Here is a 140,269-nt window from a genome sequence, read left to right on the forward strand (position 1 = left end):
TCAAAATCTGCAGGGTATTTCCCGTTGCTTGCTGGGGGGCATACACTCATCACTGCTGTCCTCGTGCTCAAGCTGTGGTTTCTGGTGAGAACAGGGGCACGGACAGCTCCGGCGTGGGGCGTTGGAAACATGTGAAATAGCGTCGCTGCTCCAGCGGTACGTGTGTTAACGGCAGTGGTGACGACACTGTCGGGAGTGGTGGGCACTAATGGGACAGGCCAACATCAACGTGCAAGAGATGGCGTGCATAGAGGGCTGCAGGAGGGGAGCAGTGGTGCATGGGGAAGGAGGGCATGCATAGAGGGGTGGGGGTGGGGGTGCTACTACCTCTTAATCAAGGGGGAGAGGGGGGTTCTCGCTCGTGGTGGGGTCTCTCAACCGGGCGGACAAGGAAGGGGTCACAGTGCTTTCTTCGGTGTCATCTGGCGGCGTGGGAAAACTCGCTTCAGTTGCGCAATCAGCGGTAAGCAAGTTCCAAAGCGGCGGCTATGGAACGGTAATAAACCCGCCTGTTACGCCTGGCGCACACTGCACGTCGCCGCGCCATTTACGCCACATTGCGCTCCGTGTTCCAGGAGCTGATACTAGGGGGACGAAGCAGGCGTCCGGCATCAGGCTTAGTACAGCCACATTTACGGTTAACTCTCAAGGAAACGCGGCTGGGGAATGCGGCGCGGAAGACGCGATAGCAATCCTCTCGTAAACCAAACCTCGACAGAACTCTGACGCTGGATGTGCACGCAAAATCCTGCTGTCCACGCATACTGCCCTGAAGTGCGGCAGATGACGACGCGAGTCACGTGGCGTTGCACGAGGCCAGCTGCCGAGATCGCGGCCGGGGGTTGTCTTTTCGTCGAGGCCGAAGAAGAGACTGCTCGAGCGACGGTTCGGAGTGCGTGGCGTTAGGAAAGTGTGGCAGTCTCAGCTCAGCCTCCAGCGGAAGTGACCAGCGAGGAGTCAGGGGCTTGTGGTGCTACGGGTGCCGGCAAGCGCTTCGCTGATCGCTGGTTTTCGCCCGACGCTGCCCGTCATCCTCTGCCACAAGTGGAGGCGAACGGAGGGAGTCGCCGTAGTCCTCCTGTTTGCCTAGACAGACAAACAGATGTCTGTCCGACTCTTTAAAACCGTTTTTTCTCACCTACAAGTAGACGTACGAAGTTGAAATTTGTGCCACACATTAAGGTCTGTGGTCCCTTGGCGACGTAAAAAAACTGGTGCTGGTAAGTCAACACAGTCAAAAGATACGGCCATTTGTGTCACGTATTATGATAATCGCAAACTGACTCATGAAAACCTACAGGATTCTGCCCGTTGACCAAGAATCGTGAATTTTGGGAATAAGCGAGGTTCCGCACTACAACCAAACGAAAAAACTCGAAAATTGTTAATTTGTAAATACATCACACGAAAAATTTTTTGTTATGTGTAGAGGGGTGTGGGAGGGAGGGGGCTACTACCTCTTAATTAAGGGGAGGGGGGGAGGGCGATTCACGCTCGTGGCGGAGTCTGTCAACCGAACGGACAAGGAAGGGGTCACAGCACTTTCTTCGGTGTCTTTTCTGGCGGCGTGGGGAAACTCGCTCAGTTGCGCGCTCGGCGGCAAACAGGTTCCAAAGCATCTATCTGTCCATCCGTCTTCTTACGATCCGATTTTCTCAGAAAAGTGCGGACGAATCAAACTGAAATTTCCGTCAGGTACTGAGATCTATAGTTCCATGGGGGAATAATAAAGATTAGCTTCTAATTCAGTGTACTCAGAAGATATGGCCATTTATGTCAGATAAGTTGATACTCACAAACTCACTCATCAAAACCTACAAGATGTATCCCATTGGTCTATAATCATGAAATTTGGCTACAAGAAAGGTTTCATTGTACTAGTAAAGGGAAAAAATCTTTAAATTGTTAATATGTAATAATATTACACGGAAAGAATGTATTTTGTCATTCGTCATCCGGCCTCAAACTTGAAATTAAAATATTCTCGAAGGTCTTTGAGACCCTGGGACTGATATCTTGTCGATAACAGACAAAAGTCGTCGAGATCCTCGGTTCGCAGAAAGGACGAACTGTCTGTATACATAATTAAGTTTGGACAGTATCCTCAGTTCACAGGTCCTAACCGCACCTGGCCAATTTTTGAATTTCTTCCAGGTTTTTGTATGTAAGTGAATGTGATAAATGTAACTGTGTATTCTAAGGTTTTTATAGCTTAGTATTTTGCCTTTTCTAATCCGTTTGAACACGAGAATTATGTTACCGAGGTCTATCATGTGATAGGTCTCTTCAGTGCAATACGGATCAACCATAATTTATACCCCTGACATATTAATTAACCCATAATTAGCAAAGTTGTGCCAAATGTGTCTGTTATTAGTGGAATGATTTCGAAGTTACATATTTTATTACTTTTCATTTATCTTTTTCCATTTTGATTCATTAAATAATTAAATAGTATACTCAATATAGGACAAGTCAAATTTGAGAAAGAAGAAGACAGAGAGAGAGAGAGAGAACAAGACACAATTCAGCTAACAAATAACAACCGAAAAAATATCATAAAATACAAATAAAAAAACAACACAATCTGAATTTACTCACAGTTATGTAGCCAATGTGCAAGGCTGTTTTTTTTTATAATTTAAAAATTCTTTTACTGAGTAAAACACTGTTCCATCATAAATGACTTGATGTTATATTTAAACATATTTTAATGTCACTGCAGTTTTACGTCACTGGATATGCGGATGAATAATTAACTGTTACCGGTGAAACACTTTCCTGATACAGTACTGTTGCACACTGAGACATGTGGATACTACTGGTATTGTGTTGTGGTTATAGATATGCTTATTTTGTCGTATATGTCCATTAACGGTTAAAAAATACTCATTTACGAATTGCATACACTTATGTATGTAAAGGTTTGAAAGCTCATTATTTTCTGCTCTACGAAATGTGGTCTACATGTTGCAAGCTTCTTTAGATTGCAGATAACCCCAACTATTCTTTTCTGCATCTTAAAAATTTTTATGGTGATGGTTGAGTTTCCCCACAAGATTAGCTTACACAAGAGTACTGAACGGAACTATGCATAATATGCCTGAAGGACCACCGACGTTTGGCTTAATACAGGAAGAGCATAACAAGCTTTTGAAAGCTTTTTTCCTAGTTCTTTCACATGACAGTTCCATTTTAAATTGTCCTGAACGCATATCCCTAGAATTTTGAATTTCAGTAATTGATTTCATTAATGTGTTGTCAAGATATGAGTAGTCAGATAAAGCTGGTACGAGTGCATGTTGTTAGCACAAGTTGTATACATTCAGGGGCAAACTTAATTGATTTATAACTACCTCCCTCTTCCCTTAGCGTATTATTCTCCTAAATGGATTATGACCCCTTGGTGGATTATTTGTGAGACCCATCCTCACCCTCCTCTTCCCCTCCTTGCCCCTCTGGAAACCTCCAACCTTTTTTCATAAAACTCAGTTTTCAGGGGTTGGATCTCTCTTGCCCATTATTCTCTGCTGTTTAGGAAGATGCAGGTCTTGTAAAATACATCAGAAAGAAACAACTAAATTGATCGCTTTTTTTATTCCAATTGTGGAAGGAAAACCATCAACATAACTCACAGCACATAATTACACTGTTAAAAATCATTCGCACTGACAACAAGGAATTGCATGCCCACACCCCAACCACTTTGCCGGGCCAGCCACTTGGTATATTCCCACTCACTCAGGCCCTGCAACACCTGTCAGCTGCCACACAGCCACTCACCTTCTGCAGTGCACTCTAATTTCTGAACAAAAGCTTCAGGTGGCGGCAACCCTTTGATATTTGATACCTGGGAAACCACCTTCACTCTCTTTCAAGTTCCTATTTGTGCATGAACCAACTTGTCCAAACATTCATGGAGGTCTTTACCCCTCCTCAGAATAATGTGTTCCTATTGGCTAATGCTGAATGAGTGTAGGTATATAAAGCCTACCTCCTCCACCGCCGACTTCATCCTGCTATTTTCCGTGGTGGGGTCAGCTTGGTTATGTTGTTCTCGTTTGTGTGTGTGCTACCAGTTTATTTGGAAAAAAATGAGCAAACGGTGGCATCAAGCAGCAGCAGCAAAGCCAGTGGCGGTTAACGCCCGAGGCAATGGGAATTACCAGGTAAGCACATATTTAATTTAATATCATGAGATAGGATTTCGCAGTGTATATTTTCGTAAGAAGTTTTACAGTATCAAGTCCCCGTGTGATCAGATTTCGAAGTATATTTTTGTAAAAAAAGTTTTATCGTATCAAATCGTGTGTTCAGATCTCGACGCTAATAAACGATTCATAGCCTGTGTGTTCATATTTAGGCGTTAATTTTTTCTTGTTGTTTCAGCATAAATCTACCAAATTACGAATGAGTTGGAGACAGAGAGGTTGCAGCAGCAGCAGCAGCAACAACAGCATCATAAGTAGTATAGACACTATGTGATCAAAGTATACAGACACCCCCAAAAACATACGTTTTCCATATTAAGTGCATTGTGCTGCGACCTGCTGCCAGGTACTCCATATCGGTGACCTTGGTAGTCATTAGACATCATGAAGAGCAGAATTGGGCGGTCTGCGGAACTCATGGACTTTGAACATGGTCAGGTGCTTGAGTGTCACTTCTGTCATACGTCTGTATACGAGATTTCCACACTCCTAAACATCTCTAGCTCCACTGTTTCCGATGTGATAGTGAAGTGGAAACGTGAAGGGACACGTAGAGCACAAAAGACTACAGGCCAACCTCATCTGTTGACTGACAGAGACTGCCAACAGTTAAAGGAGGTCACAATGTGTAAATAGGCAGACATCTATCCAGACCATCACACAGTAGTTCCAAACTGTACCAGGATCCATTGCAAGTACTATGACAGTTACGTAGGAGGTGAGACAACTTGGATTTCATGGTCGAGCATCTGCTCACAAGCCAAACATCACGCCGGTAAATGCCAAACGACGCGTCGCTTAGTGTAAGGAGCGTAAACATTTGATGATTGAACAGTGGAAAAACGTTGTGTGGAGTGACGAATCATGGTACACAGTGTGGCGATCCGATGGCAGGGTGGGGGCGTGGGGGTATGGCGAATGCCCAATGAACATCATCTGCCAGTGTGTGTAGTGCCAACAGTAAAATTTGGAGGCGGTGGCGTTATGGTGTGGTCGTATTTTTCATGGAGGGGCTTGCACCACTTGTTGTTTTGCATGGCACTATCACAGCACAGGCCTACATTGACGTTTTAAGCGCCTTATTGCTTCCCACTGTCAAAGAGCAATTCAGGGATGACGATTGCATCTTCCAACACGATCGAGCACCTGTTCATAATTCACGGCCTGAGGCGGAGTGGTTACACGACAATAACATCCCTGTAATGGACTGGCCTGCGCAGAGTCCTGACCAGAATTTATAGAACACCGACTTCGCGCCAGGCCTCACTGACTGACATTGAGTGCAGCACTCCATGAAGAATGGGCTGCCATTCTGACATTAATGGAAATTGAGTACATATATTTGTGAGTGTCTACATTTTATGAATTACTAAGTTTCTCAGATTTGGACAGGTTGTTGATGAATGGAGCTTGGTATTGATATGAATATTTATATAGAATAATAGTTTTGCTGGTTTACATAGATAATCTCTTGCAAACATAGAATTCCAGGTGTGTAAATAATGCATTGCATCAAATGTCCATTACTTTTAAAATATACGAGTTCTAACATTCCTCACATGTTTTCATTAACATTATGGTCAATACTTCAGAAATAGCTACTGCTTTATGACTGAAATTTCGAGAAGTCATAATGTTAGTGTCCTGTTACATTCTATTTATAGTTAAGAACTTTAACAAATAGTATGCAGGGTGATCAGAAACAGTCTGAGAAGCTTGTATGGGCATTGCTGGGCAGGTTGTGCTGAGAAATAGTTGTTAAGGAAAAAATTCTACATGTTCGCCATTTCCGATTTAATTAGCATTGAAGTTAGCCAAACAGCTCATTGCATGTTAAATTCAAGCAGCCCATCAGGAATGGTGCTACAAATGTGTTTTTGCTTGGTTTCCTAAAACTGAAAAAGGGAGCGATATAACAACTGGACATAGGGTGGTAGTAAGAATCAAACCTGAGCCATAGGTTGATCCATCTCATGTGCTGTCATCTGTGCTATGAGAACAACTGGCACTAACTGTACAAGTATCTAGCTACCTGCTTGAATTTGCTTGAGCACCAATCCGATTGGATTACTTCAATGTTATTTGAACCAGAAGTGATACAATATATCGAGTTTTTTCTTAACAATTTTTTATCAGCACAACCTACCCTGCAACGCCCATACTAGCTTCTCAGACTGTCTCTGACCACCTTGCATACTATTTGTTAAATATCTTAAATATAAATGGAATGTAACAAGACACAAACATTACGACTTCTAAAATTTCAGGTAATAAAGCAGTAGGTATTTTTAAAGTATTCACCATAACGTTAACAAAAACATGTTAGGTAAGTAGAACCCATATAATTTAAAAGTAATAAACATTTTGATGTAACGCATTGGTTACTCAACTGGAATTGAATGTTTGCAAGAGACAGTCTGTGTAAACTGGCAAAACTATTATACTATGTGAATATTCATATCAGTAACAAGCTTTGTTCATCAACTAACTGTTCAGATCTGAGAAACTTAGTAATTCATAAAATGTAGACAATCACCAATATAAGTACTCAATTTCCATTAATGTCAATTTATGTAATCTATGTGGTATAAATCACAGTGTGCCAGTGTTGGATCAGCTTTCATGACATCCACTCTCTATGTGTCTTTGACACAGTTTAAATATTGAAACAAGTAGTTAATGTCTATCTTTAGTGTGTTGACTAAGTTATTTAGTAATTAGCATGCAACAAAAATGTCATGTTTTTTGCTAACACAGAATCGCAGGCATGTTTAATTGGAAGAGCTATCTACTTGCGAAGTTGCACTGTCCACTTATCAAACCGCAGATTTTAAGTTAAGTATTGAAGTGTGCTCATAGTAAGATCACCAGATTTCAAGTGTAAATATTATAGTGAAATGTAAATAGATAATTTATTTGTGCCTTTGAAGTTTTAAAGATGCATTCAAATTAATTAAAATCTCATGTAAATACGGTACTGTTTTTATTGGGACAGTCACTGAAAAATGACTGCTCTAAACTGTAATAGAAACTCTGGTTACAAAAGTAAGTGAAGGAAACATTATATTTTAAGCACTTGTGACTTACCAGAACTTTGACTAGTTCAAAACAGAACTGTTGAGATAAAAGCCTGATTTTATGGTGCACTTCCAGGGTATTGTAAATAGCAGCTACGATTTCACATAATACTGAGCGAATGTTTTTAGGACTGCAGTAGGCATGCTTCAGTGACAGTAAAGAGATCTCCTGTTGCCAAGTGTATAATTGTTAATTGTAACTTGAGACACACTGTCATGTCATCTTGCACATATGTATCTGACTTCTGTGTGTGACAAGAAATATTGTCCTTGCTCAAAAGGAATTCGAAAGTATTTCCCTTCGCCCATTTCCTATGTTTCATCCACTTTCAACACTACTTTTATTCCAGCTGGTATACAGTGCCATTTGGCATGTGGAAACATGTAAGCCCCCTTTACACCAGGGTAAATCTAAGCAAACACGAGAGAATTCACATTTGTAGACAGTTCACCAGTGTTCACTTACATTCGCATCATATCTATAGGGACTGTAAGAGAATGCAAGATAATGTTTTAAAGAGATAACCAGTCTTGGCTGCAAAACAGATTTTATTGTTTTATATTTCGCCAGTAACGCGTTTTCCCTTGATTAAGGCATATTCAGATTGGATAGTATAACAGGTGTTACAAATCTATGCCGCCATCCATGCAGATGTTTGAGTAGGTGCTTAACACCTGTTATGCCAGCCAATCTGAAGATACCTTGAACAAGGCAAAACGCGTTATTGACAAAATATAAAACTATAAAACTTGTTTTGCAGCCAAGACTGTTCATTTCTTCAAAACTCTTATCAATTGTTGCTGTACCATACCGCCATGCATTAGAAAAAGTTCACAAGATTATGAACACAGCTTATGAATGCTGTCCCAGTTTGTACATGAATGTGAAATGTGTGGAGCTAGTGCACTTAACACAGAAGTGTAGCACCAGGTTTCCTTACCATTAATTCAAAACTTTGCGTATATATCAGTTGAGGCTTTTTGCTGGCTTTTCATTACAATTAAGGAGGAAAAGTAAAAGCAGACTACTAATAACTGATGACTGGCATAACCTACAGAAAGGCTAGTCTTTATCCTCTGGTGATTAGCAACTGACATATACCTCATATACCTCAGTGATTTTTTGCATTAGAAAATGTCATAGCAATAACACTTTAGCAGTAAATAAGGAAAACAACAGCATGGATGAATTTCAGTAACATCAAAAGTAATGTCAGAAACAGTATAAGAGGAGACTTATAGAACTACACTTTTGCACAGCCTCTGTACACATGATTTCTAGGCCTATGAATGGATGCATGATTGACGTGGGAAAATAATCATGAAGTTTTGAATGAAAACACTGAGTAATTATTGTTATGTGGCAAGAATGCTTAAGAACCATTGCAGCATTGAATCATTGTTATGTTCCTATTATTCTTATACGAACAGCTTGCTTAGATATTGTATGATCTTCTGAGAAAATACAGGTACAGCCATACAAATTTTCAACCTTCGAAAAGGGCCATCAGAATAATGAAAAGCGTTCCCTATAGAGAGCCTTGCAAGGCAATATTTAAAAAATTTAAAATAGTGACACTTGTTGGCTTATACATATAAATGTGTGTGCTTCCTGAAAACTAACCAGGAATTTTCAGTGCTCAACAATCAGGTTCTTAACTATAAAAAAGAAACAGAGATGATTTATAGACACCCACAAAAAAGCTCTTTACCAGAAATATGTACATTATCAACTTTTTAGGGCATTGCCTAGATTCATAGAGAAAATTAAAGAATTTCATAAATTCAAAAAGAGCTAAGACGATTTTTGATTACACATTGTTTCTATACCACTGAAGAATATCTGAACATGAAAAAGTAAAATTATTTGCATAAAACAAAGTAAGATTACTGACTTCTATCTAAGTTTGTAAATAGCATAAATACAAAAAGTTTTGTCATGACTAGGACTGTCTATGAATTGACTGCATCCATAGAATGTTTATTGCTAATGTGTGAATGAAGAGATTTATTGATTGATTGACTGATTCCAATAGCTCTTTTATATCAGATAGCTTCTGATGTTTTCAATGGAATATTCAAAGCGCTTAAAGGAATATATTGAAGTACATATTGATAAGAGTATATCAATAAAAATGTGAGTAAAAAATGCGAAACAAAGCAGATTTTCACTGTCATTGGCCAACAAGGGAGGAGAGGAGGTGGCATAAAGTTCCTGATCAGAAGACATTGCGCCCAACTCCTGGTTTAAATACCGAATCTCTCCATAGTGTCTCATAAAGTGACAGCATGTGACATTGTTGATTATGTCTGTTGGATGGGATGTTAAGCTTGGCGGCTTCCTTGGTGTTATTCTCAAGCAGTAGGCATGTGACTGGGTTTCACACTTTCCTTTCTCTAATGGTTCAAATGGCTCTGAGCACTATGGGACTCAACTGCTGAGGTCATTAGTCCCCTAGAACTTAGAACTAGTTAAACCTAACTAACCTAAGGACATCACAAACATCCATGCCCGAGGCAGGATTCGAACCTGCGACCGTAGCGGTCTTGCGGTTCCAGACTGCAATGCCTTTAACCGCACGGCCACTTCGGCCGGCTCTCCTTTCTCTCACCATTACCATCATACAACCCAACCATACCTGTTCAAGCAGATGTGTTGATATTTCGTGTGCACTTATTTTTGGTGTTTCAGTAAGTATTAAGTGCTGGGTCTAGATTTTATTAGGTTTCATTGCGTTCAGTAGTGTAATAACTGTTTGGGGAAGTGAAGATTTTAAGTTCTGTGCCGCATTTTTAAAGAAAATAGCGTTCAAACTTTACTGCTTAGCAGTCGTTTTTAGGCCTAAATTTTGAGCTCGAAAATTAAGTGATTCGAAGTGTAATTAAGTAATTGCATTAATATTATATTTATATTAGAGCTCTATAAAACATATAAATAGGAAATTATCTTTATTTAGCGAAAGCTTAAAAAGTAGGCCAATATTGTAAACAATCATGATTGTGAAGTGTTTTAGCTGCTGTAGGAAAGTTAGTTCTGGGGTGCTATGCAGCTGTTGTGACAGATCGTTTCACTGGGGGTAATGTAGTGGCACGGAAATTGGGGAACAAAATGAGGCTCTTCCTAGGTATTGTAGAGTATGTTCACGGGATATGAAAATAGCAGAACAGGAGGGGAAAATTAGAACTCATCAGGCTTAATTAGATAAAGCTAGGGAGGAAATAATTAGGCTAAGGGGGAGGGAGAAGGGTGAAGAGAAGTGGGAAGTGGTAGCAGGGAACAGGTGCCACAGAACAGTATCTGACAGTTTCATTGTTGGCACAAAAAATAGATTTGCCATGCTGCCACAGCCTCATGTAGGTGTAGCTGAAGCACAGCAGAATTCAGTTAGGAAGCCTGTTGCTTCAGAAAAAGTAGGAAGTAGGAAGAAAATTCTGCTGTTAGGTAGCAGTCATGGAAGAGGTGTGGGACAACTTCTACAGGGAAAATTAGGTGACAACTACCAGATCACAAACTTTTTCAAGCCTAGTGCATCTCTCAGCCAAGTGATAGAGGGTATAGGATCTTTGCGTAAAGGTTTCACCAAGGAGGATCATGTTGTAATAGTGGGTGGAGCAGGGAACAGTATCGATAGGGACCAGGGCTACAGTATTGAGAGTGACCTGGTAAAAGCAGCATCAGCAATGAACCATACTACTGATGGGTTTGTGCCTCTTTCCAAGCGGTACAATCGACCCCAGTTGAACAGCTCTGTGAAGAGGGTCAATTTGGAGTTGGATCAACTGCTTCAGGCTGGTGCTGGGTCGGGGATTAGTTTGGTTCCTGTTGATACTATTGACAGGTGGGGCTTTACTTCTCATGGGCTGCATCTCAGTAGAATAGGGAAGGGTATACTGGCTAGCTTGATAGCAAATACTTAAGGAGGGGCACTGAAACTCACAGAAGAAGCTCTTCTTTTGCAGTATGCATGATAGCAGAAATAGGTGATTTAAAAATGAAGAAGTTAGTTTATTTGGCCTACTTCCATTCAGTAATGAGTTACGGAATCATCTTTTGGGGAACTCCTCTCACAAGGAGAACATTTTCAAAATTCAGAAATGGATCATTATATCTGGTGTCAGTCATCATCATGCAGAGACCTCTTGAAGAAACTTGGTATTTTAACTACTGCTTCTCAGTACAATTACTCATTGATGTCCTTTGTCATTTCCAACATGTATATTTTTACACAAAATAGTGCAAAACGTGATTATTATATCAGAACCAAAAACAGTCTGTATAAGGACTATAAAAGCTTAACATTAGTACAAAAAGGAGTCAAATATATAGGTACCCATATATTCAATAACTTACTGGAGCATATCAAAGGTCTTGTAAGTGATAAAGATCGGTTTCAGAGTGAATGAAAGAGCTTCCTGTTGGCCAACTCCTATTCCATCAATGCATATCTTCACAAGGATTATAGCTCATAACTCTGTCTGCATTGGAAAAAAAAGGGGGGGCGAGTTTACCCACATAATGTCCGTCTTCCACGTTGGTGTGTAATTTTAAGCCTAATAATTTCACTTGCATTTTATTTTTAAAAAAGTTGTCTTGCTAGAAGTTCTAGCTCCGAATGACCCACTAATGAGTGTTATATGGGCGGCCTCTTTATCTGAAATTACAGTCCTGTGTTTTCAGTGTTCTTGTTCTAGTGGTATATGATACGAAAAATCTGTGTGTTGCATTATACACCTTGTTTTCTCATTTTAAATTTAGCGCCTTCATTTATATTTTTCTTCATCAAAATTTTAGGATAAGTTATGCACAGGTGTTACCCATAGTAATTCCATCTTATCAATGTCTTATGTGCATCACATTTATAAAGTTTTAGTGGGTATGTATATCCAGTTTACGATCTCTCATTTTTATCACTGCTGTGTCGCAGCGCCACCTCTTTAGGTGATTCTGTATTAGGATATAGTACTGGCATATGACGCTGTGGCGCATTATGCTTACTACCTGTGCCCCCATCTTACTCTGTTACTCACTCCTGTGAACGGGAAAGCATTATGCAGATCTCGGTGCCTCTCGCACAGGTAACACCTGTGCATAACTTATCCTAAAATTTTGATGAAGAAAAATATAAATGAAGGCGCTAAATTTAAAATGAGAAAACAAGGTGTATAATGCAACACACAGATTTTTCGTATCATATACCACTAGAACAAGAACACTGAAAACACAGGACTGTAATTTCAGATAAAGAGGCCGCCCATATAACACTCATTAGACTCACTAACTGGATCTATGGAACATGAAATAAATAAATAAATAAATAAATATCATCTTGTTACTAAACTGTATCATCAGGATTCACTTGCAAACTACATGTGCATTAATGATTAATGTTCCGCTTTAGGAGCATAAAATGGCTAGTTAATAGCAGGCGAGAAGACCTTATGGAAAAAAGACCCAGTTTACCTGTATAATAATATTAGGTTCTGTTCGTTACATTTTGAACAAAACCAGTTCATGAACGCAGACAGTAATAAACTCGCGTGGACTGCAGTTCCCACACTTTTTTACATCCCAAATAAGCCACCTCAACTGACGCTGAACAGGAAACTGCCACAAAGATTCGACAATGCATCTAAAGCTGTAAAACAGTCCTATGACACAGAAGCAGCCAGTTCAGCACTTCACGTATCAATGCCAGATTCGTGTGAATCGTCAACACAGACCTGCTTTGACGATGAAGTGGTTAGATTAAGTGCAGTTATTCGTGTCTTACAATCGTAATGTTTGGTATGTATTTCATTCACTTCTGTTGTTAGTCATATAATTTTCCTTGCTTCCTTCGTGTGATGACATTACTTTGTTAGCACTTTGTTCACTGACAGATTGTTTGAAAATTATTCGAATATTTTGTTTTGCATGAAATGTAATGTAATCAGCTCATTATAATGTTTTCAACGTATTTCACCCACTATTTGGCAGTTGCCTGTGCTACTTAGAATAATATAAAGACGACCGTACTTGTGGCAACAGGCGACAATGAAAAACACAGTAGGCCTCGCAGAACGATAAATGAGCTGTCGATCGCTTTTGCATGTAGAGGTATATGTCTGTGTTTCTCACGTGTGAGTCTGTGTGGTTATATTCTTTTGATATCAATGAGGTAAGCTGCAATTCTATCCAACGTCACAAGTGTTTCTTCACAAATGTGTTGTAGCTTGCCACTCGATTCATGGTTTTTATCCATACTTGCGCTTACTTTAGAATCATTTTTAGAAACATACATGTCTTCTGATACTACACAAACCATTGGAGGCAGGAATATAACTCAAATATTTCGTAAATTACGTAGGAAATGGATGCAAAACAAACATTATGCTTACGACGCGTCTGATGTTCACCTTACTCGCCGCTTGGAGCGCTAGTGTCGCTCCATATGTGAAACGGTAACAACTTTTACAGCAATGAATGTCGCGACTGTTATGTTAGACTGTGCCTAAACTGTGTCTCCACAGATATAGATAACTTGCACATGAACCCTCCCTTCCCTCCAGCCTGCAGCAATCGAGCAGTCAATTGGCCTGTGGAAAAAGTAGGGTGAAACTGTGTCACAAAAACTGCGTTTCCATTAGCAACGAAAGCACGTACATGCTTCCCTGTATCGGAGGCCAGTATAGCCTTCTTTATTTTGAAGCTAACACAAGCAAACGAGAGTTCTCGCTGGTGTAAACGGTTTGTGCGCTTGGGCAAACGATATTCGCTCCTATTCGTTTCGTATTCTCTCGTGTTCCTCTGGTTGTTGGCCTTTTTCCAACCATCAAAGGAAATTTGTCTACTCCCCACTTCAGCGCTAGCAGTACAGAAAGCTAGCGTCACCAGTCTCGTCTACTTTTCTTGTTGTTGAGATGAGCTCTGTGAGTCATGTAGTGGTTGCTCCAAAGAGAACGTAATGTTGATGATAGAAGAATATGGATACCAGGATCCACAGTAAATATGCCAATGGAAAAGATGTGTATGATTGGTAGAAAATTGTTGAAGCAGTCGAAGATCCTACGGGCGACATGAGAAAGATGATTAAATTCATTTTATGCTTGCATCAGGCAGAAAATGAGCGAATAAAAACAAGCTTTGCAATTCTTGCTATTTAAAAAAAGCACAATGAATTTGCATGGAATTACAAGATGTAAGAATATGTATGTCCTATGTTAATTAAAATTAAAAATTCTGGTATACGAAAGACCTGATCGTTCTTGTTGCTTGAGTTCATGGTATCTATAATTGCACAGCTAATGTATTACCATTACGTTACAGATTTTTGGTGATAAATAAAAATGGTTTACATACTATCTGTCCTGTAACAAATGACATAGATTTTATTTCGTAGCTTAAAAATGGTTCAAATGGCTCTGAGCACTATGGGACTCAACTGCTGTGGTTATCAGTCCCCTAGAACTTAGAACTACTTAAACCTAACTAACCTAAGGACATCACACACATCCATGCCCGAGGCAGGATTCGAACCTGCGACCGTAGCAGTCCCACGGTTCCAGACTGCGCGCCTAGAACCGCGAGACCACCGCGGCCGGCTTTGTAGCTTATGTGAAGGTCGTATCTACACAGGACAATTCATGCTGGCCTTCACATTATGTCATGTCTTGTCACTTCATGGCACCATTACGTCTGAGTATATTCACACAGTCCATCACATCACATCGATTCGTTTAGCCCAATACCGAAAAATGAAAATGAGGTTAAGCTTTAACATCTATGATATAAAAAAATCGGAATATGGCATCGGAACTGAGGAACTAACAATGATACAATTTAATAAAGACCACAGGAAACTCTGTAACGTTTGTTTTTGATCAGTTTTGTCTGGTAAAGCTCTATGAAGTGAAATATTTCCAAATAACGACAGTTATTTGCGAAAATTTATAGAAACGCATCAAACGATATTTACAAGGGAATAAAGGGAGCCTGTTTGCCTCATATAGAATTTCTTTTTCTTACATAGCCAGTAACATCATAACAACTATATTTTTCTTCTTCATTAGAGCTGACTTTTTCACTTAATAAGTTATTTAATGAAAACTGCTTCATCAACATATTTTCTTATTTATATACAATGTGGGTATCAGCTCCGTTCTATTATTGTAAAACCTAAATAATTTTTCGCTCTCAGATATCTGACGTTGCTTATGGGAGAACATTCTTTCGAAGAAATATCCAAATTGTCATGGAACATGTGAAATTTGCCAGGAAGACAAAGCACAATAATAAAATAAAGTTTAAAAAGACGAAACAGCACAAAATCCATGACTATAACATGTGTGAGCGCGGCGAAAATAGGTTAACTTCCGATGTTAGCAGATGACGACTCCGTCAAAGCTCACTTCCCAAGAAACCTTGACGTGATGTGACCTGACATGTTGTGACTCGACAGTCCGCATTATAGAATGTTTTGATGTGACATGACAGCCAGTGTGAACGGTCTTATTTGTTTATTTGTTTATTTTTAACACATTCGATTACAATATTTCTAGTACTACATGTACGTATTTTATGTGTGTGTGGAGTGTAGTTATCGTTTTTCATGGATCCTTTAGAGAAGAATCTCTGGGATGTGCAAAGCGTCAAGTCAAAGGTTTTTTTTTCTTTTAACTTAGATTTATGAATATTGTACAATTCTAATGCAGAAATTCTTCCAATCCATATGTGGCATACAGCAAACCAGTGTTTAACAGTCTTGGTTGCAATTTTAGTTTTTATTTTTTATTTTTCAACAACGAGTTTCGCCTTATTTAGGCATCTTCAGGTTATCTACATAGAAAATAGAACAAATACATCTATGTAAGAATCGCGATCGCGTTGTGCAGATTTGGATAACCTATAAGCATGTATAAACAGATCACCTATTGAAAGAGCAAATACCTTAATTTGGTATTTCCTACAAGAATCCTTTAGTCAGTGTAGCCAAAGGGCATCGTCAAATATGTCAGGCCAACATCGCCTTCATTAAACTCAGTAAAAACTAGAAATATAAAATAGTAAAATCATTACCTTTTGTAGATGGATATGGAACATGTAAAATTGTACATGTTTCAATTTAAACTTACAATAAATACAAGGGCAATTCAGTGCCAAATTGTACATAGTTTGAGTAAGACATACTATAAATACAGTAATAGATACAATGTCAGCTAGATAACATAACAACCATTTAACAGAAAAAGGAGTTTCAAATAAAGGTTAAAAATAAGAGCACAAAGTGAAATCAGATATTAGGCCTACAAGAGTAAATACAGGTACAGCCAATTTGTTGTCCAAAAAGTGTGCTCATGCTCAAATGCACAATAAAATCAATTGAACTACTTTTAGACACAATAAGTTTAGTGATGGTATACATTTTCTTTCAAATATTCATCCACAGTATAAAAAGATTTCTCTGTCAGGTAATATTTGAGAACTTATTTAAATTTTGGCAGTTCTGTATGAACATATTTGATATGTAGAGGTAGAGCAATGAACAGCTTAATGCTAGAGTAGTAAACTCCTTTTTGTACCAGAGTGAGACGTTTCATTTCGAAATGTAGATTGTTTTTGCTTCTGGTGTTATAGCTATGGAATTTACTGTTGTCTTGGTAGATAGAATAATTTTTGCACACAAAGGTCAGCAACGAAAAAATATACTGTGAGGCAGTTGTTAGGATACCTTTCTTCCGAAACAAGTGCCTGCAAGAGTGTCTTTGATGGACCCCACACATTATTCTGATTGCTTTTTTTTGGATGGTGAAAACTTTTTTTGCAAGTGGTTGGTTCCCCCAGAATGTGATAGCATATGACATCAATGAGTGGAAGTAGCCAAAGTAGGCAACGTTAATGGTGTCAACTTCAGCCACTGAAGAAATTACCCGTAGTGCAAATGTTGCCAAGCTAAGTTTTTTACATAGATGAAGAATGTGAACTGACAAATTACATTTGCTGTCTATGTAAGCACCCAGGAATTTTCTATCTTCAACTTTCTGTATTTATTGATCTCTACATTTTATGTTAATTTCATCGAGATTACTTTGTGAGGTATGGAACCTCATATAATGAGTTTTATTTGCATTGAGTGAGAGACCATTTGAGGAGAACCAATTTAAGATATCATTAAAAACAGTATTTGTAGTTGGTTCAAGATCGTGATTTATCAAATCGTCAATTAGAACTGTGGTATCAGCAGCAAACAGGGTAAATTTGCTGCTTGTCTCAGAACAAAGAGGAAGATCATTAATAAAGATGAGGAAAAGTAGTGGGCCCAAAACGGAGCCTTGAGGCACACTACACGTTATCGTGCCCCATTCAGACGAGGCAGGTTCTTCAGAAGAGCCATTTAGCATTACAGTCTGCTTCCGATCCTGTAGATATGATTGTAGCCACAAGCCAACAGTACCACCTAAACCATAGTATTCTGCCTTTTTCAAAAGAATTTGGTGGTTTACACAGTCAAAGGCTTTCGTAAGGTCACAAAAAATACCCACTGGAGACATTTTTTGGTTAATGGCTTCCAAAACTTGGTTGCTGAAAGAGAATATTGCCTGTTCAGGACAAAGACCGGCACGGAAACCAAACTGATTTTTGCTTAAGATACTGTGGAAGTTGAGATGGTCTAAAACCCTCCTGTGCATGAGTTTTTCAAGAAATTTCGAGAAGGTAGTTAACAGGGATATTAGGCGATAGTTTGTAACAATGCTTTTATCACCTTTTTTAAAGAGAGGACTCACTACAGCCAATTTTAGTCTGTCAGGGACAATCCCTTCTTGTAGGGATGTATTGTGCATGTTGCATAAGACGGGACTAACAAATTTATAAGTTTTTCAGTACTTTATTTTTTTATTTTTTATTTTTTTATTTATTTGATTAGCCATCTGTAGACATTTTGCAATGTATGGATGTTGTCAGTTTGGATACAGTGATTTTTGCAGATACATTGACACTTTTATATGCATTTACAGAGTATACGAATACAATGACATTTATCACTTAAATTACATTCAAACAATTAAATATTCACTTATTGTTTAGAAACAGTGTTCCTGAAAATATAGTTTAAGGGTTTTCTGTAACAGTACATGTTGTTAATTTCTTTGATGTCCTGTGCAGCTTGTTATACATTTACAGAATATACAATACAATGTCATTATGTCACTTAAATTACATTCAAACATTTAGATATTCACTTACTGTGTAAAAACAGTGTTCCTGAAAATACAGTTTAAGAGTTTTTCTGAAACAGTACATGCTGTTAATTTCTTTGATTTCCTGTGGCAGCTTGTTATACAATTTTACACCCTGATACAAGAAACTTTTTTGGGTCTTATGCTTGTTTCTCCTATCTAGATGAAGGCAGTGGCTTGTTCTTGTGCTATAGCTGTGTAAAATGCTGTTTGTACTATAATTCACTATATTTTTCTTTATATATACTATAGTGTGGAACATAAATAAACAGGGAACAGTTAGAATACCAAGTATTTTGAATAGTTCTCTGCAGTGAGCCCACTTACTGCTTTTAGTTATAATTCTCACTGCTCTCTTCTGCACTTTAAAAACTGTTTGTAAGTTGAGTACATTATTTCCCCAGAAAATTATCCCATAGCTTATGACTGAATGTACATAGCTAAAATATACAGTTCTTAGACATTCATCACTGCATACTGAGGAGAGAACTCTAAGTGCGTAACACGTTGTAGATATCTTTTTTGTGAGTTTTTTGACATGTTCACTCCACCTAAGCTGGCTGTCAATATGCAACCCTAGGAATTTTGTGGTGGGCACTTCGTCTACAGAGGTGTTATGTAGCTTTAACTTTAGGGGACTGTTTTTTCTGTTTATTCTAAAGCGTATGCTATTTGTTTCCTTAATATTTAAGGTCACTTTATTCTCTGTAGACCATTTGTAGACATCTTTCAGTGATTCATTACAATTTTCCAACATTTGTGCTGATGTCTCACTGGTGATTATAATATTGCTGTCATCGGCAAACAATATCTTCTCTCCATGTCGGATATATTGTGGAAAGTCATTTATATAAATCAAGAACAACACCGGACCCAGCACACTTCCCTGAGGGACCACAATATTAATATGTTGTGGATCTGACAGGTGTTTTTCTATGAACTTTGATCTACTGGAGACATGCGAGATCTCTACCCACTGTACTCTATTTTTTAGGTATGAATGGAACCATTTGTTGATTACCCCTCTTACTCCTAGTGCTTCTAACTTAAGTAATGGATTCTGGTGGTCAACTGTATCAAAGGCCTTTGACAGGTCAAGGAATATGCCAGATACATAGTTGCCTTCATCCAGTGCTTCTAGAACCACTTTAGTGAAATGTGCTATTGCCATTTCTGTATCTCTGCCTGGTCTGAAACCAAATTGGTCATTTGAAAGAAGGTTGTATTTGTTTAGATAGCTCATAAGTCTGTTCTTCATTATGGACTCTATTATTTTGGAAAATGATGACAGTAGGGCAATTGGCCTGTAGTTCTCAATGTTTTCTACATCATCTTTTTTGTGTAAAGGTAAAATTTTTGCATGTTTCAGATAATCAGGGAAACAACCGGCTTTGAAAGATTCATTTATGATATTGGTTAGGGGGGCTTTGATACTATTTATGCATTTTTTCAGCACAGACATTGGAATTTCATCTAAACCTGCTGAATTTTTGCTCTTTAATTTCCTTACCACATTACATACTTCTTCCTCAGTAGTGGGTAGCAATACCATTGAATTTGATGTATATTCCCGTGTTCGTGGATTATGAGATTTTGAAAAATTTTCCTGTAACTTTGTAGCTATACTACTAAAGTAAGAATTAACAAAGTTTGCTAGTTCTTTTGGGGTACTTGTTAGGTTTTCTTTGTTCCTGATTTGGGTGTTTATTTGCCTATGTGTTGCTGTTCCTGTCTCTTGTTTCACTATAGTCCATGTAGCTTTACTTTTATTTTTAGCTAGATTTATTAGTCTATCATTGGCCTTTTTTTTGCAACATTGAGCACCTTCCTATAGATTTTTTTGTAGTTTCTGTAGTAATGAAGAAAATCTGGATCACTGTTGTTGTTTTTTATAGAGTTTAGGTATTTAAAAGTTTGGGCAGATTTTCTAATTCCTGTGGTAATCCACTTATTTTTGGTGGATGTTCCAGTAGAACTTAGTGCTTTGGGGAAGGCTTCTTCGAATATTATCTTAAACTCCGACATGAATTTGGAGAATTTCTGATTCACATTATTTTCTGAATATACTTCTTCCCATCTTTCATGTCTTAATTGTAAGCAAAATTTTTGTATTGCTGCATCTGAGTAGACTCTTTTAAACATGTGGAGGTTTACTGGTTTTTCTACAGAAGCTTTTACTTTTATGATTTGGCATAAATGATCTGATAGTCCAATATTTTTGACAGTTATGACACAGTTTTCCCCACCTATATCTGTAGCTACATGGTCAATGGTAGATGTTGAGTGTTTGGTTATTCTTGTTGCACAATTAACTAAAGAGGACATGCCAAAACTATTCAGAATATTCAGAAAGGTGTTACTGGTTTCATCTGCCTTAGCTGTGTTAATGTTTAAGTCACCACACAAGAGTATATTACTTTTCAGGGATGACACTTGTTCTAGGCTTTGCATAAGTTTTGAAAAGAATGTTTCTAAATCACCACTGGGAGAACGGTATACACATAGTACAATTAGTTTTTTGGGCATATCTACAGCTGGTATCTCTACTGCTGACACTTCAAAATGCTTGTCTACACTTAGTAGGATAATATCATTCCTGACTTTAAATGAAATACCACTCTTACCAAAAATACATGATCCTCCACCTTTCATTGAGTTTCTGCAAAAAGAACAAGCTAGTACATATGAGGGCAAATTTATGTATTGAATTTCATTGACTTTGCACCAGTGCTCTGTGATGCAGATAACTGGACTGTCTAAGGATTGTAACTCAACTTCTAGCTGTTGCACTTTGCTTTTTATACTCTGAATGTTTTGGTGAAGCACTGTTAGAGATTTAATGTTACTTATCTTGGAGGTTTCTTTTTCATCATGCTTGTGACTAAAAAATCTTGCAGATGGGAGGGAGGCACTCTCTTCCGTCGGCTTGTTGCTCCATGTGAGGTTGTGTACTTTTCTGCCACTGCTGATGTTGGAACTGCTGCTGCTCCTGTTGACTGTACTGCTTCTGTTGATTGTGCTGCTGCTGACGGTGCTGTGTCTGCTGTTTCTGGTACTGCTGCTTTTAGTGACACTGGTGGCAGTTGTGCTGGTGTTTCTGCCTCTATTTTTGTTGATGTTACTCTTTCTTCTACTAGTGTTGAGTTTTCATCGTTTTTGCTATTGGGATAGCCTGGGATGGCGGCTAATTCTGCTGTAGCCTCCTTTGAATGTGTGTTTTGGTCACCATTGCTTTCTGCATGAAAGTCCAGTGGCATAACAGTTTCAGTTAAATAGTCGTCTTGCATGTTGAGTTTGTCTAAAGTTTCACTGATTTTTTCACTGAGCAGTCTTTTGCCTCTTCTGTTTAGGTGCATTCCATGATTTGTGTAGCTGCATCTCTGAAGAAAATTCACACTGAGAAAATAGGCATTTGAGTAGGCTTTACAGATTTTCTAGAATTGCCTATTTGCTTTTTTAATTTCTAAATTTACGCAAGAATTAGGTATGAGATCATGCCTATGAGGTATTCCTGTTACTATCACTGTGTCCTTTTCGGTAGCATGAAGAGTTTTCTTTAGGTTGCGGACTGCAGTTGCCAGTTCATTCCTATACACATCGTTTGCGCCCGCAATCAGTACAATGCGCCGATTTTTGTTTTGTAATCTGTCTTGCTCAATGTTTTTAGCTACTTCCTGTATAGGAGCCCCTGGTTTAACATATCCACACGCTATCACATTGTGTTCAGCACGCAATATTTCTGCAAGATTTCGTCCATGGTTATCAGAGTAAACTGTTACTTTTGTACGTTTATAACACTTTTTCGTCTTCGTTCTTCCGATAATGCATTTATCAATTTTGAATTTGTTCACTTCACACGTTTCTTCCGCTAGGCCTACTGTGTTTACATCAGTCTGTACAGTTGTGTAACAGTCTTGTGTTTCATTGCACTCAGAAATTGTGTTTATGCACTTTTCTTGTGAATGTTTGTTTAGTTCACACGTTTCGCGGCCTATCGTGTTTGTGCCTGGATACAAGGCATCAAAACGATTCTGCAACGGTACTTTGTACACTGTTTCACCAGATTTGGAGCGGAACTTTTTAGGTTTACTAGAAATATTGTCCACACCAGCAGAATTTTTATTTTTTAATGATCTAATTACTCTTATGACTTCGCTTGCAGTAAAAGATAACTGTGGGATTCTGTTGCTAATAGCTTTCTGTAGGAGGGACAATGATTCTTCCATAGAACCACAACAGCCTGTCTTCTCTGCTGCATGGTACTGTCTCCTGTTTTAATCTCTACCTGAGACATGTTCCCTGTTGTCCTGCCAGTTTCCCTCTTTATTACATTCCATATAGTTTTAATTTGATTTTCTGAGCTTTCAATTTCTGATTTTATGCACATACTTTTAGATTTATTTATAACCTTCTTGAGAATGCTACAGTAAAGTTTGTAGTGTTGTCGTTTCTTTGGATCATTAAAAGTCCTGAGAGAACTCTCAGGATCCTTAGGAGACCTAAAAAAAGAGAGCTATGGTATCTTCTTCCTGTTGTTGCTGCAAGTTATTGCGCTACAAACGCTCCCGCTTGTAAAACCCATTGTAGAAATCAAAATAAAAACCCACTATTCGCTTTCACGATCGCGCCGAAGTAACAGTTTAAGTTACTGGCCGCTTGGGGCGCTGCTGGTGCGGTAGACAACAAAATCGAGGCGAAGTGTCGCGACTGTTATGTTAGCTCCTAGACTCAAGATTGTGGTGTTTGGTTTAGGTCTGGGAGCACTGGTTAGGGATGCGATCAAAGTACTTTGAAAATGTTTGCTGTGTGTAGTGTAAACAGCTCGGCCCGACTAAGTTTAAAGTGTTGTATTTGTGGACCATCCTACATCTTTTCGTACAGGAAAAAGCATTTAGTACGTGTTCTGAATTTTGCTGCGCGCATAATTCGAAATTTAACTTTGATGAGATCAGGTAATTCACAGCGCAATGTAAAGCAACAATGCTGTCTTCTGCCAATGTTCCTTCGTTTATTTTTTTAGTTTCGCGTAGATTATGCAACTACAGCTATTAGCAGTTTGGTGCCACTATCGTGAACACTACCGTGACGTATTGAGTAATTATCACTATATCTGGACAATTGTTTTCATGTCTTAAAATTAGTGCAAAAGAAAGCTTTCAGAGAAGTCAGCGACCACTATTTCTGTAGACTTGGTAAAGAAAGTTAAGCAGATGCTGAAATTTATTTCATGAGATTTGTGGGGCCAAACCAATTATTCTCAAAAATAAGTATTGCTTAAAGCTCAGCATTGATTACTGCTAATAATTTGCAGTATATAAAGCGAAAAAATATTAATCCAGTTATCAGAAATAAACTATTAATTAATATTATTTGCGATTTGCCGCAAGGCAGTTTAAAAACGGAAACACAATCAACTAAATATTTTTCCAGTAACCAATCTCGACCTCCAATCCACAGTTCGGTGTCTACATCAACGTCTTTTTATATTCATCCTGAATAATTAACGGAATTGCCCATTATCAGGAAGATATGCCCCAGTTTAATTTGAACTAAACTGTATCGCAACAGACAGGACTGTCAGAAATCGGTAATATTTTCTGGAATTGAGTATGCTTATGGCAAATTACATTATGCCATTTTCAGTGTCTAATCAAAGTGACACAGGTTTATTTGTCCCTAAACCATTTTACAATTATATGGGATAAATATATGAACTACAGATTCATCTGAACAATACCATACATACAGTTGTATAAACCTAATAAAAGTACATCAAGACGACTATTCCATCTGCCTGGCTGTACACAAACACCATCTCAGCTTGTTCCAACATAGATAGTGGAACATTCTACTGCTTACAGTATGCTGTCAATCACACAGCCTGCAACACACAAGAAACACAGGGCACAAGGTCAGAGGAACTTTAATTTGTCAGTGGCTTCTACTGTGCAATGATGGCATTTCCGGACACACATTCATAGGAGCTTCCATTTCCATTCAGGAATCCATCCCTACAGTTTCTTGGTTTTATTAATGTTCACTCTGTATACAGTCCATCAGTTTGTTAACACTGAAACTTTCTGGAAGATTAAAACTGTGTGCCAGATCGTGACTTGAATCTGAGACCTATCTGTTTGGCGAGCTACTGCTCTACCAACTGAGCTACCCAAGCATGACTCATGGCTACCCTCACAGCTTTATTTCTGCCAGTACCGTATCTCTTACCTTCCAAATCTGAAGGTAGATCAGCCTAGTCGGTAGAGCACTTATCTGCAGAAGGCAAAGGTCCAGGGTTCGAGTCCTGATCTGACACACAGTTTTAATATACAAGTAAGTTTCAGATAAATACACACTCTTCTGGAGATCGGAAATTCTCCTGTTAATGTCACCCTTATTTCTTACATTTTATGACAGATTGGTGACTGTATCCAAAAGATATTGTGATGTGCATGTAAGGAAAGAAGTGTGTTGGAAAGAATAGATCTTTATCTACATTGCCAGATGAGTATACTGTAAGCTAAGTGTAACTATATGAGTTCATGGCACATTTTTAAGAATGTGTCTGTCTGCTGTAATAAACACATTACCTATTTTGAATATATTTGGACTTATTTTTGAAAAAGTTTTTTCTATTTTTTTCTGTATAATATCTTTCAGCCACCACTCCCACATATAATGCTATCCTGAAGATGTGAATTCCCTAGCAAAAGTCTGAGATTGTATGTTTTAGCCATTCTATCAGCATTTATTTGCATTAATTTTATTTGTTTCCATTTCCGACTACACGAAACTCCCCAAATTCCACTAAATACAATATCCTCTGGAATCGAACACTTCCCTTGACCTCAACAGCAACTCCCTATACTGGAACAGCCACAACTGCATCCACACATTGTAGTGGAACACTTCCCTTGACCCCAACACATAACAAATACACTAAGAACAAGAAAAATAAAAACTTACCACACCAAAGTTCCGGCACTGCAACCTAGGTCGGCCACCACAATCACACACAGGCACACACCAAGCCCCAAACACACACATACCGCCATACATACACACAACCACAAATCAACGAAAAAATCCACAACCAAAAGAAAGACCCAACCTCCCCCCCTCACCCCAAAATAAAATACCCATAAACAAAAACCAAACGCAAAATAAAAAAATCTCAATCACACACTACAATTCAACAAAAACTGCAACAAAATAGATGCTCCACAACTAAATGACAAACCAACACACTTCCCCCTCACGTACAGTACCAACAACTAAACCTTCCCCCCCCCCCCTCCAGCCATAGCCACCCACCCATCCAAACCACCCTAACTAACCACCTTTGGCCTGTACATCTAACTAATACCCCTTTAAAAACAACGAAAAAACAATAGCCCTGAGGGACGCTCTTCTGCCAACAGTACTCATCTAAATGAGACTGAAGGTTAGAAGAGCGCCTCTTCCCCCTCCTGATTTAAAGGGCCCCCACATCCCCTCTATAGTATTCGTACAAGCCCCCGTCTCATAATTTTTAAATTCTAAACTGTGGTTAACAACTAAATGATTGTACCCCCTCTCACCCACCCCCCTATAAGAAGAAAAAGCATCGGAAACTACAGTGGAACCCGGTTGTATAAAATCCTCAAACAACCCCACTAATTACACCTTAGACCACCCCTCCACAACCCTAAAAACACATTCCGAACCCCCCGCCCCCAAACTGCGGCACGTCCACATCCACCACAACCCCAATCCCAGGACCATCCAACTTACCCCTGTACTTAATAAACTCAGAACATACTTCAAGGCAAAACGAAAACCAGTCAAGCACACTCCTCTCACTCACACCAGTCTCATGCGCGCAAAAACTTTGAGAGGATCTATAACAAAAGTAATACGTCAACAACACAATCTCGCGCACATACCCAACCTAGACTTCTCGAACCAGGAATTGCAACGTATGGAGCGCCATAGGTTATTCCTATGGTCCGAGGTGCCGGAACTTTTGCCAATGTCATTTCATTCCAACGGACAGCGCAAGTAACCACCTCCACAATCAACTAAAACAGCTGTAGAAATTTGATCAGCTCCAACTGAGTCGCGCCCATCATAGCATGGAGTCACACACAATTTATTTTATCGGTCATATCCATATGAAACAAGAGCAATAACAAATTAATTTACTCAAATTAACACATGACCTACAGCAAACAGCACTACAATAACTTTCACCCAAAAACACTAAATTGTTAACTCACGGAAACCAATTCCACTCCAAACACAGCTAAAACGAGAACCAGCCACAAGAATCAGTAACACCAAACTGAACCCAATACACCACACAACACGAAACCTCTAAACACACCACCAGAGGGCACCACGAACCGCAACACGACAACACCTACAAACGTGCCACACTCACAAACCAAACTCCACGCCGTCATAATGTCTCACACCACAACAGCCTTATGTCACGGGTCAAAGCCGACTGGTGGCATCAGACGCTTCAGTCGACATTTACTGACAGTGTCTGAAACATGATTCTATTAGCATATCTTCCTTCTTAGCCAATTATTTTCGACTGTACTCAATTACAAACATGGCATCGAATTGAAAATTACAATAAAGGAGCCAAGTTCAGGTGTAAATATTGCTCAAAGGTCATTTCACAAATTGTTCTTTCTGACACCATTGCAAAGAGCTTAATTTTCTGCACTAGCAACACCCTGTTGGATCCAAGAATCGGTTCAGCAAAGGGACCAAATATGAGGTTGACAAAAGTCGTGTGTAAAATGTTGCAATTGCAACACAGTACAGGTTGCTGAACCCATAACTTCAAGGTATGCTAGAATCGCAACTGGTAGATTTTAGTTCTAGTTGCATAAGATACTGCAATAGTCATGATGATGTACTGTTCAGGGATCCGACATTTATCTTCTCATTTCAGGCCGATAGAATGAATGAGATGGACCAAAATGGTGCAGGAATTTGACCAATTTATGTTCTTCAATATCAAATTCACACGTTACCAATCCACCAGCAATTGTCGTAGATGCAGGCGATGTATTGGCCAAGAATAAGGCTTAAAACTGATGTGAAAGCCACATTGGTGTCAGTTGATTGATAAATCAAGGCCACATAAGAAGTTGTATCGCTTGAAACCCAGCTAATTTAATTGTTCTTCAAATCTGTTGGGGAACTAGCCTTGAAAACAATGGAAATTTGATCACTCAACCATTTTCAAACCGTTAGTTGAGTCAGTTTCTGTCCCTATCCTGGTACCGACCATGTATGGTTGCGAAGTCAAGATAGGCATTATATTGTTATCAAACATTGTGCATCCTATTATATATTGTTGGCTGAGTTTTCTGGTTTGTGCATCAAGGTTCCAAAACCTCAGTTGCTCAGTATTTGTTGTGCCTGTCTGCTAACCAGCATCTACGCTATATGGTGAGTGGTAACTTTCCTTATTAATATTGTTAAAACTGCAGCTAGGTTTCTTGTCTTGGTTCCCAAAGTCCCAGTTGAGTTTCTTGCCATGGTTCCAAGCCGATATTCATATTCGTTTCCAAGCCTGTACTGTGTAAAATTACTACTTCATTTTTCTGCATTACTGTTCAGTATGGCTTCTGGATAATTATATTGATATCCTGTTCTAGTTGCATAAGATGCTGCAATAGTCATGACGATGTGCTGTTCAGGGATCTGACATTTATCTTCTCATTTCAGGCCAATAGAATGAATGAGCTGGATGAAAAGGGTGCAGGAATTTGACCAATTTATGTTCTTCAATATCAAATTCACACGTTACCAATCCACCAGCAGTCGTAGATGCAGGCAATGTATTGGCCAAGAATAAGGCTTAAAACTGATGTGAAAGCCACATTGGTGTCAGTTGATTGATAAATTGAGGCCACATAAGTAGTTGTATTGCTTGAAACCCAGCTAATTTAATTGTTCTTCAAATCTGTTTGGGGGGGGGGGGGAATGATTTCATGAGTTCCAGCTAAAGTATGACCACGTGCAAATCGTTCTACGTGTAGCTTTTTTTCATCTTCTGTTTCTTGGAATCAGTTTGCCAATCACCACTGTTGTTTGCTGTGGCACTGTGCATTTAGCAAGCTGTACCATCTTGTGATGGTAGCATGTTGCTCACGATTTTTGTTGAAGTTCAGTCTTACTTTTCGTCCCTTTTCGGAATTGACTCTAAGATACAACAAGATGTTTCCAGTGAAGAAAAGTGTGGTCTTTCCAGTGGTGCTGGAAAGAAGAACTTCTGAAGTGACCCCTTTGCAATATTGGCACCTGAACTTGGCTCACTTTCTGAAGTTTTGTATTTTGCACCATGTATGACCCACAGTCAGTGTTTAGGTGTAATGATGTACTGATAGAGTCCTGCCCCCAGGTACTGTTAATATATATGCCAAGTTCTAGTTCTTTTGCCTTTTTGCTTCCAGAGATATCTGATTCCCAAGGAAAGCTGAAAAAATTTTAATGTTTTTCTCTGCAGTTTTTTTTTTGGTACTTTGATGCATTATCACTATAATGCTCAGAAAGAAGGCCATAATGCTCAGAAAGTGTTTTACACATTGCCACACTGTGTTTTTCTGATTGAGGACCAAAAGTTGTATAAGATCTGAAAACAAGAGGTTCCTAGTTGCCATTCCCTTGTATTAAAAAAGGTTCAAACATTGGGGTTTGCTCACTTTCACTGCACTCTTGTTGGAGATCTTCTTAAACATAGGGCCAGAGTTTCCAATTTATTAGGTATTATGAGATCAAATTTTACACGAGTTCATTTCTATGGTATATCTGTACCCACGATAAATTTGAACAAACTAGGAAGTGGAAGAGTGGGAAACTTGAAAAATGTGATCACTTAGAATGAAATGACCTGTAAACTGAATGAGGTAGCACTGTTTTAAACAGAGTGGCCATATATTTGGGAGGAGGGTGGCTCCAGTCTTCATCCAACCATCCTGATTTAGGTTTTATGTGGTTCCTCTAAATTATTTCAGGCAAGTGATGGGATCATTCCTAATATAAGGCCATGGCTGATGACTACCTGTCCCATCCTTGTCATTCTAGACCTCTAAGTCTGTATACACTCCTGGAAATGGAAAAAAGAACACATTGACACCGGTGTGTCAGACCCACCATACTTGCTCCGGACACTGCGAGAGGGCTGTACAAGCAATGATCACACGCACGGCACAGCGGACACACCAGGAACCGCGGTGTTGGCCGTCGAATGGCGCTAGCTGCGCAGCATTTGTGCACCGCCGCCGTCAGTGTCAGCCAGTTTGCCGTGGCATACGGAGCTCCATCGCAGTCTTTAACACTGGTACCATGCCGCGACAGCGTGGACGTGAACCGTATGTGCAGTTGACGGACTTTGAGCGAGGGCGTATAGTGGGCATGCGGGAGGCCGGGTGGACGTACCGCCGAATTGCTCAACACGTGGGGCGTGAGGTCTCCACAGTACATCGATGTTGTCGCCAGTGGTCGGCGGAAGGTGCACGTGCCCGTCGACCTGGGACCGGACCGCAGCGACGCACGGATGCCCGCCAAGACCGTAGGATCCTACGCAGTGCCGTAGGGGACCGCACCGCCACTTCCCAGCAAATTAGGGACACTGTTGCTCCTGGGGTATCGGCGAGGACCATTCGCAACCATCTCCTTGAAGCTGGGCTACGGTCCCGCACACCGTTAGGCCGTCTTCCGCTCACACCCCAACATCGTGCAGCCCGCCTCCAGTGGTGTCGCGACAGGCGTGAATGTAGGGACGAATGGAGACGTGTCGTCTTCAGCGATGAGAGTCGCTTCTGCCTTGGTGCCAATGATGGTCGTATGCATGTTTGGCGCCGTGCAGGTGAGCGCCACAATCAGGACTGAATACGACCGAGGCACATAGGGCCAACACCCGGCATCATGGTGTGGGGAGCGATCTCCTACACTGGCCGTACACCACTGGTGATCGTCGAGGGGACACTGAATAGTGCACGGTACATCCAAACCGTCATCGAACCCATCGTTCTACCATTCCTAGACCGGCAAGGGAACTTGCTGTTCCAACAGGACAATGCAAGTCCGCATGTATCCCGTGCCACCCAACGTGCTCTAGAAGGTGTAAGTCAACTACCCTGGCCAGCAAGATCTCCGGATCTGTCCCCCATTGAGCATGTTTGGGACTGGATGAAGCGTCGTCTCACGCGGTCTGCACGTCCAGCACGAACGCTGGTCCAACTGAGGCGCCAGGTGGAAATGGCATGGCAAGCCGTTCCACAGGACTACATCCAGCATCTCTACGATCGTCTCCATGGGAGAATAGCAGCCTGCATTGCTGCGAAAGGTGGATATACAATGTACTAGTGCCGACATTGTGCATGCTCTGTTGCCTCTGTCTATGTGCCTGTGGTTCTGTCAGTGTGATCATGTGATGTATCTGACCCCAGGAATGTGTCAATAAAGTTTCCCCTTCCTGGGACAATGAATGCACGGTATTCTTATGTCAATTTCCAGGAGTGTATGTGAGTTACTTTATTTTTGTTGTTTTTAAATTGGAATATCAAGACGTGTTTGGTATTCTTGTAATAGAGATCTACAGAGAATAGAACTGTTACTACATCTACCACCTGCTGAAAAACAGAGCAGACATTTTTAATTTTATTGTTAGCTTTGTGTTTTATTCCTACTTACTGTACATATTCAGTATTTCACAAATGGTGATCAATACCAGCTGTTTTTCTTCTCAAATCATAGGAATGGAGGTTTTGCCACAGGATGGCATTACTTGCACAGTCAGTAACCTTAGAAAGGTCTAGGGACAACCCACAAACTTTCTTTCCTCATTTACTGCATTACAATGTTTGAAACTGCTGTCTTGGTTGACCTGCTTTGTCAGAAACCATTTGCTGCATCATGTAAGATATTATGATCATCTATGAACAGTATTATTTTTCCTTTTAGGACAATTTCTAATATATTTGATAAAATATGTTAGACATAACTTGTTACCATCTCTGTGTGAGAAAATTGCTTTATTCTTTGTCAGGTATTGAATAAATTACCTCCTTCCATTGTTTGGTTTGTCAATGACTCTACTAGGTACTGAGAACACTGTTTAATTACCCTCACTGAAATGCTGTCTCTGCCTTCCATACTTTTTTCAGTGTATGCCTACTTGTAATTTTTGCAATTTCATTCACATTTGTTGGGAATTGAAACAAACATTTTATTTGCAGTTTTGCCCATTTGTTTTGCATGTTGCCTTGAATGCAATTATTCATTTTGCTACTTGCCTCGAATGCAGTTATTTGTTTTGCTTTTTGCCTTTAATGCAATTGTCTGTGACATGACAGTAACTTCAGATTTGTTTTTTGCAGACAACACATGTTACAGAATTAGCAGAAATCCCTAAAGAAGTTGTGGGACTTCCAGTTGTGCATCACCATGGATATGTGTGTGATTTACCAAAAGGTCACAGATTTCCTATGCCAAAGTTTCATAAAGTTTTTGAAATACTCTTGAATGATGGTATAATTTCTTTGAAGAAGCAGGCGAGTATACTGTTACCTACAATCAGATAGACAGTCATACATACCATAGTTGAGAAAGAGAATTGTAGAAAATGTTTATTGTCCAAAATAAGATTGTAATCATTTGCAATCAAGCATTATACTTTTTGATTTGGTTACAGGTAATAAATCCGAAGCAAGTATCAAGCAATATAGCATGTTGTGTTCACACAGCAGATTATGTGGACAAATTCTTTAATGGAAGAACTACTGAAGAAGAACAAAGAGTCACTGGTTTCATTTGGAGTCCAGGGCTGGCAAGCCGAGTGAGATATGAAACCGGTATGGCATTTTAAATGCATGAAAAGGTTCAGAAAACAAGTTACACTCTATAATAACAAAACAAGAAATTTACATTGATTAATACATTACAGTAAATGTGAGACAGATATGCCAAATATTTTCAACACAATCAATTATCCCTTGTAAACTGGACTCTAATCATCCATTAGACTTTTTGTTGCATTGACATGATTACCCTACAATTCACAATTTAGTGTTGGTAAAGGGTTTATAGAATCACTTTCAGACTCTTTCTGTACTATTCCACTCTTGAATAACACAGTGGGAAAAATAAACACCCAAAGTTTCTATACAAGCTCGATTTTATCACAATGGTCATTTCTGCCTACGTAGGTGAGAGTCAGCAAGATGTTCCGGCATTTGGAGGAAAAGTTGATGATAGAAATTTTATGAAAAAAACCTTCCCGCAATAAAAAATGCCTACACTTCAGTGGTTGCCACCCTAACTTGCGTGTCATATTCCTAACACTCTCTTGCCTGTTTCCTGATAATCGAAAATGAGCTGCTGTTCTTTGAACTTTTACAATGTCCTCTGTCAGTTTTGTCTGGTAAGGATCTCATACTGTGCAGTGACATTCCAGAGGACAGACAACTGTCTGTGTGTGTGTGTGTGTGTGTGTGTGTGTGTGTGTGTGTGTGTTTTCTGCATGTAAAATGCAATCTGTGATGTGCCTTCTGCAAAACTTTTTCTGTGAGATGGTTCCAGTTTAAATTGTTCATAATTGTAAAACCAAGATATTTATTTGAATAGACAGTCACTGAATATGTGTGAGTTACCATATAGCTCCCCCCCCCCCCCCCCCCCCCAAGAACCATGGACCTTGTCGTTGGTGGGGTGCGGAGGCTTCCATGCCTCAGTGATACAGATAGCCGTACCGTAGGTGCAACCACAATGGAGGGGTATCTGTTGAGAGGCCAGACAAATGTGTGGTTCCTGAAGAGGGGCAGTGGCCTTTTCACTAGTTGCAGGGGCAACAGTCTGGATGATTGACTGATCTGGCCTTGTAACACTAGCCAAAACAGCCTTGCTGTGCTGGCACTGCGAATGGCTGAAAGCAAGGGGAAACTACAGCCATAACTCATCCCGAGGGCATGCAGTTTTGCTGTATGGTTAAATGATGATGGCGTCCTCTTGGGTAAAATAGTCCGGAGATAAAATAGTTCCCCATTCGGATCTCCAGGCGGGCACTACTCAGGAGGATGTTGTTATCAGGAGAAAGAAAACGCGTTCTACAGATCGGAGCGTGGAATGTCAGATCCCTTTATCGGGCAGGTAGGTTAGAAAATTTAAAAAGGGAAATGGATAGGTTAAAGTTAGATATAGTGGGAATTAGTGAAGTTCGGTGGCAGGAGGAACAAGACTTCTGGTCAGGTGAATACAGGGTTATAAATACAAAATCAAATAGGGGTAATGCAGGAGTAGGTTTAATAATGAATAGGTAGCTATGAATGCGCGTAAGCTACTACAAACAGCATGGTGAACGCATTATTGTGGTCAAGATAGATACGAAGCCCACGCCTACGACAGTAGTACAAGTTTATATGCTAACTAGCTCTGCAGATGACGAAGAGATTGTTGAAATGTATGATGAGATAAAAGAAATTATTCAGATAGTGAAGGGAGACGAAAATTTAATAGTCATGGGTGACTGGAATTCGATGGTAGGAAAAGGGAGAGAAGGAAACGTAGTAGGTGATTATGGATTGGGGGGAAGAAATGAAAGAGGAATCCGTCTGGTAGAATTTTGCACAGAGCATAACTTCATCATAGCGAACACTTTGTTCAAGAATCATGAAAGAAGGTTGTATACATGGAACAATCCTGGAGATACTAGAAGGTATCAGATAGATTATATAATGGTAAGACAGAGATTCAGGTACCAGGTTTTAAATTGTAAGACATTTCCAGGAGCAGATGTGGACTCTGACCACAATCTATTGGTTATGACCCTGTAGATTAAAACTGAAGAAACTGCAAAAACGTGAGAATTTAAGGAGATGGGACCTGGATAAACTGAAGGAACCAGAGGTTGTAGAGAGCTTCAGGCAGAGCATTAGGGAATGATTGACAAGAATGGGGGAAAGAAATACAGTAGAAGAAGAATGGGTAGCTTTGAGAGATGAAATAGTGAAGGTAGCAGAGGATCAAGTAGGTAAAAAGACGAGGACAGAAATCCTTGGGTAACAGAAGAGATATTGAATTTAATTGATGAAAGGAGAAAGTATAAAAATGTAGTAAATGAAGCAGGCAAAAAGGAATACAAACATCTCAAAAATGAGATTGACAGGAAGTGCAAAATGGCTAAGCAGGGATGGCTAGAGGACAAATGTAAGGATGTAGAGGCACATATCACTAGGGGCAAGATAGATAGTGCCTACAGGAAAATCAAAGAGACCTTTGGAGAAAAGAGAACCACTTGCATGAATATCAAGAGCTCAGATGGAAACCCAGTTCTAAGCAAAGAAGGGGAAGCAGAAAGGTGGAAGGAATATATAGAGGGTCTATACAAGGGTGATGTTCTTGAGGACAATATTATGGAAATGGAAGAGAATGCAGATGAAGATGAAATGGGAGATATGATACTGCGTGAAGAGTTTGACGGAACACTGAAAGACCAAAGTCGAAACAAGGCCCCGGGAGTAGACAACATTCCATTAGAACTACTGACAGCCTTGGGAGAGCCAGGCCTAACAAAACTCTACCATCTGGTGAGCAAGATGTACGAGACAGGCAAAATACCCTCAGACTTCAAGGAGAATATAATTATTCCAATCCCAAAGAAAACAGGTGTTGACAGATGTGAAAATTACCGAACTATCAGTTTAATAATCCACAGCTGCAAAATACTAACAAATTCTTTACAGATTAATGGAAAAACTGGTAGAAGCCGACCTCGGGGAAGATCAGTTTGGATTCCATAGAAATGTTGGAACACGTGAGGCAATACTGACCCTATGACTTATCTTAGAAAATAGATTAAGGAAAGGCAAACCTATGTTTCTAGAATTTGTAGACTTGGAGAAAGCTTTTGACAACGTTGACTGGAATACTCTCTTTCAAATTCTGAAGGTGGCAGGGGTAAAATACAGGGAGCGAAAGGCTATTTACAATTTGTACAGGAACCAGATAGCAGTTATAAGAGTCGAGTGGCATGAAAGTGAAGCAGTGGTTGGGAAGGGAGTGAGACAGGGTTGTAGCCTCTCCCCTATGTTATTCAATCTGTATATTGAGCAAGCAGTAAAGGAAACAAAAGAAAAATTCAGAGTGGGTATTAAAATCCATGGAGAAGAAATAAAAACTTTGAGGTTCGCCGATGACATTGTAATTCTGTCAGAGACAGCAGAGGACCTGAAAGAACAGCTGAACGGAATGGACAGTGTCTTGAAAGGAGGATATAAGATGAACATCAACAAAATCAAAACGAGAATAATGGAATGTAGTCGAATTAAATCGGGTGATGCTGCAGGAATTAGATTAGGAAATGAGACGCTTAAAGTAGTAAAGGAGTTTTGGTATTTGGGGAGTAAAATAACTGATGATGGTCGAAATAGAGAGGATATAAAATGTAGACTGGCAATGGCAAGGAAACCATTTCTGAAGAAGAGAAATTTGTTAACATCGAGTATAGATTTAAATGTCAGGAAGTCGTTTCTGAAAGTATTTGTGTGGACTGTAGCCATGTATGGAAGCGAAACATGGATGATAAATAGTTTAGATAAGAAGAGAATAGAAGCTTTCGAAATGTGGTGCTACAGAAGAATGCTGAAGATAAGGTGGGTAGATCACATAACTAATGAGGAGGCATTGAATAGAATTGGGGAGAAGAGAAGTTTGTGGCACAACTTGACTACAAGAAGGGATCGGTTGGTAGGGCATGTTCTGAGGCATCAAGGGATCACCAATTTAGTATTGGAAGGCAGCGTGGAGGGTTAAAATTGTAGAGGGGGACCAAGAGACGAATACACTAAACATATTCAGAAGGATGTAGGTTGCAGTAGGTACTGGGAGATGAAGAACCTTGCACAGGATGGAGTAGCATGGAGAGCTGCATCAAACCAGTCTCTGGACTGAAGACCACAACAACAACATACCATATAACAAATTTAATGCATCTTTTTGGGACATATGTGGAGGACATCACACCTTTATTGTTCAGAGTTATAGAAACTAAGTTGCCTACAGCCTAAATTTTAACCCTTTGATTGCTGGGGACGTGTAAACTCGTCATGCCTCGCTGTTCACCTGGCACGCCTGACATGTATACGAGCGGCCTTGGGTCTTTCCTACAGCACTAAGGACGTGTTTACGCATCCTGCACCACCGGCATTCCCACCGCTAGGGACGAGTTTAGTTGTGCTGAGTCACAGCTACCTGAGCGCTTCAGCTGTGTATACATGCAGAGCTGTCTATCCGCCCTGCTCTTCCAGTAGCTGTTCAGTGGTCTGACTGTATAGTTAAAAAGTGCATATATGTTTGTTGCTGTGTTCCCTCTTTGCAGAATTCGACTTAGATTCTTGTATTTTTCAGTTTTCTTGTTTTCTACGTGAGAGATGTCATGTCACCGTGGTTGCACAGATAAAGAAATCCTGGATATGCCCACTAAGAGTGACAGTGAGTGTGAATTATCTGATGTTGCTAACAGTGATGAGACTTCAACAGAATCTCGAAGCTGTAGTCCTCAGCCCTTAACATCAGGGGAGAGCAAGAATTACAATCACCAGTTCCTCTGAATCCAAGGAATCAGGAAGTGACAGTGAAATGGTTCAGAAAAGAGCGCACTTAAGTGACACATTTGACTGGAAAGAAGCTGATTTCCAGCCGTTATACCATTACTTCAATGACTCGAGTTCAGGACGCAAATGTCAATTAGTTACTGACCCAAGCATTCTTTCACTTTTTGTGATATTTATGTCTCAAGAACTGTTGCAATTTATTGCAGACGAAACAAGTCGTTTTTACATTTACACCAGAGAAAATACTACAGAATCTGTGAATTCTCGACTGTCAGAGTGGAAAGATACTGGATTTGAGAAAACGTATTGTTTTGTTGCTGTTTGCCTTCTAATGGTGCACGTTAAGAAGTTAAAATTAAGTGATTATTGCTCCAGAGATACACTTTTGAACACACCAATTTTCAACGAAATTGTGTCCCGAGACCATTTTTGTCTACTTCTGAGAATGTGACACTTCAGTGATAACTCTGCGAGTAATGGACGCGACAGTCTATTTAAAATTAGGACGATTGTTGACAAAGTTCATAAGACGTTTCGTAATTCATTTCGCCTACATCACAAGCTTTGTATAGATGAAAGTCTCTTGCCATTCAAAGGACGATTATCTTTTAAGCAATTTATTCCAACCAAGCGAGGTAGATTCAGAATAAAGACATTTGTACTGTGTGACTGTCAGAGTGGGTATATTTTAATTTTATTGTATAGACAGGCGCATCAACAGAAATTGGGTTCCACAATCTGAGAAAAAGGAGTGACACAGTGGTAACTCTTATGGGACCATATCTGGAACAGGGTCATATTCTGTATGTCGATAATTGATACTCCAGCCCGGACCTGTTTTTCTGGCTTCACAACCATGGAACAGCCGCATGTGGCACTGTTCGTAAGAATAGGCGCAACATGCCAAAACTGCAGAAGAAATTAAAACTAGGAGTAACTGAGTCTAGGTCCACTGAACAATGTCCTTGCTATCAAGTGGTGCGATAAGAGAGAGGTGTACATGTTGACCACAAATCACACAACACAAATGGTTGAAACAGAGAAGACTGACAGAAATACTGGCAAAAAAATAAAGAAACCACAATGTATTGTAGATTACAATTCAAGTAAGGTGCAGTTGAGCGTTGTGACACGTTACTGAGCTCAGTGGGATCAGTGCGTAAGACTGTGAAATGTTATAAGAAATATTTTTTTCACATTCTGGATTTGTGCATCCTAAATGGTCATGCTCTCCATCGGTCAGTAACAGGGCGACAGATGACACTCGCAGAGTTTCACCTTTCTCTTGTAAGGGAGATTGTAGAAAAAATATGCTACAGAATGGAGAAAAGCTGGTAGGGGAAGGCGCTATGATGAGAATCCTGTGCGATTCACAGGGAGACATTTTCTGTCTGTTATCGTGAGTGAACATTCACAGAAAAGTACGCTAATGTGCAGATGTGTGGTTTTCAGGAAACAGAATGTGCGCTGAGAAACTAGGTACCAATGCGAAAGTTGCAACGTTCCATTATGTGTTGTACCCTGCTTCGAGACTTATCATACAAAGAAGCATTACCAATTATTGGAAACTAAGTCTGAGAAAACTTATTGACGATTCTGAATGAATTACTAAAAAAAATAAAGGCAAAAAAGTACAAATCTATTTTCAACTTCGCCAGTGCTGCTCCAAAGCCTGGATCGAAAAGAAGGATGGGAAATAGATGCAACAGGTGTAAAATTATTCAAACGAAGCCCGACTTCTTCATATGCAGCAGTTTACTGGCAAATGAACGGACCTGTACATTGCGCCAGTATAACAAAACCCGTATATTAATCTGTGTATGATACATTTAAATTGTTAACATGTTACATGGACAGGTATATTCTTTTATCCTTAGTAGTACAAATGTAGATCACACTCGGTCTACTTGTACAAAACATGTTTTCCATAATTGATTTAAATGCCTTTGATCAATGAGAAGCAACATGCCAAAGTTAAAACTCTTTTCTCAATGTGATTTTTCTTGCTACTTTGCCTCTGTTGTTAGCCAATATTGAAAATGAAACTCATTGTTCTGGGGAGGGTGGGGGGCTTAAAATTTGTTGTTCGACTGAGACTGGCTTCGAAGCATTAATAGAAAACAGTATTGAAAAAGAAATATCGAATATACCCTGTTTTCATCTTTTCATAAAAATCAACATCTTTTTGACTAATTTGTAGATTATTGGAAAATAGTAGGGGAATAAAAATTTGTATTCCTTATCGTTGTGCAGTCAATCAGTTGCACTCTAAATTTCATTTTCGTTATGTGTTCACACTACTAGATATGCTAACCCGAAGTTTACATTGTTTTCGGGCCTGATTTTCATGCCCAACTTTCATTCCAGTTGTACAGCTTGGTATGTTGTACAGAGCATGGTTTTTTAGCAAATTCGGAACGAAAATACCGCATTTGTGATGTTCTTACTAAGTCTTCAATTTTGGCGTCATTCATTCAGTACTGAAAAGTGCTATGGAAATGAAACTTTGTTGAAGAACCTTGTGTTGTTAGGTTACTACATGACAAGTTTCATGTTCGTCATAGTACTAGTTCAGGAGATTCAAGAAGCCAAACTTCGAAATTTTTTCGGGCACCTTTTTTTTTCCCCCCGATTTACGTACAATTTTCTGGCTCATTATGGCTTGTAAAATTATTTTCATTATTATTCTTAAGAGAACGCGTAAAGTTGTACAAAATGGACAAATTTTATTTCTTTACAAAAACTGTTGCCCAAGATATTACAGCTCAAGTCACCAAAAATTCATGCTGGCTCTGTGCAAGTCATATTCTGCCAAGAAATATTCAGCACTGGGCGGGTTGGGCACTGTGGGCTGTTCCAGTCCTGGCAACAGCTCCGAGGGACAGGCATGCAGTGCATGTAGACGGGTTATGCTGCAGGCCACGGCGCCTAAGTGCACCAAGCAGGTGGCGCGCCACCAGCAGTCAAAGGGTTAAAAAAGTGAAGTGTGCAAATGTGTCATTACAGTGGTCATGTGTGTGATTATTTCAGTAAACAGTGTTGTGCAGCTTAACCATACCGTAATTGTATTCATTGATGAATGGCAACATCACATGTAGTTTGAGGAGTCTTTTTCAGTGTAGACTTTCATGTGTTTGGTAAACAAGGCAGTATTAACTGTGTAACAAAGGTGACCCCCCTCTCTCTCTCTCTCTCTCTCTCTCTCTCTCTCTCTCTCTCTCTCTCTCTCTTTATATTTTATTTTGCTGAAATATCAGATATGCCAAGATCACTTGTAAATATTTCTATTGATTACCAGTTTCGACAGATCTGTGTTGCTATCATCGGATCTTGTAACACTTTTGCACAAGTTCAAGATTTTTACAAACTTACAAGTCACGTAGTAATGTTGCATCATTTTATAATAAAAGGTAGCAAGGAAGACCAGCATGTCAAACATAAAGTACCACAAATGTAAAACATACGTCATTTTGAGCTGATATGCTAGTGCACTTGTTCACTTAAGATCACAGTGGCCCACAGCAATTGACACAATGCCAAAATTATATAACATTTTTGTATTTTGTTTCTCCATTTTTCTAATTAGTTATTAAAGAAAAAGCACTTGTTTCTGGACGTAAGATATTGGCTTTTTCGTATGTTATTTTTCGTCCTTGTATTCTACAATACTCGTACTTTGCTTGATATAAAATATACTCATCTATTTAAAAGATAATCCAGAATGTGAAAGTGATTGGAGGTTCACATAATAGGAAATGAATGAAGACAGGGATGTTTTTGTGCATGCCATGTAAGAGAAATTTAAGTTCTTAGTCTTAAGCTGGCTAGCTTAGTCATTATGGTGTTAGATGCCCATATGCCTCCACTCCTCATTTATGTTGTTGCAGTCAGCTATGTTGGCCTACTTATTTTCATGTTCAGTTGATCACATTGGTAATATCCTACATCTCAGTTAATATATGGCCACATACTAATCATTTATGTGAGTATTTTTAGAATATATTTACACAACCTTAATCTGTCTTCAGATACGTTTTGTTTGTGTGAACATGGCTTCTGCTATATTGTTGTCTTTTTAGAGATATCTTCTGGTATTTTTCTTAGCTTTGTTTGTAGTAACACCCAGATATTTTTACAGATGCTGATATTTTGATGCATTAGTCATGTCTGCTTCTAACTTACAGAGAGATGGTGAAAAAATATCACTTACAATGCAGAGTTTTACAGGTGGCACACTTCTGGCTGCAGCTCTGGCTCTCGAGCATGGTCTTGCTTGTAGCACAGCGGGAGGTACTCATCATGCTTTTCCTGACAGAGGCACTGGCTTTTGCCTGATAAATGATTTGGCTGTCACTGCAAAATGGTTTCTGGATCAGCAGAGGATAGCCAGAGTGCTAATTGTAGACCTCGATGTACATCAGGTTGGTTAACTACAGCATGCAGAAACAGAATGATTATTTTTTATGTGGGTAGTATTCAAGGAGAGAGTTGAGGCCTGTTTACTCACCATTGTCTGTCAGTAGTTCAGAATCATAGGGCATTGGAAAGTGGAGCAGCAAGTTTTTGCTGCCGAGTAGTATTTGCATGGATAAACAGTACATCATTGTTTCTTTTGAACTACTTTGGATTATTTATAACAATCTTCATGTGAGAATAAATATACTGTGAAGCAGTAGTAAAGTGTCTAACTCCTTAAACATAATGTAATAGGATGGATAAAAAATCCACTTACCAAGTAGTAGCAGGAGAAAACATGTATAAAGGTTAAATAAATGTGCAAGCTTTTGGTGCCAGTAGGAAATGGAAAGAGTTCAGGAAAGTCATCCAGGCCCAAATCAGGGGAGACTTACTAGCAAGAATGAGAAAGAAAGACTGATTCTTTATCTTTCCTTCTTATCTCGTCCGGTAAGTCTCCACTGACCCAGGGTTCTGAGTGACTTTTCCTAACTCTCCCCATTTCCTAAACCTCACCAGTCCTTCTCTTTCTTCCCTCTTCCCCTCCCCTTCAACCATTCTGTCAGAAGAAAGAGCCACTGGCTGTGGAAGTTTGCACATTCACTTAACTTTTATATACATTTTCTTCTGTCACCACATGGTGAATAGATTTTTTATCCATCCAGTTACATTATGTTTAAGGAGTTAGGCATTTTTTGACTGCTGTTTGACAGTATATTTATTCCCACATGAAGTTTGTTATAAATAATCCACTGTAGATCAAAAGGAACAATGATGTACATAATAAGCACAATATCAGAAGGAATGACATGGATGTTCTCTTTAACACAGAAAAAAGTACACAATGCTGCAGCTAAAGTTTTTGATAGCCTACACAGTGGTATAGAATGTCTGACAGACAGCAAAGTAAAATCAAAAAACAAACTGAAAAAATTTTTCCTTGACAACTCCTTGTATTCCGTGGAAGAATTTCTGTCATTTTAACGTGTAAAAGGTAGTGGATAGGAATTAAAAACTCATATCTGTATATCTAATGCTAATAATAATAATAATAAACTTGTACATGATCAGCATGTAGGAATATTTACAAAATAATTTATTCTATGAATGTAAAATGATAATTCCACATCATTGTGATTTACCTTGCAATTAGATCCATGGAATGTGAAACTAACCAACCTGTAAGTTGTTCTCCTTCCTGAAGGTTATACAGAACATGATGAACGATAAATTTAGATTCAATGATTTCATTGTTATGGTTACATATCATTTTCATGTGCATAAAAAATTGAATTATCAACAAGCGGATAATCCAAGATACAGTAATAATAATGTGAATTAGACTAGATTGCTATTCGTCACGTGGAACAGGTGTTGAGTGGTGGACAGGCACGTTTAAAAGAAAACTGTTGGATATTATTAGGCTGTTCAACAAAGTCCTTTGTGAAATGTAGGAACACATTCATACATGTAGAGCTGAAACACATCCACATGGCCTCTGTCACTCCAGGCATCGAGTGTCTTATCACCCGTGCCTGGTGGAGCCTTTCTTGTTTTTTGCAAGGACTTATGATACCAGAAGTAGATATCAAAGAGTACACAATTTCTGAAACTGTGTGAAATTCCTAGGCATCCAGTAATGGAAAGTCCAGGATGGAATAACAACAATATTTTCAAAAGGACAGATTGCTACTTGCCATATAGAAGACACATCAAGTCACGAACAGGCACAATGAAAAGACTACTATACATTTTAGCTTTTGGCCGAAATGCCTTCTTCTGAAGTAGAAAACGCGCGCGCGCGCTCACACACACACACACACACACACACACACACACACACACACACACACACACACTCTCTCACTACTACTGTCTCTGGCTGCTGCGACCAGAGGCCAGATTGAGTTGGAACTGCACATGATGGGAGCAGCAACCCATTGGGGGTGGTGGTGGAGATGGTGGGGGGGAGGGGGGCTGTAAGGAGAAGGCATGGGGCGGAGAGGAAGACGTAGTGGGGTGGGGTGGGGGAAAGTGTGCTGCCAATGGGACCAAGCAGGGAGGTGTTGGGGACAGGGTAAGGCTACTAGGTGCAGTTGGGAAATTTGATTTGGGGGTGCAGGGAGGGAGGGAAGTGAGTGGAAAAGCAGAGAAGTGAGAAGGGAAAGAGGACTAGTGGATGCATTGGTGGAATGAAAGACTGTGTTGTGCTGGAGTCAGAGCAGGTAATGGGATAGGTAGGTGGAGTACAGGGACTAATGAAAGTTGAGGCCAGGGGAGTTATGGAAGTATGTGATAGATTACAGGGAGAGTCCCACATGTGCAATTCAGAACTCCTGGTATTGACAGGAAGGATCCACATGGCACAGGCTGTGAGGCAGTCATTGAAGTGAAGCACGTTTCATGAGGCAGCGTGTTCAGCAATTGGGTGCAAGCTGTCTCTTAGCCACAGTTTGTTGATGGCACTTCATGTAGACGAACAATTTGCTTGTCATCATGCCCACATAGAAAATGACGCAGTCGTTGCAGCTTAGTTTGTACAGCGCATAGCTTTCACGTGTAGTGTTGCCTTTGATGAGACAGCAGATGCCTGAGACCAAACTGGATGGGAGGATGTATAGGACAGGTCTTGTGTCAAGGTTTATTGTAGGGATATGTGACAAGGGGTTGGGGGCAGGAGTGGAGTAGGGATGGACAGGAGTATTGTGTAGGTTTGGTGGGTGGCAGAATACCACTGTGGAAGAAATGGGAGGGATAGTAGGAATGACAGTCTTCATTTCAGGGCAGGATGGCAGATAACTGAAACCCTGTTGGAGAAAGTGATTCAGTAGTTCCAGTTCTTGGTGGCACTGAGAGGGGAGTGCTCCTTTGTGGCCGGAAGGTGGGAGTTGGTAAATGACTGGAAAAACAAGGCACGTAATCTGGACTGAGGGTGAGGACACCCTATCCACATTGCTCCAAAACCTTAACATCTTCTCCTCATTCACTTCGCCTGGTACTCCTCATCCCAATAAACCACCTTCCTCATTGTTGGCAGCAACTTCATGGATGGCTATATCAGCACCTCCATCCATATTAAACCTACCAACCAACAGCTATACCCCCACTTCAACAGCTACCTCTTGTGCAATAAATAATTGAAAGTGTTCCCATACTTTATGTACACCCTGTATTTTCCCATCACCACCTACTCCAGTCTGGTCACAGGCATCTCTTATCCCATCAAAAGCAGGACTACATGTAAAAGCAAAGTGATATACAAATTGAGCTGCAACCACTATGCTCTTTTCTATGTCAGCATGATGTCACACAAGCTGTGTATCCTCATGAATGGCCACTGACAAACAGTGGCCAAGGAACAGCTGGAATGCCCAGTTGCTGAGCACATTGCCCAAGAGAACATTCTTCATTTTAATGGCTGCCTCACAGCTTGTGCCATCTGGATCCTTCCTACCAACACTAGGTTACTGAACTGTGCAGGTGGGACTCTCCGTGCAGTATCTTACATTCTTGTAACCCCCTTGGCCTCAGCTTTCACTAGACACTGTCCTCCATGTACTTACCCCTTCCATGCTCCCACTCCAGTACAACACAGCCTTCCATTCCACCAATGCATCCATTAGGACTTTTCTCCTTCTCTGCTCCTCTCCTGTTCCACTCAACATCCCCCCATCCCCCACCCTGCAAACCTCCCGACTGCACCTAGCAGCCCTACCCTATCGCCATCACAACCCAGCTTGCTCCCACACACAGCACTACATTTTCCCCCACCCTATCCTACTGTTCACCACCCTCCTTGCCCAGAGCCTTCTCCATACCCTCACCCCTGATTGCTGCTCTCATCAGGAGCAGATACAAGTGTGTGTGTGTGTGTGTGTGTGTGTGTGTGTGTGTGTGTGTGTGTGTGTGTGTGTGTGCGTGCGCGCGCACGCCGGCAAGGGTGGCCGAGCTGTTCTTGGTGCTACAGTCTGGAACCGCGCGACCGCTACGGTCACAGGTTCGAATCGTGCCTCGGGCGTGGATGTGTGTGATGTCCTTAGGTTGGTTAGGTTTAAGTAGTTCTAAGTTCTAGGGGACTGATGACCTCAGAAGTTAAGTCCCATAGTGCTCAGAGCCATCTGTGTGTGTGTTTTCTACTTCAGACAGAGGCCTTTTGATGAAAAGATAAAATGTACAGCAATTTTTTTATTGTTCCTGTTTGTGACTTCATCTCTCTTCGATAGGGTAAGTAACAATCTATTCCGTTGATAATATTGTTGTTATTTCATTCTGAATTTTCCGTCGTTCCATTTTGCCTAACAGCTTTTCTTCCATCCCATAACCCAGAGCTGTTTTCCTTTGTTATTATTCTCTAACTTATCACTTTGCAGTGTCAGGCATTACTTTCTCTTCTTTCATACTTGTGGATTGTAATAAAAATGAATTTAGGATGAACACCCAACAACCACAATGCTTCAAAGAAAAAATAAGTTTCACATAGACTTCTTATGTTCTGGTGCAGTGGCCTATGGAAAGACAGCAGTGGGCATCAGAAACTGGAAATCCACAGATATTCAGAGTAAAGGAAAAGGCATTAAAGAGTACCTTATTATTCCATTGTTACACACTATGTGATCAGAAGTATTCGCACAACCCCAAAAACATATGTTTTTCATATTAAGTGCATTGTGCAGCCAGGTGCTCCATATCAGTGACCTCAGCAGTCAGTATCAGTAGACATCGTGAGAGAGCAGAATGGGGCACTCCGTGGAACTCATGGACTTTGAACGTGCTTGGGTGTCACTTGTGTCATACGCCTGTACACGAGATTTCCACACTCCTAAATATCCCTAGGTCCACTGTTTCTGATGTGAGAGTAAAGTGGAAATGTGAAGGGACACATACAGCACAAAGGCATACAGGTCGACCTCGTCTGTTGACTGACAGAGACCGCCGACAGTTGAAGAGGGTCATAATGTGTAATAGGCAGATGTCTATCCAGACCATCACACAGGAATTCCAAACTGCATCAGGATCCACTGCAAGTACTATGACAGCTGATTTCATGGTCGAGCGGCTGCTCATAAGCCACACATCATGCAGGTAAATGCCAAATGATGCCTTGCTTGGTGTGAGGAGAGTAAACATTGGACAATTGGACAGTGGAAGAAAGTTGTGTGGAACAACGAATCATGGTACACAAAGTGGCGATCCAGTGGCAGGGTGTGGGTATGGTGAATGCCCGGTGAACGTCATCTGCCAGTGTGCCAACGGTAAAATTCGGAGGCAGTGATGTTATGGTATGGTCATGTTTTTCAAGGAGGGACTTGCACCCCTTGTTGTTTTGCATGGCACTATCACAGCACAAGCCTACATTGATATTTTAAGCACCTTCTTGCTTCTCATTGTTGAAAAGCAATTCAGGGATGGCGATTGCATCTTTAAACATGATCAAGCATCTTTTCATAATGCATGGCCTCTGGCGGAGCGGTTACATGACAATAACATCCGTGTAATGAACTGGCCTGCACAGAGCCCTGACCTGAATCCTATAGAACACTTTTGGGATGTTTTGGAATGCCGACTTCACGCCAGGCTTCACCAACCGGCATTGATACCTCTCTTCATTGCAACACTCCATGAAGAATGGGCTGCCATTCCCTAAGAAACTTTCCAGCACGTGATTGAACGTATGCCTGCGAGAGTGGAAGCTCTCATCAAGGCTAAGAGTGGGTCAACACCATATTAAATTCCAGCATTACCGATGGATGGTGCCATGAACTTGTAAGTCATTTTCAGCCAGGTGTCTGGATACTTTTGATCACATAGTGTATAATTTGTCAGAATATATTGATGCAGGGATTTAAATTCCAGCTAATCACTAGTGTTCATGTTTTACACGTTATTAACTTTTCCTGTGTCTAGGTAGCTAATAGTTTTCCATGAAATCACACAATTAACATAAATTCTCAGGATGAATTAATATATAAAAATGGCAGCTAAGCAGTGTTAAGAGGAAGAGCAGTGGCTATTTTAAAAGTAGCAGACTTTCTCCTAAGAAGTTGCTTGTAGTAGCTGCTTCTGTCTGCCTTAAAAATGCCATTCATGAAGAAATATGAGCAAGTGCATTCTGGCTCTCTAAACAGATGCCCAACAAAAATAACATCTCATACATAATGTAATCTCCTCATAGTAAATTGCAATCTCAATACTGTATTTATTAATTGTTGTGCGATGTATATTTTTAAATTCTGTAAATCAGTAAGGTAACTGTGTAAAAAAGTATGTCTTCTTTTTGTGTCACTTGGTTTGTGGCTGTTTATAAAATTGGACTGTACTCTAATATTTCATTATAGAATAATTGTGAAGCAATACTGACTATCAGGGAATATTGATTATGTGTAGCAGGAATACATTTTTAATTGCCTTTTTTTCATTTTTAGTGCAACACTGTTCCCTTACATAAAGCAGATATTATAACTGTTTTCATGAAATGGATGAAAATTAGGTTGACTGGTTGCCTCCAAGTTCTGATCAGAACCTAACTGAATAATTTATTAAATTAATGGACTGTGAAAGGATTTGGGTGGCAAAAACACAAATTCTTGGTATAGGCTTCTCATAAAATCATAGGTAATTGTCTATTAATAGTTTTTATTCAAATAACTTTCACTTGCTTCAGTTAACAACGAAGTTTTATTACATGACTGATTACATGCACATACCTTGAGTGGCTACTAGACTCCAGCCCACTGTACTAATTTTTCATCGATTTCAATTTTCTACATTGTTGCTTTTCACTTCCTTGGAAATCCCTAGTTGTAATATGTTTTCTGGTCCTCCTCAGTAGTTCACGCAGTGGTGATAGTTCCATGCTGCATATGCTGTGATGTAGGGATATCTTCTGATGAAGTCCAACTGTCCCATGCCACTGGAGTACCTGAAACAAATAATAAAATACAAAACAAATACTTGAACTAACCAAGAAAAACTTTTACATAGAAATGGCATCTTCCTGTCATTTAATTCTCATAGAAATTATAATAAAATTAGTTGTGGCATGCTTGTTCATTTATAAACTATGATGGTATAGAGAATTTAGTACCTGTAATGCCTATGGGAAAAAATCCTGAAGTTGAGTTAAATTCCATCTGCTAGACAAGAGTCTTGGCCATGTTGCAAAGAAATGTGAGAAAAGATTTACAGATATCTACAGCAACAGAATAAAAAATGCTTCTGAGAGGGTAGAGGCTGTATATCATTGAAGAACAGTGTGTAAACTATGCATATGTGCATGAATTTAACAGTGGAGAAATGCATACTGGCACGAAATATTTCAACAGCTCATCAGTAAATACAGAAGATGTTAATTCATGAGTCCGGGAGGATTAAACAGTAGTGTTCATAACTAGATGTATGTTCCTGGAACCTGAGCGTGAAAGTGCCCTTGTCCTGTGATAAATTCTAATGTTAGTCGAGTTAGTATAATTTGAGGTTCAAAATGATTCTTATTGCTGTAGCATAACATTAGCCTTCATATATGTGCAACAGAATTTATCAGCAAGAAACTATGTTCGTCTTGTTGTATACATATTTGTGGCTTTCCAGTAATGAATAATATTTTTCCATATCGGCATTGTATTTTATCGTAATACTGAAACGCATAAAGTTTATCTACAACTTTATTGATATTGCACACCAAAACTATTATTAATGGGAACCTACTGCTACATCTGTTTTCAAATATATACTGTAAATGCCACTGCACAGTGCTTTGTGGAGGATACTTTATACCACCATTGGCCACACACTGTCCTATCCCATATATGAATAGAGTAAAGTGAAAAATGATTGACCTTGTCTCTTCTCTACATGCCTTCTAATCTCTCATACCATGTCCCCTTTACGATATATACATTGGCATACCATCTTGAATACGGATTCTGGAATTGTCCCTGCAAGGTTTCATGAGAATTGTGTTGTGTTCCTTGCAGCAGTGCACATTTGAATTCATAAAGTAATGGGGCACAATGCTTAAGGCACTGCACTCACATTCAAGAGTAACAACATGTAAATCCCCACATGGCCCTTCATGTTGACATGTCTGTTATCTTCATAAATCAATTAAGGCAAATACTGGGACAGTTCATTTGAAAATGACACAGACAATATATGTTTGTTGATCACCTTTAATACCTTCTCCTATTAATTAATATACAGACCTGTTATAATCCTGCCAATGAATATCCAAACTCCACTGACATTTTCCTTCAACCTAGTGCGTAGTGGACATCTGACAACTGGGAATCTACTTTAGAATAGGCCACTCTAGTGTGTGGTGTGTTGGTTCCTTAAAAGATTCCACACTTTTCCCAGAACTATCAAAGCAAATCTATGTCTTCCATTTGACGTCCCTGCTGCCAAATTTGTATGCCTTCTTTCAATTTCATGTCTTCAGTAGTGTAACCTCTTTGTATTAAACCAGTGGGTCATGCATCCAAGTTTGTTATTAAAACTTTAATATGATACTATCAATTTTTCCCTTATTGATGTATTTTGAATTTAAACAATGGAAAATCCATGATGGATTAATGACAAAATAATGAAAAGGATAGATTGCTACTCGCCATATAGAGGAGACCTTGAATCAAAGAGAGGCATAAAAAAGACTACTAAACTTGTGGCTTTTTGGCAAAAGGGCATTCCTCTAATGAGAGTCTGCCTCAGTGACAGTGGTTTTGTGTGTGTGTGTGTGTGTGTGTGTGTGTGTTTGTGTTTGTGTTTGTGCTTGCAGGAGTGTGTGTGCTTTCTGTGTTAGAAGAAGACCTTTCAACCCAAAGCTCACATGTTTAGCAGTCTTTTTGTAGTGCCTGTCTCCGACTCAACATCTCCTCTATGTGGTGAGTAGCAATCTATCCTTTTCATCATATTGTTTCTTGAATTTATTAATGTTCAGTACAGAATATGGAAATACTCTCCAAGTTCATCTGTTATTCCTTACAATGTGACATGTTCTTGACATCAATAGCATTGTCATGGAACCATTTGAAAACACTACTTATCATATCATATACTTTTTTGAGTAAAATGGGAACATTTGTTTCATTCACACACACACACACACACACACACACACACACACACACACACACACACACATTGCGTTCCACAAATCCCATCTTGAAGGAGGGCCTTCAGGTATGTGAAACAAATCAAGTTAGTAACAGGCAAATCAGTCACTTCTGGCAACTTCCAAAAAGGCTACTAATAAAAGGTTATGAGTAGTGCTAATACACTCACAGTGATGATCATGGGAATCAAGTCTGCATTGCTTGTAATATGATGCTGTCTTGATCACACTATTTTGTTTCTGTGAGTTGTTATTGAAGCATGTAGATATAATTTACAATAACAGCTTGGACCCACTAGTCTACAATTTTGATTCAATACTCAATAATTGCCAATACCACCTTCCTCTGTACTTTCACTTCTCACAGGGCTTGTCCAGTGCTGAAAATTTTATCTTCTAGCTCCTGTCTGGCTGCAAATACTTGACATCTTTTCTCGTCAGCTTAATCAGCTTTACTATTACTGGTAACACTTGTCACCCTCGAGGGTCACAGATGAAAACACAACAGTGGAACGACAATGTGCATTGTAAAAGCTCTTTTTGGCAACTATTCATGGGTCTCTCATAGTCAGCTTCCAAGCAGTTGATTGTTCTTTAACCTCTGGCAGTGACAGCACATTCAAGAAAACCTTTGCATTTACTAGCTACAAGGCCAGAGCACAATATGTTTCATGAGTTTTACACGTTTCAGAAATTGGTGGAGGAAATGTCATGCTGGAATAGTAAAGCTGTTTATTTGTCTTTACTGAGCAAAGTTATGATCACTCTCCTTCACTATTGGCCACTCAATAATAATTTCATTCTCTGCAGCACTGTCATACCCACACCATTGTAAACTTAACCAACAGTCAGTTCTTGCCTATTCGGCCTTCTATACATCATTATGTTACATATTACTAACTCTTCACACCTTCCCCTTAGATTTACTGCACTAAATGATCATGAAGTTTCAGGAGGTTACATTTATTGCATTTTTAGAGATCAAATAACATCATGGATTTGCAGCTGGTACTGTTGCTCTAGTCACCTGTCACAAAGGTGATATGTACGTAACTACACGCATGTAATGTTGCCAGCAGCAAAACAGAGTGTAATGAGTTGCAACTACAATTAATCAGGCTCTTATTGCACATCTGCAAAGTACAAGTAATGTTTGTTAATTTACTTATTGAGAGTGCAATGAGCCTGAAGCTTTGTTAATTGTGTTTTGGAAGCTTAGTATTTCAAATGTACATTTCTGTGCCAATTTTTGAAACAGTCAATCAGTTGGTGTATTTGACAGTTAATTATCAGCATTTTCATTGTTAGAATAACTGTGGGTCGATATCAAAAATTAGATGGAAAGAGGAAAGATTAGCCATGTCCATTGGCAATATTACACAGAGAAGACTTGTTTGAAGAAATTAAGTTTTTTTTAAATTTTATGTTTAATATATTTACACTGTTTAATTATGTGAGGCAGACATTCATTATTCTGCTAATTGTTTCAGGGAGACGGCACAGCTTTTATCTTTAGGAATACAAAGGATGTGTTTACATTTTCAATGCATTGCAAGAAGAATTTTCCATTTCGGAAGCAGAAGAGTGATCTAGACATCGAACTTGATACAGGCACCAGTGATGCTGAATTTATGACGCAGCTTTGTGTAAAGTATCATATTGTACCAAATATCTCATTCACCCTACCGAATTGCCTCTGAATTACCAGTGTATATTGAAATAGTGATTGCTTGAAAAATATGGTGAAAATTTTTTATAAAACATTGTAATTCCAGTTGATCATTTTTTCTCCACATTGATGAAAGGTAGATCTTAAAATTTCAGTTCAGTTAATGAGTACATAACATCAAAATAATTTATGTACATGTAACAGATTGCTCCCTAAGAAACAATGTGAAATGTTGTTGAATACATCCTGTGGAACACTATGTATGTGATAATGTGCTTCTCCTCAGGAGAGATGGCAATGAGCAGCAGTAAAAGAATTTATTAGTGACAAGTGAACCACAAACTCTACCAGCAGATCATACAATAAAAATCTACTAAGCCATCGTAGAACACTGAGCACATCACTGGCCATATCACAAAACCAAACCACATCAGTTGTAACTGTCATCTTCAAGCTCTTCTATAGCTCTTTCGCAAAACTGTGAGTCCTGCAGGACAAATAGATTCATCCCTGCTGACTGCACAGTGATTGGTCTCCATGATCATCCTCTAGGATTATGGGCTCTACCAATAATAAAACTGCAGACCCTGTGCTCACGACATAGCCAGTCAAGCTGTCCGCATCTTTTATCAGTGCTGCTGTCTTTGCTAGAACCATACTTGAACTTGGATTCCATACCACATGTTACTAACTGTCTCCTCACCCATATCACTATTATTCAATGTTATCCAGATCTGTGTCGAGTACTGCATTCCTCCTGCAGAGAATTGACACATATAAGCAAAGCTGAGAACCCATTTCCTACTGAAATTGTCTTGATAGAAAGGTTAGTTTTCTTCTAGACTGTAGAATGTGACTCAGTGTGTGTGTGTGTGTGTGTGTGTGTGTGTGTGTGTGTGTGTGTGTTTTGTGAACATCTGATAAAGAACTTAGTCCAGTAGCTGGTAATCTTTCAGTATACCCTTCTGCCAATGAACATACACTACCGCTCATTAATTTCAATGCACCTTGGTATTTCAGATTTACAGCTCAAATTAAATGTTATTTCTCACAAAATATAATTATATTAACTTCTGATATCAATATAATAGAGGGAAACATTCCACATGGGAAAAATATATCTAAAAACAAAGATGATGTGACTTACCGAACGAAAGCGCTGGCAGGTCGATAGACACACAAACACAAACACACACACAAAATTCAAGCTTTCGCAACAAACTGTTGCCTCATCAGGAAAGAGGGAAGGAGAGGGAAAGACGAAAGGATATGGGTTTTAGGGGAGAGGGTAAGGAGTCATTCCAATCCCGGGAGCGGAAAGACTTACCTTAGGGGGAAAAAAGGACGGCACACACACACATATCCATCCACACATATACAGAACACAAGCAGACATCTCACAAGCAGACATATTTAAAGACAAAGAGTTTGGGCAGAGATGTCAGTCGAGGCAGACATTCGCATGAATGGACACAGGCAGACAGTGTTTGTTGGTAATGAGGATCACCGTGTGGCTAAACATGCCTTGGTGCACGGCCAGCACATCTTGGCACAGTGTTACACCGTCCGGGTTATCTGGATACTTCCCACCAACACCAACCTATCCGAACTCCGGAGATGGGAACTTGCTCTTCAATATATCCTCTCTTCCCGTTACCCACCAGGCCTCAATCTCCGCTAATTTCAAGTTGCCGCCACTCATACCTCACCTGTCATTCAACATCATCTTTGCCTCTTCACTTCTGCCTCGACTGACATCTCTGCCCAAACTCTTTGTCTTTAAATATGTCTGCTTGTGTTCTGTATATGTGTGGATGGATATGTGTGTGTGTGCCGTCCTTTTTTCCCCCTAAGGTAAGTCTTTCCGCTCCCGGGATTGGAATGACTCCTTACCCTCTCCCCTAAAACCCATATCCTTTCGTCTTTCCCTCTCCTTCCCTCTTTCCTGATGAGGCAACAGTTTGTTGCGAAAGCTTGAATTTTGTGTGTGTGTTTGTGTTTGTGTGTCTATCGACCTGCCAGCGCTTTCGTTCGGTAAGTCACATCATCTTTGTTTTTAGATATATTATATTAACTTCCACATATATAATACAATCACTATCATTATATTTTACTTTCATCAAAATATCCTCCTTTGGGTTTAATGACTGCCTCACAAACTCAAGGCATGTGCAATCAATTTTTGCAGGTATCATGAATCTTTATGATTCCACATATCGTTAACATTATTCCAGCTGTTCCTTGCTGGATATATTAACTTCCCTGACACGTCTGTTCACTTCATCCCAAACCATTTCAATGGGATTACAATCAGGGCTTTGGGATGTATCACTCAGTACTTTCTGTTTTTTCTTGTAGTTCGTACAGTATGCTGACCGATGTTTTGGGTCATTATCTTGTTGCAAGGTGAACCCTTTCCCTATTAAGCGCAATCCGCTTCGTATTGCATAATAATGAAGTATGTGATGGTACTGCTTCTGATCCATACATCCTTCTATTTTCACAATGTAGCCAACTTTATCTCTGGCTAAACATCCCGAAACCATAATAGAACCTCCATTGTGTTTAACTGTAGATAGAACACACTGCTGGGCTACCCTTTCCCCTACAAATCGGCAAACAAATATTCTCCTCCTAGTTCCAAAAATCTCGAACTTCAATTAATTGGTGAACAACACCTTTGTCTACTCTTCCAATGTCTGCTTACGATGTTTTCTAGCCCGTTCAAGTCTCTTCTGTTTATTTATGGGCCTTAGAAGGGGTTTTCTTGCTGTGACACACCCTTTCAAGCCGGCTTCAGTCAGTCTCCTTTTTACTGTTGCAACAGATATTGTTATGTTCATTTCTACCAATCCTGTACGAATTTGGGGTGCTGTTTTGAATCTATTTCTCTTACTGGTAATCCTGATGCATTTATCATCAAATTTTAGTTGTTTTACAGGGTCATCCTGGCTGTGGTTAGCAATTTGGCAAATAGATAAACCTACTTGGTTAAGTGCTACAATTGCAGCACTTTTTTCTATGGCCATCTTCACTCGTGGAGCCATACTAATGACGTGCACACTTCAATGTCATGAAGGAACTGACATGCAGGAACCACATGTCGTGTATCGTAGCAATGCTTGCCGTTCACTGTGGACATCACATCACTACAGGGAACAACACAGGTCCACCAAAAGTGGCATCCGTCAGCAAATAGGTAAACAAACATATCAGATAAGTACTTAATATTTATGTACACAATATTGTTTGCTGGATACTATTGTATCTCAATGACCAAAAACAAAAATCATGACATATGTACAACTGTTGTACTACACCTGTGCTTCATCAACCGTACCCACCTTATCTACAGAGAACTAGATGTCATTTATTGGGCGTATTGAAATTACTGAGCGGTAGTATATAGCAGAGTGAATAGCGCGATCTATCCTATTTCATATTGTTGTTTTTGATACCAGATTTTCCATTATTTTACATTGTGTAATGCAATGTACCAAGATGATAAATAACACAAATCACAACCCCACTGAATTTTGCAAAAATATCTGCAGTTATATGTTTTTGACCATGTGACATACGTATTAGTGATGAAACAGGGTGATACAAAGAGTTAGTCATTACAGTTGCTTTGTGTCTTCGGCATCATGTTTGCTGTCCATATAATGTGTACAGTATCCACAGCATTTGAACACAGGGCATATAATGCATCACCAAGATCTTTCCTCAGTAAATTATGAGACTGTATTGTTGATTGAAATTGTGTAAGCTGACTCCATATCTGACTACACGCTCACAGATGAGGGATCTGACTGCAGCAAAATGTGACAATGTAATGCACTTTGCCTGTTATTATCATGTTAGCATGGCATACTACACACTGTGTGTGTCTTGCCACATGTTGGACATATCAGTCAGTTCCCAGTGTCAACACATTGGTGCCAAGATTCGGTGCATGACTGCCCACCAATGAACAGAAAGGCAGAATTCATATTAATATATATTCATGATATCATTTTTATTTACACGTCAAGGTCCTTAGGACCAAATTGAAGAGCAAATCTCCAAGGTCATGGAATGTGTCAGTACATGAAATTAAAACATAAAAGTAATGACAGATAAAAATAAAATGTTTATAAACTCAAAAAAAGTCAGTCCATAAGTTTAAGTAAACGCAATCAACAATACAACAAGAATCAACTTACTTTTTCAAGGAACTCCTCGACAGAATAGAAGGAGTGACCCATTAGGAAACTCTTCAGTTTCGATTTGAAAGCGCGTGGATTACTGCTAAGATTTTTGAATTCGATTGGTAGCTTATTGAAAATGGATGCAGCCCTATACTGTACACGTGTCTGCACAAGAGTTAAGGAAGTCCGATCCAAATGCAGGTTTGATTTCTGCTGAGTATTAACTGAATGAAAGCTGCTTATTCTTGGGAATAAGCTAATACTGTTAACAAGAAATGACAGTAAGGAATATATATATTGAGAGGCCAATGTCAAAATAGCCAGACAAGTAAACAGGGGTCGACAAGAGGTTTGTTGACTTACACCACTTATTGCCCTAACCGCCCATTTCTGAGCCAAAAATATCCTTTTAGAATGGGAAGATTTATCCCAGAATATAATGTCATACAACATAAGCAAAGTAGACTAATTTTCGTGTTGAATGATCACTCGCTTCAGATACCGATTGAATAGTAAAAATGGCAGTATTAAGTCTTTGAACAATATCCTGAATGTGAACTTTCCATTCTGTGAAATTAAAACTGAGTCTTACTGTAATGTAGCGTTAGTTTATTTTCCACAAGCCATGAAGTTAGGTCATGAACTGCACTATTTGAAACCGAGCCAATGTTGCACACAACGTCCTGTACTACAAAGCTAGTGTCATCAGCCAACAGAAATATTTTAGAGTTACCCGTAATACTAAAGGGTATATCATTTATATAAATAAGGAACAGGAGTGGCCCCAACACTGATCTCTGGGGCACCCCCCACTTGACCGTACCCCACTCAGACCCCACATCACAGCCATTCTCAGCATTGTAAATAATGACCTATTGCTGTCTGTGACTAAAGTAAGAGGTGAACCAATTGTGAGCTACTCCCGGTATTCCGTAATGGTCCAACTTATGGAGCAATATTTTGTGATCAACACAATCAAACGCCTTAGTTAAATAAAAAAATATGCCTAGCATTCAAAACCTTTTTGTTTAACCCATCCAGTACCTCACAGAGAAAAGAGAATATGGCATTTTCAGTTGTTAAGCGACTTCTAAAGCCAAACTGTACATTTGATAGCAAATCGTGTGATATAAAATGATCAATTATCCTTACATACAAAGCCTTTCCAATAACTTTAGCAAACACTGATGGCATACAAATAGGTCTAAAATTGTCTACATTATTCCTTTCTCCCTTTCTATAAAGCGGCTTTACTGCTGAGTCCTTTAATCGTTCAGGAAACTGACCATTCCTAAAAGAAAAATTACAAATATGGTTAAATACACGGTAATATATGCAGCACAGTACTTTAATATTCTGCTTGGCACTCCACCAGTGATTTGATTATTGATCCAGTCTCCCCCTTGTCGGTATCACAGAGGAGTATTTCAGACATCAATCTCTGAAAGGCGTTTGCTAAGCGAGTTATATGATTCTCTGTAGAAGCTAAAGTTTTAATTAATTCATCAGCAATACTCAGAATATGGTTGTTAAATACTGTAAATATATCTGATTCATCAGTAACATAAATATTTTTACTGCGAACTGACTTTATATCGTCAACCTTGTGGTGCTGATCAGACACTTCATTCACAACTGACCATTTTTATTCTGTGAATTAGCTATTCTATATGCATACCACATACTCTTTGCCTTCCTAATAACATTTTTAAGCACCTTACAGTACTGTTTGTAATGGGATACTGCATCTTGAATGTGACTACTTTTAACATTTTGATATAATTCCCACTTTGTTCTACATGATATCCTTATCCCATTAGTCAGCCACGCAGCTGCCTATTACTGCTAGTACCCCATTTAGAACATTCTAATGGAAAACAACTCTCAAAGAGCATTATACTTATCATCTATGTCATCGGCACTATAAACATCCTACCCCTCTTGTTCCTTGACAAGGTTTAAAAAACTCTCTATTGGTGTTGGATTAACTTTCCTACATAGTTTGTAATTACTTGTGACATTTGTTTGAATACAAAAGCCTTTTAGTGTTAAAATTCGTGCAACATGGTCTGAAAGGCCATTCTTGCTTTTACTAACAGAATGCCCATCTAGTAACAAAGAATGAATAAAAATATTGTCTATGGCTGTGCTACTGTTCTCCTGCACCGTAGTTGGAAAAAACACAGTGTGCATCAGATCATAAGAATTTAGTAAATCTACCAACATCCTTTTTCTTGCACCATCATACACAAAATTTATATTGAGGTCATCACATATAACTAACTTCAGGTACTTCCTACAAAGTGAATCAAAAGTCCTCCCTAGCTTGAGCAGAAATGCTCAAGTCAGAGTTTGGGGACCTATAAACAACAACAATTAGAAGTTTAGTTTCATTAAATTTAACTGCCCCTGCACAACATTCAAATATCTGTTCAGTGTAGTGCTGTGATAGGCCTATGGACTCAAATGGAATACTGTTTTTTACGTACATAGCCACTCCCCCACCCCGCAATGAACTACTTGAAAAACAGCCAGCTAATCTGTATCCTGGTAAAGGAATCCTCTGAATAATTGTCAAATTATTTAAGTGGTGCTCCGACATACCAGTAATTTCAGAATCAACATCTGTAAGCAGTTCACCAACTTTATCTCTAAGACCTCTTATATTTTGATAAAATATGCTAATTCCTTCTCTACTTGAAAACATGACATCCTCTGAAGGTGAGCCCTTAGTTAGAGGGACTTCCTTTAAGCAGGTGTACCTATAAGCTGATTTCAGTCTAAAAAAGGTGCACCTCTAACACCAATTACTACAGGAATTTTTCTCTGAGTGATCCCACCACCACCCACTACACTGTCACTTATAAGCTTTGCCAGCCTCCCCTTCCCATACCTATTGAGGTGCACACCATACCTAGTGAAACCTGATCTGCTGATAGACCCAACTGGCAGCACTGAAATGTGCCCTCTGCCATCATCCAGCCCATGTTAATGCGCCTAACAGCCGCATTAAGATGAGGCCGATCATGATGCTGAAACAGTTGCACAAAATGCACATTATTGCCATCAGTTTGAGTAGCTATCTTTACCAGGTCACCACCTACATCATATTCCCTGTCCCTATCAAGATTGTTCCCTGCTCCACCCAGTATCACTACCTGACCTCCTTTGTAAAATTTCTACATAACTCCCCTATGCTGTCAGTCACCTGAGCCAACCTTGCACTAGGCTTCACAAAGCTGATGACATGGCCCTCACTCCCCAACACTTCCTGCAACTGCTGGCCCACACCTCTACTGTGCGAACTACCTAGCAGCAGAACATTCTTCTTTCTGTTTGACTTTGCAACTAACCTCGGCCTCCTAACTGCTGAGGACTGCTGCATGTTCCCTACATCTACAGCTACATGAGGCTCCTCTCCACTCATCTCTGACAGTTGGTCAAATCTATTGCATATATGCAAAGTATAACTGTCTGAATACCTCCTCTTCCTCGCTGCCTTCTTTCCAACTGCTTGTTCCCATTCCCCACCATCCTTCACCCTCTTCAACCTATCTAGTTCCTCCTTTGTGCGTTGTAACTGCACCTGAAGGGCACAGATCTTACACTCTTGCTCCTCTGTCAACTTATTTCTACTACGGATTCTGCATTCCCAGGAGAGGAACTCGCTAGAATGCCCACTGGCTTCCCCACTGCATTCCCCCCTCCCCCCCCCCCCCCAATGAAAATTCTTTGAACAAATCCCACGCCGTAATCCACTACTCAAAAACCTTCAACAGAGCCCACACTTCTCACTTATGGTAAAATTTTACAGTTACTGAAAAAAACTATATGTCTACATTACCTAAGTTCAGTTACACCAGTAGAACTATTTATAGAACTAACAATAGCGGTCTCGAAATACTCTGTCTACTAAGAAAGCAACTACTTGTATTAATACTACTACACCACAGCTAATACCAATGATGATGGCATTCTCTCGGATCTTGGTGAAGCATTATATGCCCTGTGTTCACATGGCTGTGGACATTGCACAACTTACATGGACAGCTCTTTGTATCATTCTGTTTTGCCGGCAATACCTTAATATGTACAAGACATGGTCGAAAACATATAACTGCAGATATTTTTGCAAAATTCTATGGTGTTGTGATTTGTGTTATTTATCTTACTGGTACATCACATTACACAATGTTAAGTGTCGTTTCTGAAAGTATTTTTATGGAGTGTAGCTATGATTAGAAGTGAAACAGACAAGAAGAGAACAGAAGCTTTTGAAATGTGGTGCTATAGAAGAATGCTGAAGATTAGATGGCTAGATCATGTAACTAATGAGAAGGTACTGAATAGAATTGGAAAGAAGAGAAATTTGTGGCACAACGTGACTAAAAGAAGGGATCAATTGGTAGGACACAGTCTGAGGCAATGAGTGATCACCAGTTTAGTACTGGTAGGAAGCGTGGGGCTAAAAATTGTAGAGGGAGACCAAGAGATGAATACAGTAAGCAGATTCAGAGGGATGTAGATTGCAGTAGTTACCTGGAGATGAAGAGGCTTGCACAGTATAGAATAGCATGGAGAGCTGCATCAAACGAGTATGTGGACTGACGACCACAACAACAACAACAACATATATCAATAAATCATTAAAAGTAATTCCTCTTGCGGTTGCTTTTATATTTTTATTTCATGCATCTCCATAAGTCTGGCAGTATTGAACAGGTGAGTGACATTGTCAACAGTATCTTTGTGTTGTGTGGTAGCCTTCAATCTTGGGTCTAGTCTACACAGTTGCCTATGCCAGTAGTCCAAATTGTGCAAATCTTATCATCTCTGCATAACTGCTGCAACCTACATACATTTGAACCAGTTTGCTTTATCTGCACATAAATCTCTCTCTACAATTTTTACTACTCCCACAGACACTTCCTCCTGTTATCAAATTTATTACTCCATGATGCCTCAAATAGAGACATGTTCCATCAGCTAGTCTTTTCCTTTAGTCATGTTGTGCCATAAATTTCTTTTCCCCCAGTTTCATTACCTGATCTACCTATCTAATTTTCAGCATTATTCTGTATTATCACATTTCAAAAGTGGGTAAGCAAACTAATAATCTTTCCACGTGTCCCACCTGCGCCATTCAGAAAAGCTAGTATTGGTGGGAAGGATCCATATGGTACAGGCTGTGAAGCAGTCATTGTAATGAAGGTTGACATGTATGGCAGTGTGTTCAGCAACAGGATGGTCCAGTTGTTTCTTGGCCATAGTTTGTCAGTGGTCATTCATGTGGACAGACAACTTGGTTATCATGCCCACACAGAATGCACCACAGTGGTTGCAGCTTAGCCTGTAGATCACGTTTCACAGGTAGTCCTGTCTTTGATGGGGTAGGTGGTGATTGTGATCGGACTGGAGTAGGTAGTGGTGGGAGGATGTATGGGACAGGTCTTGCATCTGGGTCTATTACAGGGGTATGAGCCATAAGGTTAGGTTAGGTGTTGGGAGCAGGGGTTGTGTAGGGATGGATGAGTATGATGTGTAGGTTCGGTGGCCGGCAGAATACGACTGTGGGAGAGATGGGAAGGATAGTGGGCAAAATGTTTCTCATTTCAGGGCACCACAAGTAGTAGTCGAAACCCTGGTGGAGAACGTAATTCGTTTGCTCCAGTCCTGGGTGGTACTGAATTACGAGGGGAATGCTCCTCTGTGGCCGGACAATGGGTCTTGGGGATGTGGTAGGAGATTGGAAAGATAAGGCACAGGAAATTTGTTTTTGTACAAGGTTGGGAGAATAATTACAGTCTGTGAAGGCTCAGTGAGACCCTCATTATATTTCGGGAGGGACCACTCTTTACTGCGGATGCGACGACCATGTGGCTAGGCGGCTTCTTGGTATGGAATGGGTGGAAGCTGTCGAAGTGGAGGTTTTGCTGGGGTTAGTAGGTCTGATACTGATGGAGGTTCTGATGTAGCCATCTTTGAGGTGGAGGTCAACATCAAGGAAAGTGGCTTGTTGGGTTGAGTAGGACCAGGTGAAGCAAATGGGGGAGAAGTTGTTGAGGTTTTGGAGGAATGTGGATAGTGTGTCCTCCCCCTCGATCCAGATTGCACAGATGTCATCAGTGAATCTGAACCAGGTGAAGGGTTTAGGATTCTGGGTGTATGGGAAGGATTCCTTTAGATGGCCCATAATTAGGTTGACATAGTATGGTGCCATAAGGGTGCCCATAGCCGCCATACCACAGATTTGCTTGTAGGTAATGTCTCTTCACCCATAATTACTTCTCCTTTGAAGGTATTACCTACAAAAAAATCCAAGGTACGGCTATGGGCACCCACATGGCACCATTATGTGCCAACCTATTCTTGGGCCATCTGAAGGAACCCTTCCTATACACTCACAGTTCTAAACCCCTTACCTGGTTCACATTCATTATGACATCTTTGCAATCTGGATCGAGGGTGAGGAGACACTGTCCACATCCCTCTAAATCCTCCACAGTTTCTCCCCCATTTGATTCACGTGGTCCTACTCAACCCAAGAAGCCACCTTCCTAGATTTTGACCTCCACCTCAAAGATGGCTACATCAGTACCAAACCTACTAACCACCAGCAATACCTCCACTTCAACAGGAGCCACCCATTCCATACCGAGAAGTCCCTTCCATACAGCCTAGCCACACATGGTCATCTCATCTGCAGTGACAAGCGGACCCTCTCGAAATATACTGAGGGTCTCACTGAAGCCTTCGCAAACCATAATTATCCTCCCAACTTTTGCACAAAAACAGATCTCCTCTGCCTTATCTTTCCAGTCTCCCACCACCTCCCAAAGTCCCACCGTCTGGCCAGAAAGCAGCATTCCCCACATAACTCAGTACCACCCAGGACTGGAGCAACAGAATTGCATTCATCGCCAGAGCTTTGACTACCTCTCATCGTGCCCTGAAATGAGAAATGTCCTGCCCATTATCCTTCCAACAACCACAGTTGTACTTCTCCGTCCACCGAATCTACACAATATACTCGTCCATCTCTACACAACCCCTGCTCCCAACCTGTACCTCATGACTCATACCCCTGTAATAGACCTAGATGCAAGACCTGTCCCATACTGCCTCCCGCCACCACCTACGCCAGTCCGGTCACAAACATCACCTATCGCAACAAAAGCAGGGCTACCTGTGAAACCAGCCATATGATGCATGGGCTAAGCTGCAACCACTGTGGTCCGTTCTATATGGACATGACAAGCAACAAGTTGTCTGTCCACATAAATGGCCATCAACAAACTGTGGCCAAGAAATAACTGGACAACCCTGTCACTGAACACGCTGCCAGTGACTGCTTCTCAGCCTGTACCACATGGATCCTACCCACCAGTATTAACTTTTCTGAATTACGCTGGTGGGAACTTTCTCTGTAGTATATCCTACGTTCCCGTAACCCTCCTTTGGTAGTCATTGTCGTCACCTATCCAGCTGCCCTTTCCCATTCCAGCACTATACAGCCCTCATTGCATCATCACACCCAGTCTTTTTAGTTCTCCCCTTTTCCGCTACCCCTCTCCCCTCCTCTGCCCACCATCTAACCTCCCGCTTGCTCATAGCTGCCTTACCCTCTCCAACTTGTCCCTGTGTGTTCCCCAGCAGCACTGCACTGTCCGCCACTCCTACCCTACTACCCCCCCCCCCCCAACCTTCCCATCCCAGCCTCCTCCTTACCCCCACCCAGTTGCCACTCCCACTATGCACTGGTGCTGCTGCTCACTGTATGGCTACAGTTGCCTGAGCCTGTAGTCGTGTGTGTGACTTGCGCGCGCGCGCGTGTGTGTGTGTGTGTGTGTGTGTGTGTGTGTGTGTGTGTGTGTGTGTGTGTGTGTTGTTGTTGTTGTTGTTGTTGTTGTTGTTGACCAAGACCTGGTGAGTAGCAACTTTCCTTTTCATAATATTGTTACTTTCTGTCCTGGATTTTCCATTGTTTGATAAAACACCATATCTTTCATTTTCTCCTTGCCCTCAAATACATAACCAAATTTCTTCCAAATTGAGAGTTTCAACTTGGGTTCTCGCATGAAAATATGTCTATTGTGTGCACTTTATTAAAGCACTCTGTGTAACGTCTATTTCGACACATACATTGCATCAGCAAACAGTCACTACTAAGTGTTAATTGATGGTAGCAGGAACTTAATCTCACGAGGCAAGCACTGGCCAGGTTTGTCACCCAGAACATGACTCACAGACTGCATGAAAAATTAGGTCACAGCAACGACTTGTTACTAGGTGAAGGCCCCCTTGGGTGCAACTAAAGTGGTCATACCAGAAGGTAAGTACGGAAATAAACTTCTGCTTTACTTGGGCCCATAGACTTCAAAGTTTTCAGCTAACATTTCAATAGATGTATGGTGTCCTTTCAGACAACCTCTTTCACTGACTGCAGATAACACAATTTGATGAAAAGCTTATAATAAGATTGATATTGTCCTGTAATTTTAAACTGCAAAGCTGTTGTTATTGCGTATATCTGTATCAAAGCTCACCTTTATCTGTAAAGATAGCAATCACTGCAGATATCTGCAGATCTATGTATGCAAATTCAATTCAATTCAATTTTTATTATCACATAACATGCCTTATACAATCAAAGATTGTGACATAGGTGACTTGTCAGTTTTTACACTATATATAACAATACTAAAAATAGCCAATAAACTAATAATATACATGGTGTAACATCTTCAAAGAGGTATTTTAATTACAATTATAATGCATTGTTACCATTCATGAAATCTTCTACACTATAGTAACATTTATCTTTCAGATATTTTTCCAGGTCTCTTTTGGTGCCTTTTACATTTGGGTCATCCATATCTTTCCATATTTTATTTACAAATTTCATGCCCGTATAGTATGGGGTTTTTTCATATGATTTTAAACGGTGGGTAGGTAACATGTAGCTCGTTCTATGTCTAGTATCATATTGATGCAAGAAGAAGTTGCCCTCAAAAAGTTGTGGGTTTCTTTTCGTGAAAGTGAGAGTTTCATAGATGTATATGCTTGGAATGCTCATTAGATCCAGTTTTACAAATAAAGTTTTGCAGTGTTGCTTTGGTTTTGCTCCCACCATTGCTCGGATGATTCTTTTTTGTAGTCTAAAAGCTCTAAGTAAATTTGTTTTTTCAGACCCCCAGAAAATTATACTATACCTAATGACTGAAACAAAATATGCATTATATACAGCTTTTCTTACAGCTAAATCAGTAATACTATACAAGATATTCATAATATATACAAGGCTATTCAGTCGACCCAGTATGTTGTCCACATGGCAACTCCATAACAGGTTTTTATTGACTAACACGCCAAGGAATTTGACACAGTCTGCAGTCTCTAATTTTTTGTCCATATACCTTATTTCACTTATAGACTGTGCAGATTGTTTTGTGGTAAAATGAACAATTTCTGTTTTTGTAAAATTTAATGTCAAGTTATTGTTTTTGACCCATGCCTCCACTTCCCCAAGTGTTTTTTCAATATGACGAATTAGGTCTACCTCATTTTTACAACAGACTACAGCTGTTGAGTCATCTGCATAGAGGATAGTATCAGACTGGACCTGACATGGCATATCATTAGTATAATATAGAAAAAGCAGTGGCCCTAATATTGAGCTTTGTGGAACACCTAATTGAGCGTTTTTCCAGCCAGAGAGAAATTTCTTGCCGTTGATGTTAATAAGTACTCTTTGTTTTCTGTTTGCCAAGTATGATGACATCTAGCTAAGAGATTTGCCTTGAAAACCATAGCGTGCCAATATTTGGAGAAGCAGGTCATGATTTACTGTGTCGAAGGCTTTGGACAGGTCACAAAAGATGCCTGACACACACATTCTATCATCAAGACATCTGCTGACTTTTGTGACTAATTCATTTATTGCATGGATTGTGCTGCGGCCTTTTCTGAAACCATATTGATTGCCTAAGATAATGCTGTTAGATGAATTGTAATTTTCAATCTGATCACATGCAGCTCTTTCAAATATTTTTGAGAAAATTGGTAACAGTGAGATTGGCCTATATTTGCCCAATTCATCTTGTTTGCCTTTTTTATGTATGGGCCGAACTTCTGCATATTTTAATCGATCTGGGAAACATCCCTCATCAAATGATTGGTTGATTATGAAAGAGAGTGGATATGCAATACTGTGACGGACTATTTTTATTATTTCAGTGGGGACCTCATCCCACCCCACAGATTTTGAATTTTTTAGGGACATTATGATTTTGATGACATCTGAGATGGAAACATGAGAAAACTTAAAACATGTGCAATTGCTATCTGTCATATTGGGCTTTGTATTTGGTGGTGAACAGTCACCAAATTTGTTACAGTTTATGAAAAAGTCGTTGAATGATTCACAAATGGCACTGGGTTCTGCAACAGCTCTACCATTTATCACTATTTTAGAAGGGCATTTTCTCTCTGCCTCACTGCCAACTTCACTTCTTATAACAGACCAAACAGCTTTTGATTTGTTTTTTGCATTTGAAATGAAGTCGTTATTTGCAGTACGTTTTGCTAGTTTTAACTATTTTGTCAAATGTTTTTTTGTATGTGCTTACATACTTAAGAAATTGAGGGCTTCGATTTACTTTTGCCTCCATATGCAGTTTCCTCTTAGTAGCACTAGACACTCTAATTCCTTTTGTTACCCAGGATCTACTTTTTTGGGACCTGGTCCTCACTGTTACAAAAGGGAAGCATTCATTGAATATACCCAAGAATTCAGTTAAAAAGTTATTGTAATTATCACTTGTGGAAGTGTGTTTGCTGACTGTCCACTTGGTTTGGCTTAGTTTTTTGCAAAATACTTCCACATTTTCTTGACTGAAATTCCTACATCTTTTTGTTGTGCAGACTGAATTTTGCTTCGGTAGTGATACAAATAGTGCTTTATGGTCTGATACTCCTAAATCTAGAAGAAACTTTTCTTTTACATAATAATTATAACTACTTACAATATTGTCAATACATGTTGCAGAGCTTGCTGTAATTCTTGTATACTGATCGAAATTGAGATTTAGCCCATTTGTGTCTACCAGGTTCTTTAAGTGTGAAGAAAATTTGTCATCAGTCCTTACATCTATGTTGAAGTCAGCACATATAACCACTTTCTTGTACAGTTTCTCACATTTTAATTTATGTAGCAATGTATCAAACTTATCTAAAAATACAGAGCTTATGTGGTACCCAGGGGTGCGATATATGCTGATAATTAGTGTGTTATACTCTTTAAGTTCTATACAACAACTTTCAAATGTGCCTTCTTCATTCAGATGGCTAAAATTCTGTCTGATGTCATAGTCTACCGTGGAATGAACTAATATACAAGAGCCTCCATACCCATTGGTCCTACAAAAGCTGGTAGCTAGTTTATAACCTGTAAGTTTATTTAGGAGACTGATATTTTCAGATTTTAGCCAATGTTCATTAAGGCATATTACTTTCACAGATTGTTTCACACTTTCTAGCAAAATTTCTATATCATAAAGCTTCCTGATCATTCCTTCAGACAGACCTCCTATGTTCAAGTGCATAACAAAATTACTACTGCATATATTATTAGGTAGAGGGTCTTTAAAACTAATTTGACTATAAAGTAACGGAACGTCCACCTGAGTGTTGACTGCTTGTTCTGGATTTGTTGTATTGGGCCAAATTCGGATAGAACTGGCCCCCTTCATCAGTTTCCCTGTGTGTGAGCATCTGGATGATGAGTAGGTACAGTTTTCTTGACGATAATTTCAGTCTTTGCTGTATGTTCTGAGGCTGGTTCTGGCACCGTCTCATCTTCTGGACGTGATGTTCCTGTTTGAGCTGGCGCTGTGGCTGCGATTTTGAAATTGTTTTCTCGTTTATCCGTTTCCTTGGTCGAAACTGGTTGTACAGCAATTGGTTTTCTTGCAACGTCGTCATCTTTTTGTATTAATTTCGCTAGCATTTTGCCAACATATGACTTGCCAGCGTTATTATAATGTAGTCCATGTTTCGTAAACAAATCTCTTGCATCTGGAAGATCAAGAAATGTTACATTTTGTTGGGACTTGCATATTTTGTAGAATTGCCTGTTTACTTTTGCAAGCTCCAGATTTACGATGGAATTGTCTTGCAGGTCGTATCTGTGAGGCAAACTAGTAACTATGATGTTCGGAACTTTCAGATCAAGTAATGTAGTTTTTAAACACTGGGTCGCATGTTTACTCTCATTTCTGTATACATCATTACTTCCACCCATGATTATGACGGCATCATTCTTAGATAGCTCATTAAGTGAGTTGCTGCTCTTAATTATCTCAGTCAAAGGTGCACTGGGTTTCGTCATACCTGTTGCCGTGAATAACGTACTGTACTCATTTATTTCTTCGGCAATTTTCTTGGCGTGGCTATCACCAAGTACAACAACTCATTGTTTGATGTTCACTGGTTTATTTTTCGTATTAGATGTTTTCTTGGCTGCGCACTCGATTGGAAGTTTCGTCACTGATTTTCGTTCGTCATTGTTCTTTGTCTTATCACAGTCTTCGTCTAGTGTTGTGAATTTATTTGCTAGCGGTATCGCCGGAACTGTACTCACTGTCTGTTTGTTTGTTTTTTTCGGCAAACGCCACGTTTTTTGCGCAGAACGACGGTTAACAACACTGTCTTGTGCTAGACGATGATCTCGCTCTATCTCTTTGTATTTCGTTTCCAGGTCTTGATATTTCTGCCTAAGTTCTTCATATTTCGTATTTATAGTCATTAAATCCTCTGTAAGCACACTTATTATTTTTTCTTTTGATTTTATCGTGTCCATTACCTCGTTTTTCGTGACACTCACAATGCACTGACGGCATGTCCAGTCATGTTCGTCTTTTATATATTTTAGATTCACTTTAACACATTTGTCGTGATACCACGACCTGCACTGGATGCATAGGATACCTCTCTTTACCTTTTTTACGCAGATTTTACACACGTCACTATCACTTTTTAAGGAAACTGAGACATCGTTACAGAACAAAGTTTCATTCGGCGCCATCTTGCACAGTGATATTGTATCCACACTGCCCTCTACATGTGAGGAAATCACATACTGATTAGGAGGCAAGTTTGAGCATAAAAAAGTCATATACAAAGAGAAAGTGGCAAGAAAAACCCCTCAACACTAATCATCAAATTGTACACTTTCAAGATATTTTGCCCCTGCTGACTACCTACTGAGATATATTTGGTGCAGTTGAACTGGTACTGCACTGTCTGAGGTATGTACATGTTCACCAAGCATAAATACATCCTCAGAGACAAGAAGTTGGATCAGAATAGTGCTACATAATCTGTGTATGCTGTGGAGGACAGCTATGAAAGAATACTTTTGGGCAGCTTGAAAGCAGCTCCATGCAGCTCATAATTAAACATTTCATGAGATACAGTGTCATGCAACATCAATAGATAACAATGAAGGGAATGTATTACAGTGTATGAAGGTACGGACATTAATAAAAACAATGCTGTCTAAGCAAATTTTTCAGGAAGTGTCTTGGATTGTCTGACTACAAATGTAACTCAAGGTGTCCTCTAAGGAAGCACTAGATTTGAATGTGTAATAGAAACGGCATCATAGCCAGAATAATACTCTTTTTCAGCAATTTAATTATTTTTTTAAATCTCTTTTGTAGCTGTAATTTTGAAAAAGATGTCTGTTGGTCAATTATGCACTTTTTGTCCGGTATATCTTAATTGTCTGCACATAGTTGTTAATTGTTAGTAACTATGATTATGTGTTAAGAAGCATTTAATGAGTTCATTGACTATATCTTTTAGTGTGTCATAATTTTTGCCACAGTGATTGTCCAAGAACTGAATCTCATGTGTGTCACTGTGTTCCTTGTTTAATAATGCTGGTGAACAAATTTTTGTATAACAACAATATGAAAAGTATTGATTGCTACTCACCACATAGAGGAGGCGTTGTGTCACAGACAGAAACAATGAAAAGACTGCTAACATTCACTTTCAGACAAAAAAGTCCTCTATCAGGAGCAGGAAACAGACACATTCGTATGGATACTGTCTACAACTCCTCGGGTCCAACTGCAGTCTGTGCCTGTGTCAGGCATGAGCAGCAGTCTGTGGTGGGGGTAATGAGGAGGCATGGAGGTGGGGGGGGGGGGCATTAACAGAGAACATGATGTGCTGTGGTGGGAGCTTAGAGGGACATGATAAGGTCAGGATAGGACTGCTAGGTACAGAGTTGGAGGGCTGTGCAGGGGGGGAATAGGAGAGGGAGATGTAGAGAATGGGAAAAGGCTAGTAGGTGCATTGGTGTGACAGAAGGTGTTTGCAGTAAGAGAGTGAAGGATATGATGTAGAGAAAGTTCCTACCTGCACAGTGCACAAAAGCTGGCATTGGTAGAATAGATCCTGAAAGCATAATTGCAGTCAGTGAAGTGAAATACATCATGTTAGGCAGCTTGTTCAGCAAGTCGATGGTTCAGTGGTAACTGTTTGGCAGTGGCCTTTCATGTTGTTGTTAGTTGTCGTTTTAACATAGAAAGCAGCACAGTGGTTGCAGCTTAGTTTGTAGAGCATGTGAGTGCTTTCACAGATAGCCCTGCCTTTGATTGGATAGAAGATGTCTGAGACTAGACTGGAGCAGGTGCTCATGGGAAGATGTATAAGACAGATCTTGAGATGTTGCATCTGTGTCTATTGCATGGATATGAACCATGAGGCAAGTGGTTGGGAGCATGGGTGGCATAGTGATGGACAAGGATATTGGGAGATTCATTGGGCAGCAGAGTACCACTGTGGAAGGGGTGAGGGGGGATAGTGGGTAGGATATTCCTCATTTCAGGGCATGGTAGGCGGCAGACAACCCTGCCAGAGAATGTGATTCAGTTGTTCCAGTCCTGAGTGGTAATGAGCAAAAAGAGGAGTGTTTCTTTTTGGCCATGGTACTAAAGTAACGAGAGGATTGCTGCTCCTTGGCCAGATGGTGGTTGTGTGGGAGGTGGTAGGTGACAAGTGACAAGACATGGCCGATCTAAAATGAGATTTTCACTCTGTAGTGGAGTGTGCGCTGATATGAAACTTCCTGGCACATTAAAACTGTGTGCCGGACCGAGACTCGAACTCGGAACCCTTGCCTTTCGCGGGCAAGTGCTCTACCAACTGACCTACCCAAGCACGACTCACGCCCCGTCCTCACAGCTTTACTTCTGCCAGTACCTCGCCTCCTACCTTCCAAACTTTACAGAAGCTCTCCTGCGAACCTTGCAGAACTAGCACTCCTGAAAGAAAGGATATTGCGGAGACATGGCTTAGCCACAGCCTGGGGGATGTTTCCAGAATGAGATTTTCACTCTGCAGTGGAGTGTGCGCTGATATGAAACTTCCTGGCAGGTTAAAACTGTATGCTGTACCGAGACTCGAACTTGGGACCTTTGCTTCTCGTAGGCAAGTGCTCTACCAACTGAGCTATCCAAGCACGACTCACGCCCCATCCTCACAGAGTTCGAGTCTCACTCCGGCACACAGTTTTAATCTGCCAGGAAGTTTCATATCAGTGCACACTCCGCTGCAGAGTGAAAATCTCATTCTGGAAACTTCCCCCAGGCTGTGGCTAAGCCATGTCTCCGCAATATCCTTTCTTTCAGGAGTGCTAGTTCTGCAAGGTTCGCAGGAGAACTTCTGTTAAGTTTGGAAGGTAGGAGGTGAGGTACTGGCAGAAGTAAAGCTGTGAGGACGGGGCGTGAGTCGTGCTTGGGTAGGTCAGTTGGTAGAGCACTTGCCCGCGAAAGGCAAGGTCCCGAGTTTGAGTCTCGTTCCGGCACACAGTTTTAATCTGCCAGGAAGTTTCATGGCAGATCTGTTTCTGTACAAGGATGGGTGGGTAGCTTTGGTTTGTGAAGGCCTCTGTGAGACCTTTGGCATATTTGGAGAGGAACTGCTCATCACTGCAGATGTGACAACCATGGGTGTCTAGGCCCTATAGAAGTGGCATCTTGGTAGTGAATGAGTGGTGGTAGTTGAAGTGGAGATATTTCTGATGGTTGATAGGTTTGATGTGGATGGAGGCACTGACATAGCCATCCTTGAGATGAAGGTCAGCATTGAGGAAGGTGGATTATTGGATTGAAGATGAAAAGTTGAAGCAAATGGGAGGAAAAGTGTTGAGGTTCTGGAGAAACATGCATAGGGAGTCCTCACCCTCAGTCCAGATCGTGAGGATGTCATCAATAAATCAAACTAGGTGAGGGGTCTTGGGATTCTGGATGGTTAGGAAGCACTTCTCTAAATGGCCCATGAATGGGTTGGCACAGAATGGTGTCATACAGGTGCCCATTGCTGTACCACATATTTGTTTGTATGTGATGTCTTCAAAGGAAGGATAATTGTGGGTGATGATATAGTTGGTCATGGTGACAAGGAAGGGGATTGTAGGTTTGAGGTCAGTTGGGCATTAGGAAAGGTAGCGTTCAGTAGTGGCAAAGCCATGGTTGTTGGAATATCAGTCTAGAGGAAGGTGGCACAGACAATGATGAGTAGGGGAGATGTTCTGGGGTGGACCTAAGGATTTGAGGAGGTACTGGAAATCCTATTGGATGTCTGGGATAGGATCGCTGTGGCAAGGTTTGTAGGTAGACATATCTGACAGCTGGTGGAGACCTTCCGCCAGGTAATCCCTGCGGTTCGTAAGCCTTTGTCAGCAGGTAGGATTATGAGGTCAGGATCAGTTTACAGGTAGTAGAATGTGGTTCTTACTATGAATGTAGGGTTGGTTTTCATGATGGGTGATTTGTGGAATGATGATGAGACAAGATTCAAGTTTAGCAAATTCTGGAAAGTTAACAAGGAGTGGATCACGTTTGGATAGAGGAGTGAACTGAGTCAGGCAGGGTACAGTATTGACTTTGGATTGTGTTTAATTGGTAGGGCTGGTGGTGAAAAAGTTTTTCCACTGTAGGGACCAGGAGAAGGAGAGAAGGCCTTTAGCAAGTCCAGTTAGGAAGGGAGACAGTGGATAAGGCCTTTGTGAAGGACTGATACTTTTGTGGTACTGAGCTTTTGGAGGGCAGGTTCATGGCAGTGTTTTGGCCATGCGTAGGTTCTGCATTCTGTATGGTATAGTAAATGTGAAGCAGGGTTTGTCAGTTATGAGGAGATTTGGGGGCAGATTTGACGGAGACTTTTCTACAAGTGGTGGATAGTGGTAGTCCAAAGTGGAAGTAGGTGGTGAACAGGTTGAAGAGATTTTTCAGGTGGCATTGTGCATGCTGCTCTAATTTCTATAATGAAGGAGTTCCAATCTGGGAGATGGAACACAGGAATTTGGAATAGCAGAGCAGGAGAATTTTATGGACATAGAGGAAGTATTACAAGGAGCTTTGGGCCTGGTTTATATGGTTTTACAGGACTAGGTTGGTGAGGGCTATGGACTGACAGAATTTGATAGACCTTATTTTGGGAGGAGGGGTTGGAGCTGGAAATTGGTAATTTGATTGTCAGGCCATTTTGGGGGGATTCCAGGAGCATATGTGGAACTGGGCTCTGACTAGGGATAGGGAAACTTTTCTGTGTTGGCACAGATGGAAGGAACAAGGATTCATATGGCAGGATTAAAAAAAAGACACACAAAAATCACAAAAAGACTAAATGGATAAAGTATGGGGAAAAAAGATGAGACCTGGCAGAGGAGTACCAATAGTGAAGGACAAAAACAAACTAAAATCAATGTGAAAACACAGTGAGACCAAAAAGAAAAATAAATAAAAATACAGTAATAATGCTGATGTGAGGCATGCTGCCATGGGGTGGTGGGTCTGCAGCTGTTCAGTTCTGAAAAAATTGGATAAATTTTTATTCTTCTATCTCAGTTGCATCAATATACAATTTTTGCTGTCCTGCTTACAGGTTTTGGGCTGATACCTCCCTTTCTCAAACCACACATCTTATTAACCATAACTAGTCATACAGTATGGTGTAAAAAGACACAAATAGCTTCTATACAGAAAGTACTCTCATTGATCTTAGCCTGTGTGTCTATTGTTGCACCTGACTGAGACAATGAAACTGAAGTGTCTGTCAGATACAACAGTACACACATATACCAATATCGGTGAGAGTACTTCTTGCCCACAGTTTGACTTTCTGTGCAGAAACTATTCGTATCTTTTGGTATAATGTTGTATGACTAGTTACGGTTAATAAGATCGTGTGTGGTGTGAGAATTGGCATGTCGCCATGAAGCTGATAACCACTCAGCACAAAGTATATATTCACAGAACTGAGACAGACAAAATAAAAACATTATCCACTATCCACAATAATTGTGGGATGCAGGTCAATCCTATCCCCTATAATGTCACCTTTAAAGGCATTGCCTAAAAACATGTACATCATACATCAGTGGGCACACACATGGGTGCCAACCTAATCGTGGGCCATCTAGAGCAGTCCTTATCCACCCAGAATCCCAAACTCCTAAGCTGGTTCATATTCACTGATGACGTCCTTATTATCTGGACTGAGGTTGAGGACACCCTAGACTTATTCCTCCAAAACCTCAACACCTTCTCCCCCATTCACTTCACTAGGTGCTCCTCAACCCAGCAAGCCGTCTAAATGGTGACCTCCATCTCAGGGACAGCTACATCAGTACCTCTGTCCACATTAAACCTACCAACCACCAAAAAATCTGCATTTCGTACTAAGATGTCCCTTTCGTACAGGCTAACCACTTGTGCTTGTCACTTCTGTAGTGATGAGTATTCCTTCCCCAAATATGCCAAACATCTCACTGAGACTTTCACATAATGAAATTACCCTCCCAACCTTGTTCATGAACAGATCACCCATGCCTTGCTCTCCAGTCACCTATCATCTCCATCACCACTGTCTGGCCACAAAGGACCACTCCTCTTGTGACTCAGTACTACAAAGGACTGAAGCAAATGAGTCACATTCTCCACAGGGTTTCAACTACCTCTCGTTGTGGTCTGAAAATGAGTAGTATCCTGACCAATATGCTCCTGACCCCCCCACAGTGTTATTCCATCCTACACGATACTCTTGTCCATCCCTACACCACCCAAGCTCCCAATCCCTCACCTTATGGCTCATTTCCCAACAATGGATGTAGATGCAACGTCTGTCCCATACATCCTCCCACTACCACCTACTCCAGTCGTGTCACAGGGATCTCCTAGCCCATAAAGGGCAGGGTTACCTGTGAAAGCAGCCATGTGAACTACAAACTAAGCTGCAACCACTATGTGGGCATGACAACTAACAAACTGTCTGTCCACATGTGGCCACCGCCAAACTGTGGCCAAGAGACAGATGGACACCTAGTTGCTTAATATGCTGGCCAACAATACGTACTTCACTTCAACGACTGCTTCACAGCCTGCATCATCTGGACCCTTCCTACCAACACCAGCTTTTCTGGACTGTGCAGGTGGGAACTCTTCTTACAACATGTCCTTCATTCTTGTAACATTTCCTGGCCTCAACCTTCACTAGTCCCTGTTCTCCACCCTTCTCTGCTCCCACTCTAGCACGACACATGCTTTCTGTTCCACCAAAGCACCTACCAGTCTTCTCCTCTTCTATATGTCTCTCCTCCTCCTCCTCTCACCTTCCCCAGCAGAGCTTCCTGACTCTGCACCTAGCAGCCCTATCCTGCCTTCATCACATCCCTGCTCGCTCCCACAGCAGCACACCCACTCCGTATTGCTGCTTACATCAGAAACAGGCACATTCTGCTGTCGAGCCCGAGCAGCCGTAGACATAGCCATGTGTGTTGCGTGCCTTGATTGTGAGATTGCCTGTGTGTTTTCTGCTTCTGAAGCAGGACTTTTTTTTTTATCTGAAAGCTAAAAGTTTAGCTGTCTTTTCATTGGGTGTATCTATGACTAAACACCTCCTTTATGTGGTGAATGGCAGTCTATCCTTTTCGTATTGTAGTTATTCCATCATGGCCTTCCAGTGCTAGTTTTATGTACTGTCTTTTGGAGGGTGAGTGTAAACAAGAATCAAATTTTCAAAATGTCATGACCCAGTAAAGAAAACTTAAAAAGTCAAAAGTACATAAGTTCCAACACTCTTGACTGCGCGTGAGTCTGTTTAAAAGTTTCAGATATGCCCTCTAACACATAAGCAGTTGTTCAAAAATAACTTAGATCTAAGTTTTATTTTACATGTTCCATACAATGTAATTAAATTTTGAGTTTTCCATACAGGAAAGCCTTCCTTACCTGCTGAGTACATTTCAACCTGACCTGGTTCTGTATGATGCAGGAGTAGATCCCCACAAGGATGATGAATTGGGAAAGCTGCAGCTCACAGACAAAGGTTGGAAACTAAGATTATGTGACAGATTTCAGATTTTAAGCAAGTTTGGTTATTGTTGGAGATATAAAAAGGAAACTTAAAGAGTTAGTTAACAGAAATATTACTAATTTATTTGGTAGTTTTGATAAATGATCACTAAAAATGCCAAGATGTATTTTTTCTTAATTATTTGGTTCAAAAAACATTTCTGAAATCTGAGGTTTTCTTAGTATGATAAAAGATATTTTTCCAGGTGTCTCAGCCAGAGTGACAGTTCTATTTTCTAGCACACTGACTTCCTTTGCCACCTTTGTCAGGTGTATAAGCAACAACATTATGTCTGGGTTCAGTCAACAATTTTACATGTGAATTATTGTTCAGAAAACTTAGTCATGCTGGCAAACCACTTGGAAACATATTTTCCAAAAAGAATTATTTATAGTCCAAGTATAAGGTTGTATATAATTTTTTCCCAGTTGCATACATTACACACAATTTCGAATGCGAGTTCTCACTGATCCTTCATAAATTAAGTAGGACACAGTCACAGTTGGAAAATATAGTTTTATAATCCATAGCTCATTGTTTTCAGATGCCTACTGTCATCACACAATGACAATCAGAATTTATAAGTAGTACTTTGTCTTTCTCTAATGCCACCGTTAGAAATAGTGTTTCTTTAATCAGTATTTTGCATTGAATGTAAATAACTGTGCTGTTTATGTCTGTGATAGATCTCAAACAACATTTTTATTTATATGCATCTACACAACAAAGTGGGGGTAACTAGTGGTCAATATTGCAGTGAGGACATTATTCACAATATAAGAATATACACTTAAAGTGTTATTTAATACATTCAGTGAAAGTTGTTATACCATAAAAAGGTGAAGCTTTCACTTGGAAAGACAGAAAAAGAGACACAGACAAAATTAGAGCCTAAAACATATATATTAAGCAGATACATAATAGTGAAGAAATCTCACCATTGTATGGAGTTTTATTATGAATTAAATCACTTTTCCGGATAGTAACTGCAAAACAAGACAGCTAGGAGGGGAAAAAAACATTACTAGTTGTATCTACTCCTCCAACTCTGTAGCTGTTGCCCTTTGAGACATAGAATTTATGAAAGAATTTAGTCATAGTATACAGTCCCACTTCCACATTACAATTCATTGGTGACCAGTTTCAGATGGTAAGCATCCAGTATCAGGTTTCAAATAGTCATTAAGTGATAGAGGGAGAGTCTGGAGGCTGGAAGAGGGGTTGGTGATGGTAGCTTTCAACTTGGAGGGAGGCAGCAGGTTTGCTGGCTCGGAATGTGGGAGGGAGGGGTGGCAGGTGCATGTGCAAGGCATGTGATACATAGGTACTAGAACCAATGAGGTGCGACGCACGATGAAGGTGATGTCGATGTGTGGATGGGAGGTAGTGAAGGGACAGAGCAGGGGAAACTGTTGGGTTGAGGATGTGGGAATGTAGGGTCATGAGAGTGAAGGACATTTGGCAAAGATAACTCCCATAGTTCAGAAAAACTGATGCTGGAGGGAAGGATCCAGATGGCTCGGGTTGTGAAACAGCCATTGAACTCGAGCATGTTGTGCTCAGCTGCATGTTGTGCAACTGGATACTCAACTTAGTTCTCAGCGACAGTTTGACGGTGAGCATTCATTCTGATGGGTAGCTGGTTGGTTGTCATACCAGCATAAAAAGCTGTTCAGTGACTGCAGAAGTGTTGGTATCACCCGGGGTTGGAACAGCTAAGCCATATCCTTCACCAAGGCTTTGATCATATGTCATCATCCCCAGAAATGGAAATCCTACCCAGGATTCTTCCCACCTCTCCTAAAGTGGTATTCCATCTTCCAACCAACCTACATAGCATCCTGGTCCATCCCTATGCCTCTCCCACTCCAAACCCCTTGCCATAGGGGTCGTATCCATGTAAAAGACCCAGACGCAAGACCCATACAATTCACCCACCCAGCACTTCATACCCCAGTCCTGCTACAGGCTTATCCTGTCCCATCAGAGCCAGGGTCACCTGTGAAAGCAGCCATGTCATCTACCAACTTTGCTGCAATAATTGCACAGCTTTTTATGTTGGTATGATAACTGACCAGCTGTCTATCAGAATGAATTGCCACCACCAGACTGTGGCCAAGAACAAAGTTGATCACCCAGTGGCACAACGTGCAGCTGAGCGCAACATGCTAGAATTCAATGACTGTTTCACAACCCAGGCTATCTGGATCCATCCCTCCATCACCACCTACATGAATTAAGTAGATGGGAGTTACGCCTGCAATATATCCTTTGCTCCTGTAACTCTCCTGGTCTCAGTCTTTGCTAACCCACTGTCCCCACACCTGACAGTTTCCCCTTCCTTCATCCTGTCACCCACTCCCAATCCGCACCTCAATGTCACCTTCCATTGTGTGCCTCACCTCACCAGTTCTGGTACCCATGTATCACAAGCCTAGCCCAGGCCCCTGCTATAGTGTGTGCAAAATGCCGTGGCCACTATACACGCTGTTGGCTGGGAAAGCGTGGGGAGAGCGGCAGTGGTGGGGGGTCACTCAGAGTGCTGTAGGGGAAATGCCAAGCACTGGAGGGGAAGTGCCATTTTAAACTGAAGCCTACTCTCACATTTTTTGTAAATATTAAGTGGGGCCTCGCCACACCCACACTTGCTTGGTGACCATCCAAAAAGATCTGCTGTCACCTCTGCTTTCATTAGTATCTAAAAATAATTTTGCTGAAAGTGTAGTGATTTATTTTTGTCTGGCTTGTTAGCCATTTGTAACTTTCATTTCTCTGGTTGTAATGTCAAAATTTGCTTCTATTGCCAAAAAAAGAGGGGTTTACACTGTCTCACATCATGGACATGTTGTGCAGACACAATTGCGAGGGAATTCTGAAACAGTGATTTATTAATTTTATTAAGTGAAATACTGAGGAAAAGTCAGTCAGTAGCTTATGAAAAAGCACACCCTTGGTACAAAAAAATGTGTAATGTCTTCATGTATGTTGTTCTAAAACCTATAGCATTTCTCGTTTCACCAGCTATTGAGGGCCCTTAAAAATTACATTATTTCACCAAAAACGTCTGTAGTTATTGGAATAACATGGTAGATAATGAAGTTTTACATAATAACAATATGGTAAAATACTCTCCTCTTTTTGTGCTATAATTTGCCAAAATCTCATTTTAATATCTGAAACCATTTATGAAATATGAAGAATGTTGTGGATATTTCACTCTGGTTTTATTGCTGGTACGGTGTGATAGCAAATGAGTGTGCTACATCACATCAGTTTTCTTGAGATTGATGACTGATAGAGGTATCTATCAGTCATCAGTATAAAGAAAAATTCAATATGTTAGCTAAAATTTCATATGCAACAACATCATATGTAATATGCACCAAATGCAAAATCATAGTGACTTCTGTTTTTCATTGCACACTTTTCCATACTTCGCGCAGAGTCTTATTTTCACATAAATATCACAATAACTATGGCCATTAATGAAATTATGGACACATCATCATGAACCTGACATGTAGAGCTGTAAGTAAAGCAAAAATGAAGTTTTTCTACAAAGTAGTTCCTTAAAACTGTTTGAGAAAGTTTGCAGGGCGCACCTCGATTCTGTCATCGCTGTCTGGCTGAAAGGTAGAAAACACTTGTCGGCCTTTCCATCCGAATAAATGAATGAACTCACCCAGCTCTTCGGATGAAAACTGGTCACTGCACATCGGCCACCATACCCTTTGCAAGTTATATCCCTGGCTTCCACATTCCTAGCAAGCAAACCCGCTGCTTCTTTCCAAGCTGCTTGTTATTCATCGTGAACCTCTCTTTCTGCCTCCTACATCTCTCTCCCTCTACCCATCCCACCTGAAACAAACCCAACTGCACCCTAGTCCACCTGCCAAAATGTGTGTGTGTGTGTGTGTGTGTGTGTGTGTGTGTGCGCGCGCGCGTATGAGAGAGAGAGAGAGTGAGTTTATATTACATAACTGTCTTCACGTTTCATTTGTTAAAACAAGTGACTATTTTGATACATTTCTTGCCTATTTCACTTCAACAGGATTATATGAAAGAGACTTCTACGTAATGGATACAGTTATAAAAAAGGGTATACCATGTGCCACTGTTATTGGAGGCGGTTACTCAAGAAATATTGATGTCCTTGCCAGAAGGCATTCAATTATCCATAGGGCTGCAACGTCTGTGTGGTTGTCAAATTTGTTATAGACATTTTGTATTATGTTCTATTTTGTGTATCAATAAAGAGTTTTAATTTTTGTAACAATACTGTATTACATTCATTACTATTGTAAAGGTGTCAACCTGTGTAACATAGACCCCATAGGAGGGTGAGGTGGTCAGGAGTAGATTCCTCAGGGCAGTCAATAATGACCCCTTCACTCCAGTCTTGCAGGTTCTCTAGTGGGGACAGGAACAAATCCAAGTTCACTCAGATTGGAAGTGTTTGATTTATTTCTTAGGTTCAGAGTATAATGGAGATCCAATGAAGACATCCAGCAGGCAGGCAGGCTTGTGACCACCACAGCCTGGGAGCAGAGTGACATTGCATGATATACATTTGTGGCCACAGTGGAGCTGTATTAGTTACTTGTGTTGCAGATCAGCATGGCTATGGTGTGATCAGAGTGTAGGAAGATGGACAATGATGGTTGAACCAGAGGATGGCAGTAAAGTGATGCTTCTCTGGGACACACAGCAGTAATCTGCTTCTTGGATGTTGCTGATTTTAGGCTTCTTGCCAACCAAATGGCCAGTTTTTATAGGAACCAGTGTCAGGCTTTTTGAAATTTACATGCCCCAGGTGTTGCATAGTTCCCATGTTGTGACACTGCATAAGGATCCTGGATTTTGATTGTACTCCCGTCTGAATTGTTGTTCCATTGTACCAAGGATGGCTCTGATGGTGAAATGCTACGCCAGCTGATTACTGCAAGAAATATGGTGATGGCAGTGGTTGCTTGCTCCTGCCAGCCTCCTTCCCTTTTTGAAGAATTGATGTGCCCAAATTCCAAGCTGCAGTTGAATCTGGAACTGTCTGGATAATGACTGTTTACTTCACACGTAGTTCATACTGGACACACTTTCACTATTTATCGAGTCTTTAACTCCCTATTTACACTGAGTGCTTCACATTGTAGTATGTACAGGTAAGCAAGTCACACCAGCTTGCAAATACTGCTGAATTATATACTATAACATTGATCAAATTATTGAATATTCACTGATAGTCCTTTCATTTTCTTCCAGGGCTAACGTCGTTACTATAGACATGTAGGTCAAAGAAAGATGAGGACAGGGTTGGATTACTACTCTTGTGGTAGCAGTAGACAGTACATATCAGGATCGAGACAAACAAAATGGCAGAAGTAGAAAGCTCCAAATGTAAGCAGTCAATGCTAGTACACTTTGCAATATTGTCTTACATGTCACAGTAGCTGTTCCATTGAGATTCGATTATTCTAAGTTGCTATCATGTAGTCCTAGAAAGTGAGAAATGTTGAGCCCAAGGTGGTGTTTGCTGTTAGATTTTCACTGGGCAGTACCTTGAAGGGAAGGCTGGGTAGGTAAAGCAGCAAATAGGTGTTGTTCATGTTTGTGGTTCATGCAATAGCCAACAGTCAGTGTCTTCCCCACATCTACAATGGTTACCTCGAGATTTCAACAGACATCGAGGCTCGTGTGTAGGTGTATTGGTGCTGGGTCTTAACTTTACTTTAATCTCCTCCGTGTCAGGAGCTAAGACTTCACATTGACCAAAAATGTTACCTCAGTCGCCTGATACGACCATTGATACGACTTACTGAATTTCTTTGCTTTACTGGTACGAAAAGGACTAGATAGCATCACTCATTTTGTCCAGTGTGCAGTTTGGTTTTCCATTTTCATGCGCTTTGTTGCCGTTCTAGGACTTTAGTATTTGCCTTCCATACTTGATGCCACACGTCACTTAACCTTTTTACAAAAGTACAGGCAGTTGAGACAATTGACATTTTCCACCCAAAGACACCGTCACAGGGTGACATTTCTGTACTCTCAAGCACTTGTGTAGCATCCGAATGGCTACGGTGACTATCAGCTAGTAGATCAACATCTTATGTATTGCCTTGTATACCCTATCTGTTCTTCTATTTGCTTGCAGATGCATTGTGCTTGTCCGTACTTCCTGAATTTGGAGGAGCTGACATACTTGCTCATCAGTTCAGACAAAATTAGTTCCATGATTTGTTAATATGGTTTCTGCTATGCCAGACTTAAAGATCCAATGGTTAACCATTGCCTGAGCCACTGTCTCTGCTTGCTGATTTGATATAGCAGTTATCAATGTCTAGTATGACAAGTAATGAGTGATGGTAAAAATGTACTGATTTCCCACTGCTGTTTGTGTGAAATGTCCAGGAATAGCCATACCAATCAACTGAAATGGTAGGCTGACCTCCGGTAATCTCTGCAGTGGAACTCCTTGATAACTGAGATCTGCTCTTTGTGTGTGTCATACACAGTTCTTCACATATTGCTCCACTTACCAGATGCTTGTCCCGGCTCTGTGCAACACATTATTCTGTAATTTATTGTCTCCATGACCTCCAAAGATAGAATTGTGCACCATGCCTCAGTACCTCATTGTGTAAACTTACATTGTCCACTCTTGGTCATTTCATACAGTATTCCTTCGTCAGTACAGAGCTGCATATGCATTGTGAACTGCTAACAGTCTGGATTAGTGCCCTGTGCTGTTCATCTGCAGAAAAACAAACATGGTCTGTTGCGCACAGTTTCTGACTGAGGCCATTGGTGTTACCTTTAGTTCTGCCAGGGCAGTGTGTAACTTCAAAATGAAATTCATAAGACATAATTCCCATGGGGTCAGTGAGATTTTTCCGTGCCATGAGCCATTTTAAGGCTTAGCATTTCTTTTTTTTCTGTAAAGGAGTAATTCTCCACATTGTTTAGTTGCCTAGAAATGTAGGGTATCAGGTGCTCTGCACTGTCAACTTCTTGACTTAAAACTCACTGTAAGACGTGGTTGTTAGCATCACAAGACAATATGAATTGCATCTATTAATCCAAAAAGCAAAAATGGGAACAGTGGTAAATATGTCCTTGAATCTCACAAAAGCTTCTTCGCAATGTGGTGTCTACTAAAACATTACCCCTTCTTCAGAAGATGTGTGAAAGGCCTCATTGATGCATATTTTGGCACGAATTTTCAGTAATAGTTAGCCAAACCTAAGAAGTGCTGCGGCTCCTTTTTTATATCAAGAGTAGAAAAGTTCCGCATAGTTTGTATGAGCCGGGGTCTGTTCACACACCATCCTGGACAATAACATAGTCTAAATAGCGAACTTCCTTTATGACGAAATGGCATTTCTCCAGACTCAGCATTACCTGTGTTGCAAGCAGTTGACTGAACATATCCTATAGCCATACTATGTCCTCTTGGATGTCCTGGGAAACACTACAATATCTCACAAGTATATCACACACTATCTTGGTTTCAGGCTTCATAGCACTGCGCCTAACAGGCATTGGAATGTCATGGGAGCATTCTTCAATCTGTATGGCATTCATTGGTACCGGTAATGATCATAAGGAATTGTAAACAAGCTCTTGAGTTGATCCTCCATTTCTAATTCTAAGTGATGTTACCCATTTCACGAATCCATAGTCGTAAAATATCAGCATTCCCCCAGGTTGTCCAGTTTCCTAATATTTAGCATTTGGTACACATTTGTGATTGTGTGCTGATTTAAACATTGATAGTGACAACAAAACCGATATACCTTACAACCAGTTGTGTTTCTCTTGGGCGCAAATGCCTCCCTAACACTTTGCTATAAATGTGACATTTTCTGCCACAGTGCGGCTAAATTGGCTGACTGTCCTGGCTTACAGTACTCTATAAGTAAACCCCTATCCAAATCTTTTCCTGCAATACATCTGGGTTAGCTACCAGTGCTTTTCGTGATAGCTCTGCCTCTTCTGAACCAAAACCATCCATTCTGATGGTCACTACCCGGATCCTGTCAACCTATTGCACATACAATACAAAACTTTGTGCTTTGCCCATTTCCTCATTCTCTGTTAAAGGTTCCACTACACACTGGCAAATCCATTCAAATGTCTACTTAGTCTAGTTTTCATTTACTTTGTAGGAATTTAACTCATGAGTTGATTCTAAGGGACCATGCATGCAGTTAAAGTGGCTTCCTCTGTCCTAGAACACACCCGTTTCAGTATTCTCAGCAGTAGTACGTAAACAGAACAGTTTACCGTCCAGCCTGACTAAGTGTTGCTCCAGATCGCTTTTAGCGTGGTGGTTACTCGGATAATCCAGTCAAAGCATGAAATCACAGATGCTGTCAACTTTAAATACTTTCACGCATGCCTGGGACTCTCTCCATCCCACTTGGAAGTTCACTAATGCCAAAACGAGAAAGTTCACAATACTCCCTTCTACATCACTCAGTCAGCAATGAGGTGGGTCCAAATTTCTTACTCCAAGTATGTCTTGACTTGTTACAGATGTCTTTACTATGTGCCGCAGATACCTGTATTTAGCAAAAACTTGCATGGTCTTCTTCCACACAAGTTTCCTGTGCATACGTATACTGGGAATGCCACACAGTGGCTACAATTTTCCCACCCCTGTTTGATGCTAGAATGTGGATTCACCCGTGTGTCCATTTACTCTGTGCATGTGAAAACCTCCACTGGCATTCTTGCTCGAATGTCCAGCCTGTTACAATTCTGGCTTTTGGGTTTCCTGCAATTGCTGACTACATACACTGATAGCATGTAATTTCTGAATTAAATAACATCCTCCTCTCTTTAGGTCTGGTCATTGCTTCTATTTCTACCAGAGCCATTACAGCAGTCACAACTTTGTTTTATGATTTTGGAAATTCTGCTCATATTTTACAGGAAACTTCTGCATGCAACAAGCACACAGCTGCTTCTAGCACCTTTTGTTCTGCTTTATGTAGAATGGTTTAATTAGTGCTGTCATTGTCCCTAATCTCTTAGGTGTTGATATTTAGTTTCATAATCCTGCCTACAAAAATTCTATAGACTCGAGTCTCTGAGAGGTACTATTTAGCTGTTCTTGATCATGTATAGATCTATTTTTTTCTCTAATTGTGCTCCTGTAACCATTCCCACAAATCTTGGAAGGAGCAAACATCCCACAAGTTTTCTTGACATATAGCCATAATTGAGCCATATTCAACAATTTCTCATCCTTCCAACGTCCTACATTTGCAGCCATATTTAGGTTATCCGCAAATGCAAAAATGTATTTCCCTGACTTATTCCGAAAAGGATTTATAGGATCTAATACGTGTGCAGACACACTAGAAGGGCACTGTTTCCTTCTCTCCTCCCGTAATCTTCTTAGTCCCTTATTTAATTCTAAAATGTCTGCATACATTTGAGCAACTTGATTGAGTACATGCTGGATCACCTCCTGCTTAGTTACATTCTTATCGTCAGTATTTGATGCATTCTTGCTCAGAATCTATTATTACTAGCAGCCAAAGAAAAAATAACCTTTGGAGTACCACCAATTGAAGAGAGGGAAGAGAGAGAGAGAGAGAGAAAAAATAATAATAATCCTATGAGCCCACAGAAATTTTCTAATCAGCACTTAATTGCACACTTCAGCTGAACACTGTCGTTGAACTGCTGCAACTGGTGGCGGTGTGGAGATGGATCTGCCATTGTTGCTTTGCACTCTTGATGTTGTCGATACATGATATCAAATGTAACCTCCATTAGCTCTTGTGACATCAAATATTACAGGGCGGGCTGACACTAATTGGTAAGCAAGGGACAAATTCACTATTCTCAGGTTGGAAACAGTTGATTTATTTCTTAGGTTCAGCCTGCAACAGAGGCCAAGTGTCCACATTTAGCAGGCAGGAGTGGGTGTCGGAACTAATGGTCCTCAGTCCTCGGCGGCAATATGTCATCGTATCCTTGTCTGCAGTTGATACAACACAGCGTGGCCCAGAAGTGGAGTGACATTGTGTGGTAAACTCTCCTGGCTAGTGGCAAAGCTGTTTCAGTTGCTGGTGTTGCAAACTGGCATGGCTGTGTCACAAACAGTATGTGGTGATGATCTGCCCCAGTAACAATTGGTGATAGAAGTGATAGTGTCTGGGGAGTGAACCCTATCCCAACATCTGGCTGGTGGTGCCTGGTGATGGTAGATGCTAAGCGAATCAGTGGCTAGAAGGGTCTTAGTTCAACTCCTGGTCCATACGGCAAATGATCACATAGTATGACAGATTTGTCAGCTGCTCCCCTGTTTCAGGACTGCAGAAACATCCTGAATTCCATCAATAGTGCTGATTGCTGACCAAATGGTCATACCAAGAGTGGCAACAATGATGAAATACTGCACTAGCTGATAACTGCAAGCAGTGCAATCGCTCCAGTGGCCACTTGCGCTGGCTAGCATCACTACACTGTTTACACTGATGAGCCCAAATATTAATAGTGTGTTGGTCCATCACTGGAATAGAATACAGTAATGATTCTGCATGGTGTTGCACCAAATGTCTATGCAGAGGTCACGCAATTCTAGTAAATTACAGATTGGCAGCTAGTGAGCTTGAAGCTGGTGTCTGATAGCATCCCAAGTGTGTTCTGTTGGATTCAAATCAGGCAAATTTGGTGGTTGATACATCAACGTAGTTCACTATATGCTTCTGAAACCACGGTAAGCACACTCATGGCCTTGTATCACAGTCAGTTATTGTGCTGGAAGATGCTGCTGCTGTTGAGGAAGACATCAAGCCTGAATGGCAGGTGGTCCATAGTAATGTTCACAAAGTACACAGCTGTCATGGTGCCTTCAGTTACCACCACAGATCCCTGGAAGCCCTGACGAACATCCCCGTACTGCCCCTGCAGCCTGCATCCATTGCTGAATGCATGTCTTGAGCAGTCGTTCACCTAGACAATAGCATTCCTGCGTATGACTATCAACCCAGGGAAATAAGAAACAAGATTCATCTGACCAGAAAACACATTTCTATAGATCCACAGTCGATGCATGTTGATGATCCTGTGCCCATTGCAATTGTAATTCATAATGTTGTTGTTATCAACATGGAAACTCTTAGGAGTCCACATGTCAACTCTTAGGAGTCCAAATGTTATAGAGCCCCACATTAAATAATGTGCGCTGAATGGTGTGCTCCGAAACACTTGTGCCTGCACCAGCATTGTAATTTGTCATCAGATCTGGCACAGATCACCGCATATCCTGCTTTATAGACTGGCGAGGCCTTCAACCTCTGCATTGATGAAGCATCGATATTGCAATATCTGCGCCTATATTTTATTCAAAATAATAATCATAACAGCATTATATGTGCAATGTGACTGAACTTTGATCCTATTCTCGTAATACTAATAAAAAGGACTTCTTCATTAATAAAATAATAAATAATTATTGTCAATGACATAATTTAATATTTTGTAAAAAATTGTATCTCAGACAATACCTGTGTAAAAAGATAATGAAAATGTTAATCTTTTGTTATCTATGATTTTGTAGAAAAATCCTTCTTGTTGTTCGAACTACTGTACTCATAGGATGTGACTGATGCCTCATAACACATATGTCTGTAAAAAAGTGCACTAAAATATTGTTAGGTTGCTAACCGATATTTGAAACTAGAGTTTATATGTTATGAAATGCATCTTCTTTGTTTGGAGTTTTATTTCATTGTAATTCTTGTTTATGTACACTATGTGATCAAGAGCTTCTGGACACCCCCAAATTATATGTTTCTCATAATAGGTGCATTGTGCTGCCACCTACTGCCAGGTACTTCTTATCAGCGACCTCAGTAGTCATTAGACATCGTGAGAGAGCAGAATGGGGTGTGCCGCGGAACTCACGGACTTTGAATGTGGTCAGGTGATTGGGTGTCACTTGTGTCATATGTTTGTATGTGAATTTCCACTCTCCGAAACATCCCTAAGTCCACTGTTTCCTATGTGATAGTGAAGTGGAAAGGTGAAGGGACACATACAACACAAAAGCATACAGGCTGACCTCGTCTGTTGACTGACAGGCTGCCGACAGTTGAAGAGTGTCGTAATGTGTAATAGGCAGACGTCTATCCAGACCATCACACAGGAGTGGGAGATAACGGATTTCATGATCGAGTGGCTGCTCATAAGCCACACATCACACTGGTAAATTCCAAACGACGCCTCACTTGGTGTAAGGAGAGTAAACGTTGGACAATTGAACAGTGGAAAAACGTTGTGTGGAGTGACGGATCACGGTACACAATGTGGCAGTCTGATGGCAGGGTGTGGGTATGGCAAATGCCCGGTGAACGTCATCTGTTAGTGTGTGTAGTGCCAACAGTACAATTCGGAGGTGGTGGTGTTATGGTGTGGTCATGATTTTCATGGAGGGGGCTTGCACCCCTTGTTGTTTTGCAAGGCAGTTTCACAGCACAGGCCTACATTGATGTTTTAAGCACTTTCTTGCCATGTATGGAAGTGAAACATGGACGATAAATAGTTTGGACAAGAAGAAAATAGAAGCTTTCGAAATGTGGTGCTACAGAAGAATGCTGAAGATTAGATGGGTAGATCACGTAACTAATGAGGAGGTATTGAATAGAATTGGGGAGAAGAGGAGTTTGTGGCACAACTTGACAAGAAGAAGGGACCGGTTGGTAGGACTTGTACTGAGGCATCAAGGGATCACAAATTTAGCATTGGAGGGCAGCGTGGAGGGTAAAAATCATAGAGGGAGACCAAGAGGTGAATACACTAAGCAGATTCAGAAGGATGTAGGTTGCAGTAAGTACTGGGAGATGAAGAAGCTTGCACAGGATAGAGTAGCATGGAGAGCTGCATCAAACCAGTGTCAGGACTGAAGACAACAACAACAACAACTTGCTTCCCACTGTTGAAGAGCAACTTTGGGATGGCGATTGCACCTTTCAACAAGACTGAGCACCTGTTCATAATGCACAGCCTGTGGAGGAGTGGTTACATGACAATAACATCCATGTAATGGACTGGCCTGCACGGAGTCCTGACCTGAATCCTACAGAACACCTTTGGGATGTTTTGGAACGCCATCTTCATGCCAGACCTCACCGACCGACATCGTACCTCTTCTGAGTGCTGCACTCCGTGAAGAATGGTCTGCCATTCCCCAAGAAACCTTCCAGCACCTGATTGAATGTATGCCTGCGAGGGTGGAAGCTGTCATCAAGGTTAAGGGTAGGCCAACACCATACTGAATTCCAGCATTACCGATGGAGGGTGCCACAAACTAGTAAGTCATTTTCAGCCAGGTGTCCAGATACTTTGGATCACATAGTGTACATGTTAAGTTTTCTGCTCAGCTACCAAAGAGCGCAGCTGTTAGCGCTATTGATCTACAGCACAGTCTATTGGTAAATGGTGAATATTAATGTATCTTGTAACATTGAGAAATATTTTCAAATGTTAATGCATATAGTGAAGGTGAGAAAAGATTTAATACACATTATTTATTACGAGTAAAACACACCTGAAGCAGAATCAATAAGTGATTGCCTTATGTTAGCTGCCATCTTAGTGAAATACTGTAGTGACAGTTTTAAATTGATTTTCTATAGGGACTTAAATGTTGTTAGTTATAATGGCAATAATAATTGTGTACTAGTGGCTGAGGACACACTCTGTGGCAAGAAATTCCAGTTAGACTGTGAATACATCGAACTTCTATGAATGCAAACAGCATCTTACGTGATATAAATTCTTATCTGCTGATGTATGAAGCCTGGAAATTTCGTAACAACCTTTATGAAATATTTTGACAGAAAAATACATTAGTGTTGTTTATGTGTGGTACTGTGTGATAAAACTGTTCATTTTGCTTAAAGAAAAGTGTTGCCACCTCGAGATAACAGTAACGTTAATTTTGATAAACAATCTTAAGCTGGCAAAGAGTCTTTTAAATAACAGCACTAAAATTACTAAAAATCATTAATCTTATTTAGTTCAGATTACTTTGTTGGTTATACATGATTACTTTTGTGAATGAATTAAGTGACAATTACACACCTTGACAGACAACATTGCTACACGTTCCCGGGTGGAGATTTCTTTAACAAAATAACATTCATTAACTGGGAAAAGCAGTGATTGAATAAAACCTCGTGTTACATTAATAATAAATAACCAATTTTATTGTAATCTTGCTGAACTTGTACAACACAACAGATGCACAATTACACCACATGTCACAATATCAAATACTTTATCACCTGCTCGTGGTTTCACCATCCTTCAGCCACATTCTATAGGTGCTCACAACAACAGCAGCAGCAGCAGCATGTGAACAACCAGCCAACTATGGCATTTCCGAGATGCTCATTCCCAGGTGCCAGGTCATAACAATCTGTCCTTTGAACATAAGTTCCCCAATCATACTCTAGAACAGTTCATAATGCGAGAAAACCTCCATGGTATACAGTCACTGTCAGGAAACTTCTAAAGAAACAGAGATTGCTGCGCAGTAGGTGTAAAACAAAGCGTAGGGCTATAGATAGAGAGGTGCTGAATGAAACGCATTTGGCTGTCACGAGAGCAATGCTTGACACCTTCAGTGAATACCGTAGCAGGCTAATATTCAAATGATCTTTCACAAAATCCGAAGAAATTCCGGTGGTATGTAAAGACTGTTAGTGGCACCAGAGTTTGTGCCCAGTCCCTTGAATGAGGCAGAAACTGAAATTGAGGGTAGCAAAAGCAAAAGCTGGAATTCTTAATGCCTTTTTTAAATGTTCCTTTACAAAGGAAATCCCAGGGGAATTGCCGCAATGTAATCCTCATGCCACTGAAAAGACAAATGAAATAAGTATTAGTAGCACTGGTGTTGAGAAACAACTGAAATTGTTAAAAATGAACAAAGCTCCACGGCCCAATGGAATCCCTATCAGATTCTATACAGAATTTGCAGCTGAGTTAGCTGCGCTTCTAATTTTAATCTATCATAGATCCCTCGAACGAAAAATCATCCCCAGTTCTCGGAAAAAGCACAGGTCACACCTGTCTACAAAAAGGGTAGTAGAAGTGATCCACAAAACTACTGTCCAATATCCTTGACATCAATTTGTTGTAGAATCTTTGAATATATTCTGAGCTCAAACATAGTGAGGTATCTTGAACAGAATGATCTCTTCAATGCCAATCAGCATGGGTTCCGAAAACATCGATCGTGTGAAACCCAACTCGGACTTTTCAAACGATGGAAAATCCAGAATTAATGTAACAATATTATGAAAAGGATAGTTGCTGCACACCATATAGGGGAGATGCTGAGTCACACACAGGCACAACAAAAAGACTGGTAGAAAGTGAACTTTCAGCCAACAAGACTTTCATCAGAAATAGACTAAACACACACACACGATCTCAGTCTCTGGCTGCTGAGACCAGACTGTGAGCAGCAGGTGTGAGATTACCTATAGCTAGAGAAAAAGACTTTGGAATTACTGGTGTAGTGACTGATGACTTTAGATTGTTTTGTGTGTACAGATGACCAAGTGGCAAAATTAGCATCTTTCTGAAAAACTGGCAAACGTACTCGTGAACCATATGGATCTTGCCATTGGTGGGGAAGCTTACGTGCCTTAGCAATACAGATAGCCGTACCGTAGGTGCAACCACAACGGAGGGGTATCTGTTGAGAGGCCAGACAAGCATGTGGTATCTGAAGAGCAGCAACAGCCTTTTCAGTAGTTGCAAGGGCAACAGTCTGCATGATTGACTGATCTGGTCTTGTAACATTAACCAAAGTGGCCTTGCTGTGCTGGTACTGCGAACGGCTGGAAGTAAGGGGAAACTACAGCTGTAATTTTCCCCGAGGGCACACAGCTTTATTGTATGGTTAAATAATGATGGCGTCCTCTTGGGTAAAATATTCTGGAGGTAAAACTGTCCTCCATTCGGATCTCTGGGCAGGGACTACTCAGGAGGAAGTCGTTATCAAAAGAAAGAAAACGTATCCTACGGATCAAAGTGTGGAATGTCAGATCCCTTAATCAGGCAGATAGGTTAAAAAATTTAAAAAGGGAAATGGATACGTTAAAGTTAGATATAGTGGGAATTAGTGAAGTTCGAGGGCAGGAGGAACAAGACTTCTAGTCACGTGAATACAGGGTTATAAAAACAAAATGAAATAGGGGTGATGCAGGAGTAGGTTTAATAATGAATAAAAAATTAGGAGCCCAGGTAAGCTACTACAAACAGCATAGTGAATGCATTATTGTAGCAATGATAGACACGAAGCCCACCCCTACTACAGTAGTACAAGTTCATATGCCAACTAGCTCTGCAGATGATGGATAGATTGAAGAAATGTATGATGCAATAAAAGAAATTATTCATATAGTTAAGAGAGATGAAAAATTAATAGTCATGGGTGACTGGAATTCGATAGTAGGAAAAGAAGAGAAGGAAAAGTAGTAGGTGAATATGGACTAGGGGTAAGGAATGAAAGAGGACACTGCCTGTTAGAATTTTGCACAGAGCATAACTTAGTCATAGCTAACATTTGGTTTAAGAATCGTGAAAGAAGGCTGTATATGTGAAAGAGGCCTGGAGATACTGGAAGATTTCAGATAGATTATATAATCATAAGACAGAGATATGGGAACCAGGTTTTAAATTGTAAGACATTTCCAGGGGTAGATGTGGACTCAGATCACAATTTGGTTCTGAACTGTAAATTAAAACTGAAGAAACTGCAAAAAGGTATGAATTTAAGGACATGGGACCAGAATAAACAAAGAACTGGAGGTTGTTGAGTGTTTCAGAGAGAGCATTAGGGTACAACTGATAAGTACAGGGGAAAGAAATACAGTTGAAGAAGAATGGGTAGCTTTGAGAGATGAAATAGTGAAGGCAGCAGAGGATCAAGTAGATAAAAAGATGAGGGCTAATGGAAACCCTTGGGTAACAGAAGAGAGATAGAATTCAATTGATGAAAGGAGAAAATATAAAAATGCAGTAAATGAAGTAGACAAAAAGGAATACAAACGTCTCAAAAATGAGATCGACAGGACGTGCAAAATGGCTAAGCAAGGATGGCTAGAGGACAAATGTAAGGCTGTAGAGGCATATATCAATATGGGTAAGATAGATACTGCCTACAGGAAAATTAGAGAGACCTTTGGAGAAAAGAGAACCACCTGTATGAATATCAAGAGCTCAGATGGAAAACCAATCCTAAGCAAAGAGGGGAAAGCAGAAAGGTGGAGGGAGTACATGAAGAGTCTATACAAGGGCTATGTACTTGAAGGCAATATTATGGAAATTGAAGAGGACATGGATTAAGATGAAGTGGGAGATACGATACTGCATGACTAATTTGACACAGCACTGAAAGACCTAAGTCAAAAAAAGGCGCCGGGAGTAGACAACATTCCATTAGGACTACTGATAGCCTTGGAAGAACCAGCCATGCCAAAACTCTACCATCTGGTGAGCAAGATGTGTGAAACAGACGAAATACTCTCAGACTTCAAGAAGAATATAATTATCCCAATCCCAAAGCAAGCAGATGTCAACAGGTGTGAAAAATCCCAAACTGTCAGTTCAATAAGTCATGGCTGCAAAATACTAACACGAATCCTTTACAGAAGAATGGAAATACTGGTAGAAGCTGACCTCAGGGAAGATCAGTTTGGATTCCGTAGAAATGTTGGAACACTTTATGCAATACTGATCCTACGACTTACCTTAGAAGACAGATTAATGAAAGGCAAACCTATGTTCTAGCATTTGTAGTCTTACAGAAAGCTTTTGACACTGTTGACTGGAATACTCTCTTTCAAATTCTCAAGGTGGCAGGGGGTAAAATACAGGGAGCGAAAGGCTATTTATAATTTGTACAGAAACCAGATGGTAATTATAAGAGTCGAGTGCATGAAAGGGAAGCTGTGGTTAAGAAGGGAGTAAGACAGGCTTGTAGCCTATCCCCGATGTTATTTAATCTGTATATTGAGCAGGCAGTAAAGGAAACAACAGAAAAATTTGGAGTAGGAATTAAAATCCATGGAGAAGAAATAAAAACTTTGAGGTTTGCCAATGACATTGTAATTCTGTCTGAGACAGCAAAGGACCTGGAAGAGTAGTTGAACATAATGGACAGTGTCTTGAAAGAAGGATGTAAAATGAACATCAACAACAGCAAAACGGGGATAATGGAATGTAGTTGAATTAAATCAGGTGTTGCCGAGGGAATTAGATTAGGAAATGAGACACTTGAAGTAGCCAATGAGTTTTGCTATTTGGGGAGCAAAATCACTGATGATTGTTGAAGTAGGGAGGATATAAAATGTAGACTGGCTATGGCAAGGAAAGTGTTTCTGAAGAAGAGAAATTTGTTAACATTGAGTATAGATCTAAGTGTCAGGATGTTATTTCTAAAAGTATTTGTATGGAGTGTAGCCATGTATGGAAGTGAAACATGGACAATAAATTGTTTAGACAAGAAGAGAATAGAAGTTTTCAAAATGTGGTGCTACAGAAGAATGCTGAAGATTAGAGGAGTAGGTCATGTATGTAATCAGGAGGTACTGAATAGGATTGGGGAGAAGAGGAGTTTGTGGCACAACTTGACTAAAAGAAGGGATCAGTTGGTAGGACACATTCTGAGGCATCAAGCAAGGGAAGTGTGGAGGGTAAAAATCGTAAAGGAAACCAAGAGATGAATACACTACACAGATTCAGTAGGATGTAGGTTGCAGTAATTACTCGGGGATGAAGCAGCTTGCACAGGATAGAGTAGCATGGAGAGTTGCATCAAACCAGTCTCAGGACTGAAGACCACAACAACACTAAGAATGAATATGAAGAAAAACATTGTTATATGTATAGAATTCAATACTGACATGGGAAAAGAATGAAAACCAAGACAAGATTTTGAAGAATTGTTAATGCAATGCAGTATGGAGGCAACATCATCTGCACAAACAAGAGTGACTTCTCAGTGTCAGACAGATATTGACATCATCATTACAAATGGTACGTCTAACTATGAGTTACATGTAGTCCAAACAGAAATATCTGATCATCATGGTCAGCTGATGTGCTTCTGCAGAAGTAAGGACATACTATCTGAACCAAAACAAAAAAAAAAAACCCAAAGAAATCAGGAACATCAGTAAACAAAATATTAACATCTTTAGAACTATATTAAGCAGGGAAACTTGGAATGAAGCCCTACAGATGCAGAATGTAAGTGAAAAATATGATTCATTTATTACAGCAATTAAATATCATTTTAATGTAACATTCCCCAAAGTAAAGAGACAAGAAACGATTCATGATCATATAAAGTGGATTACCAGTGAAATAATAGAACTGTGAAGGAAACTGCAGGATGTGAGATGTAGGGGTGAAGCTGAAAATTATAAAATGCTACAAAAGAGACAGCAAAGGACTTGGAAGAGCAGTTGAACGGAATGGACAGTGTCTTGAAAGGAGGATATAAGATGAACATCAACAAAAGCAAAACGAGGATAATGGAATGTAGTCAAATTAAATCGGGTGATGCAGAGGGGATTAGATTAGGAAATGAGACACTTAAAGTAGTAAAGGAGTTTTGCTATTTAGGGAGTAAAATAACTGATGATGGTCGAAGTAGAGAGGATATAAAATGTAGACTGGCAATGGCAAGGAAATCGTTTCTGAAGAAGAGAAATTTGTTAACATCGAGTATAGATTTAAGTGTCAGGAAGTCGTTTCTGAAAGTATTTGTATGGAGTGTAGCCATGTATGGAAGTGAAACATGGACGATAACCAGTTTGGACAAGAAGAGAATAGAAGCTTTCGAAATGTGGTGCTACAGAAGAATGCTGAAGATAAGGTGGGTAGATCACATAACTAATGAGGAAGTACTGAATAGGATTGGGGAGAAGAGATGTTTGTGGCACAACTTGACTAGAAGAAGGGATCGGTTGGTAGGACATGTTTTGAGGCATCAAGGGATCACAAATTTAGCATTGGAGGGCAGCGTGGAGGGTAAAAATCGTAGAGGGAGACCAAGAGATCAATACATTAAGCAGATTCAGAAGGATGTAGGTTGCAGTAGGTACTGGGAGATGAAGAAGCTTGCACAGGATAGAGTAGCATGGAGAGCTGCATCAAACCAGTCTCAGGACTGAAGACCACAACAACAACAACAACAAAAGAAATACAGAAAAATAATACAAAAGGCAAAATCCAGAGCAATTAATGCAGAGCAATTAATACGACCCCAAGAGGAAAAAGGCTGCTTCAAATGCAGTTAATGGTGCAAGACAGAAAAAAGCTGAATCAAACAAAGAAACAGATACCAGGCCAATGAAAATAAACAACACAGTGGTTACAGATTGTAGAGCAATAGCTAACATACTCAATGACAACTATATAAATGTGGTAGAGAACTTAAAACTGGAAAGAAATAGTCCACAAAAAATGGGTACTAAGTTATCACAAAAATCAAGCAGATCCATGATCTTGAAACTAGTCACAGAAGACAAACTGAGGAAAGCTAAACAGAATCTGTAGTCCAAGAAATTAGCTGGTGATGATGATATATCGAATCATGTAATAAAGCAAGCAAGTGAGCAAATAATTTCACCATTGCTGGACACAGCAAACAGCTCTCTCAGAGATGGAATTTTTCCAGAAAAACTGAAGATATGAATGGTGGTACCAGAATACAAGAAAGGGGATAAGGACAACCCCAACAACTACAGGCCAGTTTCGCTGCTGCTAGGCTTCTCAAAAACCCTGGAAATGCTTATGTATAATAGACTAGTTGATTATCTGGACAAATACAAGTCTCATACCATCAATGCACAGTTTCAGAAAGATTAGATGTACAGAATCAGCATTTGCCAGTCTGACAGAATACATTATACAGTCCTTAGATGAAAAACATGTTGTATCTGCAATGTTTCTGGATCTCGTCAAAGCATTCGACACTATTGACCATGAAATACTGCTTAGAAAATTGGAAAACTATGGTATTCAAGGACAAGCAGGGAAGTGGATAAAATCGTACCTATGTGGCCGGGAGTAGTATGTATCAATAGGGGATGCATATCAGTCAGAAACCAAACCACCAAATATGGAGTGCCACAGGAATCGGTAATTTGGCCATTGCAGTTTATTCTGTTTGTTAATGACTTATGTTTTGAAGAGAACGAGAAGAAAATTTATATGCAGATGACTTGACAGTACTGAACAATGACGAAACTGTGGCACAGCTTGAGAGAAGAGCATACGTATCTACAAACACCATAGCTCAATGGCTCCTGGAAAATGGACTTGTTATAAACCTAAGAAAGTGGTCAAAAATAAAGAGAAGGCTGTGCACATGGGTTTAGAGGTGGATAAAATGAGACTAGAAGAAGCAGAATCCACTAGATTCTTAGTTATTACTGTGGATAACAAGATGAAGTGGGAACAACATATTAATTCTGTCTGCAAGAAACTCAGCTCCATCATATTTATAAAGAGGCAGCTAGCACAGTATGCAGACAAACAGCTTCTGTGCACAGTATACCATGGACTCTTCAAACCATACCTGCAGTGTAGAGTGGTAGTATGGAGAAACTCAAACATTCAAGAAATAAAAAGGGTGTTCACATTACAAAAAAAATGCAGTCAGAATCATATTAAGAAGAAAGATTTCTGAAACATGCAATAACTGCTTCAAAAGACCTTGCATCCTTGTACATATATAAAACTATACTGTATGTCACAAAAGATAGTGCAGAGTGGATTACAAATGCTAGTATACACACCCATAACCACACAGAGGAAGAGTGACATACGAAGCATACCCCACCGACCGACAATGCTTGAAAAAAGGACCCCATTACTTGGGTATCAAATTACTAAGAAGATTGCCTTAAAAAGTGTGTGACAACGTACATGACAGTATGTTTTCAAAGATGTTGATGAGTACTGCTGACATTAAATTTGTAAATATTGTTAACTATAATCAACTATGTTAGAATAGTTAGGAAATATGTGATGATGAAGGTTCTTGTATTTTTGACATATCTTATATTACATGTACATTCACTGTACACCAAGTAATCCTACAGGGTCGAATAAAATTCATTTCATTTCATGTTGGGCAGCATGCTCGGCAATAGGGAGGTACAGCTGTTTCTTGGCCACAGTTTGTCGGTGGCCACTCTTGAGGACAGACAGCTTGTTGGTTGTCATTCCTATGTAGGAAGCACCACAGTGGTTGTACCCTTGTAGATCACATGATTGGTTTCACAGGTAGCCCTGCCTTTGATGCGATAGGTGGTGGTTGTGCCCGGACTGAAGTAAGTGGTGGTTGGAGTATGTATGGGACAGGTCTTGCACCTAGGTCTGTTACAGGGGTATGAGCCATGAGGCAAGGTGTTGGCAGCAGGGGTTGTGTAGGGATGGATGAGTATATTGTGTATGTTTGATGGACAGCAGAATACCACTGTGGGAGGGGTGGGGAGGATAGTGGGCAGGAAATTTCTCATTTCAAGACACAACGAGAGATAGTTAAAAAACTGGCAGAGAATTTAATTCAGTTGCTACAGCCCTGAGAGGTACCGAGTTACGAGGGGAATGATCCTCTGTGGCCAGAAAGTGGGACTTTGGGAGGTGGTGGGTGACTGGAGAGATCTGTTTTTGTACAAGTTTGGGAGGGTAATTACAGTGTTTGAAGGCCTCAGTGAGACCTTCAGTATATTTCGAGAAGGACTGCTTGTCACTACAGATGTGATGGCCATGTTAGGCTATATGGATGGGACCTCTTGCTATGGAATGGGTGGCAGCTATTGAAGTGGAGATACTGCAGCCATCTTTGAGGTGGAGGTCACCATCAAGAAAAGTGACTTGTTGAGTTGGGTAGGACCAGATGGAGCGAATGTGGGAGGTGTTGAGGTCCTCGCCCTTGATCCAGATCATGAAGATGTTACCAATGAATCTGAACCATGTGAGGGATTTGGGATTTTGGTTCTTTAGGAAGGATCCCTTTAGATGGCCCATGAATAGGTTGGCACAGGGTGGTGCCATTTGGATGCCCATAGCCATACCCCAGATTTGTTTGTAAGTAATGCCTTCAAGGGAGAAGTAATTGTGGGTGAGCATATAGTGGGTCATGGTGACTAGAAAGGAGGTTGTATATTTGTAATCCATCGGGTATTAGGAAAGATAGTGTTCAATAGCAGTAAAGTCTTGGGCATTAGGGATGTTAGTGTAAAGGGAGGTGGCATCAACAGTGACGAGCTGGGTACCATGTGGTAGAGAAACAGGAACTGTGGAGAGTCAGTGGAGGAAATCTCTATATAGGAGGATAGGTTGTGGGTATTAGGCTGAAGGTGTTGGTCTACGAGAACAGAGATTCTCTCAATGGGGGCACAGTAACCAGCCTCAGCGGGGCATTCTGGGTGGTTGGTTTTATGGATTTTAGGGAGTGTTAGGGGTGAGGAGAGAGATGGACTCTGGTAAGAGTTTCTGGGATGGGCCTAACAATCTGAGGAGAGACTGGAGGTCCTGCTAGATTTCTGGAATGGGATCATTGTGGCAGGATTTGTAGGTCAATTAATCTGACAGCTGGCAGAGTCCTTCCATCAGATAATCCTCTTGGTTCAAAACCACTGTGGTGGAGCCTTTGTCAGCAGGTAGGATTATAAGGTTAGCATCTGTTTTTAGGTGGAGGCTTCTGGTTCTTTCTGTGGTTGTGAGGTTGAGGGATTCAGGGAATAATGGTGAGGCAAGGTTCAAAGTTAAGAAATTCTGGAGAGTTTACAGGGGATGATTTGGGGGTAGTGGGTGTGGATTGCTGTTGGATGGAGGAGTGAATTTAGTCAGGCAAGGATCATCATTGGTCTTTATTGAATCTGATTGGTAGGGTTGGTGGCGAAAAAGTGTTTCCACTGTAGGGACCGGGAGAAGGAAAGGAGGTCTTTAATAAGTCCTGAATGATTGAATTTGGGAGTGGGGCAAAAGGTGAGGCCCTGCGGAAAGGACTGATATTTCTTCAGAACTAAGGCTTTTTGAGGAAAGATTCATGACTGCGTTCCGGGTCTGTTTAGGTTCTGGATTTTGTACAGTAGTGGGAGGGAGTTTTTGAGGGTGGGATAGGTCTGTGAGGCAGAGTTTGTCAGCTATGAAGGGATGTGGAGGAGGTTTGGAGGTGGTTGTAGAGGTGGTGAAAAGTGGTAGTCCAAGGTGCGAGAGGGAAGTGAACAGGGTGGAGAGTTTTTTGAGGTGGCGGTGTGCATGTTGCTCTAGATCCTGCAGGGCAAGAGTTTCAGTGTGTGATATGGGATCCAGGAATTTGACATTGCATAGCAGGAGAATTGTACAGATGGACAAGGAGGTATTGCAAGGAGGTTTGTGCCTGATTGATATGATTTTGCAGGACTATGTAGGTGAGAGTTAAGGATTGGCGGAATCGGAACAGATGGAGATCATTGTAGAAGGAAGGGTAGCAGCCAGAGATGGGTAATTTGATGGTAAGGTCATTGGGGGGGGGGGGGGGGGGGGGATTCCACGAGCCAAGCCATGATGCAGGAACAGTATGTGGGACTGGATTCTGGCTAGGGCTAAGGAAACTTTTCTGAATTGACGTAGATGTAATGAGTAAGGGTCCATGGTGGGGGATAAAAATGCATAAAAATATGTGTATAACATAGAAATACATCAGGAAAAATTCACAAAAATACAAACACATGGGAAAGGATGAACCAGATGAAGTAAGGGGAGACAAGATGAAATCTGAGGGCATAAGCCAACAGTGAAAGGCAAAAACCAACTGAAATTCGCGTGAAGACCAATGAGATCAAAGAAAAAAAAAATAAAAAGATTGTAATGTGGGTTGCAGGTCTGTGTGTGGATAAGTGTGACGAAGGAGGACGGCAGATGCGACTAGATTTGGTGAAGCTGGTAGGTGCAAACTGGAATAGAGAGGAGAAAGGATGGGGGTGAGGAGCAGTTGGTAGGATGAGATACAAGTTTGTGTGCCACAGGAAGGTACAGGAAATAACACACAGAAATACATGAGTGACACAGGGAGAGTAATCAATTTGAAGGTTTAGGAGTAATGATATCAGTGAGAGTAACATGGAACATGAGATGCTGCATCCACAGTAAGTGCAGTCTTGTAGCCATCTGTTGTGTACAGCCGAGATGGTTGGTACAGTGTGGTTTGTAAGTAGAGCATGCCATGCGGTTGGTAAGGTGACGAGAGAAATACAGGAAAGAAGTGCAGATGCTGAGTACATTAATGCATAGGAAAATAATAATAAAGGAAAACTGCACTGGTTTACAGAATGGAAGAAAAGCTGTCAGGCAAAATCAAACAACGCAAAATCCACGATGTAACAATCTTATGAAAAGGATAGTTGCTACTCACAATATAGCGAAGACGCTGAGTCGTGGACAGGCACAACAAAAAGACTGTCAAAAAGTGAGCTTTCAGCCAACAAGCCTTCATCACACACACACACACACACACACACACACACACACACACACACACACCTCACACATACATGACCATAGTCTCTGGCTGCTGAGGCCAAGCTGCAAGCAGCAACGCATGATAGGAGAAGCAGCCATGTGATGGGGGTAAGGACGAGGTTGGGGTAGAAAGAGAAACGGACAGCAGGATGGGGGTGGGGAATGGTAAAGTGCTGCCTGCTTGTTAACAGGGATGAGGTGGAGTGAGGGTAAGGCAGGTGCAGTCAAGAGGTTAGATGGAGGGCAAAGTGGGGGTGGGAGGGGGGGGGGGATAGTGGAAAAGTACAAAAATGAAAGACTGTGGGTGAGTTGGTGGAATAGAGGGCTGTGTAGTGCTGGAATGGGAACTGGGAGAGGGCTAGATGTGTAGGACAGTGTCTAATGAAGGTTGAGGCCAGGAGGGTTATGGAAATGTAGGCTATATTGCAGGGAGAATTCCCACGTCCCTTTACACTAACACCTCTAATGCCCCTGGCCTTACTGCTATTGAACACTTCCTTCCCAATGCCCAATGGTTTCAGAGCCTTCAACCTCCTTCCTAATTGCCATGACCAACTGTATCCTCACCCACAATTACTACTTCTTTGAAGGTGTTACCTAAAAACAAATCTGGCGCACAGCTATGGGCGTCCGCATGGCACCATCCTATGCCAACCTATTTGTGGATCATCTGGAGGAATCCATCCTAAACACACACAATCCCAAACCCATCATGTGGTTCAAATTCATTGATAACATCTCTGAAATCTGGATCGAGGGTGAAGACACCATATCCACATTCCTCTAGAACCTCAACATCTTCTCCCCCATTTGCTTCACCTGGCCCTCCTCAACCTAATGAGCCACCTTCCTTGATTTTGGCCTCCACCTCAATGATGGCTACATCAGGGCTTCCGTCCATATCAACCCTACTAACAACCAGCAATATCTCCACTTTGACAACTGCCACCCAGTCCATACCAAGAAGTCCCTTTTACGCAGCCTAGCCAACCATGGCAGTCACATCTGTAGTGAAGAGTGGTCCCTCTCAAAATATATCGAGACTCTCACTGAGGCCTTCACCATAGACCATAATTACCCTCCCAACAATGTGCAAAACAGACCTTCAGTGCCTTATCTCTCCAGTCACACACCACCTCCCAAAGTCCCACCATCCAGACACAGAGGAGCATTCCCCTCGTGACTCAGTAGCACCCAGGATTGGAGCAACTGTATCACACTCTCTGCCCGGGTTTTGACTACCTCTTGTTGCAGCATGAAATGAGGAATGTCCTACCCTCTGTCTTTCCCACCCTCCCACAGTGGTATTCAGCTGCCCACCAAACCTACACTGTACCCTCATCCATCCCTACACATCCCTGCCTCCAAACCATTGCCTCATGGCTGATATCCCTGTAATAGACATAGATGCAAGACCTGTCCCATACTTCCTACCACACTGCCTACTCCAGTTCAGTTACAAGCATCACCCATCTCATTAAAGGAAGGACTACCTGTGAAACCAGTCAAGTGATCTACAAGCTAAGGTGCAGCCACAATGCTACATTCTACATGGACATGACTACCAACTAGCTGTCTCTCCACATGAACGGCCACCGTCAAACTGTGGTTAAGAAACAGCCGGACCACCTCATTGCTGAGCATGCTGCCTAAGACGATGTTCTTCATTTCAATGGCCGCTTCACAGCCTGTGCCATCTTGATCCTTCCCACCAATGCCAGCTTTTCTGAACTGTGCAGGTAGGAACGCTCCCTGCAATATATACTATGTTTCTGTATTGCTCCTGGCCTCAACCTTCGTTAGCCATAATCCTAGCCATCTAGCCCATTCCCTGTTCACATTCCAGCACTACACAGCCCTCTATTCCACTAATGCACCCACTGTCTTTTAATTTCTCTCCTCCAACCCCCCTTCTCCCCCCACTCCCCGTCTCAGCTCCCGATTGCACCTAGTTGCCCTACCCCCTCTCCACCTTGTTACTGTATGCTCCCACAAGCAGCACTTTGACCTCACCCTTCCCACCCCAACCTCCTCCTTAATCCCACCATCCAGTTGCTTCTCCCATCATGCAATCGTGCACTGCTGCTCGCAGCCTCACCTCAGCAGATTGTGGTCGTGTGTGTGTGTGTGTGTGTGTGTGTGTGTGTGTGTAAGTTGGCTATTTCTGAAGAAGGCTTTGTTGACCGAAAGCTCACTTTCTGACAGTCCTTTTCTTGTGCCTGCTTGTGACTCAGCGTCTCTGTCATATGGTGAGTAGCAGCTATCCTTTTTTATAGTATTGTTACATTCCAACTTGCACTTTTCTCACATGACATACTGAAAACTTTCATCAAAGCAATCAGGTAGATGCAGTATTTCTTGGACTCAATACACCACCTACATTTAGTATCATAAGGGGTATCAAATGTAATTTGTAGCTCGATTGAGGACTTTTTGGTAGGGAGAACGCAGCATATTATCAAGGATAGAGTCATCGTCAGATGTTGGGGTAACTTCAGTGTGCCCACAGGAAGTGTGTTGGGCCCTTGTTGTTCATGCTGTATATTAATGACTACAAACAATAGTAAAAGTAACCTCAGACTTTCTGCAAATGATTCAGTTATCTATGAGGAAGTACTGTCTGAAAGAAGCTGCATAAATATTCAGTCAGATCTTGATAAGATTTCAGAGTTGTGGAAAGATTGGCAACTTTCTTTAAACGTTCAGAACTGTAAAACTGTGCACTTCACAAAAAAATAACATAGTATCATATGACTATAATAACAATGAGTCGCTGCAGGAAATGACCAACTCGTACAAATACCTGGGTATAATACTTTGTAGGTATAAGAAATGGAATGATCACATAGACTCAGTTGTGGGTAAAGCAGGTGGTAGACTTAGGTGTACTGGCAGAATACTGGGGAAGTGCAATCAGTCTACAAAAAGGAGATAGCTTACAAATCACTCATGCAACCAGGTCTAGAATATTGCTCAAGCATGTGGGACCCATACCAAACACGAATAACAGGGAATACTGAAGATATATGGCGACGGGCAGCACGAATGGCCACAGGTTTGTTTGATCTGTGGAAGAATGTCACAGAGATACTGAAGGAACTGAACTGGAAAATATTTGAAGAGAGACGTAAACTATCCCAAGAAAGTCTATTAACAGAGTTTCAAGAAAAGCACCATGCACCTCATGGTGATTTGCAGAATATAGATGTAGGTCTAGATGTAGATGGGCTGTCAAGTGCATACCTTAAGAAATATGAGCACATTTTCATCTTCGCTGCTGTGAAAAACATCTCTTCTATGGAACAAGTGCTCATAGCTCGTAAGGTATGCATTTTAGAGTCTGCATTTATTAGACTTTTTTGATTTGAATGATCATTCCTCTCATATCCCTGAATGTTGACCATTTCTCTTGGGTCATGCTATATACATTTAATATGAGTGTCAGTGTTAACCAGGATTTGTCTGTCTCCTTAGCTGAGTGGGCAGTGTAGATGGCTGCCATATGGAGGAGCCGGGTTCGATTCCCGATACTGTCAAGGATTTTTCCTTGGTAAGAGGACTGGTACATGGTGCACTCAGCCTTGTGAAGCCAACTGATGAGCTACTTGACCGATTAGTAGTGGCTCCACAGTCTGGAAAGTCTGCAAAACGGCTGGGAGAGCTGTGTGCTGGCTACATACCCCTCTATATCATATTCACATACCCCAAGGCAGAGGATGACACGGTGACTGTTAGACATCCCTTGGGCCATTGTGGCCTGCAAGGAGCTCGTTAATTGGGATTTACATATCCAGCTCCAAATATTCTAACTAAGGGAGTAATGACTAATAAAGTGCTCTTTTATTTTTTTTTAATATCTGTGGATTTCCATTTTCCTTCCTGATGTCTGCCAGCAACTTGGTTAAGAATTTTGTACTAGAATGTAAAACTCCATTCTGATTCCTGGGCTGGTGTGCAAAGTCTATATGGAATTTATCTTGATTTATATTCCAAGATGTTTCACTTACAACACCTGGAGAAACCCTCGGTTCACACAACAAATTTCCGTATGTCGCTGGGCCCGGTTCTCAGACAGTAACATGGTGTGTGTGCCTCCTATACTGTGCAATTGAGTGTATGGGAGTTTCCTATTGAGCTTTTTGTCAAGTTGCCATTTGCTACGGTACACAAAGGATCAACGAGTGTTTCTTGTGTTTAACTATGTGAAAACAAAATCATATGTGCAATGTTGGCTTGCATTCATACGAAAATTTCGCAGTGTGCACTTCCTCAGTGGTTCAACAGTACAGAGAGTATTCAAGAAATTTCAAGAGACTGGATCCATGTTAGACAAATGAAGGTATAGAGAACCCAATACTCTAACTGAAAATAAATTACATGAGTTAGGAGTCTGAGAAAATTATTGTGCCATTTAGTACTTCAGACTGGTGTCAGTATCATCTGCTTATGGAGCTGTGCACAAACTCAAGCTGGAGCCATAGAAAATAACAGTAGTTTACCAGCTGACTAATTCAGATACTGTTGCTCGACATCAGTATTGCAATTGGCTGTTAGTCTGTGCATGATGGAGAACAATATGGCTGCATTTGTGTCAGGGTTCATAAACTCACTGTAAAGTTTATCCATCTTCTGGTACCAAATGTAGAGTATACGGGCACTTCTGACACCAATTGTAAATGTATACAGGGTTTGGGAAAGGGGGGAGGTGGTTGTTACATGTGCCTCGCGACGACAGGGTGCAGGAGGTTGAGCAGTCAGGATTAGAGAGTGGGCATCCAGGGTTGCCATTAAATAACAAAACAAGAAATTAGGTACAATAATGAGGATGTGTTTCAATGTATGGTGTACAAGGGGTGTGCCTCGGGTCGGAAGTTACCAGGTTTAGGCCAGTCTAGGTGGTCAAAGAATTAATTGAAATGAGCAATGGAATGGGAAGCGGTTCATATTAACTTACGTTGGTGGCCCGTCGTGAAAAGCAGAGCCAGAGGCTCTGCCTTCCGAAAAGACGTCTGTTCTGCTCAAGGTCTAGATCACAAGAGAGAAAAGCAACTGTGTTCCGCTCTGCAGAACACTCCAGCGTCCACACACATGATCGGTATCCTGCGCATGCTATTGGATAAAATCAATGGTGTGAATTCGCTAGCAGTTTCAGCAGAGGTCTCAGGGCGTCTCCTGTCAGCAGCTTTAACTGAACAGAACTGCCTCGGTTTTGAAAGACAAGCGACTTGTGTCACGTAGTCATGGCGTGAATTACTTTGGGAGAAAACTTGTAAAGATTTCTCTGGGCCTTTGAAATAATTTTTTTTAAACTAATTCCCTAAAATATTCCTTGACTGGCTGCCATCCTGTACATTCCTTCCCACTTCCAGAGAAGTGGTGACAAACATTGTTTACAAAAGGGCATCGATCACTCCCCGGAAAGACGGTTTGCCATAGTAAAGGCCTTAATACTATGGGAGGGATGTGTTGCAATTGTTTTCATTTTCTGTAACTGGGAGGGGACTTACATATAGTCAAGTTTACCAGTTTTCATGAGTTATGAAAATAGTAAAATATTAACTGTTCATATTTTGTGCAGAAATACAATGTCTTCTATAATAATCAAAATCATCACTGTCCATATAATCAAGTCTTAAAACAAATGAGGTGAAAATGATGCCATAAAGCCTCACAAGATAGGAATGAACTATCATGGTTTCTGTTAGTTTGAGGGAAAAAATCTACTATTATAACAAAATATTTAATTCTATGGTAATCAAAATATTTGGGTAAAAAAGATAATAAATTGACTTACTGCAGAACATTAACAACTAGCTTGGGCTACAACTGGGTTAAGTACATTTAAAGAAGAATGATAACAAATATAAAATTTTAGTAGATCCTCCATGTATTAGTTACAGGTAATGGTCATATAAAGTTCCACGGGCTACAACATATACTGACAAAACACTGAAATTAAGGATGAAATCAGGGGACTGTCATATGGCATAAAATAAGCTTGTGAAACAAAGTTACAGGCATGGAGAACACGCAAGCAAAACTCAACAAAAGATATTTAAAATGTGTGTCCACAGTGACAGAACAGCTAATAATATTCTCGTTCTATTCATAAAACTTCATATAAAAGAAGGGAAAGAATGTAGTGAGTTTATAATCAGTTCACAAATACAAAAAGATTCACAGCTAGAATGTGGTTCTGTGGGACAGAAGAGCATGCAGTGCTTGTAAACAAAGTTTTGACTGATGGGAGAAGAGCACGTGGCTTGTCCGGCGGGGAAGTGTGAAGTTGACAAACTTTAATGGTGCTTCTCTCTAGTGGGTGATGGAGGGGGTATTATCTGTCGCATAACGCACTTCTTGCGAGAGGGGAAAGAATGGGGAGGTAAATGCGAAGGATGAGGAAGAGCGGGAGAGGTGAAGAGGAAGTGGCAGTGTTACTTCCAGCTCTTGGCACAGCAAATAACGTTTAAGAATGCTCAGTTAAGATCATTAGTACAATACTTGCACAAATTGTTAAACAGATATTGGACTACAGAGTGCATTTCTGTGACAACTTACAGCAAACATAAAATTCATAAAACGCTGAAGTAACAGGGTGAGCTACGAAAAAAGGGGTGTGAACTACTGCAACATTGTACAATGAAAACTTTTATTTGTTTTGGTGGAAGTCCCTTGCTAACTAAATTCTCAACAAGGTAGCGCGTTACTGCGCTTGAGTAATGAACGTCATGTCATGGGTGCTAATCATCAACAAAATGGTGCTTATTCAGTGGGAGCTTCCATCTTGTAACATCATGGGTGTGTTTGTTTGAATAAACAAATGGGTGCCTCTCATTTCCTAAACGCACGGTGGGGCACTGTACCCCTATGGTGACAGTGCCGATTTCCATGCTCGCTCGTAACATTTTCACTTCATTAATAAATTACTTCATAAGAAGTAGGATGAATAATAACGAAACTTGTGTTTGACTGGGTGAACTCTCTATCTCGCTTCCCACTCTACAGTGAGAGGGTAGCGCACTTCTCAACTTCAGGGACGCATTCAATTCTTCTCTGTTGAGTAGATAACTCGGGTGCTTCATTTAGAAAGGATTTCCATGAAAATGCATATTGTAGCAGGCATTTTAAGGGTTTATGGAAGGTGGTATGGTGGTACTATACTTTGGAGGAGGCTCGGAAGTGCAAAGTGCCACCAAACTAAATGGCGGTGCATGGGAAGACACCCCTTTAACGGTGCACTTCGTTATTGTGGTGTGTTTCCGCTACACATTCCATCAGCTGGAGGTCGCTTGCTTCCAAACTCCATTCGGAATTATAGTCTGGTCAGTGGGCATGAGAGTGAGAAACTCACAATCAGTTTTAATCTTGGGCAGCTTGAAAGAAAACAGGAAAGTAAGTGCTTCTAAAACAACAGTAGAATTGGCTCATCTGCAAAGCAGTGGAACAGTGGAGTATTAGTAGCAAAAGTTAGATGAAAATTCGAAGTATCACAAGAACAAGAAAAGACAAGTAGAATGGACAATGCTAGGTTTGACAACAAAACAAAATGTTCAACGACATAGGCTTATAAAAAGTAGCGTTGTAGAAAAACTTTAGTAGAGTAGACTTGATGAATTCTTTTGAAAGGCAAAACAAAATAATTGTCAATAAGGGAGATCTAAAAGTGAAATACAGTACAATACAACAATTCTGCAACAAAGCTGAATAATACAAACAGCTTAATATCATCAAGTAACAAATACTTATACAGTAGTTGGGAGAGGTACCTTTAAACGCTCAATACAGTCCATACATGGTCACTCAAAACTTATACAATAAATGGCTTATAAATCAAATTAAAATTATATTTAATTATGACAGGCAAGACGAAGAACAGGGAGAGAAGTGGTAACGTTTGGGGCATGACTGTCTTATCGCAAGGCGACAGCTGTGTCAGTCCGCATGTTTGCGTCATGCAGTCTCTGCTTATAGTAAGTGTTCACTGGGAACATAGTTCGCAATTTAGACGACTAAAAAACATTGTCTCAACTGGAAACTCGCTGCATGGTAAAGTAAATCGTGGCTAACGGTTTTGCTGTGACCTCGGGGTGATGGCATAAAACAGACCACTTAGCATCACTTGAAACAACACACACAGGACCTTGTGCCTGCTCACAAATCAACTTACAGGGGTAAAACAAATCAATTCTCTTTCATCATCAACAAAACTTCACTGCCCTCTGGGGGTTAACAGCCGGAAGCCATCTTGTAGCTTCGTGCATTGCGTTAACCAATCGAGGAACTACCACTTACGGAAACAGAAGGCATGGACAGAAAAAGAATAAATAGTCAGGAAAGTTCATTTAGGGCGCCAATGATTTCAGATACCTTGCGGACGCGATGCAGTATGATGGCACAGGGCATTACAGAGCCCTTAAGCACTCACGTCTGTGGGGCAAGAATCCTACTTTCATTATAGGGTAGAGAAATGATGCTTATAGGAAAGATGAAAGAGAGAAAGTTGATCACGACATGAAAACGAAATGGAAGAAAATCCCATGAACAGCTGGCAGACTCTGTGGTTGCCAAACACATTGTGCAAGCTGCATATCCCTAGAGATTAACTAAAAGCTCTCCAAATATATCTTAAAAAAATTCTCATCACAACTGCTAGGCATGGCATACTTAGACAACAACAGAGTTTAAAAATAGTATAAGAAATTTACTGCAGTATACAGGTTATCTGGATAAATGGCTGCACGGTCTCAGCACATATCAACACTCACAGTACAGAAGAGACAGTGGTGGCGGCAATGTGAAGGCAGAGGGCCGTACGCATACGATACTCGCATAACAGCGGCATGGCTCGCTACACGGCAGCGAAAGTACGCGGCCCAGGCGTTGTTCCCAGGACCCAAACAGAGATGGTAGCCGGGTCCTGACCTGTGGCGAACGTGGGGCGGCGCGGCGGCAGGTAGGCCGCGCAGATGGGCGACAACAGCAGAGCCCACAAAGTGGACATCTGGGTCAGCTGCGACCGTAAAATGCGGCCGGAGCAAACGCAATACGCACATGCGCTGTGTGGCACATCTCAGCGGACTGGTGATATCAGGGATGACGGAGGTGGGTGGGCGGCAGTGGCAGGGGAACCGCCACTGACCGTAAACAGCTGGAGCCATAGGAGCAGCTCACTCAGATGTCCAGCGCACACGTGCTGCAGCGCGCTGCACCAGGCAGGCAGAGGACTTTGCCCCGGGTGCTGGTATGTGGGGACGCTGCGTCTGGCGAGCGCCACAGCCGGCGCTGCAGCAACCAGGCTCAGTTCATAGCGGAATAACAGTGGGTTAATATTGACTGACCGCACAATGTCAAACATGAACCAAAGTAAATGGCCACCCCATGGACCGAACGGTGGGAACAGATTGCAATTCTGACACCAAATGTAAAGTTAGGGGAAGTTTACGAGGGACTTCTGCAACTAATGTAAAGTTATATGGATGCTAACGTCCCACTTCTGACACTAAATGTAAATGTCTACGTGGTATGGTGATTAGGAGAGCAACTTCTGACACCAATGTTAACATATAAAATGGCAGGGAAGGGGGGGGGGGGGGAGAAAGTTGTTAAATATGCCTTGGGGTGACAGTGCACAGGAGGTTGAGCAGTAACAATTTGAGAGTGGGCATCCAGGGCTGCCGTTAAATGACAAAACATGGAATTAAGTATAATAAAGGGGATGTATTTCAATGTACAGTGTACAAGGGGTGCGCCTAGGGTTGGAAGTTACCAGGTTTAGGCCAATCTATGAGGTCAAATAATTAATTGAAATGGGTAATGGAATGGGAAGTGGTTCATGTTAACTTACATTGAGGCTCTGCCTTCCAAAAAGATATCTGTTCTGCTCGAGGTCAGGATTACAAGAGAGAGAAGCAACTGTGTTCTGCTCCACAGAACCCTCCAGTGTCCACACATGTAATCGGTATACTGTGCACCCTATTGGATAAAATCAATGGCGTGAATTCACTAGCAGTTTCAGCAGAGGTCTCAGGTTGTCTCCTGTCAGCAGCTTTAACTGGACAAACTGTCTTGGTTTTGAAAGACAAACAACTTGTGTCACGTAGACATGGCGTGAATTACTCTGGGAGAAAATTTGTAAAGATTCCACTGGGCGTTTGAAATAATTTTTGTTTAAACTGACTCCCTAAAATATTCCTTGACTGGCTGCCATTCTGTACATCACAGAATGAACGACACTGGAGTTCGAAAAATCCTCATCAGTTACACCAACAGCCTCTGCATGATGTGAAGACAGAAGTTTGGTGTGCAGTTAGTGCAAGACAAATTATTGGACCAGTCTCTTTCCACAAAACAATAACTTCTGACACATACGTGAACTATATGCTGGACCCTTTTTTTTAGAGAACTAGTGCCAAACAAAAAGACCTACAGTTATTTCATGCAGGAGACTGCAAGACCACACATTGCAATTTGGAGCATCTTAAAAGATAAGCTATACACGAACAATTATCATACACTTGAAGAGTTAGAATAAGGGTTCAGCTATTCATTTCCCAAATTTTGGCAGCCAAAATTTGTCGACTGTTTGGTAATGTGTTCTGGAGGTGTCAGCTGCTCTTTCCATATAGGGACATCGTTTTCAGCAATTTCTATAAATAAAGATAAGCTTAATTTAGTCAGATTGCATCACGGCTCAGGGGAAGCATACAAAGCCGTCTTGCGGCAGATACAGTGTGCAAAAGCCAATATACCTGCCATCTAAGCTGTGGGCATCCTCCAGGTGTAGTACGCGAAACATGCTGTATTATAGTAGTGAATTTCACAGCAACCATGGCATCTGATCATGAAACCACTGAGTGAATTTCACCGTTCATTTACCCTTATGAGTAAATGTATTTACATTTGAGTAAAAACTCCAAGGTACTAGAACTTACTGCTTGCCATTTTAGTAGTAATATTTTGTTGACATTAGCTGCACTGCTCCAAAAGATTACCCTTAAAGCAGTATTGAGTGAAAGTGTGCTATGTTTAGTACCGTGAAAGTGTGATATATACAATAGCAGTCTTGTGTGTAGATCATTGAGTGAGCTGTCACATTGCTGGGGCACTAGTCTGATATTTGGGACTATGGCAATTCAAATCCCCACCAACCATCCGTATTTATGTTTCCACATCACACTAGGCAAATGCTGGGATGTTTCCTTTGAAAGGACATGGCCAACTTTCTACCCTTTCATTCCCAGTGAGAGCTTGTGTTCCATCTCTAATGACCTCATCATCAATGAAACAGTAACCCTGAACTACTTTCCTCTTTGTATGCTGATAAATGCAGTGAGGGTGTTTTTTAAGAGCAACCCATACATACTGAGCTTGTTAGTTATTTATCAACTTCTTGATGCCAACTAATTGAGCAGTATCTATCTGGATACCTAGAAATTCCCCACACCAAGCTTCATTTAATACACTCCTGGAAATTGAAATAAGAACACCGTGAATTCATTGTCCCAGGAAGGGGAAACTTTATTGACACATTCCTGGGGTCAGATACATCACACTGACAGAACCACAGGCACATAGACACAGGCAACAGAGCATGCACAATGTCGGCACTAGTACAGTGTATATCCACCTTTCGCAGCAATGCAGGCTGCTATTCTCCCATGGAGACGATCGTAGAGATGCTGGATGTAGTCCTGTGGAACGGCTTGCCATGCCATTTCCACCTAGCGCCTCAGTTGGACCAGCGTTCGTGCCGGACGTGCAGACCACGTGAGACGACGCTTCATCCAGTCCCAAACATGCTCAATGGGGGACAGATCCGGAGATCTTGCTGGCCAGGGTAGTTGACTTACACCTTCTAGAGCACGTTGGGTGGCACGGGATACATGCGGACGTGCATTGTCCTGTTGGAACAGCAAGTTCCCTTGCCGGTCTAGGAATGGTAGAACGATGGGTTCGATGACAGTTTGGATGTACCGTGCACTATTCAGTGTCCCCTCGACGATCACCAGTGGTGTACGGCCAGTGTAGGAGATCGCTCCCCACACCATGATGCCGGGTGTTGGCCCTGTGTGCCTCGGTCGTATGCAGTCCTGATTGTGGCGCTCACCTGCACGGCGCCAAACACGCATACGACCATCATTCGCACCAAGGCAGAAGCGACTCTCATCGCTGAAGACGACACGTCTCCATTCGTCCCTCCATTCACGCCTGTCGCGACACCACTGGAGGCGGGCTGCACGATGTTGGGCGTGAGCGGAAGACGGCCTAACGGTGTGCGGGACCGTAGTCCAGCTTCATGGAGAAGGTTGCGAATGGTCCTCGCCGATACTCCAGGAGCAACAGTGTCCCTAATTTGCTGGGAAGTGGCGGTGCGGTCCCCTACGGCACTGCGTAGGATCCTACGGTCTTGGCGTGCATCCGTGCGTCGCTGCGGTCCGGTCCCAGGTCGACGGGCACGTGCACCTTCCGCCGACCACTCGCGACAACATCGATGTACTGTGGAGACCTCACGCCCCACGTGTTGAGCAATTCAGCGGTACGTCCACCCGGCCTCCCGCATGCCCACTATACGCCCTCGCTCAAAGTCCGTCAATTGCACATACGGTTCACGTCCACGCTGTCGCGGCATGCTACCAGTGTTAAAGACTGCGATGGAGCTCCGTATGCCACGGCAAACTGGCTGACACTGATGGCGGCAGTGCACAAATGCTGCGCAGCTAGCGCCATTCGACGGCCAACACCGCGGTTCCTGGTGTGTCCGCTGTGCCGTGTGTGTGATCATTGCTTGTACAGCCCTCTCGCAGTGTCCGGAGCAAGTATGGTGGGTCTGACACACCGGTGTCAATGTGTTCTTTTTTCCATTTCCAGGAGTGTATGTGATCATTGAGCTATGTCTGATACCTGCAATTCATTTTTATTTGTTTGGAACTGAATAACATGACATTTTGTTATTGAAAGGGAAATTTATTGAGGGTGAGTACATTTTATCTGAGGGCCTCAGTAACCTGCTGCGCCGTTCCAATATGAATTTTTGTAAGCTTATAAATTAAATTGTTGTCCTTGAACCAGTTGCAAGCTTGTTCCATTATTCTCCTGCCTGTGTCTCGTATGGGTATTTTTTTGGCCTTATCATTATGTCATACTATGAACAAGCAATGTCTTACAAAATCATTTCGTAGGTATCAACACCAGCATCGAACCAACTACCGAGCATAATGGGGTCCCATATTTAGTAATGCTATTTACCTGACCTAGACTCATTTCCACAAACTCATCTTTTGTAGGTAATGCTCATATTAACTGAGCTCTCCAGGCATGAATCGCGACCCTGCCATGTATCTTCAGTTCTACCTGTACCTCTCTCCTACTTTCCAAACTTCCAGAAGATCCTCTGCATACCTTGTAAGTTTAGTACTCATGGACGAAAGGACATCCATGACAGAGTGAAAGATTTAGTGTGGAAACAAACCTGGATAAGCCAGTTCGCCACTTTGCCCTTTCTTTCATGAGTGCGGTTTACTTGAAGCATGCAGGACAGATTATGTGACATTTGGAAAGTAAGAAATAAATACTAACTGTTAAACCTAGAGCCATGTCTAGACAGGTCAGTCAGCCCCAAGTCACACGCAAGACTGTTACTGTTCTAAATATGTTGATAGAATAACTTTAATTGTGAATTCCAGTAATGTAGGCAACTTCCTGTGTTTGCAGAATTGTGGGATTTGATGAGATTTTGGGCTCTAACCTAAGTATGTCAGTTTGGTGGGTTGTACTTATGAAGACATTTGAAAATTGCTTTATAGCTCAAACTGTGCAGTAATGGAAACAAAATAAATGGATGTTTCGACTCAGCCCATGACAGTCAGTATGGTGTAATGTTCTCTTTCAATTTTCTGACAATGTTGCAACCAAAATATTGCAAGATTCTGAGTATGTGTCCTGGTTTGCCACATAGTTTTTAAGCTGTCAGCAAGTTGTGAAACGGAGCACACTCTGCTGCAGAATGAACAACTCATTTTGGAACCGTATTCACTGTTCCCTCTGAATGTAGAGTTATTTCCTAATGTGACTTCTGTTAAGAAGAAGCACACATGTAACACAATATACCAAGTTGGGTGATGCTGCAATAAGATGCTAGAATTATATTTGGGAGGGTAACTGTTCAAATCCCAGTCAGGCCATCCAGATTTAGATTTTCCCTTATTTTTCCCAAAATCACTTAATGTGAATACCCTTTCTAACAATAGAGTGTTTTAGCATCTGTAGGAACCTTTTTTTTCGTCTATTCAGTCGAATACCTATTCAAGGTCACAGAAAAAGACAAAAGGATAGTTTTTCTTGTTTAGTTCTACCAGAATTGAGTTTTTACGATCATATATTGTTTCCTGTGCAATACATTCTCTATGGAAGCTACACTAAGTAGTCGTTAAAAGCCACCTTACGTTACATATTCAATATTGTGAAGACTTGCTACTCACCACTTAGCGGAGGATACAGGCATAATGAAAAGACTGTCAGAAGGTGAGCCTTTGGCCAACAAAGCCTTTGTCACAAATAGATAGGGTGCGTGCACGCGCGCGCGCGCGCGCACGCACGCACGCACGCACGCACGCACGCACACACACACACACACACACACACACACACACACACACACACACACAAGACTACAATCTCTGGCAGTTTAAGCTAGATTGCGAACAGCAGCCCATGATAAAAGAGAGAACTGGTTGGTGGGGGTGAGGAGGTGGCTGGGGCAGAATGGGGGGAGGGATAGCAGGGTAGGGTGAGGGACAGTAAAGTTCTGCTTGTAGGAGTGTACAGGGATGAGGAGGAGACAGAGTAGGGCAGCTAGGTGCATTCACGAGGTTAGACAAAGGGTGAGGGGTGGGTGGGGGATGAGGGAGGGATTGTAACAGAAAAGGAGAGAACTAATAAGACTGAGGGTGCATGAGTGATAATAGAGGGCTGTGTAGTGCTGGAATGGAAACAGGGTAGGGGTTGGATGGGTAAGGACAATGACAGACGAAGTTTAGACCAGGAGGGTCATGAGAACATACAATATCTTGCAGGGAGGGTTCCCACCTGAGCAATTCAGAAAAGCTGGTGTTGGTGGGAAGGATCCAGATGGCACAGGCAGTGAAGCAGCCATCAAAATAAAGAATGTCATGTTGGGCGGTGTGCTCAGCAACAGGGTGGTCCAGCTGTTCCTTGGCCACTGTTTGTCCGTGGGCATTCATGTGGACAGACAGCTCTATGGTTGTCATTCCCATGTAGAATGCAGTACAGTGGTTGCAGCTTAGCTTGTAGATCACATAACTCGTTTCACATGTAGCCCTGCCGTTTATGGGATAGGTGACGTTTCCAACCGGACTGGAGTAGGTTGTGGTGGGAGGAAGTATGGGAAAGGTCTTGCATCTAGGCCTATTACAGGGATATGAGCAACAAGGCAAGGAGTTGGGAGCAGGGTTTTGTAAGGATCAATGAGGATATTGTGTAGGTTTGGTGGGCGGCGGAATACCATTATGGGAGGGGTGGGAAGCGTAGCGGGTAGGACATTTCTCATTTCAGGGCATCATAAGAGTTAGTCAAAACCCTGGCAGAGAATGTAATTCAGTTGCTCCAATCCTGGGTGGTACTGAGTCACGATAGGAATGCTCCTCTGTGGCCAGATAGTGAGACTCTGGGAGATGGTGCATGACTGGAAAGATAAGGTACTGGAGATCTGTTGTTGTTCAAGATTGAGAGGGTAATTACACTCTGTGAAGGCCTCAGTGAGACCCACGGTACATATCAGATGCGATGGCCATGGGTGGCTAGGCTGTATGGAAGGGGCTTCTCGGTATGGAATGGAGAAATGTCCTACGCACTATCAGATCCACCCTTCCCTCAGTGGTATTCCACCGTCCACCGAACATACACAATATGCTGGCGTATCTTTACACAAACCCTGCTCTCAACTCCTTGCCCCATGGCTCATATCCCTGTAATAGATCTTGATGCAAGACCTGTTACATACATCCTCCCACCACAACCTACTCCAGTCAGGTTACAAACATAATGTATCCTACCAAAGGAGGGGTTACCTGTGAAACCAGTCATGTGATCTACAAACTAAGCAGCAACCACTGTGGTGCATTCCATGTGGACACGGCAACCAACAAGCTGTCTCTTTTCATGAATGGCCACCAATAAACTGTGGCCAAGAAAGAGGTGGACCACAGAGTTGCTGAGCATGCCTGCCCAACACGATGTTCTTCATTTCAGTGACTACTTCACAGCCTGGGCCATCTTCATTCTTCCTACCAACACCAGCTTTTCTGAACTGCGCAGGTGGGAACTCTTCCTGCAATATATCCTATGTCCCCATAACCCTCCTGCCCTCAACCCAAGTTAATCATTGTCCTTAGCATCTAGCCCTCTCCCTGTTCTCATTCCAGCACTACACAGCTCTCCATTCCATGCATCCTCAGTCTTTTCACTTCTCTCCTTTACTGCTAGCCCCACCTCCTCCCCCCAGCCACTGTTTAACCTTCCGACTCTCCTACAAGCAGCACTTACTGTCCCTTATCTCTATCCTGCTATCCCTCCCCCTAACTGCTCCAGCTTCCTCCTTACCCCCACCAACCAGTTGCCTCTCCCATCATGCATTGCTACTCGCAGTCCGGCTTCAACTGCCAGAAACAGTGGTCATGTGTGTCTGAGTTGCATTTGTGTTCATGCCTGTGTATGTGTGAGGTTGTTTTCGACAAAGGCTGTGTTGGCTGAAAGGTCACTTTCCAACAGTTTTTTGTTGTGCCTGTCTGCGACTCAGCATCTCTGCTATATGACGAGTAGCAACTTTCCTTTTCATAATATTGTTACATTCCATCCTGGATTTTCTATTGTTTGCTTCTACTTAATATTCGCTCTAATTAATGGTATTACTGCAGCATATTGCAGTCTTGACTCAGTGACTAATACAAAGATAACTCAAGGGCACTATATAGTCAACTTAAGATTTCAGTACTTTGGTTGGAACACAATTGTAGACATATGATTTACTGTTTTGTAGGGACCTAATGATTTTTGTGATATTTTAGCAGTTGAGTTAGCAAACAGAAGTCTGACGGTGAAGTATGCAACATGTGTATCAATACATCTAACTGATCTGCTTTTGATGAAAAGTTTTTGTTAGGAATGATTTTGGGCCAATGATGTGAGTCTATCATCTTCTGTTTTGCAGCCACTGACATGAAACTGAATATCATTTGCATTATTGAGTTAGTCTCAAACTTAATAATACTTGAAATTGCCTTTATTTTGCTGTTGAGAGTTTTGTGCACTTCCATGATTTCTGCCTTTTTAATGACTCTTGAGCATTTTGCAGTACTGTTTGTAATGCACTTTTGTCTTTCTTAGAGTTACTCTTCTGCATAAGAAAAGAGTTCTCACGTGTGCAAATTGGAGGAGAACTAGGAATTATAGGATAAGTTTTATGAAACTCCCACGCTGCCATTCAACAGTGCATTGCTGTTTTACTGGTTATTCTTCATTTTTTGCTGTTCCTGTTAAAAAATATCATTTAACCAAATATCGCTTGATTAATCTGGGATTATTCTATCAAAGGGACATACAGAATTCCATCTTAACTACATTTTGTTTGTTAACAAGAAACAGACAATACATTTGCCATTGACATTAGGTGTCACAATGAATGGGATAAGCATGAATTATTTGGTGTGGCTCCAGTTACTCACTGAAAAAACAAAACTGCAGTTATATGCCAAAATACCAAACGAAATGTCCACATGACTCTTAGGAGACACACCTAAATGTGTAAGGGAGAATTCACAGTTCCTAAAGAAACAATTGTCCAATTAGTCTTCTGGATGGTCGTTTCTCTAGAGGTGGTATTTAGATTTTCCTTCATCACTTCTCAAACAATTCAGCGCGCTCAAATTGTCCATCCCGGGGGGGGGGGGGGGGGGGGGGGTTTAGATTCATCCATAGGTTTGAACATGCTGTTGTTGGCTGTTTATTCAGTGCACCAGATGTAAAAAAGGAAACTTTACCCGAGTATGAGTGTTTTATGCAGAGGGTGTTATCCAAATAGTTATTAGATCCTGGCAATTACATAAGACTTAACTGCTTTCCAGCCATTTCTCACATGCTGTCTGAATGTGTAATACTGGCCAAGCAAGCAGTAATGTTTTTCAATGGGCGCTAGTTTCAAACTCACAGTGATGATCCTGCAGGTTTGAGTAAAGACTGTGACACTCAATTTGCACATAAAATATTTTCCAATATTTTACTAACAGGGTACAAACAACACTGAGCAGTAATTTAGGTGACTCACAAAGTGGTTTTAGGAAAAGCACGTCATGTTCTGAACAAATATTTATTCTCAAATCCATCATTTGCCACAGATTAGTGAATTCATAAAATATTGTAGTCAAATCTGCCAATTTCAAAAAGGTCTAACATAAAATGAACTGAGAATTTGGTGTAGTGTCTAAATTAGCAAATTTAATTCATGGAACACTTACAGACACTATCTGAAATGAAATTTATGGGAGAAATATCTCAGCACTTCAAAATAAGCACAAGCGTACAGCAAGGTGACAGCCTGTCCCCAATTCTTTTTAATTTTGTCTAGAAAAAACAATGAGAATTTGAACTGAATGAGTATAATATTTCACTAGTAAGGCCGGGAAGAGGAAACAAAAAATATTTGAATAAACTGTCTCACATGTGTAGATGACTGTGCTATACTTTCTGAAATGTGGCAAATTAATCATTTAGAAAAAGTAGCTAGTAGGACAGGCTTAAGAATTTCTGCCGACAAAACCAAATTTTTTGCAAATGTTAAAAATTTAAGAAATTATACCAATAACATATGTCAGTCACTTTTCATTTACTCCCACAATGCATTTAGAGGGCTTACACACTCATCTTCAGATGGATTAGTGAATTACATTACATTTAAATTATTATCTGTGTTGTCAAAAGCATGTCCTGTGTCATCAGTGTGAGTAGTTGTGGCAGATTTACTGCGGGTGGTGTATGTAAACACATTTGTATGTTCCTCAAATCTAGTTCAGAAGTTTTGTCGAGTGTGACCCAAATATTGTACGGGCATTTGTTGCACTTTATCTTGTGAATGCCTAAGTTGGAGAATTTGCCTTTGATGGGTTTTATATTGTGTGGCAGTCTACTATATGATTTATTACTGAACGAGTAAGCAACTCTTACATTGTATGATTTCAATATGTTAACAGTTTTCTGTGAAATGACATCAAGGTAGGAGAAGCACACTGTCCGAGTTTTGGTCTGATTATTATTCTTATTTTTGTTTCTATTTATTCTTATCCTAACTTTCTTAGACTTTTGTCTATGAGTACAGATTATAAATCATCTGCATGTGCTATTCATTTAACTATTCGTTGCTCAATGTCATTTTGTGTGTCATGTATAACATGGACCTATATGATGGTAATTTGTGTATATGAGGGTAGTATGATGAAGCTTTGATCTGCAGTAATAGGTTTTCTGTAAATGCTAAGGACATGTCATTTTTTCTTCTGGTGATGGTGAGGTCCAAAACAGTTATTGAATTCTAACTTACATTTTCACATGCAAACTGAATTTTCTTGGGCATGGTGTTGAATGCTTGAATAAGTGAACTTCTTGCTCCACCCCCTTTCTCTGTTATTTGTAATGTCATTTACATATCTTTTGTAAAACTTAATATCTTGTAGACATGGTATGCTGCTATTAAATAGTTTCTGATTTAACATGTTTTTGGAAGATGTTCGCTATGGTTCCAAACGTGCTGAGCCCATTGGTAGATCATGTGGTGTTTCAAATACTTTATGCCTGAAAGTGAAACAGTTGTAATTTAGTGCCATTTCAAGCAAGTCAATGAAGCAAATCCAGACTGTTTATAGAGTTTACAATAGGTCAACTTGACAGTCCTCCTTGTGAATTTTACTTGTGACCTTCTCTATTTTGGTGCCATTTCACAGAAATTTTGCTAATGTGCTGAGACCATATAAGATTTATTTCTCCACCAGCAATAAATTACGTAATATACACACAAAGATAAAGTCTCCAACTCAGGCGTTTACAAGATAAAGTCCAATGAATGCCCAGTGCAGTATTTGGGTAAGACCAGAGAAAGCTTCCAAACTAGATATAAAGAACAAATAAGTCATTTAGCTACAACACCCCCAAGAAATCTCACATCAATGACACTGGACCTGCTTCTGACAACATACATAATAATCTAATAACTCTTCACTCATCAAAAATGGGCCACAAACTGAATCTCTATGAAAAATTCTAGATTTTTATTCACAGCTGAAAACACAGACAGAATCCAATGACAAAGCTGAGAGAGAGTAGTGATCTTCTTTAGAAGCTTCTCAAGCATAGTAGACAGTGCAGTGACCTAAATCATAAAACAATTCCAAAATAACCAATCTGAAACATGACAAATAAATATGCTGAAAATTAGGTTTATAAGTTTTTTATTTTCATGTTTTCAATAGTAATATTTGTAAGCAAAAAGGCTGTAGAGGTTTAAACACTTACACATTTGTTAGCTGTATCTTTGACCTGCAGTGTAAGCTAGTAATGAGAGCTCTTTGAATTTCAAGGCATTGTCTATTTCTACACCTGTAAAATCTCTTGACCGTTTATGTTAATGGTTCATGTGTGTACGACATCTGAAGATAAAGATGAAAATATATATTTGTGATGAACCTCAGGGTTCTTTCTTCAGGAACATTTTGTAAATAGCTTTATTATTGTTTAAAGTTTGTTATCCAGGTGCCATATTACATTACAACTGCTGATTATACCTTATTTATAGTGAAATGGAAACTAAAAATAGGCAATTGGCAACATCCTGTGAACAGAAGTAATCCACCTGAAGATGAGAATGTAAGCCTTTGAAATACATTGTGAAAGTAAATAAAAAGTGACTGACACAAGAAATTGCTTTAATATAGCCTTTATTGTTGTACACAGCTGTAGTTTCCTAACCACAGTCTAAAGTGGATCACATTCCAACATTCATCATAATTTCTGAAAACAGATATTGGTCAAAGTATAAAGGTTAAAAAATTAGCCCAAGAAAATAGTTTTGAAAAATTTGCTTAAGAGGAGAAAATACATAAAATGGGAAGGGCAAATGGTATAACTAAAAACTTTTACAACAAAAAAAGCCCATTAAAATATTTTAAAAAAGCATTGCAATTGTAGTGGAGCCAGAATGTCTATATCCTTGCCGCAGTGGATACACCGGTTCCCGTGAGATCACCGAAGTTAAGCACTGTCGGGCGTGGCCGGCGCTTGGATGGGTGACCATCCAGCCGCCATGCGCTGTTGCCATTTTTCGAGGTGCACTCAGCCTCATGATGCCAATTGAGGAGCTACTCAACCGAATAGTAGTGGCTCTGGTCAAAGAAAACCATCATAACGGCCAGGAGAGCAGTGTGCTGACCACACGCCCCTCCTATCCGCATCCTCACCTGAGGATGACACGGCGGTCAGATGGTCCCGATGGGCCCCTTGTGGCCTGAAGATGGAGTGCCAGAATGTTGCCAGAATGTCTATATGCCAGTGAATGTCTAGTATTAAAGTATAATTTAGATAAATTAGAAATATCAGAAATATGAATGATTATGAGAATATTAGGCCCATGAAAAACTGTCTAGCATTAAAGTATAATTTAGATAAAAACATCCCAGAAAGAAGAGAAAAAGAAGACTGATATTTTTTGGAGATCTGTTTCGAATGCACGACAGCAGATTAACCAAAAAGATATAAAATTTGTGGGATCAGAAGTCAACAACAGCTTGGGTTCAGGAAGTACAGCAGGATTTAGAAAAGATAATATAAAATCTGAAAACAATTGTAAATGTTTAGGGAAAAAGTACTGAATATGGAAGGATTTCACAATAGGAGTGGGGGAGGGGGGATCTGTTCTGAAGTGCTCAGAAGACAGTAATGAAAATTGGTAGTGAACAGACGACATAATATTGGGTGTTTTCTATTTAAAATTTCACTTATGCTATTCTGTTTGACAGCTACACAAATTTCATTGTGGGTGATTACAGAAATAAGCACTCCCCATACTGAAAATCCAATTAAACTGTTGTAAATAAGTACATATCACCATGCACTAATGTACTTTACATAGAGGTTTGCAATAAAAATTTCATTGCTGCTTTCTTAGCTTATGCGTGAATTAAGGCGAGCAGTCAACAAGGTTCACAGATCTACAACTAGAACTCGCAGATCTCAGCCAATATGGCTAAGAAATTCAGGGAATGTACATTGGAATCAGTTGGGGAGGGGGAGCGAGTACATACTCGTGAAACACTGTTGTGTACTTTTAAAAACAGATGGTAAAAGCTATTCCTCAGCCTTCATCATCAAATAATTCATACGAAGACAATAAAAATGGAAACAACAAAGGGAGTGAACGCTAATACATGTTAAGAAACAACTTGCTCAGTCTATGCTGATTCCTGTCCAGGTCTGATTACTTTCTAATATGATGCTTAAGTTGCAGACTAATCTGTTGGAGTTCCCACAAATAGCATGCTAAATTCTTTTCAGATTATTGTTGAGATCTGGAAGTAAAGAGTTCCATTAAATACAAAGTGGTTTAAGTCCTCTAAACTAAGTCTGCTGATTCTTGTGGGAAATGATGGTACAACTTAACATCGCTGCTCGGGTCGTTGATTTTGCACAAAGATTTTCTCATTAAATTTCAGCACTTTGCACTTTTCATTGTACTCATTAACTCCAGTGAAGTACACTACTGGCCATTAAAGTTGCTACACCACGAAGATGATGTGCTACAGACATGAAATTTAACCGACAGGAAGAAGATGCTATGATATGCAAATGATTAGCTTTTTATAGCATTCACACAAGGTTGGCGCCGGTGGCGACACCTACAACTTGCTGACATGAGGAAAGTTTCCAACCGATTTCTCACACACAAACAGCAGTTGACCGGCGTTGCCTGGTGAAACGTTGTTGTGATGCCTCGTGTAAGGGGGAGAAATGCGTACCATCACATTTCCGACTTTGATAAAGGTCGGATTGTAGCCTATCGTGATTGCGGTTTATCGTATCATGACATTGGTGCTCTCGTAGGTCGAGATCCAATGACTGTTAGCAGAATATGGAATTGGTGGGTTCAGGAGAGTAATACAGGAAGCTGTGCTGGATCCCAACGGCCTCGTATCACTAGCTGTCGAGATGACAGGCATCTTATCCGCATGGCTGTAACGGATCGTGCAGCCACATCTCGATCCCTGAGTCTGCAAGACAACAGCCATCTGCATGAACAGTTCGATGACGTTTGCAGCAGCATGGACTATCAGCTCAGAGACCATGGCTGCGGTTACCCTTGACGCTGCATCACAGACAGGAGCGCCTGCGATGGTGTACTCAATGATGAACCTGGATGCACGAATGGCAAAACGTCATTTTTTCGGATGAATCCAGGTTCTGTTTACAGCTTCATGATGGTCGCATGTGTGTTTGGCGACATCGCAGTGAACGCACATTGGAAGCGTGTATTCGTTATTGCCATACTGGCGTATCACCCGGCGTGTTGGTATGGGGTGCCACTGGTTACACGTCTCGGTCACCTCATGTTCGCATTGACGGCACTTTGAACAGTGGACGTTACATTTCAGATGTGTTACGACCCGTGGCTCAACCCGTCATTCAGTCACTGTTAAACCCTCCATTTCAGCAGGATAATGCACCAAAAGCATAGTGAACGCATTATTGTGGCCAAGATAGACACGAAGCCCACACCTACTACAGTAGTACAAGTTTATATGCCAACTAGCTCTGCAGATGACGAAGAAATTGATGAAATGTATGATGAGATAAAATAAATTATTCAGGTAGTAAAGGGAGACGAAAATTTAATAGTCATGGGTGACTGGAATTCATCAGTAGGAAAAGGGAGAGAAGGAAACATAGTAGGTGAATATGGATTGGGGCTAAGAAATGAAAGAGGAAGCCACCTGGTAGAATTTTGCGCAGAGCATAACTTAATCATAGCTAATACTTGGTTTAAGAATAATAAAAGAAGGTTGTATACATGGAAGAACCCTGGAGATACTAAAAGGTATCAGATAGATTATATAATGGTAAGACAGAGATTTAGGAACCAGGTTTTAGATTGTAAGACATTTCCAGGGGCAGATGTGGACTCTGACCACAATCTATTGGTTATGAACTGTAGATTAAAACTGAAGAAACTGCAAAAAGATGGGAATTTAAGGAGATGGGACCTGGATAAACTGAAAGAACCAGAGATTGTACAGAGTTTCAGGGAGAGCATAAGGGAACAATTGACAGGAATGGGGGAAAGAAATACAGTAGAAGAAGAATGGGTAGCTTTGACGGATGAAATAGTGAAGGAAGCAGAGGATCAAATAGGTACGAAGACAAGGGCTAGTAGAAACCCTTGGGTAACAGAAGAAATATTGAATTTAATTGATGAAAGGAGAAAATATAAAAATGCAGTAAATGAAGCAGGCAAAAAGGAATACAAACGTCTCAAAAATGAGATTGACAGGAAGTGCAAAATGGCTAAGCAGGGATGGCTAGAGGACAAATGTAAGGATGTACAGGCTTATCTCACTAGGGGTAAGATAGATACTGCCTACAGGAAAATCAGAGAGACCTTTGGAGAAAGGAGAACCACTTGCATGAATATCAAGAGCTTTAATGGAAACCCACTTCTAAGCAAAGAAGGGAAAGCAGAAAGGTGGAAGGAGTATATAGGGGCCTATACAAGGGCGATGTACATGAGGACAATATTATGGAAATGGAAGAGGATGTAGATGAAGATGAAATGGGATATATATGAAGAGTTTGACAGAGCACTGAAAGGCCTGAGTCGAAACAAGGCCTTTGGAGTAGACAACACTCCATTAGAACTACTAACAACCTTGGGAGAGCCAGTCCTGACAAAACTACCATCTGGTGAGCAAGATGTATGAGACAGGCAAAATACCCTCAGACTTCAAGAAGAATATAATAAACCCAATCCCAGAGAAAGCAGGTGTTGACAGCTGTGAAAATTACTAAACTATCAGTTTAATAAGTCACAGCTGCAAAATACTAACGCGAATACTTTACAGACGAATGGAAAAACTGATAGAAGCCGACCTCGGGGAAGATCAGTTTGGATTCTGTAGAAATGTTGGAACACATGAGGCAATACTGACCCTACGACTTATCTTAGAAGAAAGATTAAGGAAAGGCAAACCTACGTTTCTAGCATTTGTAGACTTAGAGAAAGCTTTTGACAATGTTGATTGGAATACTCTCTTTCAAATTCTGAAGGCGGCAGGGGTAAAATCAGAGAGCGAAGGGCTATTTACAATTTGTACAGAAAGCATATGGCAGTTATAAGAGTCGAGTGGTATGAAAGGGAAGCAGTGGTTGGGAAGGGAGTGAGACAGGGTTGTAGCCTGTCCCCGATGTTATTCAATCTGTATATTGAGCAAGCAATAAAGGAAACAAAAGAAAAGTTCGGAGTAGGTATTAAAATCCATGGAGAAGAAATAAAAACTTTGAGGTTCGCCGATGACATTGTAATTCCATCAGAGCAGTTGAACGGAATGGGCAGTGTCTTGAAAGGAGGATATAAGATGAACATCAACAAAAGCAAAACGAGGATAATGGAATGTAGTCAAATTAAATTGGGTGATGCTGAGGGAATTAGATTGGGAAGTGAGACACTTAAAGTAGTAAAGGAGTTTTGCTATTTGGGGAGTAAAATAACTGATGATGGTCGAAGTACAGAGGATATAAAATGTAGACTGGCAATGGCAAGGAAATCGTTTCTGAAGAAGAGAAATTTGTTAACATCGAGTATAGATTTAAGTGTCAGGAAGTCATTTCTGAAAGTATTTGTATGGAGTGTAGCCATGTATGGAAGTGAAACGTGGACGATAACCAGTTTGGACAAGAAGAGAATAGAAGCTTTTGAAATGTGGTGCTACAGAAGAATGCTGCAGATAAGGTGGGTAGATCACGTAACTAATGAGGAGGTATTGAATAGGATTGGGGAGAAGAGAAGTTTGTGGCACAACTTGACTAGAAGAAGGGATCGGTTGGTAGGACATGTTTTGAGGCATCAAGGGATCACAAATTTAGCATTGGAGGGCAGCGTGGAGGGTAAAAATCATAGAGGGAGACCAAGAGATGAATACACTAAGCAGATTCAGAAGGATGTAGGTTGCAGTAGGTACTGGGAGATGAAGAAGCTTGCACAGGATAGAGTAGCATGGAGAGCTGCATCAAACCAGTCTCAGGACTGAAGACCACAACAACAACAACAACAATATTGTCATTATTCCATCCTGGATTTTTCATTTTTTTACTGATATTGGGCATTCTGCTTCTAAAAGACAATAAATGAAACAGTAACCAGTAACCAGTAACCAGACCTATCCCAGAAACACAACTCATTAATTCACTGACCTAACATTTTATTTTGTGTGCCGTGTGTTTGCTCCATGCATGGAAAAAAAAGTTTTTTCTGTAAGCAAGGAGATGGGCATTTGTAAAAAATATTCTCCTTGGAAATGGCCAGAAAACCTACATGCAAAGTTTGGTGGAAAACTGCACCACGATCTTTGGAGGAGTTAGTCAGCATTTTTCTCTTCATTCATTATTGAAGTGAAAGAAGCAATTATTCATTTCATTTTGCATTTACATGACTGAGAAGTTATGTGGGGAAATTTTAAAGAAATAACTGCAAATTCAGTTGCATAGATTTCTTCACTTTTACAAGAATTCTTGAGTGTCTTGTGAAATTCTGGAAATGCATATGGCTGTATTATATCAGAAACTATGTCATCTGATTGTCCGTACTAGGTGGTAAGTTGTAAATGCATTGGGAGCGCATTATGTAATAAATTGCACAACAAAAGTGCAGCAGTTCCATGTTCAAATGAAAGGCACATGAAATGAAAGGCTGTATCTCAATTCTTGCATGCATCTCTTCATAAATATGGTCTAAAGAGAACTTGCAATAATTACAAGTCCAAAAATATTCCAACAAGAGGCAACAACTGTAATACTGTCCAATAAAATCCGTGTATTCTATTTTTGGAAACACATTTACTGTAGCAACATTGTCTATAACGTTCTTCTCAATACAATTTTGTAAGTTAATTGAAAAAAAAAGTTACTTTCAGATTCATTACTGCCTAATACATAATAAAAAGAGATTACTTGACTTAACAAATGTCCCAGAAAACTTACCTCTGGGTCCAACACCATTAATTTCCATTGATGCTAAAAGAAAGTCGTTAAAGTAGTGTCAGAATCTGTTTTCCCATTATTACAAGTTTTTCTAAACAAGTCCCCAATATGACATTTTCCTACATTTTCCTAATGAGGCCAACAATGAACTGAATTACATTCTTCGACATAATTTATTTACCAACAAAAAAGGAAGAATCAGCCTATGAAACTAAAAATAATTATACCTTTATTGTGAAACAAAAACAAAACTATAACGAACACAGACAGTCTGATCAAAAGTGCATGTGTTTGATCATCTGTGATGTGAAAAAAATCTGCTTTTGGGTAGCATTCAGTACGTGTTGCTCCATCTCATGCATTTTAATATGTCTGGATCCTCTTTAGCTAGCTGTCCATAAGATGGTGCTGCTTGAGCCTACCCCACTCTTTGACGGCAGCCCTTTGCAGGCCATTCAAACCAGTAGTAGGGTTCCTGCGACGACACCCTGCAAGTTGTCAGCAGGTTGATTCCTGCTCATGAGGTGGATGCAGTGTGTTAGAGCATTATTTTCTTGAAAGACAAAGCCATCATTGAAAAGTTGACTGTAGGGCTGGGCAATAGGTTCAAGGATCCTCTTGTGATATTGCACAGATCTCAAATTAGTCTTGGAAGAGGTGAGGCCTTCAGCATCTGTACATGATATTACCCAAAAATGACTGACATTCTGCTGAACCCTTGGGACCACATGCCTGAATCGTGGGTTGGTACCTGGGGACCTTCACATTTCTCTACAACGATCATCAGCTGTCAGACGAATCCTACACTCGGCAGCAAATAGAACCCTGTGGCAATGATTCAGGTTTCACTCCAGGTAGTTCCTTGCCCAACTTCCTCACACACTATATTGCTGAGCAATATACTGTTGTTTGTATTCAGTGACAAGATCTCCGGCCGGCCGAAGTGGCCGTGCGGTTACAGGCGCTGCAGTCTGGAACCGCAAGACCGCTACGGTCGCAGGTTCAAATCCTGCCTCGGGCGTGGATGTTTGTGATGTCCTTAGGTTAGTTAGGTTTAACTAGTTCTAAGTTCTAGGGGACTAATGACCTCAGCAGTTGAGTCCCATAGTGCTCAGAGCCATTTGAACCATTTTTGACGAGATCTCCAGATTTTGTGAAGACAGTTGTGCACAGTTGCAATGACCCAAGTCTCTCAGCTGCCTGTAGAAAGGCAGTGTGCAGTTCTGTTGCATTCTCTTTGTGGTACCCATGAGTCATAATCTGTAATACCTTGAATGACCTAATGTCATTGCTGTGGTGTGCACCAGTTGGATGGGTAACCTCCTGTGATGACAGTCCTTCCTGTTGTGATGTGACAATGCACATAGGACTTAAGTTTAAAATGACCCTTCATGACTGAACAGTGCACTTTAGCTTCTCTGAGCTGTTGACGATTAGAGAGACAGCATACTCTGCTAAACAGCACTGAGACTGCAGGTTCATCTTTACCTTACAAAGCTTGCTGTTCAAAGTACTTTCCTTTAGTCAAAAGAGTATCAAAAAGAAATATCCAATTTAAAAAAGTTAATGATGAGGGTGATGGAAATTTTTTTAAAGTACTTACTTAAAATGCAACTGATGCCTCTTTCATAAGGGAATATGTGCATTCTTAGGTTACTCTTTTCTCATTAAGTAGCATTACTTGTACCTTTCACTAAAAATTATCTATCAAAGCTGTGACAAAAATGACAAACTTCATCTGTTTCCAAATAGATGTGGGCAAACAGCTCTTGTGCAGCCATTTAGGGAGCTGTTCCATAACATAGGCAACAAATGCATAAGCCAAGTACCTGCAGGCACAGGGTGGACTATTGCCTTATGCAAGCCACAGACATTGGGTGAATGTGGGGCAGTACAGCCTCCTAGCAAGTAGCCTGTACTACCTGTGCCAGCCCAGAGGGCAAACTGTTGGAGCTCACACATGGCTGATTTAAATTCAGTGATATACAGTATGTGTAAGCCTACTCAGTAAACTTTTCAGTGCAACAAAGAACACTTGTATTACCAAAACTACACCAGTCTTACTGGGTAATATGAGTTTTTTAAGTTGATTTTCGCAACAGCCACAGCACATATAACCCAAAGAAGTGTACTCACTCACTGACATTATTTAATGTACACACCAATGACCACCCTCATCCTCAGAACATAACATCTTTTCCGTACACCGATATCATGCTCTGGTAGTATAGTTCAATGAATTTGATAATGGTGAGGATGCCACTGAAGTCTCAAGGATACCACCACCCCAGCCTCATTCCATTTAAGCAAAAGTGATAGCATTCCATCTGTGAAATAAAGAAGCTGAACTGAAACTACACATCATGTTAAACTGACCCACACTACCATGCAGAGACTTCACATAAAGTAATTTGGCCACTACCATGACATGGCAGGGGAAGGGTAAAATGGTGGTGATAGAGGTCTTGTTGTGACCAGTCACCAAGCAGTGGTACAAGAGCAGTTTGACAGCTGAAGTCTTTGCACAAACACTTTCCTTGCAGAACATTTAACCTACAGTTAGTGAGTCTTAACAAGTTATGTTTGTTAGACTAAAAATTTGCCAAATACAGATGTTCAGAAGCAACAGTGCCTGACTAGAACACAAAACTCATTGCTTATACAACTGAGATGGCCACCTGTTCAGCATAAAGGAGTAGACTTACCCAGCACTCAGGACAGAACATTTTCCTGTGCACAGGCTAGTTATTTTACACGAACTCTACTAACATTCATGGGTACCATTCTTAGATCATTCAGTTTCAAGAATCACTGTGAGACCATGAAACAGAAAAGTAAAATGACAACAACTTTGTAAACTTGTCAATTCCTCTTGGGGAGCAAGTCCCACAATCATGAAATTCTTCAGCTCTTGCACTGTATTCTTCCATTAGTGAATATGCTTGCCACATTTGGCCTCCTGTTGTCCATAGGAAGGAGATTGACACTATATTAAACAATACTTGTAGGAGTGTCAATGGTAATCTTAAAGGCACACCCTTAAAAAACATTCTTACAGTGGGAACTGCTCCACAAATAACAAGATGAAAAGTCTGTACTGATGTTGAAACTACTAGAGGCCCAACAGGCAGAAGACATTTTTTGCAGCTCACTTTAGTTACAGAGGAGCTTTATGAAGAATGCCAAAGAAGTTGCCCAGTGACCAGAGAAAGCCTGTACGGACTAACAAAAGTCAACTCTGGGCAACATGAATAAGCAGATGAAATCCACTGAGGCATTTCTTCCAGGACATCAGTAAAGCAGAGCAATGCAGAGAACCATTGAAGAATTCTTGGGTAACCACCTGGGTTCCACTGTAATTTCTCTAAGATATTTCGGCAGACAGACTCATTGCCCACACATGGCCCTCAGTGACTGCTGCTCCACTCTTGTCGGAATCATATACAGGGTGGTCCATTGATCATGACTGGGCCAAATATCTCACGAAATAAGCATCAAATGAAAAAGCTACAAAGAACGAAACTTGTCTAGCTTGAAGGGGGAAACCAGATGGCGCTATGGTTGGCCCACTAGATGGCGCTGCCGTAGGTCAAACGGATATCAACTGCATTTTTTAAAAATAGGAACCCCCATTTTTATTACATATTCATGTAGTATGTAAAGAAATATAAATGTTTTAGTTGGACCGCTTTTTTCGCTTTGTGATAGATGCCGCTGTAATAGTCACAAACATATGGCTCACAATTTTAGACAAACAGTTGGTAACAGGTAGGTTTTATAAATTAAAATACAGAACGTAGGTACGTTTGAACATTTTATTTTGGTTGTTCCAATGTGATACATGTAACTTTGTGAACTTATAATTTCCGAGAACATGTGCTGTTACAGCGTGATTACCTGTAAATACCACGTTAATGTAATAAATGCTCAAAATGAAGTCCGTCAACCTCAATGCATTTGGCAATACGTGTAATGACATTCCTCTCAACAGCAAGTAGTTCGCCTTCTGTAATATTCGCACATGCATTGAGAATGCGCTGACGCATGTTGTCAGGCGTTGTCGGTGGATCACGATAGCAAATATCCTTCAACTTTCCCCAAAGAAAGAAATCCGGGGATGTCAGATCCGGTGAACGTGCGAGCCATGGTATGGTGTTTCGATGACCAATCCACCTGTCATGAAATATGCTATTCAATACCACTTCAACCACACACGAGCTATGTGCCGGACATCCATCATGTTGGAAGTACATCACCATTCTGTCATGCAATGAAACATCTTGTAGTAACATTGGTAGAACATTACGTAGGAAATCAGCATACATTGCATCATTTAGATTACCATTGATAAAATGGAGGCCAATTATCCTTCCTCCCATAATGCCGCACCATACATTAACACGCCAAGGTCGCTGATGTTCCACTCATCGCAGCCATCGTGGATTTTCCGTTGCCCAATAGTGCATATTATGCCAGTTTACGTTACCGCTGTTGGTGAATGACGCTTCGTCGCTAAATAGAACGCGTGCAAACAATCTGTCATCGTCATGTAATTTCTCTTGTGCCCAGTAGCAGAACTGTACACGATGTTCAAAGTCGTTACCATGAAATTCCTGGTGCATAGAAACGTGGTACGGGTGCAATCAATGTTGATGTAGCATTCTCAACACCGACATTTTTGAGATTCCCGATTCTCGTGCAGTTTGTCTGCTACTGATGTGCGGATTAGCCACGACAGCAGCTAAAACACCTACTTGGGCATCATCATTTGTTGCAGGTCGTGGTTGACATTTCACATGTGGCTGAACACTTCCTGTTTCCTTAAATAACGTAACTATTCGGTGAATGGTCCGGACACTTGGATGATGTCGTCCAGGATACCGAGCACCATACGTAGCACACACTCATTGGGCATTTTGATCTCAACAGCCATACACCAACACAATATCGACCTTTTCCGCAATTGGTAAACGTTCCATTTTAACATGGGTAATGTATCACGAAGCAAATACCATCTGCTCTGGCGGAATATTACGTGATACCCCGTATTTATACGTTTTGTGACTATTACAGCGCCATCTATCACAAAGCGATAAAAGTGGTCCAACTAATACATTCATATTCCTTTATGTACTACACGAATATGTAATAAAAAATGGGGGTTCTTATTTTAAAAAACGCAGTTGATATCCGTTTGACCTATGGCAGCGCCATCTGGTTTCCCCCTTCAAGCTAGACAAGTTTTGTTCTTTGTAGTTTTTTCATTTGATGCTTATTTCGTGAGATATTTGGCCCTGTCACTATCGATGTATCACCCTGTATACAGGTACAGTTGCAGTTACCCCCCTCCAGGCAGATTCTTCTCACCTATTAAGTTTTCCTACTCTCATAAATAGCCACAATTTTTCACTAAATTTCAACTTATTTTAAATACATTTACCTGTTGGCATGTGGCATTCATTTGGAAATCTCAAGCTGTTGTTTAGTCCAAATTTTACTTAGATTTATTATTCAGGTTCTAATTTCAATTGTTCTGATCCCATCTGTGTAATTAGTTTTCATTAGGGCACTTACTTAAAAGTTACAGATAATTAAAGTTAGCACGATCGTTCACTACATGCATAAAACCAATGAGCTAATCAGCATAATTCCACACAGTGACCCAGACCATTTGGAAGTTAAGCGTTTCAACTTTCCTATTTTCATAACCAAAAATGATCTATCTTCAGAATAACTAAATTTGAAGTCCTCAACCACTACAAATTTACATCCCAGATTTCGTCAAAACCACTGTTAGATTCTGGACTATGATTACTTACTTTTGTTACCTTAATTTTTATGTACCATATTACAGCATTAATTACCTCTCACTGATTAATAATTTCATGTAATGTACCATTATTTGCAACACGGCACCTACTCAGGTAAACAAGGAAATCCACATTGTGAAAGAAAAATACTGTCCATGTATTTTTCTAAACTAACAGGTAATTTTTTTTGTAGCCCAAAATTCTGTTTATCTTGTAGTTCATCAGAAACAGTATATCCCACCCTAGCCACTTTTTACAGTGTTATGTAGAGTTCAAAATAACAGTTTGTTCCTACACCATTCTTTATAAGGCCATCTGAAAACGAAATAGTCCACAGTTTGATGGCTAACAAGTAATACCAAACACGCTCTCATGTTTCTATTATATATATTCTGCATGCAACAATATGCACTATGTCACTGTTTGATCTTTAATTACTTTTTGAGTGTTAGTATGTAAAAAAATGAGTATTCTGCCATAACTATGATGCAATCAACAACTACTGTGAACTATTGTTGTCACTGGATTGAGCTATTGTTAGACTGAGTGATTCGTATGATGGACTGACTTAAAAGAACCACTGTAGTGTAATTGTCTTGATCAGGAACTGTGCTAACTTTGAACAGGGTAATTTTTAAATACACTGACAGAAACAAATTGCAACACCAAGGAGGAGTTGTGCGAAATAAACAAAAGTTGCTAGGCATGTTTCCACATCTGAAAGATGATGTCTATTCAAACTTCACCTCAGTTGCATGAGACTGGCACTAATAGCACCAGTATGGGGAGGCAAATCAGGTTTGCATTAAATACCCCATGTGAAGGTTGTGAGCATTAGTTAAGTTTGAGAGTGGACGTGGTGAGTTGATGTTAGTCAAGAATGCCTTTCAGGCGACGAAGACTCCATTGTCAGCACCTCACGAAGTTTAAATGAGGTCATGTAATAGGACTGCAAGGAGCTGAAAATTCCTTCTGTGATACTGCAGAGAGAACTGACAACAATGTAGTCACTGTACATGACTGCTGGCAGCAGTGGTCACAAGAATGCATGGTCACAAGAAGCCTGGGCTTCAGGTGACCACGTGGTACTACTGAGAGGGAAGACCTTGTTTTCAGCGTATGGCTCAGGTGCATCATACTGCATCTGCAGCAGCAGTTTGAGGAGCGTTGGCAGTACAGTGACACAATAAACTGTTACAAATCAGTTACTTCAAGGACAGCTCCCAGCCAGGTACCCTGTACCGTGCATTCCACTGACCACTAAGGACTGCCATTTGCAACTTCAGTGGTGTCAAGTGAGAGTTCAATGGAAGGCAGGGTCGAGGTCTGTTGTGTTTTCTGATGGAACAGGGTGTCTACGCGGAGAAAAAAAAAAAAAATAAAATAAAAATAAAAAAAAAATATTCCCAGATTTTCTGGTTAAAAATACACTTTCTCCCAGATGAAAACACACTTTTTCCCTGTTATTAAGTGACAGCATATTTTCCCTTGGAACTGTAAAACTTATCAATCCTTTGAATGGTCATGTTTTTATACACGGGCGTAGAATTTCCCGGGACTTTAGAAAACGAAACTCAGGGAAGAAAACTCCTTTTGGAAAGATTTTTGATGTGCAGCAACACGTACGCTGCATATTTTCATATTACGAAAGTATAAATTCGAATACCACCAAACACCGCATATTACTTTCCGACGCATTGTAGTCGAGATTGCGCTGAACTTTTGTAGCTCATGTCAAGTGATCCTGCCACCCAATGACAGTGGATATTCAGACCACAGGACATGTGATGTAGTCAGCTAATAGCAACATCACTGTTAAGTGGTGCGGATACACAAACAGGAAAAGTTAATGTTTTAAATTAATATACATAGTGTTGCTACAAGAAAAGCAGAACTTTCACTTATAATATTGGTCTCTAAGGTTAATAAGCTGCAAGAGAAGCTAAGCTTTCACATATAATTTTGATGTATTTTGCGTGCATTACACTTTATGATGTATTACATAAATGTGCCAGTAAAATTTTTAGCTGAGTCCAGTGACTTGTATTCAAAGTTTTCCACAAATAAATTAGCTACTGCAGAGGAGAGAGCTTCCCATAGCACTACATCAATTTGCTCATAATAATGACATGAATGTCTGATTTTCTGGGCTCGAAATACTTCTAAATGACTTTTCATCAAACGCTCTGTGATTTACGAAATTCGTCGTACATTCTCGCACATAGTTCAACTTGTGTGAAAGGAAATTTACTTTGAAAGTAACGCTTTTCAAACCACCATTCGCAATATTTTCCTGTGACCTGTTAGAAATAGGTTCGTTTCAGTCATTATCAGAGAGTGCCAGATAACAGGCGCCACCGCGCTTTGGCAGCTGCTATGCTGCAGGAAGCCCGTATGTTCGTACGTGTAAAACATTAAAAGATCTTACATTATGTCATAAAAGAAAAGGTCATCAGGAGATATTCCAAGAGCATCGGAATTTCGTGAACCATACCAAAATGCCACTTTTAAAGAGCATACTTAAAGAGCACATTCGTATGTCCAGATTCCCAATGAAGTAGGCCTCGGCCTGATATTAAGCTTTTCAGTGTGGGTTTCGGGATGTAAATTTTCTTCGGGTACCGGTACAATATTAACTCATTTTTTATTCTTTATTATGGCATAATGCCATACGTGCTAGAGGATGAAAACGTGCACTTGAAATGCAGTGAGCTGTTGAAATTAGCCAATAGTGTGGAACTAAACACTTTGTTTCAAACACATTGACTGCCTCAGCATAAAAGATTAATAAAAAACCAAATTTCTCTAGCAAACCGACAAAAATAACTTCATTGTTCTAAAAGGCGATTAATGCATGGCTGTCAGAAAAGTGGAAATAAAATAAAATCTGAAACTAATAATGTATATTAGCCTTCTGTAATTATGTGAATGTATTTTAATTCACTTGATAGCTCCCAGCCACAGAAATCCATTTTGTTTTCATTTGATGTGAGAGCAGTAAACGAAGAGGAAACAGCAAAATCACTAAATGTAAACACGGGTCACGTGGAGACTACACGCTTCCCCACTATAACTCAGACTGCTCTGCGCATCAGCGTCAGATCTACGATATTTCTGAACTTGGGGCAATACTAAGAGTGGCGCTCACGCCCAACACCCCCCCCCCCACGAACGTTTGAGAGACGACATCAAAAATTTTAAAAAATATGTTCATTTTGTAGTGCGAACTGTGACAGGTCGCCTCAGACCGCACAGCTACCGCATGCGGCTTACGAGTCATTCAGGAATCAATTTACAGAGAGTGTTCAAAAACCAACAGGGATGCACATCAAAATCATATGAGTAATCGATAGACCAACATGCGCTGGATGCTAGGCGCTTTGTGAAACAAGGTTTTTTTCTTCTCAAGAATATGAATTTGGCACCCCCCCCCCCACCTCCTCCCTCCCTCATAGATCCAGACCCGCTGTGTGTGCATGAATCTGGTAGCTTGGGCATGGCAGTAAAATTTTTCCTGGTTGCATCTAGCTGCTTGCTGCGACTGCTTACACAGCCAACAGCCACATTTCTGCAGCCAGAAACGGGAGGGGGTACTACTCACATGCCACTCAACAGCGCATGCGCATGAGCATGAGCCCGCTCGTAACTGCTAAATTGAATCTAATGTAAACAACTGTGACGTCACGCTCATCGGAGGCCATTTGTTGTTATGAAGCATTGCATAGTCTTCCTACAGTCTTTGACACACTTTGCTGTTGGCGAACACTTGTATGAGTACTGTGTTTAGTTGTTGTATATGGCACATTTCCTTTGCAATTTATGTTTTATTTTCGTCCCCCCCCCCCCCCCCCCTCATTCACATTTTATTGTTGCAGTATTATTCTACAGTAGGGGTATATAGTAATATCCTTTGTTAGAGTATCTATTCTTACCAGTCAAAATTACAAAAATTAAACTGAAAACTAGAACAACAAAAAATTCCCGGAATTCTAAAAAATTCCCAGGTTTTTCCTGGATCTTCCAGGTCGTATACACCCTGTGGAAGCTGGTTCTGCCTTGGTGACAGTGATGTGTGTTGTTTAGGAGAAGACCAGTTGAGAGCCCACAACCAATTTGTACTAGACACACTCGACCTATGGTCTGGGTTGCAATTCTGTATTACAGCAGGAGCACTCTCTTGGTTATTCCACACAGTCTGACTGCAACCCTGTACATCAATCTGATGATTTGACCTGTTGTGCTGCCATTCATAAACAGCATTCCATGGGGTGTTTTCCAATGGATAAAACTTGCCCACTTACTGCTGTTGTAACCTGACATGCTCTACAGATTGTCGAGATGTTGCTTTGGCAGGCTCGATAAGCCAAGTCTGTAGTCACCCATCGAGCACATGTGGGACATCATCGGACGACAACTCCAGACACCACTAACCGTCTGTGTATTGACGGACCAAATGTAACAGGCGTAGAACTCCACTCCACAAACCGGCATACGGCACCTGTACAGCACAATGTATGCACTTTTGCATGCAGCATTTTGGTGGTTACACTAGTTGTCAATGGACCAGCATTTCACATTTGCAATAGATTATATCACACTTACCTATCTTGCAGTGTTAATCACTTAAATATGTTAGCTAGAC

The 140,269-nt window shown here is 40.7% G+C and overlaps 1 protein-coding gene and 1 long non-coding RNA gene across 3 annotated transcripts; one reads left to right on the forward strand and one right to left on the reverse strand.

The window, feature by feature from the left end:
• Positions 1 to 23,166: 23,166 nt before the first annotated feature.
• On the forward strand, positions 23,167 to 81,239 carry LOC126251882 (uncharacterized protein SYNPCC7002_A1628-like). 2 transcript variants are annotated; one of them, XM_049952580.1, is made up of 7 exons: positions 23,167 to 23,396; positions 31,885 to 32,058; positions 32,199 to 32,358; positions 41,341 to 41,534; positions 52,168 to 52,323; positions 76,825 to 76,936; positions 81,015 to 81,239. In XM_049952580.1, the coding sequence occupies exons 1-7, from the start codon at positions 23,298 to 23,300 to the stop codon at positions 81,179 to 81,181; spliced, it is 1,062 nt and encodes a 353-aa protein (XP_049808537.1). In that variant the 5' UTR covers positions 23,167 to 23,297; the 3' UTR covers positions 81,182 to 81,239. The 2 variants fall into 2 exon arrangements, with proteins under 2 accessions (XP_049808537.1, XP_049808538.1); XM_049952581.1 differs by having other exon boundaries at positions 23,254 to 23,454.
• LOC126251883 (uncharacterized) lies at positions 24,021 to 50,035 on the reverse strand. Its single transcript, XR_007545800.1, has 3 exons — positions 48,273 to 50,035; positions 41,324 to 41,543; positions 24,021 to 24,383 (listed from the first exon to the last, which is right to left on the reverse strand). It is a non-coding gene; the product is annotated as an uncharacterized LOC126251883 (long non-coding RNA).
• Positions 81,240 to 140,269: the final 59,030 nt, after the last annotated feature.

This window comes from Schistocerca nitens, chromosome 4 (assembly GCF_023898315.1).
Source record: "Schistocerca nitens isolate TAMUIC-IGC-003100 chromosome 4, iqSchNite1.1, whole genome shotgun sequence".
NCBI lineage: Eukaryota > Metazoa > Arthropoda > Insecta > Orthoptera > Acrididae > Schistocerca > Schistocerca nitens.

What these genes read in the sequence shown, in the direction of transcription:
- LOC126251882 (XM_049952580.1), top strand. Translation starts at nt 23,298, where the DNA reads ATGTTTGCTGTGTGTAGTGTAAACAGCTCGGCCCGACTAAGTTTAAAG. An exon ending in AATTTATGACGCAGCTTTGT is followed by an intron (nt 52,324 to 76,824) that starts GTAAAGTATCAT and finishes TTTTCCATACAG; the next exon opens with GAAAGCCTTCCTTACCTGCT. An exon ending in GCTGCAGCTCACAGACAAAG is followed by an intron (nt 76,937 to 81,014) that starts GTTGGAAACTAA and finishes TCACTTCAACAG; the next exon opens with GATTATATGAAAGAGACTTC.